This window comes from Coffea arabica, chromosome 10c (assembly GCF_036785885.1).
Source record: "Coffea arabica cultivar ET-39 chromosome 10c, Coffea Arabica ET-39 HiFi, whole genome shotgun sequence".
Lineage (NCBI taxonomy): Eukaryota > Viridiplantae > Streptophyta > Magnoliopsida > Gentianales > Rubiaceae > Coffea > Coffea arabica.
In genome coordinates this window covers 46,600,446-46,741,617 of record NC_092329.1, presented here as the reverse complement: position 1 = coordinate 46,741,617, position 141,172 = coordinate 46,600,446, and the positions used below count along the sequence as shown (strand labels likewise).

General features: G+C 34.0%; 8 protein-coding genes and 1 non-coding gene across 9 annotated transcripts; 6 read left to right on the top strand and 3 right to left on the bottom strand.

Annotated features, from left to right (window-relative positions):
- Window positions 1-38,762: 38,762 nt before the first annotated feature.
- LOC140015960 (uncharacterized) lies at window positions 38,763-40,663 on the top strand. The gene is made up of 2 exons (XM_072068797.1): window positions 38,763-39,672; window positions 39,858-40,663. Exons 1-2 carry the CDS (start codon window positions 38,763-38,765, stop codon window positions 40,661-40,663), a joined length of 1,716 nt encoding a protein of 571 aa, XP_071924898.1.
- Window positions 40,664-53,947: 13,284 nt separating this feature from the next.
- LOC113714862 (miraculin-like) lies at window positions 53,948-54,778 on the top strand. The gene has a single exon (XM_027238982.2). It carries the CDS (start codon window positions 54,008-54,010, stop codon window positions 54,650-54,652), a length of 645 nt encoding a protein of 214 aa, XP_027094783.2. The 5' UTR covers window positions 53,948-54,007; the 3' UTR covers window positions 54,653-54,778.
- A 21,964-nt stretch (window positions 54,779-76,742) lies between these two features.
- On the top strand, window positions 76,743-77,488 carry LOC140015959 (uncharacterized). The gene is made up of 2 exons (XM_072068796.1): window positions 76,743-76,910; window positions 76,976-77,488. The coding sequence occupies exons 1-2, from the start codon at window positions 76,743-76,745 to the stop codon at window positions 77,486-77,488; spliced, it is 681 nt and encodes a 226-aa protein (XP_071924897.1).
- Window positions 77,489-78,137: 649 nt separating this feature from the next.
- LOC113714133 (uncharacterized) lies at window positions 78,138-80,003 on the top strand. Its single transcript, XM_027237929.1, has 4 exons — window positions 78,138-78,535; window positions 78,665-79,479; window positions 79,619-79,731; window positions 79,836-80,003. The coding sequence occupies exons 1-4, from the start codon at window positions 78,138-78,140 to the stop codon at window positions 80,001-80,003; spliced, it is 1,494 nt and encodes a 497-aa protein (XP_027093730.1).
- Window positions 80,004-83,264: 3,261 nt separating this feature from the next.
- LOC113715277 (small nucleolar RNA R71) lies at window positions 83,265-83,371 on the bottom strand. The gene has a single exon (XR_003453913.1). It is a non-coding gene; the product is annotated as a small nucleolar RNA R71 (small nucleolar RNA).
- An 893-nt stretch (window positions 83,372-84,264) lies between these two features.
- LOC113714132 (uncharacterized) lies at window positions 84,265-85,071 on the top strand. The gene is made up of 2 exons (XM_027237928.1): window positions 84,265-84,504; window positions 84,622-85,071. Exons 1-2 carry the CDS (start codon window positions 84,265-84,267, stop codon window positions 85,069-85,071), a joined length of 690 nt encoding a protein of 229 aa, XP_027093729.1.
- A 33,545-nt stretch (window positions 85,072-118,616) lies between these two features.
- Window positions 118,617-121,008, top strand: LOC113714131 (uncharacterized). The gene is made up of 2 exons (XM_027237927.1): window positions 118,617-119,355; window positions 120,992-121,008. Exons 1-2 carry the CDS (start codon window positions 118,617-118,619, stop codon window positions 121,006-121,008), a joined length of 756 nt encoding a protein of 251 aa, XP_027093728.1.
- A 5,594-nt stretch (window positions 121,009-126,602) lies between these two features.
- On the bottom strand, window positions 126,603-130,782 carry LOC113714130 (probable prolyl 4-hydroxylase 3). The gene is made up of 7 exons (XM_027237926.1): window positions 130,769-130,782; window positions 130,579-130,669; window positions 129,769-129,866; window positions 129,316-129,413; window positions 128,521-128,617; window positions 128,117-128,298; window positions 126,603-126,700 (listed from the first exon to the last, which is right to left on the bottom strand). The coding sequence occupies exons 1-7, from the start codon at window positions 130,780-130,782 to the stop codon at window positions 126,603-126,605; spliced, it is 678 nt and encodes a 225-aa protein (XP_027093727.1).
- Window positions 130,783-136,292: 5,510 nt separating this feature from the next.
- On the bottom strand, window positions 136,293-136,844 carry LOC113714129 (protein SRC2 homolog). The gene has a single exon (XM_027237925.1). The coding sequence runs from the start codon at window positions 136,842-136,844 to the stop codon at window positions 136,293-136,295; it is 552 nt and encodes a 183-aa protein (XP_027093726.1).
- Between the last annotated feature and the right edge of the window lie 4,328 nt (window positions 136,845-141,172).

Sequence of the window (141,172 nt, the reverse complement as noted above, 5' to 3'; positions counted from 1 at the left end):
TATTATTGATTACTGTATAACTTGTGGGTTTATCCAACTCAACCCCTTTAAATTCATGTCATTAACATCAATTCAATAATGACCTACTTATTCTTCTTGTGTTAAACCTATTATTTTCAGGTAGCTCTCAAATTTTATTATTTCATTGTATTAGAAATTGTCACCCCTACAAGTAATTTCCTTGACGTCTAAACAAGAGATCGTGTATTGCAACTTCAGTACATCAAATTAATGACTTGGCATAGATTCTTTTTCATCTACTATTTATCCAGTTGTTGAGGAATTTGGAATCCCTATAAATATTACACTTAGCAACTTTCACCTTGCAACTCTACTTCCTTCCATATGCATTTTCAGCAACTCCTTTAGCGGAAAAATGTTTAGTTCTAACATCAATCCAAATATGTAGATTGCTTTTACTCTCAAGATTTGTCTGTTCATAAGCTTATCTTCATGAATGTCATTGCCTTCCAAAGGAAACAATGATGATTGCGTTAATTCAAGAGTTCACTATTGGACCAGATGTCATTGTTGTCGTGGTTGCTCGATTCCTGATAGGGCAAGAAATGCCTTTCAATTTGGAACGGTTTTTGTTGCTGATGCTGCCTTAACACAAGGCATCAGTATCAGTTCCCCACAAATTGGCCGTACCCAAGGGATTTATGCAACCTCATCCCTCGATAGAGCTAACTCGCATTGTTTCACACGAGCCAAAAAAACTCATGACAAATATAGAGAATATGATTTTTCAAGAATCACTAACAGTCATCTATAAAAGCAAGCATAAATAACGTTACTGATGTAATCTCCGGTATTTTTCATTCTGGCAAAATGCTATTAATGAGACCATTATAACCTTGATATCTAAAATTGAGTCCCCTACCCTTGTCTATCAATTCAGGCCCATAAGCTTGTGCAATGTAATGTATACAGTCATTGCTAAAGTTTTTGTGAACAGATTTAAACTACTGCTTAAGCACTACATTAGTCCTAACTAATCAGCCTTCATACTAGAAGACAAATCATTGATAATACTATAATTGCTCATAAATTTATACATTGTTTGAATAGAAGGAGAATAGGAACCAATGCTTACATGGCTCTTAAACTTGATATGTTCAAGGCATATGATAGGGTTGAGTGATATTATGTGACTAAAATTATGAAAAAAAAATAGCATTCTACAAAACTTGGATTTAATGGATCTTGAAATGCATGTTTTCTGTTTTCTACTCTTTTAATATATATGGAGAGAAAAGAGGTGTTTTTAGGCCTTCTAGAGGAATCACGCAAGGGGATTCTCTATCCTTCACCTGTTCTTACTAGTTTCAGAAGGTCTTTCTAATTTGTTAAAGCAAGCCATGCCAAATCATACAATTTCTAGTTTGAAAATTGCTTCTTCTAGTCCAGCTATTTCCCACTTTTTTGTTTGTAGATAACACCCTTATATTCTATAAGGCCACCAAGAATGAAGCAAATAAAGTGATGAAGATCCTTAAGAGGTATGGTGAAGCTTCATGGCAAATTATCAATGTTGACAAGTCTTCTGTCTTCTTCAACAAAAACGCAGATTGTGAGAACTTGGAAAATTATTTTATAATTTCTCTTATTTTTAAAAAAATTAATTTATATTTTCTTTTATTTTATTTTGCTTGCCTTAATTTCATGGTGATTTCATTAGTTGAGTCAAGATTTTTATCATTCCCCTTTTAATATTTTAGGGCATGCTAAGTTTCGTAGTACATTAAGGTAGTTTGACTGACGAATGAAATGTGTGCGTTATATTTGGTAGATGAGAACAAGTTTGGTACTAGAGGGAGTATGTGATTGGAAATGTTAAGAGTGAATTAGTGAACATAAATTACAAAACAAAGGAAAACAAAGAGAGAGGCTTGAACCAACTCGCACCACTTGTCACCGGTCAAAGCTATTACTTGGACAAGACTTTTCTTTCTTACTTTCTCCATTTTTTTTCCTTTATCATTATTTCTTACTTGCCTCTAAGGGCTGGACGAAATTGGAAAGAAAAGGAGAGGAAAAGACATAAAAAAAAGAGAGAGAGGGACCAGTGTTGGCAATCAAGGCCAACATTGACCAAGACTACCTCAATACTTATCTTCCATTTTCACTCAACAAACCCCTCATTTGTCCTCTTGTTTGGCTGAATTTCTAAGGGAAGAAAAGAGAGAAAATTTCTTCAAGTTTCATCTTGATTCCTAGCAAGATTTTGTGGGAAAATCAACCTTCAACCCTAAATCCATCCATAGAATGTTGCAACAAGGAAGGAAGGAGGTTGGTGTGGAGTTATTTTGGGAAAGAAAGCTGTGATTTGCTACTTTCCTTAAGGATTGAAGGTATTCTTGGCAAGGAACTACTTTTTCCCTTTAAACTTTCATTTTAGTGGATATATTACTTGAATAAGGAAGTTTTATGGAAGATTTCATGATTTTGCTTACTAGGTTGTAATTTTCAGCTTTGAAATGCATTGGACAGTTTTGATATGAATGGTTTACCTTTGATATGTGGTTGATATGAAGTTTTAGCTTTGGTATGAGGTTATCTAGCTCATATATTCGAATTTCTACCTTTAGTGTTAATTTCCAGCTTTGATTGATGAAAAATTTCACCTTTGGTGTAAGTAACTTGGAGCTTGATATATGTTCAAAATTGATAGTTTGTGGCTTAGTGTATGCACCATTTATCCCCTAAAATATGTGTCCTTGATTGAGGTTCATTTACTATGAAACTAAGATTTGAATTGGATGATTAACTTGAAGAGATATGGAGACATATTGCTGGATTTTCTCCTTGTTGGTCAAGTGAGAGTTGAGGTGTGAATTTAGGGTTTTTGGTTCTCCTCTTGCATATTATTTTACTCAAAACACTTGTTACAATCTATTTCTTTGTTTGTGTGTTAGTTTTGAGCCAAAACAAAAAGGTTTAAGAAGAGAAAAACCTAGTTTTCCAAACTAATAGTTTGCTGGAAAATTTTCGCAGGAAGCCCTGTGCAGCTTTAGGAAATTGACTATAACTTCATATAGGAAAGTTCGAATTGAGTTCCGTTTGTTGCATTTGAAACTAGAATCATAGAGCTTTCAACGGTTCAACTCCTATAAATACCAACAAATCTGCAATGTTTCTTAAAATCCATGACTATTCTGTTTTTGCACATGAGACAATAGTGAGTTTGAACTGAAATTTGACTAACCTATGACCTGAATTTCATGAAGATATCTTCTAAACTTATTAGTGCTTTGAGTCTATTTTCTAATGGTGTAAGTTTTACGATTTTTTGACCTATGAAACTCAAGTTATATTTTTTCAAAGAATGTCACCAAAGTTGAAAATTTTGTCAAATGGTCTTAAACCTTAATTTGGTGTGATTTTGGATGCTTAAATTGCTCTCCTCACTTTTAGAATACTTGTGTTGGATTTTATCTTAACATCTCGAGCTCAAAGTGAGAAGTATATGGAATACCTTGAAATACTAGACGTGTATGTTTTGGCTAGTTGAATCTACTAAGTTTGAATCTATTGTGATTGTGAATCTTGCCTCAGGGTTTGGTAGCGATCAAGGTTATCATCCAGAGAGTTGGCGTTTAATCTACTGATATCGGTGAGTGTTCCTTGCATGTTGTTCTTCTAATGACTATGTGGAATGTTGTGAATGTTTGCTTGACTATTAAACGCTTTTCAATGATTGTTAAATGGATTTTCAATGGGCGAGTGTGTACTTTATCGCACTCGACCTAAGTAAATGCAAATTTTCAATGATCAAATAACTGAATGTTACTTGTGCATGAATGTAAGCCTTTGGCTGAAATAGGCTCTTGCTCTTCATTGCTAGCCTATTCGAGCTAGAAACGGACTCGGTCGGGTAGATTGGTGACCCTAGGTGTGACAGCCCCACCTTCCCCTAGGGCGAACCAAAGGGTTCGGTGGACTGCTTGCCCAACTCTCACCGGGGCTCACTACAGTTGTCAAATAAATTACATCACTCACTTCCAAATATAGGGTACAATCCTCAATAATAAACGAAATAACATTTCCCAAGTTCATACATTCAAATCTCAAATAGTAGTACAAACCCAAATGTACAAAGGTTCTCAATTTTTCATACATCCAACCCTTATCAAGCACGAGGGCGAGAACCATTTCAAAAATTCAAAAGAACCAGACTAGGCTAATCTGTACAGATCTCTCGACCTTGCTCGCATCCCCTGTTAAGGAAAACAAAACTAACGAAATGAGTTAAAAGCTCAGTGAGGTTCCAGACACATAATCAACTTAAACACGGACATTAGTCATGTAATAACAAGTAATCCAGGAAACATTAACAATATAAAACAATGATAACACATTCATTAAAAGGATACATGCTCACATGGAGCCTGTCATTCTTTCCTTCTCCTTTCATTTCCTTATTCCTAAAATATTTAAAATTTCATTTGTAATTGAAAACCTCCTTTTGTTCATTCATTTCATTTCTCCTCCTTCTGGACATTGGTCAGACTCCACACCGACAACGTGGTAATACTCGAGTATACCAAACTTTCACCCAGGGTCACCAAATCGCCCGACCGAGTCCGCTTCTGGCTCGAGTCGACCGGCAACGAAGGGCAAGGGCCCAGTTCAACCAAAAGACTTACATTCATACACAACTAACATTTAATCACTTAAACATCGAAAGTTTCACATTTCATTTAGGTCGAGTGCGATAAAGTACAAACTCGCCTAGCAACATTCATTTTTAACAAACATTTATCATTTAATCAAATATCCACAACAAATCATATAGTTAATGGAAACATAACAAACAAAAAACACTCACCTATTTAAGCAAAAGAACGTCCAAAGTATCCTTCCAGATAATACTCTCAATTACCAAGGAACCCTAATAATAACCAAGGGAAAATATTATGGTTAAACCATCCAAAGTTTAGGTGAACCAAAGAAAATCCGAATAACTATTAGTACAAAGTATAAATATGGTTTGAAAGTGAAAAGAGTACATTTAAACCAAAGGACATGAGTAAAATAATTGTAAAACTTATGCTCGCTCGTAAAACTTTGAAATCTCCATTTGAGTCGAAGTGACAAAGAAAACATATTTCTATTAGTCGTAAATTTTATTTTTCCAAAGGTACAAGTTTCGGCCGAATTCTAACTTATATATCTCGATAAAAGAAGACGGAAATATCCTAGATAGTTCAAGTGGTATTTGTCCTCAAATCCTTACCTAGTTCTCGAGTGTAAATTTGGGCAGCACGCCCTTTGTATTTACCTATTTTTCAGTCATTTATGGTTTCAATATTTTTCTCAATCAGTCCCAAAGTCACACACAGATAATCTTATTACAATAGCCATTCAATAAACTCAACAATCATCCAAGTACAATACAAGTATAACACAAGTATAATAATCCAATCGTAAATCATGTTTTGAAGGCAAAAGGCTAAATAGCAGATTCGATATCTTATAACATTTTAGTCATAACTAGAGTTACATTTATCGGATTGGTGTGAACATTATACCTCTGCGAAGCTAAGACAAAGAGCTATAACTTTCATCAAGACCACTCAATTCAATTCACAAGTGATCTAGGTCAAAGGTACATATTACAAAACCAGAAGGTCCTTGTCAGTACGGTTGTCAGTACTGAATTCAAATAACAATAACTCAGGCTACACAATTCCGTTTGAGGTGTTTTCAGTTGCATTGGAAAGCTAAAACATAGGGTTAAAAGTTTCGTGTTTTGGCCAAAGGCTAATTTGATACGGATCAAGGTGAAAAAATGCAGCCAGAATGAGGAAATGTCAAAACTGTCCACAAAACTATACCTATAGCAGCAAGGGTAAATTTGTCATTTCATGTACTACAGTGCTCTGATTGAGTTGAAATTTTACATGCAGCTATAATACATCATTTTCTAGAATGTTTATGTTTTAACCTAAGGCTGATTCAGCCTCCATCATGGTCGAATGAAACTGGGCAGAACAAGGTAATACAAAACCGAAAAACTGGAATTCATGCATTCAAGTGCTAATCTTCACAATTCTAGCTTGAAACATTACTTCACCTCCTTATCTAAACTTATTCACATCATATTCTATCTAAACAAGAAGAAATATAGCTGAACAATTCAAAACCCTAACTCACAAATTCTTCATAATCATCAAAACTACTTGCATAGCTATCAATTAACCAAGAATATGAGTTGTATAGCAACTTAAGCAAGATTAAGGGAACTAAAAATGATGGACAGCCAATATACCTCACTATGATGCTTGTAAGAGATATCCACCACTTCTCCTTGTAAAGTTTTAGCACACCAAGCTTCCCAAGTGCTCAAAGAAATGATTAATCAGTTTAGTTTCTTGATTTTTCACTCAAATGAGCTAAACCCCAAAGATGAAATGAAAATTTCTTCTCTCTTTTTTTTTTCTCTTAGGTTCGGTCAAGATGTGTCAAAATGGAGGAAGAATGAAGCTTCAAGAAGGTCAAGGTGATAGAAATGAGCTTGGGTCAAAGATGGTTGGATTGTCTCCAAGTGTCACTCTAAGATCTTTTCTCAAATTTTTTCTTTTCCTTTGGTTTTTATGGTCAATAATTTCGGCCAACAAGAGTTGATTAGGGGCTGATATTTTGGCTCTAATAACAATGAGATTAAGTTAATGAAGTGGTGGTCAAGTGGTGTGTTCAATCGGTAGTGAACGATACCCGTCGGTTTAAGCCGTTTTTTCGTAATCGCGTGTACTAGGGTTTTCACTTACAATTCACTGACTTATTATGATTACTTCTAATCATACACTTAATATCATCTAAAACTCACTCTAAATCACTAAATTTGATACACACTCCGTGCCGAATAATTACACTATGAAAAGGCGTAAAAACCCTAATTTACGATAACTTGAAAACGAAAGAAAAAACCCTTGATTCTATGTTTATTTGCACTTATTGTGGGGTAAATGAGTAGTAAGGCTATTCTAAAGTAATAAATTCCAAATAAAAGGGAATTTTAAGAAAAAATATAAGGAAATTTTTCCAGTCGTCACACTAGGCCACTGTTTTGGTATACTATAGTATGACCACAAAGTCTGATGGAGTACTGGCTAGTGAATGAAATGCAATGAATGACATGTCTGACTGAATGAAATGATCACTGTTGGAGTTTTATTTTCAAATGTTTTTACATGTTGGATGAATAAGGGAGAAATGGTTGGAAACTGAATGACTGAATAACTGAATAAATGAATGGCTCCAAGTGAGCACGTATCCTTCCAATGATTCAATGTTTGTTTTTTGAATGACTGTTTATTACTGTACAAAGTGTGCAAATTGTTAAATGTAATACTTCCATATTTTATCTATCTAACTACTTGTTTGGGAATCTCACTGGACTTTTAGTTCATTCCTTTAGATTTGTTTTTCTTACAGAAGTGGAGGCCGGATCAATTAAGTGTGAACTAGTGTGTACAACTGTCTTGTACTTATACTTTTGGTAGATAGAATATATTTTGACATTAGATGTTGTATGTCACATTTGGCTTTTGGGTTGTAAATAAGTTTGAATTTTGGTTGAATTGTAGAACTTAAATGTTATTTTTGAAGGCTTGAACGGTTAAATCTTGAGAGTTGATTGAAGTAAATGAGTGAGTTCTGGTGAGAATTGGGCAGGCGGTCCGCCAAATCTTTGGGTACCCCCTAGGGAGAGGTGGGGTCGTTACACAGATGAAGGAAGGAGAGATGAGATTCTAAGTATATTTGGTAGGATGAATCAAGTCAAACAAAGTAAGTACTGAGGTTTGTCAATGGTCATTGGGAGGTCTAAAATGCAAGTGTTTAACTACACCAAGGAGAAGATCTTAAATAGACTAAGTGGATGGAAGGAAAAGTTCCTAATTAATGCTAGAAAGGAAGTGCTATTGAAATCAGTTGCTTTATCGATATGAGGACTCATATTATTATTCTTAATTTAGCCTATTTTAAAATTATTTGCATTTGGTGTTATTTAATTTTATTACTTTAGCATGAATTTTACTTAAATTATATTTTTATCGCTTACACGTCAAAAGTTTTCAAAAGTCACACCGGCATGACTAATCGGATATTTGGAGAATTAATTTTAGACTAATAAGAATGAGTAATTGTAGTGTTAGAGGAACTACCTTGAAGGATTAGTATTTAAGTGTAGCAAACAATAAGGAAATTGGTAGTGCATGACACTATTACCCCACTAGTCAAAGTTGACTTTCTCACTTAACAAAAGGCTACCTTTCTTCTTATCTTTTCACCACAAATCAAAAACTTCAACTCCCTCACACACACTCTCTATCTTGGCCGAATTTGGGAGCTCAAAAGGAGGAAGGAAAAGATTCAACCTTTTGCCTTAATCTTGCTCAAAGATCCAGACCCAACCCTCAAGACCTTTGGATATTGCTCTAGCTAGAGGAAAGTTGCTATCTTGTGGTGGTTTTGGTGGATTGTTGGTGAAAAACCTTGGCTCTACCCAGGGGTTCAAGAAGCCTTGAAGAGGTAACCAATTTCACACCCTTTGATCTTTAATTTTTCAAAAATTAGTAATGGTTAGTGGTTGTTGCATGGATTTGAAAACTCTAACCAAAAACCTAAACTAGAGGACTTGAGGAAACTCTTGTTTCTTGCTTTATATCCTAGGTAGTGGTCTTGAGGTGAACTTTTAGGTAGAGGACTTGAGGATTCTTGCTTGTTTGATTGTATTCTTGTGGATTATAGCTTGGTTGTTGGATTGAAAGTTGAAAAGAAACTTGAAGATGAAGGGGAAGGGTGCTGCCAAAATTTTTCTGAGTTATCTCGGTGCTTTAATTTCGAATTTTGTTACTAAAATGGTTGTAAAAATGCTTGTTATATGTTGTATTGTGTGGGTAAAAGCTATCTCTCAAAAATTGTTTCAATTGGTTGGGTAAAACTTGAATTTTGAGAAAAGAAAGAAAATTGGAAAAGTTGCCCAGGCCAGCTGACCAGGGGCTCTTTGACTGCTCATAAATCTTTGTACAAAAGTTGAAATCAAGTGCTGTTAGTAGCATTTGAAACTAGACACCAAGAGCTTTCCAACGGTATAAAATTTCCCTGCTAATTCGTTTTGAGTGAGCAGTAGCGAAATGGCAAATTGGACTAATTTGCTTCACCTGTTTACCCGAGAAAATTATACAGTTGCATCTTGTGACTCAATTTTGTCCCTCTTGTGAAAAGAGTTTGAACACGATTTTTTCTGATGATTTATAGCATTTTGAATATAGTTTTCAATGCCATAAACCATTTCCAATTTCAACTTGTGTAGCATTAGTTATAGCCTGATTTCTAAACTATGCCAAAGCTTTATGACTACGAATCCGCGGAATAGGTTTCCAAAAATCAGTTTTCTTAAAGCTATTGTATTTTGGTGTTGGAAAATCTGGATTGACTTATGCTTGTTGTGTTTGAAACTTGACTTGAATTTCTTTCTATGTTATAAATTTCAGAGGCTAATTCAATCCCTGTGAATTTTGCCGTATTTTCAAACTTTACTAAAAATCAAGATTGTTTCTGCCCTGTTTTAATAAAACAGCAAGTTTGAGCTGAGATTCGAATGATTTCTGATTGGAATTTGAGAAAAGTGTTCTGAAAATTTTAGTACCTTGAATCTAGTTTCCAACAGTATAAAGTTTCCAATTTTTGAACTTACCGAACTCAAGATATGAATTTTCAAGTGTTGTCGCGTAAAGCTGAAAATTTCTGATTTCTAACAAAATGAACTTTTATGAACTTCCGACTTCCTTTTGAGATTGATAGTTCAATTCAAAATTGATTTCATAGATGATACAAGTTCTCTTGTGACTTTAAACCTTCATTTTTGAATTTTGGTTTTCGAAGGAGTAAAACACTTTTGAGGCGTTGTCCTAAGTTCTAAGCAAACGAATTTTCTTCCTTGTATGCCAAGTGATCTAGGATATCCGTGAGTGATGGTTGGTTAATATTTCTTCAGGTGCTCAAGAAGGGTTCGAAAGGAATCCCGACGAGAAACTTTAAAGGAATTTCTTGCTCACTTGCTTTTGAAATTGGTGAGTGTAAAGTGCATGACTTGTTGCATAATACTTGAACTACTTCTTGTTGAATATGTGAATTGGACTTGTCGAGAAAAGTGTGTACTTTATCGCACTCGTTCTCTTTTACTTGACTTGATAATTGACCTGCTCGTATTTGACAATTATACTTGTGATTGACTTGGCATCGATTTGAGAGCAATCTCGTCGACTTATACTTGAACTTGTGGGGACGTCCAAAACCAATGGCTAGCCATTCAACTCAAGCCAGCAAGAGCTTGGTTGAGGAGTTTGGTGAACCTTGGACACATACTTGACTTGGATATACTCGAGTAATATCAAAAACTTGTGTGACGTTCGGGCCCGGTAGGGGGTGTAACGGTGGACTGAAATTTGGTGAAAAGTGGGGTTCTACGAACTTGATACTTGTTCGGTTGACAGAGTGTCAACATTTGAAATTTTGGATCAAGACCTTGGCGAAGCAGTGTGGAGTTAGCTCCTGAGAACTTCCGTATCCTTTAATGATTGTGTCTTGATTTTTTTTGTGAATTACATGAATACTATGTGACTGCCTTTCTGCTATAAGTTTAATACTTGTTGTACTTGTTTGCTTGTCTGTTTCCTTTCTTGGCCTCACTGAGTGTTAGCTCACCCCCGTAAGTTTGTTTTCCTTAGCAGGAGCTTGAAGTGGAAAGATTTTGAAGAACCTAGCTTTGATTGTCTTTTGGTTGAATTGGGGATGTAAATGATTTAGTCAACTTTTGGTGGTTGTATTTTGAAAAAATTTGATGTAACTTTTGGAAATATTATGATGTAGAATTGGATGACTATTGAAGGAAGCGACTTTTTTTTATATTAGTTTTCTTACTGGTTGTTTAGTTCTAAGCTATAAATCTTGACTTGTATCGAGTACTGGCGAGAGTTAGACAGGCAGCCCGCCGAAACCCTAGGGTTCGCCCTAAAGAGAAGTGGGGTCGTCACAATCAATGCCTACTTATGCTATGGTATGCTGCAACTTACCAAAAGCTCTATGTAAGAATATATCCAAAGAGATGGCTAATTTCTGGTGGGGAAGTAATGAGGGAAATAAGAAGATTCACTAGGTAGAGTGAAGGAAATTGTCTAAGATTAAAGGCAAAAGGGGGTTAGGATTCAGAGATCTTCAAGACTTCAATATTGCAATGTCAGCTAAGCAATTGAGGAGAATAATCACTATGCCAAATCTCATGATGAGAAAAGTTTTAAGGGGGAAATATTTCAAGGGTGAATCTATTTGGACAATGAAACAAAAGAATGGGGATTCATGGATGTGGAGAAGCATTTTAAGTGCAAGGGAGCTATTAGAGAGGGAAACTAGGAAAAAAAGTAGGAGATGGTCAGAGTATTGATATCTGGAGGGATAGATAGATTCCTGATCAAGGGACAGGGAGGGTAACAACTAGAAAAACACCAAGTTGTCAAGTGAGAAAAGTTTCTGAGTTAATACAGGATGGAATTGGAACGTTAATATACTATACTCCATGTTTGATGAAGAGGATTGTTGGAAGATTAAGAACATCCCTATCAGCATGTATGGAAGCAAAGATAGAATTGTGTAGCCCTATATAGTGTTAGGAGAGTACAGTGTGAAAATAGGATACATGCTTGCCAGAGAGATACCAAAAGAGAAGGAACTAGCAAAGCAAAAAGTGGAGGAAAGCAGTAGAGCTAAAGGCAATACTGGTGCTTGGAAATTCATATGGAGTCTTGATATTAAACATAAACTTAAACATTTCATCTGGAAGTGTTAGCATGGAATTCTGCCTATTGGTGAAGTTGTCAAAAGTAGGATAGGCAAGAGGGAGAACAGATGCTTTTACTATGGAGAAGAAACAGAAATCTTGGAACACGTGTTATTCTTTTACAAGCACGCAGAACAAATATGGAACGCAGCACCAATTCAATGGGATGGCTTGTATGATTGTAGAAACAAATTTTGGCTCTGGTGGAATGGTATTATGGAGACAAAAAGGAGAACTGAATGAAGGGACCATATAGCCCTTACCATCAACATACTCTTGGCAAATATGGAAATCTAGAAATCAGATGAAGTTCCAAAGAGAAATGAAATGTCCTGATAAAACCATTGACAAAGCAGTACAGAAATGGTTGGAGTACAATGAGACAAATTCAAGTAGCAAGAACATAGACGATGAAGGAAAAAGAGCTGATGAGAAAAGAAACAGATGGATCCTGCCACCTCAAGGTTTCATTTGCTTGATACTGATGCAACATTGGATATAAAAAAGAGGAAAGCAGGATGGAGAGTGGAGAATGGAGAGTGGCTGCTAGGAAAGAGGATGGGAAGCTGGTAGAAGCTTGGTGATAAGGGTGAATTTTTGAGTGTTTTAAGTGTGTTTTATCCATTTTTATAGTTAATGAACTAAGTTTCTAATGAAAGTATGCATTTATGGTTTAAATGTGAAGAATTGCATTTCTATGGACTAAAGTGGTGAAAACTTCATGTTTGTGTAGTTCTTAATGATTCAATCATCAAATGGAGTAAATTGAAAAAATATTGGATGATTGTTGATGATTAGAAATGATTTAAAGAGAATATGAAGTGCAAATGTTCAAAAGATGAAATGCAACTTAGTATAAAAGAAATGGAGTTTAACAGCTTTAACACCTATCGGCATTTTAGTTATATCTTGAGTTACAAGCATCGAATTGAGCTACTTTTGAGCCATTTTGAATCTGACACCTATCTCTACATTTCATATGAAAACATCGAAATCAAGTTCATGTGTTTTCTTAGTCAAAATGTCAAAATACAGTCGGCTATTTTTGTTGTCGAAAGCTAAAATAAGGGATTGACTAGTCAAAAGTATTTTGGTCATTTCTCAGCCTACAGAGTTCCAAATTGGATGATTCTTAAGGCATTGGAAAGCTAAGTTAAAGAGTTACAACTTTCATGTTTTGTACAATAGCTAGTTCAGCCTCCATCATTGAGAAAATATCAGTGAAATTTGGTGCAAAAAAAGAGCAAAGTTAAAGACTGATCAGAATTGAGAAAAACCTGCAAAAGAGGAAAAGGTGGGGTAATATGTGAGCTCCAACCCACGTATTCCAAAGGCAATGTATTCTCCCTTATTTCTGCAACTTTCTCATCAACTTTTTCTCCATTCACATAGCTTTTTCAGCTATTCCCCAACTCAGAATTTCGATTGTAACTGCAAAGAAAAGTGTAGAGACTTCAAGAAGCAACTTTTGGTGATTTCAAAAGGCAAATTTGCCAACTAGAAACAACTTATTTTGAGCTTGAATTTTCTATAAATAAGGGCCTTTGAAAAGCTTCTTTGATAACTTTGGAAGGCTACAGACACTACCAAAAATGTAGTTTTCACTAATTTTTTTTAGTTCATTAATATATTATAGTTAGTGTAGTTTTTCCTTCTTGTACTTATAGTTAGATTTGGATGAAGAATTAAAAAGTAAGATGGAGAGCTTGTAACTCATGTGACAAGGGTGATTTCTCTTCTATCACTTTTTTTTTATTTGAATTCATGTTTAGTTATAATACAAGTATGGCTTTTTCTTTCATTTCTTTCATGTTTAGCTAAAGTTTATGCCTAGAGTTATGGATGAACTTTCTATATTTTATTTGTGATATTTATTTGATCAATTGATAATATTATTTTAAACAAATTATTTATCGTTTTTACCTTCCTAATCGTGATTAACTGGGCATTAGTCGTGATAATCTTAAGGTGTTAAACTTGCCATAAGAATTGGAATTTGACACTAGTTTAAGAAAATGCTAAATCTAGGGAGTACACTTACGAGAGTAGAGGTGCACCTTTGTGGGTTTTTGTTCCACGTAATTTCATAAAAGAAATGAATATAATTAATTTCATAACCACGAGAGTAGGTATGGCTTATTTACAAGTATAGTTAATTTACTATAAGAGTAGGTAATTCACATACATTAGGAAATTATGCCATAATTAGCCAAGATAATAACATTCAATTAACCAGTGATTTTACTTATAAGAGTAGTAGGAAATTCCGTACCTCTAGGAGCTTATTATAATTATTTGTCTTACTTTTATTTCATATTCATAGTGTATATTTAATTTCTTGCACTTGTGATAGTCTAAATAATAAAGAAGTTAAAATACTATTGGTAATTGACAATCTTTCCTGTAAGATCGACACCTAATATCCCCTATAATCAATAAACGACCTATATACTTGTAGAAAACGGGGTATTTAGGTTTTTTTTTTTTTTAAATTTGATGCATGATAGAATCTTGTCAAATTTTTGGCACCGTTGTCAAGGAAGATTTGGTTCAATATCGATGCTAAAATAACTTTATTAGTTTAGACATTTTTAATTATTTTTCTTGTTTTGTTGTGTCAAGTGTCTTAATTGTCATTTTTTGTGTCTTGTTGAGTCATTTATTTTTGTTTAATGTCTCATTTTTGTTTGTGTCTTTAAACAATTCTTCTAGATTAATCTTGCTTGTGAAATTATTTGAAAGCATTTTTAGGTTATAAGGAGGATAGTAACCAAAAGAGGATAAAAACTTAAGAGAAGAAAGTTCGGCAATGGATTACAATTTTCAAAACTACAACAACGGAAGTAATTAAAGAATGGCCAAAGGTATGTCTTTCGATAATAGCTTAAGGTGTTTAAAGGCTAAATTCGATTATATAACATTAAAAGTTCAATTGGACACCGTTACAAATATGGTTGAACAAAAGCAGAATGTTAATACTTTCAATTTTAATTATGTGATTTGTGACTTGTTTGAAGGTTATCATGCTATTTATGAATGTATGCAAGTGCAAAACGTGGATTATTATGATAAATTTGGGTATTATAATTCTTGTTTTTGATCAATTCAACCATAGTTGGGGTATTTCTTATACTTATAGTTGGGATAAGTAATGTACATAAAATGATGCTTATGTTTTTATGATTATCAACCCAACTATGCCCAACTTGAATCAAAACCATTTTGGGAAGTAGCTATAGAAAGGTTAGCTAATCAAATTGATTCAAATTTAGAACAGGTAGCTAATGTGACTTTTGACCGTTTTGATAGAATTGACGATAGGTTAGATGAACTAACTTCTCACTTTGAGACAATTCAAGACCAATTGCATGTTTTGTGTGAAATTATATCTTCTAATAATATGCAAGTTATCCCTATTGTGAATGGTGGAAATGTTGCATGTGAAAGTAGTTTGCATTTTGATCAAAATGATGATCCTAAGTGTTGTTTCAATAAAAAGTATCCATTTCACAAGATAATATCCTTGGAACTAAATTTGAATCTCAAGAAATTGGTGTCAATGATTCATGTTTAACCCTCTTAAGGAGTGTTTTGAACGAGTAGATTCTAAAGATATCATCACTCAAAAGGGTTATATGGATGTTCCTTTAGTGAGTTCTCAAGTGATGCACATTCAAAATAATATCTATGAATCACTTGAGATTGGTAAGCCACTTCCATCTCTCTTATCATTAGAACATGCGGCTTTTGTTATTGAACCACCCTTTGTTGATCCACCTCATACTCTAAGGGTGGATTACTCATTAACAAAGTCTCCTTGAAAAATAAGGTGAAATAATCGAGCCAACGACTATAAACAAAAGTGTTTGTTAGGAGGCAACCCAATATTTTAATATTTTATTTCAATTTAATGTGATTTTAGATTAGTTACGTATTAATATCATTTTATTATGTTTGTTTTATAGAAATGGGAAATAGAAACAAAGGTGACCAAATGTGGTGAAAACAGCAAATTTTAATCAAGGAACGAAACCCTTCAATTTAAGTAATTGTTATTTTTTATTTGTTATATAGATTTAGAATGCATGTTTTGATTATTTTATATGTACGCACATTGATTATTTTGACAAAAGAATAATCTATAATGCATTTTGAGAAATTGGGGTGAAGTGTGTAATTTTTTAAAGTTCAATTTTTTGCAAAAAAATTGCGAAGCAAAAAACGCAGGCTCTAAAAATGTGGCTCAACTCATGTTTTCATCAGCTCACGTTTTGTGTTTCGTAAAATTAACACAAAATTGTGACCTCTAAAAACGTGGCACAGTTCACGTTTTCATCAGCTCACATTTTGTCTTCCGTAAAATTTACACAGAAAACACAAGTTTGAAAACGTGAGCTCCAACACACATTTTCAGGTCATGTATTCGTTTCTCTATTTAAAGACACAAAATGCAGGTTGCAATTCACTTCTTCCCTTCTTCCTTTCTTCCTAAACCCACATTTTTCATTCACACAAACGCACACTTTACAAATCTTCTTTTATATACCATTTTCTTACAAGAAATCATCAACCAAACGTCTTTTGACCTTTATAAAACCTTTTTAACCGATTAAAATTCACATAAAGCATCTCAAAAATTGATTTTTGAGAGATTGAAGGTTAGGTTTCGTAGTTTCTAATTTTGTAAATTAGGGGTCAATTAGAGGGTATTTTATAGGTTTTTTTGTATCATTTGAATCACCAAAGATCACTATACCAATTTAAGATAAGTTTCTTAAAATACTTAAGTTGATATTTTAAAATTCACCATTTGCACATTTTTTTGAGTTTATTGACACACTTTGAATAGTGAATTTGTTATGTTATTTGTTGATGTATATAAATCCCATTATACTTATTTAACAGTTTTAAACATGTCTAGATGATCAAGTGTGGGAACATGATTATCTATGCAATGTTTCAATTTATGCATATTCCTATTTCATGATCAATGTGGTAATTGGTTTTGGAATATTGTTAAGTATAATTGGATGGTTCAAATTTTCAAACTATGCCTTGTTTATGATGCTTACATGTATACATTCATTGTATGGTGACATTTTAGAAAATTTGAATTTGAAACTTTAGAGAATGGCTAGTTTATCTAGTAAGAAATATGATGCATTTAAATGAAAGTTTGTAACTTGATCTTCATATAGAGCGTGATTGGATGATAAATTTTAAACATATGAAGAATTTAGTAATTTGAGTGGAATATTAGGAATGAAAATTGCATATGTGCATGGTATATTATCCATGGTTTGACTTTCCTCCTAATGGTTATAATACGGTGATCCTATAAATACCTAGAGGAGGATGTATGCATTATAAGTGAAAAGTAAGGTATTTAGGATGAAAAGACAAAATGTGTTAAGTGAAGTATTTCATTGTACGTTGAAAAGTTTCTTATCAATTTTATTTGGGTACATCACCAAGATAAAAGCGTAGAATCATGGATCACCGTTTTATATTTATTAATGCCTTTGTTGTTGCCTTTGTATTTCTTCAATCATAGTAGTTTATTTCTCATTTTCACTTCTTAGGTTTCTATTACTAATGGTTATACGTGGAATTCATGAAATTTCCTTTTCGTAGAATTGCAGCAAATGGATCATAAATTTCATGATGAATTGTGAAACTTCATATTTGAACACTTCAATCACATCAATAGGGGAGTATTTCTTTCTTTATCTTGATTTTTCTTTTTACACATTGAGGATAATGTATATTTTAAGTGTTGGGAGGAGGGAGAATTAAAATTATATACATTATATGTGATTAACTTGTTGGTTTAAAATATTGGACTTATGCTTGGAAATGTTATTATACTTGGAAATTTTTCAAACTTGGATTTGTTGGGAGGGAGTTCATCCATTTATAAGAAAAAACTTTGTCAAAATTTTTGCAACATCTTGTCAAAATTTACAAAATTGCCCCAAAATATTTTCAATTTTTCAATTTTATCCAAGGACAATAAGTTCCATACCATTAGCAATTCAAATTCTTTCTAATTTTGAAATAAATATATGTGATTTGAAAATTTCTTTTCTCATTGACTTGAAATAGCTATTATGCGATTAGAATTTTTACATTTTTAGAAAAGTATATCGTGTAAAGTGGAGAAAATTATGCCTACATTTTGCATGTTTGATAAAATTTCTCCTATTTACTTAATTTTACATAATTAAGTGATAAATATGGTCAATAGTTGCAATACTTTTCTCATGATTATTCTTCTGAGGAAAACTTTATTATCTTTGTTTATTTTAAAACGAAAACAAAAAAAAAGAAGAAGAAAAAAGAAAACAAAAGAGAATAAGAGTTGTTCTACTCCAGTGGTTCTTGTACTTAGTAATCGAGAATTTTCATCTAAAAATGTTGGCTTTCATGTAAAACGGTAGTTGAATTAAGAGTATGCAAAGTAACTTGAAAATGTGAAGTATTGAGTAACCAGCGATCTTTATCTAACAATGTCAATTTTCACGTCAAAACGTAAATAAATCCCTCTTTAAACTTGAAAGAAAAAGATGATCATGGGTTTATGAAACATTTTTATTGACAATAGAAATTACTTGCTTGTGAAATTGGAAAAGGATGCGGAATTGAATTGAACTAGTTATAATTGATTCTTCTTTACTTAATATTACGAGTACTTGAACTTAATTGAGTGATTGCATAATGGTTATTTACCTTATTTTGCGGAAAATTTTTGAATTGCGCACATTTGTTTCATTTCAAAATATTAAATTATTGTTGGTTTGTAATTCTTAATTACTTGAGCTCAAACAATAGTTCTAGTGTGGAGGAATTTGATAAGTGTATATTTTAAGCGTTTTAGATGTGTTTTATTATTTAGTTTTGGTGTATTTTATTCATTTTTATAGCTAATGAACTAAGTTTCTAGTGAAAGTATGCATTTTATGGTTTAAATGTGAAGAATTGCATTTCTACGGACTATAATGGTGAAAACTTCATGTTTTTTTAGGTTTTAATGATTCAATCATCAAATGGAGTAAATTGGAAAGATAATTGGATGATTGTTGATGATTTCAAGTGATTTAAAAAGAATATGAAGTGCAAATGTTCAAAAGATGAAATGCAACTTAGTATGAAAGAAATGGAGTTTGATAGTTTCAACACCTATTGGTATTTTGGCTATATTTTGAGTTACAAATATTGGATTGAGATGATTCCTGAATCATTTTAAATCTAACACATAGCTCTATATTTTGTATGAAGATATTGAAATCCAATTCATGAGTTTTTCTAGTTAAAATGTCAAAATACGGTCAGCCATCTTTTTGTTATCAAAAGTTGAAAAAGAGAATTGACCAATCAAGGGTATTTTGGTCATTTATCAATCTACAGAGCTCCAAAATGGATTATTCTTGAGCATTGGAAAGTTAACTCAAAGTACTACAACTTTCATATTTATACAATAGCATTTCAGGCATCATCATCGAGAAAATATCAATTAAAATTGATGCAAAAAAAAAAAAAACAAAGTTGAAGATTGACTAGGATTGAGAAAACCTGCAAAAGAGGAAAATGTGGGATAATACGTGAGCTCCAACTCACGTATTCCAGAGGTCACGTATTCTTTCCAGTTTTCTACAACTTGCTCATCAACTTGTTCTCTATTTACATAACTTTTTCATTTATTCCCCAACTAAGAATTTCAGCTGTAGCTGTAAAGAAAAGTGTAGAGACTTGAAGAAGCAACTTTTAGTGATTTCAAGAAGCAAATTTGCCAACTAGAAACAACTCATTTTGATCTTGAATTCTCTATAAATAGGGGCCTTTGGAGGGCTTATTTGATAACTTTGGAAGATTAGAGATACTGCCAAAAATGTAGTCTTCACTAGTTTTTCTTAGTTCATTAGTATAGTATAGTTAGTGCTGTTTTTCCTTCTTGTACTTATAGTTAGATTTGGATGAAGAATTAAGGAGCAAGATGGAGAGATTGTAATTCATATGATAAGGGTGATTTCTCTCCTATCATTTCTCTTTTGTATTTAAGTTCATATTTAACAATAATACAAGTATAGTCTTTTCTTTCATGTTTACCTAAAGTTTATGCCTAGAGTTATGGATAAACTTTCTATATTTTGTTCGTGATATTTACTTGATTAAATGATGATATTATTTTGAGCAAATTATTTATCACTTTTGCTTTTTTAATCATGATTAACTGACCATTAGTCGTAATAATCTTATGGTGTTAAATTTACAATGAGAATTAGAATTTGACACTAATTTAAGGTAATGCTAAACTCAGGGAGTACACTCACGAGAGTAATGGTGCACTTTTGTGACTTTAGTGGCTTGTTCCATATAATTTTATAGAAGAAATGAGTTTGTAGTTAATTTCATAACCACGAGATTAGGTATGGTTTAATTACACGTATAATTGATTCATTATGAGAGTAGGTTTCACATACATTAGGAAATTACGCCATAATTAACCAAGATAATAATATTTAATTAACCGGTGATTTCACTTGCAAGAGTAGTGAAAAATTTCACACCTCTAGGAGTTTTCTATTATTATTTGTATTACTTTTATTTCATAGTATAGATTTAATTTCTTGTACTTGTGATAGTCTAAATAATAAAGAAATTTAAAAATCATCGTTAATGGACACTCTTCCCTGTAGGATCGATTCCTGATATCCCCTATGCTCAATAAACGACCTGTATACTTGCAGAAAACGGGGTGTTTAGGTTTAATTAAAATTTGGTGTATGGTAGAATCTCATCATTTGGGTTGGAAGTGTTGACAGATGACATGTGCGAGGTATGCATATAACAATAAAACTCAATCCACAATCAAGTTTTAAATTTATAATCTCCTCAATGACACCACACGGGATTTTTCGCTGGTATATGGGTCGTGGGCGAGTATAAGGTAATTAGAGTTGAATCCACAAGGAAGATAAACAATTACCGGCACTACTAATGTTTTTCTCTATTTAGACTACCAACAAATCTAAACTACTAATGGGAAGAAAATACAAATGAAAGCTCCCCGGGAAATGGAATCCCTATCTACTCATGCTAGTGCAAGTTTTCAACTAATTGAGTACTAAAATCTTGGTTAAGTCATGGCGTAATTTTCTTATGTATGTGATACCCGCTTTCTTTGGTGTACCAACTATACCTACAGCTAATCGATACCTATTTTCGTGGTTATGAAATCAACCATAAATTCATTTACTTCTATGAAATTACTACAAAACACTTCATTGTGAATCTAACACCTTGAGATTATCATAATGAATGGCTAGTTAATCATGATTTTGAGAACAAAAGTGCTAAATAAGTCAGTCAAGATAATAGTCCAAAATAATCAAGAAATCAATACATAGCAATCATAGACAATTCAACCAAATACCCAAAATATAAACTTTAAAACAACATCACAAACATAATATCCAAAACTTGTATCAGCAAAATTTAGAGTCCAATACAAAGATAAAGAGGCGGAGAGAAGAAAAACCCTTGTCACTAGAGCTTCTTGAGCATCTCCATCTTCATCGCCATCAGCTCCTTGTTGAGTGATAAGTGTGTATTTTACATGTTTTTAGTGTATTCTATTAATTAGTTTTGGTGTGTTTTTAATTAATTTTATAGTTAATTAGTTAGGATGCTAGTGAAAATATGCGTTTTGTGGTTAAAGTATAAAAATTATATTTCTATGGATTTTAAAAGGAAAAACTTCATGTTTTTTGTAGGTTTAAGAATTCAAACATCAAATGGCATGAATTGAGAAGATAATTGGAGGATTGATAATGATTTGAAGTGATTTTACAGAGAATATGTAGTACAAGAGATGAAATGCAACTTAGTATATAAGAAGGGAGTTTTCCAGTTTTGACATCTTATGGTATTTTAGCTATATCTTGAGTTACAAGTAACGGATTGAGGTGATTATTCTACCATTTTGAAGATAAAAAATGGATCTACATTTGGTATGAGACATCAAAGTCCAGCTTAGTCATTTTCCTAGTCAAAAAAGTCAAAATATAGAAATGCATTTTCATGGTTAAAAGCTGAAACAAAGTTCTGACTAGTCGAGGATATTTTGGTAATTACTCATTCTACAAAGCTCCACATTGGATGATTCTTGAGGCATTAGAAAGCTAACTCAAAAAACTATAATTTTCATGTTTTGTGCAAGAGTTAGTTCAGCCTCCATCATCAAGAAAATATCAGTGGAAGTTGGTATAAAAACAGAGCAAGAATGAAATCTGCCCAGAATGAGCAAACCTACAAAAAGAGCAAAACAGGGGGTCAATATGCGAGCTAGACCGTGTTTTCTTGCCCGCGTTTTAGTGGATTTCAGCAACAACTTGCTCTGTAACTTATGATCTTTTCACTCAATCTTTTTGACCACTTTTTCTGTGAAGTTTCCGGTTGGAAACGATTAGATTAACATGGAAACTTCGAGAAGCAACCTATGAGAGTTTCAAGAGTAAAAAATGCCAACGAGAAACAACTCATTTTAACTCTTAAATTCTCTATAAATAGAGACCTTTGGGGAACATTTTGAAAACTTTAGAAGGCAAGAGAAACTTACAAAAAATGTAGTTTTTACTAGAATTTTCTTAGTTTATTAGTTAGGTTAGTATAGTATAGTTAGTGTAGTTTATACTTCTTGTACTTATAGTTAAATTTGGACGAAGATTTGAAGAGCAAAAATAGAAAGTTTGAAACTCATATGACAAGGGTGACTTCTCTGCTATCACTTTCTCTTTTGTAATTGAATTCATGTTTAGCTATAATAGAAGTTTAGTGTTTACCTTCATGTTTAATTAAAGTTTATGTCTAGAGTTATGGATGAACTTTCTATATCTTGTTATTGATATTTACTTGGTTATTTGATAATATTATTTTGAACAACTTATTTATCACTTTTGCTTATCTAATCATGATTAACTGGCCATTAATTATGATAATCTTAAGATATTAAGTTCGCCATGAAAATTAAAATTTAACACTAATTTAACGAAATGATAAACCTAGGGAGTACACTCACGAAAGTAGAGGTGCACCTTTGTGATTTTAGTAACTTGTTTCATGTAATTTCATAACAACAATGAACTTGTGGTTAATTTCATAACCACAAAAGTAAGTATGAATTAACTATAGGTATAGTTGGTACATCGGCAAAAGCGGGTATCACGTATATTAGGAAATCACGTTATGAAATTACGGTATCACTAGTCAAGATAATAGCATTCATTTAAACGGTAATATCATTTGCAAGAGTAGTAAGGAATTCTATATCTCTAGGATCTTTCTATTAGTATTTTTATTATTTTTATCTCATGTTTATAGTATAGATTTAATATCTAATACTTGTGATAGTCTAAATAATAAAGAAATTCAAAAAATATAGGTAATTGACATTCTTCCTCGTGAGTTCGACCCTTAATACCCAATACTCAATTACGACTCGTATACTTACGAAAAATCACATGTGGGGTATTTAAGATTTTATAAATATAAAATTTGACTATGGAATGAGCTAATTATTATATGTATACCCCACGCTCGTCAAGTTTTTGGCGCTATTATCGAGGAAGATTTTGTCAATATCAGTGCTAAAAACTACTTTATTAATTTAGACACTTTTACTTATTTTTCTTGTTTTGTTGTGTCTAGTGTCTTAATTGTTGTATTTAGTGTATTGTTGAGTCTTTTATTTTATGTTTAGTGTCTTATTTTTATATAAATCCAATCATCTATTCTTCTTGACTAAACTTATTTTTGAATTACTTTAAAAGCATGTTTAGAGATTCAAGGAGAGTAGAAAATATGAGGGGACAATGTTTGAGAAGTGGAATATCGGCAATGGATTGTTACCCAATGCAAAGCTCCTTGAATAGAAGTAACCAAAAAATTACTGAAAGTATGTCATTTGAAGATGGTTTAAGAAGTTTAAAAACTAAACTTGATGTTATAACGTCAAAAATTTAATTGGACACTATTACACATATGCTTGAGCAAAAGAGGAATGTTAATATTTTTAATTTTAATCATATGATTTGTGACTTGTGTGGAGGTTATCTTGCTACTTATGAATGCATGCAAGCACAAAATATGGATTATTATGATGAATTGGGGCATTGCAATCATTGTTTTGATTAAAATGGTCCTAATTGGGGTAATTCTTATACTTACGGTTGGGATAATCAATGTGCATATAATGATTCACCATATTTTTATGATTATCAATCTAAATGTGTCCAATATGAATCTAAACCATCTTAGGAATTAGCAATAGAAAGGTTAGCTAATGCATCTTTACCTTGAGAATTAGAAAGTGAATTATTAGCTAATGATTCTAAACTATCTTCGGAGCTGGCTTTGGTTGTTTAGTCGCCTTTTAATGATCCACCACCTCCAAAAATGGTGGATTATTTTTTAACAAAGTCTCCTTGAAAAATGAGGTGAAATAGTCAAGCTAATGACTATAAAGAAGCGCTTGTTGATAGGCAACCAAATATTTGTTTAAATTTATGTTATTTTGGTGTGATTTTATGTTTAAATTATGTATTTAAGTTGTTTTGTTGTTTTTCATTTGCAAGATTGGGAAACAAAAGCAAAGGCGGCCAAATGAGGTGAAAAAGCGAAATCTGATCAATGATCTCAATACTTCAAATTGAGTAATTGTGATTTTTTATGCGTTAAAGAATGTTAGAATGCATGTTTAAATCATTTTACATGTGCGTGAATGTGTTATTTTCATATACGAATGATCTAGGGTGTATTATAGAAATTGTGGTCATGTACATGATTTTTAGAAAATTGCAGCAATTTTTTCACTAAAAGTGCAGAGCATAAAACATACCCACTAAAACGCGGGCTAGCCTTGCATTTTATGATCACGTTTTATCAAATTTTCAAGAAAATTTGAAGACAACGTGGGCAAAAACGCGACCTCACCCCGCGTTTTGCCCTGCGTTTTTAGCTTGGATAAAAAAATTGAAAACGCAGGCTATGAAATGTGAGTATGGCCCGTTTCCTTTGCCTACGTTTTAGAATCTGCTATATCCAACCAGAAAACGCGATCCTAGAAACGCGACTAGGGTCGTGTGTGAGAACTCGAAAATTTATGTGTATACTTTGAATTTATTTCATTACATTTAATCTGCTATTAGAAATATTATATGTAACAAATGAATGGGTAAATTAAATGCCTAATTGAATTGAAAATTTAGGAAAAAAATGATATAATAAATAAATAAAATGATAAGCAAAATGATAGAATGGTGTAAAAAGAAAAATGAATATGAATCAAATAAACATATGATATGTATATTGTAATTTGGGCCATTTGAATATATTATATAGTTGAATAAGTTACATGATTAATTAATTTTTCTTAAAGCTAATTGTGTGGAAATCACTAGATCGATATAAACAAAATCTTTCAAGATATATACAAATTAGAATAAATGAAATTTGGAGTTAATGTGTGAGATAATAAAATTTCGGACTCATGGCAAACAAATAAACCAAAGTTAAAAGATCATTTTAACCCTAAAGCTTGAGCAATTAACCATGCAACCGAGAGGATCACCTTCTGGAATGAAACCGAAAGAAAAATAAGAGTTGGTAGGCGGAAGAACCGAGGGAAGCATCTTATATGTTCTTGTCTACCACTTCCCACCGAAAAGAAATAACCTTGAGCCTTGGTTAGAACTACCATGCAGCCAACCGGATACCTGAATTGTAGAAGTAGAAGTTGAGTGGAGAACTTTGGTTTTATCAATCACCGACTGAAGAGGAAGTTGAGTGATCAGCTTCTTTGGAGTTAAAGACCGAGAGAGAAAAGTGAGGACTTAGCTTATTTCCTAGTCTCACTTCAAGACCAACCGAGAGAGTGAGCGAGAGCTCTGCATTTACTTAGGCAGCAACAACCGAGAGAGAAAGCAGGGCATCGACCCATTTCTTTCTTCTCAAAACACCAAAACCAAGAGCTAAATTGAGGAATAGGAAGAGAAACTTAGTTAGATTCATCACATATCAGCTTCAACCGAGGAAGGACACAAGGAAGGAAAAGAGTGAGACCTGGTGCAATTTGGAGGAACCGAAGCTTAAAAACTGGAGCAGTCTGCAACTGTTGAATTCTAAAGGAAAGGAGGTAAAAAAAATTCGGTAATAATCCTTTACTTATTAAGTATAAGTGAATACATAAGCTGCATGTTGAGGAAAACTCTGATTTGAGACTGCATAGCTGCTGGACTGAAACCTGTAGGAACCAAGAGCTTACATGCTGAGTTGCAACTTGTTATCGGTGTAGAATGGAAACTAATGATAGGAAATGCATGTAATACGTTAGCCTTATGTATTATAGGAAGTTTAGCTGAAGAAACTTGTGAAAAGCCGGAAATTTGGATTGAAAATACTGATAAGAGGTTGCTGGAAATTTCTCAGCTTCATCCGAGAGTAAGAAATAATGAAGTACCAGTTTCCTTTTTGCGAATCTTGGTTCTAAAATTCTGTACTAAGCTGTAAAATATTATATAAAACCTTGATTTCTTCATGCATGAAAGATTTGATTATAAACTGAAGGGATTGTTGGAGAAAGTTCTTGCTTAAAAGCTGATTGCTGCCTGAAAAAACTTTTCCAGCTTGGCCGAGAGAAAGAGTTAAACTTCTGATCAGTTTTTCTTTCGAACTCTAACCGTAAACTTCCATGTGTGCTGGTTAAGAATACTCTGTAGCTGAAGAATCATCCTTTGCATGATGAGTTAGAGTTAAAACTGAAGAAATTATAGAGGAAATGCCCTGTACTAAACTGCTACGTTACTGAATGTTTTAGCTAGCTGATGACAGATTGGTGTGTGCAGTTCTTGGTCGAATAACTTGCTGGAACTATATGATATCTATTTTGGTTCAAACTGGACAGAATGTATACTCAGTGTTTAGTGTTTTAAGCAAGTAAAAGATGGAACTTTGTGGAAATTTTGAAGTGGTATTGCTGGAAAATTGTCTTGCTGACCGAGAGAGTGAAGAATTGAAACTCTTATGATATTTCAAAAAAATTCCAGGATGATTGGTTGTAATCTTGTATAAAACATCTTATAACATCTTGACCCTATCATTCACGTTCATTTTAGTGAATTTGAGACCTGAAAAGCTAATGAAATCTGAGAGAACTTAAACAACAAATTTGATTGGAAATTGATTTGGCCGAGAGAGAAGAAATGAAAAGTTTTTCCAGGTCTACTCTTTAAGTTGGATTGAAAATGATATAATCTTAGTCTAAATACTTCACAAGACTTTAAATTTGGTGTATACGTATATATTCATCATTCTTAGTTAATAAACTTAATAAATCTCGAAGAGAAATGTAAGAAAGAATTCCTGGAATTTCACATCTTGTTTAATAAGCTAAGGAACTTGGTTTCTAGTGATTTAATCCTTAAGTTGGTGAGATTTTAACGGTTAAAACTTCTCTCATTACACTTTAGAACTTTAGAACTTATGTTTGGGGTTGTACATAAAATTCCTAATCTTGAAAGTGTAAATCAAATGGGAGTTTTAAGAGTACTAGATTGCTTGGATTAGTTTAACTATGTTTAGAGAATCCTAAAACTCTAAATAAACTTATTAGAATTCACGTTAAGAATACCTGAATGATTGTAGTTATATTTTACCTCAGGAATTGAGAGTGATCAAGGGTTTAACCCAGAAAGCGAAGCTTAATCGATCTTTAACGGTGAGTGTTTTCCGAATTTATGTGTTAAACTGCTTATGTGTACCTAAGTGAAATTACGTGACAAATGTGCTTATTATGAATTATTACTAAATGATTCAGTGTAAAGTGTATCTCAATTGTCCCTCGCCTTCTAAGTCGGGAGTGTACTTTATCGCATTCGACTTAGTTGAGCTTGAAGGTCGATAATTGACTGAATGTTATTGTAAGTGAGTGAGTCCTAGCGAGAACCAGGCAGGCGATCCGCTAATTTCTAGGGTATGTCTTAGGAGAAGGTCGGGTCGTCACATCGCGTTTTCATCTTTTGCTTTTAAAAACAAAAAACGCAGGCCATATTTTCTCTTCTTCTTCCTACCTCTCACCCGTGTTTGCTTACTCGTTTACACGCACCTTCACAAATTCTCTCTTTTACTCTATTTTTTTGTAGACAAATATCAACCCAACTTCTTTTAAGCTTCATAAACCCTTTTTAACCGATTAAAATTCAAAAAAAAAAACAACCAAAAAGTCAGCTTTAAAGAAATTGAAGGCTAGGGTTCTTGGTTCTAAATTTCATCAATTGGAGGCCAATTAGAGGGTGTTTCATCGGATTTTTTGAATCATTAGCATCACCAAACATCCTTCTACTTGATTGAGATAAATTTCTTCATCAAAATTTCATATTTTAGAAGTTGATATTTTTCAATTTCCATAGTTTTCTGACATTTTCTAATTTTGAATTTTTGATGATATTTATTGATATTTTTGGCCTCCAATTACGGCTGCAAACGAGTCGAGTCGAGTCAAGTTTTGGCCTAATTGAGCCGAGTCTTGACATAATTTTAGTGAACTCGAACTCGGGCTCGAGCTCGAGCTCGAACTCCAAAAAAATAAAAAATAATTATTTTTATTTTTTAAAAAATAAATAAAATAATTTTTTTCTTAATAAATAATAAATTATTAAGGATATATATGTAATTTTACTATTAAAATAAAAAAATTTAAAAATATATATATACTTAAAATAATATATATATATATATATATATATATATATATACTCGAGCTCACGAGCTAACGAGCTTAATATCTTGAGCTCGAGTTCGAGCTCGATTTCGATTCAAGCTAGCTCGAGTTCGAGTTGAGCTTGACTCGAACCGCTCGCGAGCGGTTCGGTTCGTTTGCAACCCTACCTCTAATATGCTTATTAAGGTTGATTAAGCATGTTTATATTTTTAAATGTAGCAATTTGATGGCTAATTAGTTGTTAAAATTTTAAATTTGCTATATTTGGATAAAATTGAAAAAGTAGTTTGGATTGTTATTTGAGCCATTTTGATTCATGATTGTGACTAAAAATGATTGGTTGATGACGTTTTAGCATCTGCGTTGTGTATAAAGAGTAATTTTATTGAATTTTGTAATTTATGGAGATAATTTTTGCTTAATCATATTTATGGCTAAACGTGGATTATTATTACTAATTAAGGATTGTTATAAACTTCATTATTGCTAATTTCATTAATCGAAACATATTTGTTACCTATTTTAATAAATTGGTGATTTTGACAATTTTCGACAAGATTTTGGCAATTTTAATGTCATGTCTCTCATGTTATAATATTAGACATTGTTGAATATTTAATTGATTCTTTATGACATGGAGACGTGTATTTGTGATTATTTGTACCACTTTTAATCCCTAAACATGAATGATAATTCTATAAAATGCTTACGATTACCATAAAGGGAAAGATTCTTCTTTTAGATGTTTTATAGGATTTAATTCTTGTATAATGTGTGATTGTATCATACTTTAGATAGGTGTATGAGAAGTTTAACGATATTTTTTATACTCCATGATAAGAAAAGGACGAGCTATTATTCGCGAATCTTCTAGTGAAGAAGAAGTCGAGAGGATACCATCTCCAGTGCCCCAACAAAGGAGATTGCAAAGAGACATATCTAGGCGACCACCTCCTCCGAACTATAATGTTGAGTGCTTCACTTCCAAAGATAATCAAGATTGGTTCGACAAGCGTGAGCACGTGGTGTTCATATATGAAATGCACATAGCTCTAGACATTGATGCCGTCTATCGAATTACGAAGGCTTTTGAACTATTGGGATGGGCGCCTATTCTTACTCTTTCTCACCATATATGCCCCGATTTGGTCCAAGAATTCTATGTCAATATTGACAACAAAAAGGGCCATAGTAGTGAAGAGATTAGATCTTTTGTTCGAGGGAGGCAATTGACCATTACTAGAGCCAAAATTGCTCAAATTCTGGAGTCCAATAATCAAAGACCAATCATTGATTTAAAGAAGGGATTTACATCGCCATATTTAAAGAAGGTATTGGGACCCTTCACATGCCATGACAAGATTTGGTCTACAATACCAACTATTTCGTTCATCTAAGAAAGAGGCCATTCTTGCATGCGTGTTCAATTATTGACACCATCTCATTATTTTTGTCATAGCGCACAATGTGATTCCCAAGAAGAGTGGACAAGGAGATGTTCGACATAGTGATATCTACTTCTTTGATTATATGTTCTAAAACTGGGAGTTTTCTTATGCTCGTATTTCACTTCTGAATATAATCATTAGCAACATAAGGACGGCCGTCCAAAGAAGTACGACTTCCTATCGATTGGGGGTTTCACGTCTCCTATCCTTATTTTTTGAAAGGGAAGGCGTCAATTTGGAGGGTATCCCACAAGCTCCGGTGCGACCTATGGACGAGTTAAATGTTGTTACTCTTACTAACATGGGCATTCCGACGGATAATTTACCCTGCTTAGGGAGAGATAGATCAAGACAAGCTGGTCAAACTGAGTAATGCGAAACAATTCCCTCTAGTTCTGCTAGTCCCTCTACTTCTGCCGAACCATCTACTTCCATCCCACCACCGCCATCTCTACCTCCACAACGTTCCAACTGATAGTGACTCTTTGACATTCTAGGGTGTCATTAGACTCAAGTTGTTGAACGACTTGATCGAATCAATACTCGCCTAGATTCCTATGATGTTAGGATGCGTCGAATGAAGGATCATTTAGGCATCACTCCTCAGCCTCGCACTAGTCTTGGAGATAGTGATGATGGTCAAGGATCCGCTAGTGCAGGAGGCGTTAGGCTAGCATCTTGAGCTGCCATTTTACTTTGCTTCTATGATCTTTTAGCTTTTCTTTTCTTATGTAGGTGACATTAACATTTTCTTTTGCATTTGATCTTTTCGACAGTGTTAGTAGATATTTGTATCATTTGGTAAAGATTCGTGAATCATGGTTGATCTGGATCCCAGCCATTGCACTGGAGAGTACTTTTTTCTATCTTTTATTGTTTTTCTTTTCCCACACATTGAGGACAACATGTATTTTCAGTGTGGAGGAGGAAATGGGTGGTACTTGTGATATTTGTGCTTATATTGACATTGACTTGATGATGGAATATAAATTGTACTTAAATATTGTAAATCTTGGGTTTGCTGACGGGGAGTTTCATCCAATTTTACAAAAAAATTCTGTCAAAATTTTTTCAAAATCTTATCCAAAATTACAAATTTACCCCAAAAAGTTTAAAATATTTTTTTGATTATATCCAAGGGCAACAAGTTTCATACCATTAGTAACTCAAATTCCTTCTCCTTTTAAGATAAATGTATGTGATTTGAAAACTTTTTTTTCTCATTTAAATTAGAAATGACTATTATGTGATTATAATTTGTGTATTTATGGGAACGTATAACTTGCAAAGTGGAGAAAATTATACCTATATTTTCCAAGTTTAGTAAAATTTCTTCTCTTTACTTAAATTTATAAGTGATACTTATGGTCAATAATTGAAATACTCTTCTCATGATTATTTTTTTGAGAAAATGTTATTACCTTTACTTTGAAAAAAAAAGAAAAAGAAAAAAAGAATAAGAGTTGTTCTACTCCAATGGTTCTTGTACTTAGTAATTGGCAGTTTTTATCTACAAATGTCGATTTTGCGTAAAACGGTACTAGAATTAAGAGTATGTAAGGCAATTTGAGTATGTGAAGTATTGAATAACAGACGATTTTCATCAAAAATGTCGATTTTCACATCAAAAGGTACTTTTCACAACTTGAGTAATATTTATATATGTGATATGAATAAATCCCTCTTCCAGTTGAATAAGAAATGATCATGGATTTAGGAAGCATTTTTATTGACCTTATGAGTTACTTGTGAAATTGGGTAAGGATGAGAAAATGACTTGAACTAATTACAATTATGGTATAATTGACTCTGTTTTACTTGATATTATGAGTACTTGAGTTTAGTTGAGTGATTGAATAATGGTTATTTACATTGTTTTGAAGAAATGATGTTGAATTGTGCACATGTGTTTATTTTTAAAGTTTTAGATCATTATTGATTTGTATTTCTTATTGTTTGAGGACAAACAATGGTTCAAGGGTGAGGGAGTTTGATAAGTGTGTATTTTACATGTTTTAGTGTGTTTTATTAATTAGTTTTGGTGTGTTTTAATTAATTTTATAGTTAATTAGTTAGAATTCTAGTGAAAATATACATTTTATAGTTAAAGTGTAAAAATTGTATTTCTATGAATTTTAATGGTAAAAACTTCATGTTTTGTAGGTTTAAGGATTAAATCATCAAATGACATGAATTAAGAAAATAATTGGATGATTGATGATGATTTAAAATGGTTTTAAAGAGAATATGAAGTGTAAGAAATGAAATGCAGCTCAGTATACAAGAAGAGAGTTTTTTAACTTTGACACCTTGTGGTATTTTGGCTATATCTTGAGTTACAAGCATGGATTGAGGTGATTCTTGTACTATTTTGAAACTAAGAGATGGATCTACATTTGATATAGAGATATCAAAATCCAGTGTAGTCGTTTCCTAGTCAAAAAGTCAATATACAAAAGTGCATTTTTATGGTTGAAAGTTGAAACAGAATTCTGATCAGTTCAAGGTATTTTGATAATTTTTAGGTCTATAGAGTTCCAAATTAGATAATTCTTGAGGCATTGAAAAACTAATTCAAAGAACTATAACTTTCATATTTTGTACGAGAATAGTTCAACCTCCATCATCAAAAAAATATCAACAAAAATAGAGCAAAAATGAAATCTGCCCAGAATGAGCAAGCCTACAAAAAGAGCAAAATGGGGGGACAAAACGCGAGCCAGACCACGTTTCTTGCCCGCGTTTTAGTGGATTTCAGCTACAACTTGCTCTGTAACCTGTGTTTCTTTCCACACAATCTTTTTTACCACTTTTTCTGCAAAGTTTTTAGCTGAAAATGATCAGCTGAGTATGAAAATTTTGAGAAGCAACTTTTGAGAGTTTCAAGAGTCAAAAATGCCAACTAGAAACAACTCATTTTAGCTCTTAAATCCTCTATAAATAGAGGCCTTCGGGGAACATTCTGAAAATTTTGAAAGGTTAGAGAAACTCACAAAAAATGTAATTTTCACCAAAATTTTCTTAGTTCATTAGTTAGGGTAATATAGTATAGTTAGTGTAATTTATTCTTCTTGCATTAGTAGTTAGATTTGGATGAAGATTTGAAGAGTAAAGATGAAGAGTTTAAAATTCATGTGACAAGGGTGACTTCTCTTCTCTTCTCTTCTATCACTGTCGCTTTTGTAATTGAATTCATATTTAGTTAGAATACAAGTTTGGTGTTTATCTTCATATTTAATTAAAGTTTATGCCTAGAATTATGGATGAACTTACTATATTTTGTTAGTAATATTTACTTGGTTATTTGATGATATTTGTTAGGCTCGAAGACAATCTAAAAGGGGGTGAATTAGGTTGATTAAAAACTAATCAGATTATGGGCACTTTTTGCTTAATACGAAATTTACCCTCTTTTCTAAATGATCATACAATAAATCAATCAATAAAGGAGTAATATCACTTGAGAGAAGTAGAAGAGATATGTAATTTAAGGATCACAAGATAATAAATAAATAAAAAGATAAGAAATGCAAACCAATTGACTATCAAGCTCCTCTTAAGCTCGAAAATCAATTCACAAAACAAGCTTGTATCTCAAAATATAACCAAAATACCACAAGATATCAAAACTGTTTTCACTTGCATTTATTCCTTTGAATGTTTTGCACTTCATGTCTTTTTTGAACCACTTCAAATCATCAACAATCATCCAATTATCTTCTCAAATCACTCCAATTGATGATTGAATCATTAAACCTACAAAAACATGAAGTTTTTACCCTAAAAATCCATAGAAATTGCAATTTTCACACTTTAAACCATAAAATGCATATTTTCACTAGATTCCTAATTAATTAGCTGTAAAAATAGTTAAAACACACTTAAAACACATAAAATATCTACTTATCACTAGTTTTTCTAAATTTGAATCAATTTGATTAGCTAACCTTTCTATGGGTACCTCCCAAGTTGGTTTAAGTTTATTAGCTAATCTTTCACTAACTTACTCCCAAGATAAAGGTGTATTAACTAATTTTTTAATAACTAATTTTCAAAATAGCTTAGATTCATATTGGATAAATTCGAGTTGATAATCATAAAAATATAAAGAATCACTATAATTACATTGATTACCCCAACCATAAGCATAAGAATTTTCTCAATTAGGACCATATTAATTACAATAAAAATTGCAATGCTCAAAATCATCATAATACTTCACATTTTGCACTTGCCTACATGTATGATAACTTTACACAAGTCACAAATTGCATAATTAGAATTAAAAGCATTAACATTCCTTTTTTTGTCCAATCAAATGCATAATGGTGTCCAATTAAACTTTTAATGTTATATAATCAAGTTTAACCCTTAAATTTCTTAAACCATTTTCAAATGATATATCTTTAGACATTTCTTGGTTACCTCTATTCATGGAACTTCGTACTTGAAAACAATCCATTGTTGATCTTCCACTTCTTATGCATTGTCCGCCCATGTATATTACTCTTCTTGAGTCCCTAAACATGCTTTCAAAATAATTCAAAAACAAGTTTAGTCAAAAAGAATAGGTGACCTGACACATACAAAAACACACAAATAAAAACTCAACAAACACACGAGACACAACAAACACAATATAACAAATAAAATGCCTAAACTAATAGAGTTGCTCTTCACGCCGATATTGCCATAAATCTTTTCTGGCAATGGCGCAAAAAACTTGACGAGCCTGAAGTATGCATATAAAAATTCAATTCATTCCACAGTTAGATTTTACATTTATAAATTCTTAAATACCACACACGTGATTTTTTGCAACTATATAGATCGTGATTAAGTATAGGGTATTAAGGGTCAAATCCACATAGAAGAATTAACAATTACCGACACTGCTACACCTCCTCTATTATTTAGACTATCAACAAATTGAAGAAAATAAAACTAAGCTAAAATATGTAAGAAAATGGCAAATGAAAGCTCCTTGGACAATAAAATAAATGCATCTTTGTCCTAAGTATCAATGGATATGGAGTCCAGTATGAAATTGCTTGGAAATACAAATACTACAAAATCTGACAAAAATTGTCTGATAAGAATTTCCTTCCATCAATAAATAAAAAAGATTCCATGTCTATATTCAACTTGGTTTGCCATCTCCATGTGGAAAAAGAAAAAAGAAAAGAGAAGCATATAATTGTTGGAACCAAGAATAAAAACAACATAAGATATTAAGTTGTCTTCTACTAGTACTATATATGTTTTTGTGGAGCAGAATTGCTAAGTAGGCCATAGCTGCATGTTTCTGCCCCACTGCAGAAAATTGCGCAATCATACGTTTGAACTGGCTTTTGATGTGGATTATTGAGTACTACTATCTTGATTAGTTATGGCATAATTTCTCATGCATTAAAACCTAGTCTTGTAGTGAATCAGCTATACTTATAACTAATCCATACCTACTTTCGTGATTATGAAATTAGCTACAAGTTCATTACCTATATAAAATTACATGAAATAAATCACTAAAACCACAAAGGTGCACCTCTACTTTCATGAGTGTGCTCCCTAAGTTTAGCACCTCTTGAACTAGTGTTAAATCCCAATTTTTATTGCAAACTTAACATCTTAAAATTCTTACAATTAATGGCTAGTTAATCATGATTAGAGGAGCAAAAGTGCTAAATAACTTACTCAAAATAATAGCATCAAATAGCTAAGAAATCAACACAATACAATCATAGAAAATTCAACCAAAATCCAAGGCATAAATTTTAGAAACACATAATAAACATAAAATCCAAACTTGTATAATAACTAAACATGAAATTCATTACAAAAGAGAAAGTAGTTGAAGAGATATCACCCTTATCACATGAGATCAAACTCTCCATCTTGCTCCTTAATCTTCATTCAAGTTTAGCTGTACACAAGAAATGGATGAAATTATCTAATAAAAGAATCTTATACTACCCAAACTAAAGAGTTAAGAACTACATTTTTGTGGTGTTTCTTGCATCTCCCCTGTCTCTTTCAATGATTCTTACATATATGTTGTTAAGAGACTCAAAAAGTGTTTAATGGAATGACATAAAGCTTTCTATGCATATCCTTAAAGATTCTTGAGCAGGTATAGCTGAAATTATCTGCTGGACTTGAGCTGTAAAGTTGTGTGAAAGCAGACAGAACAAGTTGTAGAAAACAAGGGAGAATACGTGAGCAATGGAATATGTGAGCTAGATCTCACGTGTTCAGAGGTCATGTTTTCTCTTCAGTGAATTTTTCTTAATTCTTTTCTACTCCAATTCAACACTAAGATTAAAAGTAAGGTGTCCACATTTTTGTTCATGCATTACGCCAATAATACTTGCCTTTTATGCCCAATTACTTTCCAAATCATCGTTGAATCATGCACTAATGGTGTTGAATGAATCCTTCTTGATCCAATGCTTATAACATTTCTCAAATCCTATAAATAAAACCAAATTTGCACATTAAACTGTTCAAATGAAACTCGCAAAATTTAGAGACTTAGAGAGCAAGTTACACCCCAAAACCCTAATTTATACCAAAAGTAAACACCTAATGCTACTTAAAAGCATATATAATAAACACTTATCAAGATCGCCGTGGATGGACCATTATCTCCAAGAAGGTGATGTGTTCGTGTCAACTGTAGACGTGAAGACTGAAATGATAAATAATTTGTAAGTGTCACTATAACTGACCCGGGGACTCACAGAACATGCCCTCACTCATAGTGTTTTTTTTTTGGGGTAATTAAAGGTATAATTAAAGGTAATTTGTGGGTGTCTTTGCTCAAGTGAAGGAGCTTTCATTTGCTGGGAAGAACCTTAAAAAACCTCCGAAAAAACAGGATCTCCGTAACAGCAGGAAACCTTAGGAACCTCCGCTAGGGCTCCACTGCGGCGCTCGCCGCAGCAGCATGGCGACCAAGGGACCGTCGGGGCAGCCTCCGTCAGGCGGAGCGCCACGGTCCTTTGCAGCAGTGGTCTCATCAACCCCGACGGAATCCATGGCGCTGGGGGAGGTTTCCTCTTTTAGGGGAGAACCTGCCTTGCGCCTTTCCCGTCATGATATTGAAACACTTTCACAGCCTTTCCAGAATGCATTGGTGGGTCGGTTTCCCTTCAGCAGACCGACAATGGAAATCATCCGAAAATTTATCACCTCCATCGACTTAAAGGGAGAATGCGCAGTGGGTCTTTTGGATTCCAAGCACGTCCTCATCCGGCCGTCGTTGGAAGAAGACTACACACGACTGTTTGCTCGCCGGCTATGGTACGTCCAGAACTCCCCCATGTCACTCTCGAAGTGGTCGTTGGAGTTTAAAGCAGATCACGAACTGGCGATAGCTCCGGTGTGGGTTTCTTTCCCAGAACTCCCAATCCCCTTCTTTCAGAAGAACCAGCTTCTGCGCCTTGCTGCGACTCTAGGCCGCCCTCTTCGGGTAGATGCAGCAACCATTGATCTGCGGCGTCCTTCAGTGGCTCGGGTAATGGTGGAAGTAAATGTGGCCTCGCCACCGGTGAAGCGGGTATGGATAGGAGATGACCAATTTGGCTTCTGGCAGGCAGTGGAGTGGGAAACCGTCCCTGCGTATTGCCCATACTGCAGCAACTTTGGGCATGAAGAGACGAGCTGCTTTAAGAAGAACCCAGCTTTGCGTCGGACGAAGGACTCCCACAAAGCTTGTGCAGATCCGAAGCTGGCGCGTGCGTATGCGCCGAAGGTTACCGGAGAAAAGCAGATCATTCCATCTGATCAGGTTCCAGTACAGGAGCCACCAACAGCGGACAGCGGGGCTGCTGCGAAACTGGAGAACTGTCGCCTGCTTGATGCCCAGGTGACGGAACAGCAGCAGGAGTGGGCGGCAGGTGCAGACAGGCTGCGGCAAGAGACTACTGCAGCAACAACGGTGGAAGCGGGCACGTTGCTGGATGACTTCCGGGAGCTTACGGCTGCTGCCCAGGGGCACGAGCAGCGGCAGGAGGCAAATTTGATGATGCAAGTGGGGGCAGCAACAACGTTGGTGGCTGGCCCGGTGCGGGAACACAGTGGCGGGCTGGGGGGGCAGTTCAGGAGGAAGAACATTGCCAGGAACTTGGTGCAGATACAGTGCGCGGGTCTCTACTGTTGCGGGGTGTGGCTGGTGGGCAGGCCAACTCATTTGCGGCTCTGGAGTTGCTGGAAACGTCAGATGCAGATGGTGAGGATTCGCAAGCTAGCACTACGTCCCCCCCGCGGCAGGGGAGGGGCTGCCGCCTTCCGCGTAGCAAGTCTGTGGAGCTTGCGGGTGTGGTGGCGAGCTCGGTGAGCCAGATGCGGGATTTCCAAAAGGAGATGCATAATCGTCTCACCGGCAGGGAGAAACGGGCCGGCAACGAGGGTGAACCAGAAGGGGGGGAGATAGCAAAAGACAATGCAGCGACGTTGGTCATCCAATTGGAGGGGGCGAGACGCGTCGATCCAAAAAGGCAACGGGGGAGGCCACGCAAGGGGAACGCTGGACAGGTATCAGAGTCTCACACTTCTTATACATTACGGTCCCATGTTAGATCCGATTAATATCTTAATCTGGAATATTAGAGGGGCCTCGCGCAAAGACTCCCTACGGTACTCACGTAAGATGTGCCGAGACAACTCGGTTCGCCTGCTTTTTCTTTTATAACCAATGTCAGAACTAGCTCAGTTAGACAGGGTACGTAGACAATTGCAGTTTGACCATGCAGGGAGTTTTGTCAATGGGAAAATCTGGGTTTTCTGGGGGGATTTGCTGCGCGTAGTTTGGGTAGATCACGCGGAACAAATGGTTCACTCCCGTGTAATGTTTCCCTCGGGAGCATCTTTTTGGGTCTCGGGGGTCTACGCGAAATGCACTAGAGTGGGACGCAGGCCATTGTGGGAGGCCATGGAAGATGTGGCACAGCGGTTCTCGGGAGGGGAACCATGGTTGGCAGCAGGGGACTTCAATGTGGTATCTTCCATGGAGGAGCGGGAAGGTGGGGCACCAGCGAATGGCCGGAACATGGAGGAGTTCAACGAGTCCATGTTCAAATGTGGGCTATCGGCCCTTGACTTCGACGGCTCGAAATTTACGTGGACGAATGGCTCTATCTGGCAGCGGTTGGACCGCGCATTGGTCAATGGTAAATGGCTGGAGGCATACTCGGCCTCGAGAGTCTGGCATTTAGCGAGGGGGCGCTCGGATCATGCCCCTCTGCTTATTAAGTGCATGTCTGCTGGAACTGTACCAGCTAGTTTTCGTTTCTTGAACGTCTGGCGACGCCACCCCCTCTTCAAGGATGTGGTGTCTGAGGCCTGGGGCCCTGAGGTAAGAGGGGTAGGTATGGTTAAATTCTATAATAAACTAATGAATGTGCGTCAATGTCTGAAGCGGTGGAATCGGGAGGTATTTGGAAATGTGGCTTCCAACGTAGCAAAGGCGGAACAGGAATTTAAGCAAAGGGAGGCAGATTTTGATACGCACAGAGATGAGGAATCCAAACTTAGACTTAATGAGGCTCGGGCGCGATATAATAGGGAAATGGCGGTGGAATGCGAGTTCTGGAGACAGAAGGCAGGTATAAAGTCATTAAAGGAGGGGGACGCGAATACTGCCTTTTTTCATGCAAGGGTCAGACAACGGCGTAACTCCAACTTTGTCTCGCGTATCAAGAAAGACGGTGGGGGATGGTGCGAGATGGCACAAGAGATAAAAGACACAGTAGTTAAGTTCTATTCTGACCTTTTCGCTTCTGCTAACCAGCGCCTGCCTATGCCTGCTCTCCCTTTGAGGTTCCCAAGGTGGGTAGCTCAGAAAACGAGATGTTGAGAGGCTTGCCAACCGAGGAGGAGGTTCATACAGTGGTGTTCGGCCTAGATGTGGATAGTGCTCCGGGGCCGGATGGGTTTGGGGCTGCCTTCTACCAGAGCTGTTGGAGTATTATTAAGGAGGACCTGGTGCTGGCCATACAGGACTTTTTCAAGGGGATGCAGCAACCCAGAGGGTGGACACGATCGCTCCTAGTGCTCATTCCGAAGATTGAGGGTGCTTCGCATTGGCGCGAGTTCCGCCCGATCAGCTTATGTAATGTGAGCTCTAAGATCGTGTCCAAGATTCTAGCTAACAGGATAAATCGAGTGCTGCCACACCTGATCTCGCCTTGGCAGGCAGGGTTCGTACCTGGACGGGGGATTGTGGACAACATATTGCTGGCACAGGAACTAATGGGGGAGATAGATAGAAAGTTGGTGGAGCCGAATGTCATTTTAAAACTTGATATGGAAAAGGCCTATGATCGAGTGGAATGGCCATTCCTGCTGTTTATGCTCAGACAGTTTGGATTTGAGGAAGGGGTAGTGGACCTGCTGTTCCGCACATTCTCTAACTCGTGGTTCTCTGTGTTGATTAATGGGGAACCATCCGGCCTCTTCAAATCCTCCCGAGGAGTAAGGCAGGGGGACCCGCTATCCCCAACATTATTTCTGTTTGTCGCTGAGTTTCTGGGAAGAGGGGTCCAGCAGCTGTTTGAAGCTAAGGAGAGCCGCTTCTTCGTGACGGCGGGGCCTTGAGTGCCGTATTTAGCTTTCGCTGATGACACGATTATCTTCACTCGGTGCTCACTCGATGCATTAACAGCAGTCAGGGACTTCTTACAAAAATATCAGTTGTACTCGGGGCAAGTGGTGAACGTTAGCAAAAGTTCCGTCACTGCATCGACTAGATTGGACGATTCACAGTTGGGATTAGTGCGAACAATCCTGGGCTTCAAAGAGCAGCAGCCCCCCGGTTTGTATCTAGGGGTTCACTTGGTCCGGGGAAAGGTGGCGTGTGGGACTTTTGATGGCCTATTATCCAGGATGCGGCAAAGGTTATTCCATTGGAGTTCAAAGCTGTTATCAATGGGTGGTAAGATCGTGCTCATTCAGCATGTTCTGAGTTCGATGCCCCTGTATTGGCTTCAGGTTTTCCAACCTCCCAAAGCGGTGGTAGTGGCAATGGGGCGGCTTTGTAATGCCTTTCTATGGGATAGTTCGGATTCTCGGCGTATTCACTGGGCGGCGTGGGAGAAGTTATGTTACCCGGTCGATGAAGGGGGACTGGGGTTCAGATCTTTTGAGACGGTCTCTAAGGCATTTGCCTGCAAGCTGTGGTGGAAATTGAGGGAAAACGTGTCAGCATGGTCGGACTTCATGCATTGCAAGTATGTCAAAGGAGCTCATCCTAGTCGGGTTACAATACCTCGGCCGTCAGCAGTGTGGCGGCGCATGCTTGAGGTGAGGGACTTCGCGGAGGGGAATATTCGTTGGTGTCTGGGCGATGGCCTCGTAGACTTCTGGCATGATAGGTGGTGCACGGATGCCCCGCTCGCCCAACTGATCCCGGGGTCGAGCCAACCGCACCTTCTGGTGGGAGAGCTCTTCATGAGTACGGGGTGGGATGTCCAACGCTTGCGCCAAATGCTTCCGGGATCCATTGTGGAGGAAATCCTGAACTTAAACATCTTCCCGGGTGTGAGGGATCAGATGATTTGGGTAGCATCACAATCAGGGGAGTTTTCCATCACATCAGCCTGGGACCAGTTGCGCAAGAGAAGGAACATCTCCACTGTTGACTCTCTGATCTGGAGCCCGGGGATTCCAAAAAAGATTTCCTTCTTTGGGTGGCGGGTGTTGCGGCAGTGGTTACCAGTGGATAGCATATTGCAGCGTAGGCTTCCATTGGTGTCCAGGTGCTCGTGTTGCGAGCGTGCAGAGGAGACCACTTCACACCTTTTCGTGACAGGCCCCGTTACAACCGAGGTGTGGGGCTACTTTACGGATCGCTTTGGGGTTCCGACCCAGGGAAATGGGGTGCCAACGCGGCTCGCCAGCTGGTTTTTCTCCTCCTCCTGGGTAAGGAGGGATCACATTCGTGTTCTCCTCCCGACGGTGATTCTCTAGTTTATTTGGAAAGCCCGGAACTCAGCAAGATTTGAGGAATCAGCCATGGCCTCTGCTCAGATCATTTCACAAGTGCGCTCTTTTATCGGGCAATTGGGTAGGGGAGGTCGGTTAAGGAGGGCTGACTTCAAGGGGGATGCTGACTGTGAATGGGCGGTGCTTGGCAGATGGAAGAGAAGGCATACGTGGCCCCGGGTAGTCAGGTGGGAGAAGCCAGATGGGTGCGCGGTGAAGCTGAACACCGATGCGAGCATCAAGGAGGGCAGGGCGTTCGGAGGAGGTATAGTGCGGTCCTTAGACGGTGGGTTGGTGTTTGCTTTCTATAAGGAATTCGGGGAGCACGATGTGCTCACGGCGGAGGCGTTAGCACTGCTAACAGGTTTGCAGTTGTGCCGGGAGAGGCACATCAGGCAGTTTGTGGTGGAGGTGGATTCCAAGGCATTGGTGAGTCTGGTCTCATCTCGTGGCTCGGCGCGTTGGCCTTTGGTCAACATCCTTCGGCGTATACAATGGCTAGGTGTGCAGTTGGGTGTCTCCGTGACGCACACCTTTCGCGAGGCAAATACAGTAGCAGACGCCATTGCATCGGGAGGCCCTGGACAGGATGCCATCATCACAATGGAGGCTGAACTCCCACGGAGGCCCGGTCCGCTTTGCAGCTAGATAGGTTAGCAGTTCCTTCGGTCAGGTTGTGTGGTACCCGAAGGTAGTTCTAGATAGGTGTAGTTAGGAGGTTTGGGCTACGAGCTCGCGTCTTTTTTTGGGAAAATAAATAAATAATTTAAAAAAAAAAAGGTATAACATAGAATAAAATAGCAGTCAGTTTGTAGCAATTGTCCTGAAGAAGCTAACTCCCCTTAACTCCTCAATAACAATAGGGGATATTTGTTGGGTGGGGGTGGGGGACGGAACTTGCCCTTACTTGTAGTGTTTTTTTTTTTTTGTGACAAAAGGCATAACATTGAATAAAATAGCAATCAGTTTACAGCAATTGTCCCAGAGAAACTAACTCCCCTTAACTCCTCAATAACAACAGGGGATATTTGTTGGGTGGAAAGGGGGGAAGGGAAGATGGAAGGCAATCAACAAAAATACAAAAGTCTAAATTGAAATGGTGGTTGGAGTAGATCTCACCCAAAATTTATAAAAAGGAAAAGGGGATAATTTTAGAAAACTCCCCTGATGTTTCTGATAGTTTCACTGTCCTCTCTTGAGATTTTGAAAATATCATTAACCTCTCTTAAAACTAATGTTTTTGTAACAAATTAACCCAATTCAAAAAAAATCAACAATAAAAAAATTATTTCAAGTGACAAGAATATTGAGGGACCGCAACCACGCACATATCCTGTGACACGTCTGATTACTTCAACACATATGTCTTCTTCAATTCTATTTGCACCATTAGCCTCAGATTCCAACTTCTTTTCCTTCATCTTACGCTGCAAACAAGTTTTTGATAGTTAGGTGTGCATAAGAGTTATACATACACTATTTGATAACAAGTTCAGTTTATCTCACTAAATTGGTAGCTGATATCTTGTCAACCATATCATTCTTTTTGTACTGAAATGCATAATGTCATAAAGTTCAATCGGACCAATTTTCCTTCCCTCTTGTGCTTCCTGTTGGGATAACAATTTAAAATACTTGATCATACACCGTGAAGCAAATCGTTATAATGGTTAATTACTTGTTCATATTTATGTCGCAGAAATGATTTTGTTCCATCTATATGAGCAGTTTGTTGCTTTGCTCTATTACTCTTGTTCCTCTCACTCACCATCTACATTAAAGAAGTTGTAAGATTGATCAACTTCCACAAAATATAGCATGTGTAGTGCTACGAAAAAGTAATTGAACAACAGTCAGCCTAGATACCTTAAATTCTGGACTACAAAAGCAGTTACAAAGGTAACTCCAATTAGATTCTGACACATATTCAGGGCAATGTGCTAGTGCTTCCTCCACTGTCCCAAATTGCTTGAAGATCTTGTTTTGTTAGTACTCCAGTAAGGTAGCTCAGTTTGTTAGTAAGGTAGCGATTATGTCTCATTTTGTTAGTAAGGTAGCGATTATGTCTCACAGAATATGCTCATCTTCATCCAATTTGAATTGTTCTGCGTGTATTTTCGTTTCTTTTGTTGAAGTGTATCGGAGGCCTTCCCAAACTCAACATGGTCAATACCCAAAAGCTATTGCAAGATTTGTTCACTAGATAATGTCCTAATAGGCTGCCTGAGTTCTTTATCACCATTAAATGCTTTCCTTTTTCGATGCCAATTATGGTCAGTCGGCAAAATCGCAGATGCCCCATGTAACAACATTTGAGTCCATTTCTCAAATACAAACTAGTTGTCTCATCTAAGCAAACTGGGCATGCTTTATATCCTTTTGCACTCCAACCCGACCAATAGGCATATGCTGGAAAATCATTTATTGTCCATAAAAGTGTTGCACATAATATAAATTTCTAGCCTTTGAAGGCATCATAGGTTTCAAAACTAGTGAAAAAGAACTCTTTCAACTCATCAATTAGAGGTTTGAAAAATATATCCAAATCATTCCCGGGGCATTTAGGACCGGGAATGATCATGGTTAATAGGAAAAAGGGATCCTTTAAGCATTTCCAAGGTGGCAAATTATAAGGAATGAGGATTACATGCCAAATACTATAGGAATTATTCATGTTTCCATAGGGATTGAAACCATCACTCACAAGCTCTAACCTTACATTGCGAGGATCATTGGCAAATGAGGGATGAAATTTGTCAAACTCCTTCCAAGCTAATGAATCAGCAGGTTGCCACATGCTATTCTCATTGTCTCTCCTTATGCCACCTCATATCACAAGCTATCTCTTTGTTTACAAAGAGTCTTTGTAGCCTAGGCTTTAATGGAAAATGGCGCAAGACCTTTCTTGGAATTTTTTATCCCGTAGACTTATATCGAGGGGCTCTACAATTTTCATTGGGGCAATGGTCTAAGCCTTCATTTTCTTTCCAAAAAAGTGCACAATCTTTCTCACAAGCATGTATCTTTTCATACTTGAGTCCTAACTCACGAATTAAATTTTTTGCCTCATAGTAGGAAGTAGGAATTGAAGCCATGGGAAACACTTGACTTAAAAATTTCAGCAACGTATCAACAGATTTACAAGTCCACATGTTCGTTGTTTTTAGGTGAAGAATATGGACAGCAAAAGAGAGCTTTGAGTATTTATCACAACCTGGATAAAGACTTCTTTCAGCTTCAGCTAATAATCTAAGAAACCTACTAGCTTCACCATCTTGCTCATGGGGGACATTCACATCAAATTCTTGTGGATTTCTCCAATTCTCACCAAAGTTAGCCACTCCAACATCATCTAACATTTCTTGAATCTCATCACTATCACTTAGTTCTTCATCTATAGTAGTATTAGCACTCTCATTATCATCAGATTCTTCAAAGCCTTCCCCATGATATACCCACCTTGTACAACCATCTACAACTCCCCTACACAAGTGATCAGCCATGACCTCCATAGTTTGATCTTCAAAATTGTTACATAATTTGCAAGGACATGGGAGTTTACAAGTCGAATCCTTTCCTAAATAAGAAAATTCGATAAATTCTTTGATTCCAGCAATATATCTCAGATCTAGGTAGTTTTTAATTGACATCCAACTCCTATCCATGTTTTTTTCATCCTCTATCCTAACATAAAGATTTGTAACAAATAAATTACAGTGAAGATTCAAACACTAAATTGGAAAAACTAATCTTCTCAAATACTATCAAATAAACTCCAAAAGCATGAAATACATATTTTTCATGTTCAAATATGTCACAATTAGATGCATATATCTCAAAGTAGAATAGAAAACATATACTAAATGAACTAGATTGACCACATCATGACAACTCAGTACATTGAAAATAAAAATTACAATAATGCAGCACTATGCCAATTTTTCAATCATTCAATGAAAGAGAAAATTTCTAATTACATGCACATGTGATCACAAAAACAAAAGAAAAAGAGAAAGAGAGAGTTCGCGTTAACTCACCTTAAAGTAAAAAATGCAGCTATATGACAATCTCCTAGTGAGACACTGAGCCTATGTTTGTAGCTTCAATCACTGCAAAAAATAATAATCACAGTACAAACAATTTAAGGTTTGGGAGTTTAATTCGCATCAAATTGTACATATGCAAATTGATCTAACAAGGCCTACAACTATCAATCTAAACAGAGCATTATTGCTCAAAAATTAAAGGATAGTCAAGCATAGTCATTACAATCAAGTACAGTCAAGCGTAATCCATAGTCAGTTAACCAGTCATAAATGAATTTTAACAACTAGGGATGACTATACTCTAGAGATTATTTTAGCTAATCAAAAGTAATCTATGCTCTAGAGATGTCATTTTAACAAGCAAAAAATAGAACATTAAGAGGATTAAATGAGACAAAATAGACCAAACAAGTTGTTGGATAGATTGCACAACTTTTTTAGAAATTAAGAGTAAAAAGTTACCTAATATCATCAAGTGCATACACTTGCTTCTGGAGCTTACAGTGATGTGATTTTGTTAATAATTTGATGCATTCTAAAACATATAGTATTGAACTATATTAACTATATCTTTGTGGTTATGGCTCTTTCTACTTTCAGTTTCAGTTGCCTGTGTTCTTGAACCTGCTTTTTACTAGGAATGTTTCCTAAAGTGGCTTTTGTCTAGTACTTCTTATTTGTGCTTATTTTAATCTGTCAAAATCATGGCATGTCCTTGTACCAATACTCTTTGCTCTTCATGGTATTTTGCAGGCCTTGTCCATAAGTTGCTCACTGACTGAAGCTAAAGTTGCAGTAGAAAATGGACAAGTTAATTGCAAAGAATTACTCAACTCCATGATCCAATCTGTACAAGAAGCTAGTGGATTAACTGATTATGCAGAGGTCAGGCATCATACGTAATTATTCTCAGAACAGTAGCAGGAACACAAAGAACTGGTATGGTAATCGTTGAAGGTAGTACCTCGAAGCCCATCATCAAATCCATCTTACAAAAATCTGCTTTTTCCTTTTTTTTTTTCCTTAATGAGATCCCTCTTTGGGAAATAGGAAAAAATTACACTCCAAACCAAACAAACACGAAACAGGGCCATACACACTCCGGTAATGTGAAGAACAAAGCACACTCCAACTACATAAATGATTCATTGGTGAAATTCCCATTACAGTTAACCAAATTTCAACAAAACAAAAATATCTTTGATAGCACAAAAATTTTCACCAAACCTTGTACCCATAATCGAATCCCTCTAAACCCCCTTGCCTTGTACAAGAAAAAATTGGCAAAAAATACATAGGGCAGAAACCCACAACTAAGCAAATTCCACTATCAGGAGATGACCCCATCCATAAATCAAAAGAAACCCAAAAAAAAAATGGAGAGGAATTTTTACCCAAAAATTTGGGGAAAATTTCAGTAGAAAAAAGAGAGAGGGCATACCTTTTATTGTAGAGCATTGGTAGTGGAGGAAGTCTTCGGTTTAGCGCTACAGAGCCATAATTGATCGATAGAAATGAGGAGGAGAAGTTCTTCTATTTCATTTGGCAGAGATGAAGCGATGAAGAGGGAGAAGCTCTATTTTGGTTCTAAATGTTGGTAGTACAGTGTATAGTGAAAGAGTACTAGGAACCACGCCTCTTCTTTGTTTACTCATTTAATGAAATTTCAATTCCTTAGCTTCCCCCCTTTTCTTGTTTGGTTGCAAATTTTCAAACAAGGCTTTTTATTTTTATTTTTTAGTTGAAGTTTAATTTTAGTAATACATTATTAATTGCTATTTGTTTTATGTTTTTGTGAAACTATTCATAAAGGGTGAGAAAATTTGTTGCATTATTACCAGTGATAAATGTACATTTTTTATTTCAAATAGTTCACTTTTTAATGACGTCAAATAGCTCATCCAGTGTTAATATTGTTAACACTATCTCGAAATTGTGAAACTAAATTATTATAACTTATTTTTGTTTCTTTTCATTATTTTAGCCTAACAGTACAGTAGTATTTTCAGTTGTTTTACACTGAGAAGCACGAATTTTAATGGCTACTTTTGTTTTAAATTATTGTACGAGTATTCATTTGCAAGACTTGGTTCTTAATAGTTACAAAATTCATTTTATTTAGTGACAAGAATAAGTCATCACTAACGACTTCCATTATTATCACTGACAAAAATGGACACGTTGTCAAAGAAAGGGGAATTATTATTGACGACATTTAAAAGTCGCCACTGACATACTTGAGCGCGTTCTAGTGGGATTCTAATTGTCACGACAATTCGAGGTCATCACTGGTTCCTTTCAGTCAATTGTGACAACTTTCTATGTTGTGGGTAATGTGCCCTATTTTATGACGACAATTTTGTCACTAGAAAATATTGTCACTAATAATCAAATTTCTTGTAGTGATAGTAACTAACATCTCCTTCATTCTCTAGAGTTCTAAGAATGATAGTTACATCTTTTATCAAGAACTCTATACTGCCAATTTGTAATTTCTGGGTACCCAAGATTGGTGGTCAGTGGCAGAGTCAAGATTACTGCGGCAGGGGGAGGGGAGTACATTGAGTAAAAAAAAAAAATTTTATGTGCATCATTTTCAGACTTATAAATTGCATGTTAACTATTTGTTTATATTTTTTTATTCAGTCTAGATATTGAATTGCAATTGGAGAAAAATATTTTTAATTAAAATGTTATATTAACAAGTTCTTTTCTGTCAGTGGACTTTTTGACAAAATAATAGTAATAGTTAATTTAATGAAACATAATAAGGAAGCTATATATTGTGTAATAAATAAAAATTTACATTAATATATTAATTAAATACAACTACTCAATTTTCCAACTTTTTATTCTTCCATTATTAAGGAGACAAAATATAATTGATTATTCTGTAATATCAAACTTTGGAAAGCAATCATATCTCAAAGTGCAAAAAAGAAGTAAAGGGATAATATTATTAATTAGCTGTAAATGTTTAGGAAGAGAATTTCTAAACTTTACTTCTTATTAGTTTCCTTGTTTTACACAAAAAGATTGCATAAATGTAGAATGAAGTACTTAACTTTAAAATTTGGCTACTCAATAATGAACATTAAAATAAAAAATTTGGCTAATCAATAATGAACATTAAAAGAAAACAGTTAATTGAAAGGTGTGTGCAACTTAGCTAACAAGAGATTTTTCTTAAGTCGACAATAAACTGTTAACAATGTAAAATATAATGCTAAAACAATTAATAAGTAATCAACTAACAATAATGCAAGGTAAAAAATATTCAAAGATGAATAGAAGTTCAAAATTTCACAAGGCAAAAATTAGGTGATTAAATTTTGTTAATATTTTAGAGGGGACAAAAAAAAGATCTCTAATAAAAGTTATTAAAATTTCTTAGGGATTAAAAAGTAATCTCAAGACTTGGGGGCCCCTTCCCCCATTCCCTCCGCCACTGTCGGTGGCACCATGTTCCAATATGGACAAGTTCATTGTTTCAACATTACACGCACCCAAACTATCGAAAAATCCACTGGCATATTTTTTTAATATTTTCCTCCACAATTACCCCACTAAACATCATAAAGTTGTTTACGCCCAGACCAACAATCATAAACATTTCACCAAACCTAATGCTATTTGGAGGTATAAGAGTGAGGAAACTTTTCAAAAGCTCATTAATGCTACCTCCTATTTGCATTTTGTTGCTCATTAATGCGGCGGACGAAGATCTGGGTTTAGATTAACTGGTGTCCTTTTGGATGGATTTTAAGATGAATGGTGGATAAGGAATTTGGATGTAGGGTTTCAAAATGCACCTGTGCTTTCGATCCTCCAATCGATGCTATATTGTCCCGTCAAAATCTTGTTTAATGATTTTAATGAATGTTGGAATGTATGCTTTCTTTTTTTGCCCCGAATTTTGCATTAGTGGTGGCTCAACCCAAAAAGCACTAAATTTGCTAGACATATATAGTTTAAGGACTAAATTAGCCCCAATTAAAGTTTAGGGACTATCGCGATTTTTTAAAAACAAAATTTTCGCAGCAGGGTGACGGTGGAAATTAAGGACTACTGCAGCTTTTGACAAATATTTTAAGGACTATTTTGGCCTTTTGCTCCAAGGAAAATTTCTCCTAAAATTGGCGAAAAATATTTAACTTGTGGAGATGCAGAAAATTCCTTGACGCAACAAGATTAACCTGTAGCCTTGAGCTCATTCCAAGAGAAAAGCAATTTAGTGGCATTAAATTAATGACGTTTTCAATTATAATGCCAAGATAAGAGATTATAACAGCATCTGTTGTTATTGCTTAATGACACTTTGTTTAAAATGTCAGAAAAATAAGATTTAGTGACATTATTATGACATTTAACTAATAAGTATCACAAGATCATGATAACTTAGTGTCATGACCACGTCGTGGTACTAAATTTAATAACTTTACCTATCTTACGATGCTACATGACTTAATAATTTTTTTAATACAAAATAAATAAGGATTGTAAAGGTAATTAAGTAAACTATATTTTTTAAAATTCATTAAATTCATATCATCCTGTACTCAATTAGCTATTAAGAACATGAATTATTTTTTTAAAAAAAATTTCTTGCAAGAGAGGTGTGATTAAGAAGTAGGGAGGGAAATAGGGAATTTGAACCTAAGATCTCTAATTAAAATTAAAAAAAAAACTTATCCACTAGACAATGAAATCCTCAACAATTAAAAATAATTAATTTTGTGATAAAAATCTCAAAATTTGTTTTCTAAACCATAATAAAAAAAACCCCAAAAAGAACATTAAAAAGTGCCACTGAAACAGTTTTCAAAAGAAATTATTACTTATGCACAACGTAACTTGTGGTTTCTATCATTTTGTAGATTCAAAAGAAATTATTTGTATATATGAAATTGGTCCTCGTGCATAAATGTAATGCGGACGCGATCACACAAGTTAGCCCACTGAGGATGGATGGCAAAAACTTGTGTAGACCTGGTGTATGAGCCACTTGTAAACCAGGTAACGATGAAATTGCCGTATCGTCAAAACTCAAAAAAAAGTAAAAACATTCAGCACAAGTCTTTGCTTCACTTTGCAACGCTCTGCACTCCCATGTCTCTCATTCATCATCTTCTTCTTTTTTTTCCAAATCTTTTTAAATTTCTCTTTTGAAATACATACGAGAACAAATCAAAATCTAATAAGCAACAATTTGCAAGATCAGGTTTCTTTTGCCTTTCTTACCCAAATTCCATCCCGCCCTTCTTGTAAGATTTCCCAAACCCCCTCCCCACATCTTCAGTTTTCTTTTTCGGTAATTTCTCAGTGGATTTGGTTTATTATTTTGGATATATATATATATATATATATATATATATATATATATATATATATTTGGGTTTTCTTCAGTAATTATGAGCTTAAAGCATCTTAGGAAATGAAAGAGGGAAAGAAATCATGAAGAAGGAGAGTGGCAGTGGTTTCAACAGAGAAGGATCTCACCAACACAACTTGGATCAATTGACAATGACGGCCCACATTTATAATAAAAAATCGTGTGCTTAAAACGTGCTATTGATGTAAGAGTTGCATTAGTGAATAATTTGTAGGTGATCAGAGTCGAATTTACATAAATTTTTTTTATAAAAAAAATGAAGAAAGATTTCAAGAGTAGGTGTTGATGGAGGCACAGATAAGGAAGGGAGCGGTCACAATTTTTGGGGAGGGAAGATAGAGGAAATAAGGCGCAAATAATATGGTGATGATGATTGGGGTAGGAAGGGAGGAGTGACTTTTGGGGAAGGAGCAGCTAAGGAAGGAGCGGTGATGATTGGGGTTCGCATGGAGGCTAGGAAGCAGGCTTTGGAGTTGATAAGGATGGTGGGGGCCTGGAGGCAGTACACTGATTTGAGGGGAGATTGGTACTAGGATGATGTGGCATAACTTGCACCTCTTGGTTTATCAAATATTTGCCCAGGAGGGACCATTTTGTCTCAGATGATCATGCATTTGAATTTGTCGTGGATGTAAAGACAGCGTTAGATACAAAAATATATAAGTAGAAATAAATGTACATCTTTTTTTTTTTTTGATACAGGGGTGTTCGGGTCAATCCTTACGGGGTCTGACTAATTTTCTGCGATTCGGCCTCGGCGCCTCAATCCGACCTGAACGCGATAAGTGCGCGGAGGAATCCAGCGGAACGGAAATTCGAACTTGGGATCTCAAGAGTCACCGGTAAGAGGCGCTACCGCTGGACCATTCACGCGGGAGCAAATGTACATCTGATTGATATGAAAGTTTGTTCCGATCCCATTGAAAATCGCATCCGATCATCAGTTTCTTTATTTGATCTCATTCTAAAATTTTAACATCCGTAATAGTTCACGTGATTTTATTAACCCAATTCTACTCGGAAACCAATTTGGCTACCTTCCTCTTGATTATAACGAAACCTAATCACTGTATCAATAACTCAACCAATGAGAAATCACATCAAACAAAAATTTATAAATCGTAAATCTATAATTAGAATTATTTTCAACCCTCTTAGTAGCATCTGATGTTTTTCATCACTGTTTACCCCCTTTTTTAAATTTGAATATCTGTGACTGATTTGAAATTCCAGAAAATCACTCTAAAATAATTGTGATTTACTTGACTTGGAATTCTAAAAACTCACTACTCCTATTATAAAAAAAAAAATGTGTTTTCTGATGTCAAATTTATTACAGATATCAAATATTTAGGTTGAGATCCGGTAAACTGGCTCCTTAAGGGCTGAGGCGATTGAAAGTATACCACCTGTCCCTATATTACAACGCAGCTGGCCCTCTCATAATTAAATAACATTTGACATTTGAAAACAAGCACGTGCTTATAAACGCTTTATGAGCTCCTGAGGTTCACAAATGTTTAACGAACTTTTGAGGCTTATAATTGTACAATTAAAGCTCTCATGGGGTAAATTTTTCTCACATAGTTTTTTCTTTCATAGAGAAAGAAAATAAAAGCTTTTTCCTATTTAAAAGAAATTTTTTTGATTCAAAATTAATTTTTCTAAAATTAACAATAACCTTGGAATAAAATTTAGAAGTGAACACTTAATTATCATTTTTACGAAATAATAAATTTAATATCATTGAGGATTTAAGACAGCAGCTTACCAGGTTTTCTAACTTGCATTGAAAATTCATTTTATAGGCTGAACTTAATTTTTCGTACGATAGAAAATTGAAATAGAGCTCAATGCATATTGCTAAATTGAGAATTAGAGTAAGAAAATATATAACAAAAACAATAGCGACCAAAAGAAATCACTGAAGCACAAGATGTACTTTACTTTCCAAACTAATAGTTATTGGGCAATTGTACACAAAAATATACAAAATCTAATTGAAAAAAAAAAAACCTAATAGTCTGGGCAGATTTGGCCAATAGAGTGTTTCAATGAAATAAGGATAATATGGTAATCTAGTAATTAAGTTATACCCTACTTATGAATTTCCCCTTTATAATTTTTTTAAAAAAGTTATACCCTACTTATGAATTTCAAAACTTCCTTTTACCATTCACAATATTTTCCCTTCAAATTACAAATTTTGAGATCAATTTTAAAAATATTTAATGACACCAAGCACAAGAAGATGTCAAGAATAAATCTTCTTCATGTAAAGCATTTTCCAGAAAATTTCATCGAATCGAATGAACGCTACTACGGTTTTGAAAGCCATGAAAAAATGCAGTTACAAGATCAATTGAACGGTACAAGCACACGGTGGACCACAGTAGTTGGAAACAAAACTTTATCATCACCTTTGAGTTCATTCAGCTATATAAAGCGAGCAACATAGCTCGACATCAGCACAATTGCACTGAATACTTCCTAGACTTCGTACACACCTTGCAGCTCACAATGAAGAAATTACTTCTCTTCCTTTCATTTCTACTCTTCAACTCTTTCCTTTCTTTTGCTGCTGAAGAGCTTTATCCAGTGCTCGACATCAACGGGGAGGAAATCCGCCCCGGTGTCGAGTACTACATCGGGACCACCTTCCGCCCTGGCGGCGGTGTAACTTATGGCAAGGGCCCAGGCAATGAAATTTGCCCTCTGGCAGTGGCTCAGGCGTGGCTCCAACGAGGCCTTCCAGTAACTTTTACACCGGTGAACCCAGAAGAAGGCGTGGTTCGTGTTTCCACTGATTTGAACATCAAGTTCGCTGAACCACCAATTATTGATTTTTGTAGTGGATCAAATGTGTGGAAGGTTCATTTCAACGAGGCACTCGAACAACACTTTGTACTGACTGACGGAGTTGAAGGGAACTCGGGATGTGGAACCACGGCCAATTGGTTTAAGATTGAAGCCGTCGGTGATCGAGGTTACAAGCTTGTTTTCTGTCCCACAGTTTGTGACTCCAGTTCTGAAGCGATTTGCAAATATGTTGGCATCTATCATGATGACGATGGAACCAGGCGACTGGCTTTAGGTGGTCAGCCTTTCGTGGTGTTCTTCAGTAAGAAAAATGAAGATATTCTCAAGTCCGTTACCTCTACTTAATTTCAGTTTTAAGCAAGCACAATAAGGAGCCATGTATGCTCTATCTCTCCAGTGAATAATGTATGACTCTGTAATATTGAAAGCTTGTACTGCTTTCCATATGAAAAATTATGGAACTTATCATAAGGTTGTTTGTTTCTTTACATTTTTTGTGAGGTGCATGAGTGGCATATCGAGCAGAGTTGTTATACGATTTTGAATGAAACGATTCAAGTAAAAGTGAACAGGTAAGAAGTAGAAACTCCTCCTATCAAATCCATTTGAGAGGGAATATGAGCAAAAGAAAGGAATTCCCTAAATCAGCAAGAAATATACTAACTCCTGGATGAGGTACTGGAAAGGAGGAGTCGCACTTCTTGATTTCTTTATGGTAGAGGTCTGGATTTGTTACAACACTACAAAAGACTTCTTATGGGTATGTCGCTGTATAGAAAAAGTGGGTGATACTTCATAGTTTGACAAAAAAAAAAAAAAGAAAAAAAAAGAAAGCATCTTGTTCATTTGAAATAGAACAACTTTCAAATGATCTTGATTGCCTTCATCTGTATTCAGGCTCTTTCACTAGATTAGACAAGCTCTAGTCAGGGAATACAATAGGTCTATCCTGACATGGAAGAAAGGTAAAAATAATTGTCATCATCGACAATCTTCTTTTTTTTTTTTTTTTTCCATCCACATTTTTATGGGGTTCACTTACTTCCAATTAAGTTTTTTTTTCCTGGGCCTTCATTACTGGCATGAAGAGGGTAATCCTTCCCCCACTTATTTATAAAATTTAAAGGGATAATATCAGAAACCTCCATGAGGTTTCTTTTAATATCACCTTGAAATTTTTTATATGGTGTAAATTCTTAATATCCCCTAAGGTTTCTCTTAATATCAGAACTATTTATTTTGTTGTATTGAAAAATTTACGCCTTGAAAAAGTCAAATGTATGAAGAGATTATTTTAGTTTACAATATAACTTAAACTACATCATGTATTAAAATATATTTCCTAAAAAATTTCTTGACTTCTTAAAATATAACTGTCCACGAAATTTTTCAAAGTGTCAATTACTTACCAAAATCCTTCCAAGTGGTTAACTTTGATTAGATTTAATTTATCCACGTTTTTTGCTATTCCACTACGACCTTGATATAGAGAAATATGGATCATTATTAGATATCAATTTATCTTTTTAATCTACATATTTTGGTTTAAAATTTTATTTTATTTTTTTGGTTAAATAATTATTGAGAGTAAGAGTAATGTTATCAATTTGTGACCTTTGATAGAAATATTTAGTTTTGTCAAACTGAAGTGAAATTTTATATACCTCAAGGGAGGTTTCGGAAATTATCCCAAAATTTTATATATGTACAACGTAACTTCTGGTATCTATCGCTCTGAAAGGGATGCAGCCAAGTGGATGATTATCACCTTTGTGCTCGTGCATGAATCCAGAGTAGATGCAAACACACGAGGCGGCTCACCGTGGATGGACCATTATCTCCAAAAAGGTGATGCGTTCGTATCAACTGTTGATGTGAAGACTGAAATGATAGATAATTTGCTAGTGTTACGGTAAGTGTCACTGTAAGCGACCTGTGGACTCACAGAACATGCCCTTACTCATAGTGTTTTTTTTTTTGGGTAATTAAAGGTATAACATAGAATAAAATAGCAGTCAGTTTACAGCAATTGTCCCGAAGAAACTAAATCCCCTTAACTCCTCAATAATAACAAGAGTGCAGAGTGACCTTAAGGAAAGTGGGAAAAAAAATTTGTAAGGCCTGTTGAGTGGAAGTGTAAATTCACACACAAGGGATGGGTAATATAGTGATATAAAACATCCATCATTCGGGTCAGGTACAACCACTCGTCTGCAAAGGAGGACAAGTGATGTCCGAGAATGCAGTGTATTAAGGAATTGAGAAAACATGTATATGTTTCAATTGAAAGAACAAAATATTTACTAACAAAAATAGTTGTCAATTAGTAATAAGAAGGCAAGTTACAACAGAAAAAATTATGTAACACTTTTGGATTGTAAATTATTTGAGAAAATTTTGTGGAAAAAGTACTGTAGCGCTTTTTTGATATGATGTATGTGAAATAAAAAGATGATTAGAAAATGTATTAATGATACAAGCAAGTCAGTGTGTGTAAATAATTCGCCATATTTTTTTAAAGGAGGAATTTTTTTCACAATCGGAGCATTACACGAGTGATTGAAAAGAAAAGATGATAAGTAATTGTTATTTATATGGCAAACAAAAGAAAGTGGTAATAATTGCAAAAACCTGATAATTAGATATCACTTTTGAGGCAATAAAATAGCAAAAATATCAATTAATTAATTAACAATTAAGAGTGGGAAATGATGGAGTCATCGCGAATTGCCTGCTAGGGTTAGGGGTGAGATCCAACTGGAGCAGTTAGGTCTCCCCAATTTTCGTAGGAGAAGATTGTGATGAGAGTTGTATTATGTCCATTCTAGTGCAATAAAATCAGGTTTTATTTAAAAAAAAAAAAAGAGTGGGAAATGATAACTGAACGTGGTGTGTTGTGCGACCAAATGCATGAAACTATTAATTAGTTATTAATAGTTAATTGAGAAAACTTTAAAAATTTGTAACTAAACGTACCTGTTGCCACGTTATTAACACAACTGGAAGGGCACCACATTATCAATCGTTTGCACAGAATTAATAATATAATAAGTAAAGATAATTAGAAGAATTTGATAATAATTGTTAAATGTCTTCCCCTCTCATTCCCAAAAAATAATAATAATAAAGAGAAACGCGATGTGCAAGGTTGTTTTTACAGAAAAAAAAGGAGCCAATTTTGTCACGGTTGGAGCATAACACATGCAATTAAAAAAAAAGATAATTAATTATGATTCATTTGGCAACCAAACGAGAGTGTCAATAATTGTAAATAATTGGTAATTAGGTGTGATCTGTTAGGCAATAAAAGGCGGAACATATATTTAATTTACCGTCAAAAAACACGGCATTATTAATGAGCTATTAATAATGATTAATTAATCAAGAAAGATTGGTAGTTAAACGTGATTTTGCTGGACAAGAAGAAAAAAGAAAGGGAGGCCAATTTTTTGTTAGCACGATTTTTTGTTGGAAAAGGAAAAATTGATAAAAGACCAAAATTTAGCACAATCCCACATGCAATATGTTAATTACCATCTCCCATTCAATCAAAACTCACCACATCATCAATTCTGTATGCAATTGGGAGGACAACCATGAATTGATGAATCACAAGACCACGTCTGATCAAATTACAATCAATTGGAAGACTATCATTAATTGACCAATAAGGAGGCACCACATCAGCAATTGAAATCAATTGGAAAGATTGACATTCTTCCATAGACTAGATATGTTAATTGATTGTACTCATATAACTTTAAAGCGTATTGTCCTTCGTAATAGTCATATAACTTTAGAAGAATAATGGAATTTATCCACTAAGTTGTTATGAAACAATTAAATGGGAATAAATGTCCATTAAATTCTCCTATATTTATTAAGTTTTCCTATGTCTATTGAATTCCCTCAAAGATAAAAGAATAGTTTACTACTTTTGCCTACTTCTCTCTATTTTATTTTATCCTACATCTTGTTATTTTATTAGTTTTATAACACGTTATCAGTACAAGTCTCTATTCTTGAGAAAAAGATGAAAACAGAGCCTCTACCTTGAACAAAAGTGAAACACGAGATTTTGCCAAAATTCTGCCCGTTTTTCTTCAAGTAACTTCTGAGGTAAATTTCTAACTCAAAAACTTATTTTAATTTCTTATGGCTAATCTTACAAAACAAGAGTTCGTACCTCTTGATATTTTTTGAAAAAATTATTTATCATGGGTATTAGATGTTGAAATTCATCTTGAGGCAATGGATCTTGATAATACTATTATTGAAAAAAATGAATCTTCAAATCAAGACCGTGCCAAAGTTATGATTTTCCTTTGTCATCATTTAGATGAAAGATTAAAAATAGAGTATCTTACTCTTAAAGATCCTCTTGTCCTTTGGCAAGATTTGAAAGAAAGATTCGACCACCTGAAGTTGATTGTTCTTCCAAAAGCCCGATATGATTGGTTTCACTTACGGCAACAAGATTTCAAATCTGTCAATGAATATAATTCAACCATGTTCAGAATTACTTCTCAATTATCATTATATTGTGAAAAAAATCACCAATGAAGATATGTTAGAAAAAATAGTTTCTACTTTTCATGTCTCTAACATGCTCCTGCAACAGCAATATTGAGAGAAGGGATTTAAAAAATATTCTGAATTTATTGAATGTCTTCTCTTGACTGAACAAAATAATTGTTAGGATCCAGGCGTGGAATAAACAACTATTGAGACATCAAGTGCACAACAATTTAATGAGGAAACAAGTCACAAGCATGAAAGATAAACGACACACAATATTTAACGTGGTTCGGCTCCACTATTGAACCTACATCCACGGAGAGAAACCTGTTCTTTATTATGAGAGGAAAAACCCTATACAAGAATACAACTTGAACCTAAGTCCAACCCTTGTATACCATCTCTCATCTCCCAAGAACCCTCTCTCACACCCCATGTATAAGGCTACATGATGCCCCTTGTGTCCCTTGTGCGTCCTGTGTGTAGTATGCCAACCCACCTATTTATAGAGAGCATTACTGCCAAAAAAACCAAATAACAATTGGAAACCAATACTATTTCCTAAACTCATATAGAGTAGAAAATAGTATCTAACTAAATAGGACTTTACTTGACTACTACTTCAAGTAACTAAATTCAATTAGGAAACTAATTACTTCCCACACCAAATAGGAATCCTACCTAAAAAGAAATTAAGCCAATTTCCTAACAAATCTCCACTTTGGCGAAAATTTCTTTTAGCAACCATTTGCCTTCAACTACCAAATAATATGGTACCAAACTACACACTCGAATCAATACAGTCCTGACACCAAGTTGATTCAATCGGCAAATAAACATGTGTAATTATCCCGAGTCCAACCTCCAGTTGACTCGTGAGAAGGTGCCTCAATTCACCATCTCCCTTTGCAGGATTTCTTCTCACCACCACTTGCAATCTGGGATCCCCTTCTGTGAGTTCTAACCTTAACCATTGAGGCAATCAAGTAGTAAAGTCACCATACTTCTTCCCATCCTCAGGACTGTCTCGCCACATGTGATTTCCAAGACTCCACCTAAAACGAAAAACTCGTACCTGTCAGAGTCTTCTGGCGCATAGAAATTAGATCTCCTTATTTCTTTGGGACACGTGCCACACCACCCAAAAAACATAACCAAAATCTAAAATCCACCGGGATGAAGAATCAACCGTTGGAGGTGTGAGAAAGTCTCCACCGATTCACGTCCAAAATCAACATTGGACTCCACCTTTTTCTTGACCCTTGAATCACCTGCTTAGATTCACTGTCAAGCATTTCCATGCTTTTCGACTTCCCATCCTTCACCATCAATGGTTTTTCCCAAACCATTGAAACAAGGATACCACCCATTAAATTGTTCAATTGGTGACAACTACCAATTCACTTGATCTCAATAGTTAACTAGGATCCAACTATGAACCTTGAGCAGCCCAGTCTCACAACCAAGCTCTGATACCACTTGTTAGGATCCAGGCGCGGAATAAACAACTATTGAGACATCAAGTGCACAACAATTTAATGAGGAAACAAGTCACAAGCATGAAAGATAAACGACACACAATATTTAACGTGGTTCGGCTCCACTATTGAGCCTACATCCACGGAGAGAAACCTGTTTTTTATTATGAGAGGAAAATCCTATACAAGAATACAACTTGAACCCAAGCCCAACCCTTGTATACCATCTCTCATCTCCTAAGAACCCTCTCTCACACCCCATGTATAAGGCTACATGATGCCCCTTGTGTCCCTTGTGCGTCCTGTGTGTAGTATGCCAACCCACCTATTTATAGAGAGCATTACTGCCAAAAAAATCAAATAACAATTGGAAACCAATACTATTTCCTAAACTCATATAGAGTAGAAAATAGTATCTAACTAAATAGGACTTTACTTGACTACTACTTCAAGTAACTAAATCCAATTAGGAAACTAGTTACTTCCCACACCAAATAAGAATCCTACCTAAAAAGAAATTAAGCCAATTTCCTAACAATAATAAATTATTACTTAAAAACCATGAGTCCCGACCAACTAGTGCAAGTCCATTTCTTGAAGCGAATGCAATTCAATTTCAAAATTCTGGTCGAGGTCGTAGACGTGGCCATAGAGGTAGCTGTGGAGGAGGCTGTGGACATAGCCATGGCCGTGGACGCGACCGTAGTAGATTTGTGTCTCGTGAAATTATAACCATGACAAACAATAAAATATTCCTCAAAAGAGGAATAATAACTACGATAAAAAAAAATGGAGAAAAGAAAGTTTATGAAGAAAAATGCTATTGGTGTAGTATGGAAGATCAGTGGTCCCGTACTTGTCGTACAGCTGAGCATCTTATTGACCTCTATCAAACATCATTGAAAAAGAAAGACAAAGGTGTTGAAACAAATCTCATTGATCAAAAGAATGATTATGATGATGGTGATGATATTGATATGACACACCTCGATGTAACTGATTTCTTTGAACATTCTGAAGATGTCAACAAATACCCTATGATTATTTAGCTATTTTATGATATTTTATATTTTTCATGTAATTTTCTTTGTATTCAATATTTATTTTCGCATCTTTATTAATATTTATTTTTGTTTGAAATTTTCTTCTTGAAGAAGAATGGATGCTAAATATTTGGGATTAAATAATGGTGATGATGACATTCATCTCATTGATAGTGCTACTACACACACCATATTGAAAAATAAAAAATATTTTTTTTATTTAAAAATGGGAGAAACAAATATTAATACCATCAGTGGTAGTGCAAAATTGATTGAAAGCGCCAGAAGAGCCACTTTATTTCTCCCTGATTGGACTAAAATTATCGTAAATAATGCACTACTCTCTCCTAAGTTTCGGAGAAATTTATTGAGTTTTAAAGATATCTGCGAAAATAGATATCATATCGAAACAATGACTAAGACAAACGGAGAATTTTTATTAATCACAAGTATCATTTTTGGGCAAAAATGTGTAATAGAAAAGTTGTCTTCCTTTTCTTCTAGCTTATATTATGCACAAATTAGTGCAGTTGAAATTTATCATCAAGTAGATCAGAAGTCTATTCATCCCAATGATTTTATGATTTGGCATAATCGTCTCGAACATCTTTGATCTATAATGATGAGACGAATAATTAAGAATTCACATGGTCACTCATTGAAAAATCAAAAGGTATTAAAAGTCAATGAATTCTCTTGTGTTGCTTGTTCTCAAGAGAAATTAATTATTAGACAATCAACAGTTAAAGTTGGGACTGAATCTCTTACATTTCTAGAACGAATTCATGGTGATATATATGGACCTGTAGATCCACCATGTGGACCATTTCGATATTTTATGGTGCTAATTGATGTATCAACTAGATGGTTACATGTATATTTATTATCTACTCGAAACTTGGCATTTGTGAGATTGCTTGCTCAAATAATTAAATTGCGAGCACAATTTTCAGATTATCCAATAAAGAAAATTCGTCTAGATAATGTTGGTGAATATTCTTCACATGCTTTTGACGATTATTGTATGATCACTGGAATAACTGTTAAACATCATGTAGCTTATGTTCACACACAAAATGGTCTAGCCAAATCATTTATTAAACGGTTACAATTAATTACTAGACCATTGTTGATGAGGTCTAAATTTCCTTCATCTGCTTGGAGACATGCTGTATTACATGCAACAATACTTGTGAGGATTAGGCCGACAAGTTATCATACTTATTCTCCCCTACAATTAACTTTTGGTTATGAACCTAATATTTCTCATTTACGAATATTTGGTTGTGCAGTTTATGTTTCAATTGCACCGCTCCAACGTCGTAAATTGGGCCCCCAAAGAAGATGGGGACATATGTCGGTTATAAATCACCTTCAATTATTAAGTATATGGAACCATTGATAGGTAATTTATTTACTGCGAGATTTGCAGATTGTCATTTTGATGAATCACATTTTTCGACATTAGAGGTAGATAAAAATCAACCGAAAAAGGAAATTATTTGAAAAATATCATTGGATTTACTTGATTCTCGTACTAAAGAGTGTGAACTAGAAGTTCAAAAGATTATACATTTGCGAAAAAATTCCAAATCAATTACCGGATGCTTTTAATGACTCCAGAAGAGTTACTAAATCAAATATCCCTGCTGAAAATGCTCCGATTAAAATTAATGTCTCTGAAAGACAAATTACAAGTGCTAATGAGTCTAAAGCACGCCTGAAGTGTGGGAGGCCTCTTGGTTCCAAAGATAAAAATTCTCGAAAAAAAGTGGAATAGATGAATCAACGATTAGTGACAAAATTCGACCTCCTGAAGAGGTTGCTCCTAAATAACCAATTCTTGAAAAGAATGAAATTGTAGAAAATTCAATAAATTTTGTTACTTCAGAAAAAAGTTGGAATCGAAAAGAAATAATTATTGATAATATTTTTACATATAATGTAGCACTTAATATTATAGTGGAGGACGAGAATCATAAGCTTAGGTCGGTTGATGAATGTCGACGTTGAAATGATTGACCAAAATGGAAAGATGCGATCCAATCTGAATTGGTTTCACTGGCTAAAAGAAAAGTTTTTGAACCTGTAGACTGAAGTCCAAACATCTGAAAGTGTAAAGCCAATAGGATATAAATAGGTATTTGTGAGAAAAAGAAAATGAGAAAAATGAAGCAAGACTTATAACTCAAGGATTTTTTACAAAGACCTGGATTTGATTATGATGAAATGTATTCATCTGTAGTGGATGCTATCATATTTAGATATCTTGTGAGTTTTGCAGTACATGAAAAATTAGATAATTATTAGGACGTGATTCAATCAAGTATAATTATATGAATCACTTGAATATTTTCGATACTTTCCAATTAGTGCTGCTTGAATTATCTGGTTTTATACATACATCGCACGTAGATAGACCTATATAGCATAATATACAAAAAAAAAAAAAAAAAAAACAAGCAACAAATAAGCAATATCACTTACCTTACAAAAGAGGGGGGAAAAAGAATTTGAGAAGACTAGTTAGAAGCAACGTTAAGGAGTAAGGTGACTAGTTAGAAGAATAAAATATGTGAGAGACATGGAGAAAAAGTTGAAAATCATTAAATAGAGAAAAAAAGAAGTAGAAAACCAGTAGGCAAAATGTATCAGCTTGTTTAATTGGAGAACTATTCTGAACATGGTTAAGAAATAGATCAAAAGGCCAAAATAGTCTCTAAACTATTTATCAAAAACAACAATAATTTCTAAACTTGAATTGGGGCCGATTTAGTCGCTCAATTATATATGTCTAACCAATTTAGTTCTTTTCGAGTTGAGCCAGTAATGATACAAAGTTTTCTCAGTTGACGGAGGGGCCAAACAAGAAGCCTACTTTCCAACCCTTATTAAAATCATTAAAAAAAGTTTTGACGGGACAACATTCTTTTTTTGTTTAGAAAATTGGGCAATGTTTGCCCTGTAATACAATCAGTCTCAAACAACAACCAAACACACTGAGTTTGTTTAGATAGAAGTTTATTTACATGATTTATTTAAAATAATTATATAGTACCTTTTGTGATGTGACATATGTAAGATAAAAAAATAATTATAAAAATAAAAAAATAATTGAAATTTACTAATCAAATTATTTTCTTTCAAATCACATCAATCCAAACACACTCAGTGTGTCCCTAAATTGAAACATTCAACAGCAATTGTAAAGAATAATTGAATCAGCTACCAAATTTAGTATATAATTTATGCATCACTAAAGTAGTGTATAATTTAGCAATGCATATAATTCCGGTTATCAGAATACAAGTCCACAGGCCACCAAAATTAAGTCTACATTCAATTTCAATTAAAAACCAACAAAAATATACATAACTACGGCCAGTTATAAGGCCACAAATATTATGTCAAAGGTTTACAATTACAACTGAAGTTTCTAGCCAAACTAAATTCCCTTTAGACTTCAACTTCTTCAGCAACATCTGTAGAAGCTGCATTAGAGTCCTTGCAATCAGTCTCCAGTGGCATTTTCCGGTTCATGAGACCGCAACAGATGTATATAAATGAGCAACTGTAAATAAGAAATGGACTAACATACTTTTTAGGATTAAACGCCTATAGTTTCCTTTGTCCCTTTTCCATTGCCCTTTGAACAATCATATATTAACACTAACATCCCTTTCATTCTTTAGAGTTCTAAGAATCGTTTTCACGTCTTTATCAGGATCTCTATTCTGAAAATTTGTAGTTTTTGGATACCGAAGATCGGTGGCAACTTGTTTCAATCCGGACAAGTTCAGCATTACACGCGTCGAAACTCTCAACAAATCTACCGATATATTTTTTGATATTTTCCTCCACAATTACCCCGCCATGATGGGCTTTAATAGCTAGTTTGTGAGTTGAGGATAGAAAAGAAAAGAAGAGAAAGATTAAGTTATGAGAGAAAAGAAAGGATAAGAAAAGAAGAGAAGATATTTTAATGTTGTTTGGAAATTTATGAAAGAAAGCATGTGATTTTGGATACATAAGTAAATAAATATTTCATTCAACAGCTTTTTAGGGGTAAAATGGGCAATTTTAAAAACTTTTTGCTGCCTTTCCTTGCTTTCCTTTGCTTTCTGCCCGATTTGGGCGGGAAATTTTTTTTAAACTGTGTAGCTGTTTCTTCCTTTTTCTAATTCTGTCGGTTTCTTTTCCTTTTTTTTTTTTCACTTAAAACTCTCAAATATGGGAGATGCAGCCTCTCTCTTCTATTCCTTTCTTTTCTGTTCAAGTCTCATCTCCCAAACTAGCTTTAAGTAAAACATTATTGCCACTTTCACCGAGGACCACTTTGCCTCAAAAAAAATAGGAACATGAATTCAACAAGGCTAAACAATTAAACAAACATTCACAGGCCGTGGATCACAAATACTAATTCATTGATACATATTTAATTCGACTTAGACCTATAAACATTACACTACACCTAACAAATATCCATTATCAGAACTCCCCAGGCTATTTAGAGGCATCAGAGTATGGAAACTTAAGGTTGTGTTTGGATTGCAATTTTTTGGAGTTTTTATAAAAAAAAAAAATTATACTGCAATGATTTGATACATATAAAATAAAATTGTGATTTATGTTCGCGAAAAATGTAAAAATTTTTTTAATGTTCAAAAGCTCGCTTGTGCTCACTAATGCTACCTCCAATTTCCGCAGATAAGCTTTAGTTTATCAAGCAATCAGAACAACTAAATCTCCGACAGACCTAAAGGCAAACAGTCTGCAGGAGCCATAGCGGTGAGCAGCAATGCAGCATATTGGTCCCTAGACACAGCATGCTTATATTTAATTGTGTACCAGTCCCTGCAATTTTGCTTGAAAGCCCCTTGTCCTGCATTGGACTTTTTCTCCTGTGGGCCAGGACATTTTTAGGCGCCCTGTTTGTGGAGACACGCTCTTTCCTTTCCTTTCCTTTCCTTTCCTTTCGCACACCTCTGATTTGACGTTTATTACGTGTTGCGTTATGGTCCACTTATTTAACTGTCTCCCCGATGGGTACATCATACACCGACAGTACCCCATATTCCCATCCCAGAATTATTATGTATATACGACAAATTATCCAAAGTAGACACAAGCACCCAAGTTGGCTCACTCAGGATGGACCATTTTCTCTGACATGATCATCACGTGTTCTAATTTGTGAGGACGTGAAGATTGCATTGATGGATAAAGTCCATCCGATTTATCCGTCGGATTTCGGTAGATATCCGTCATCTATCTGTATATGATAATGGCGGTTGGCCCTCTTGCAATTAAATAACATTTGAAACAAGCATTTGTAGCACATGCTCATAAATGTTTAACCAGCTTGTAAGGCTCATAAATGTACATCTAAAGCCCTCATGGGGGAAATTTTTTCACTTTTAGTTTTTTTTTTCAGAAAAGGAAAATGAAAACGTTTTATTGTTCAAAAGAATTTTCTTTGAGTCAGAATTAATTTCTCTAAATTTCACTATTGCCTTAAAAGAAAATTTAGAAATGAACAATTAATTGTCATACTTACAAAATAATAAATTTACTATCAATGATGATTTAAAACAGTAGTTTATCTGGTTTTCTAACTTACTCTGCAAGTTCATTCTAAATGCTGAACTTTAATTTTTCATATGATAAGAAATTGATATGTCGCTCAATACATATCGCTAATTTGCGAGTAAAAGTTATAAAATACTCCCTCCGTCCCGAAATGAATGTCGCACTTCGGGTCTTGAGTTTCTTTTTAACAGTGTCGCATTTTGGTCTAAGTTTCAGCGCTACCCTTTCCGTGCATTACTCCATTGAGTGGCAGAAAGAAAAAGAAGGGATGACAAGATGTGTGGGACTCATACTTTACAAATGTGTCCAGCCTTTTTTTTGAGAAAGTAGCTTGCACGGCCATTGTTTGCATTTGCAGTGAGACTCACGCATATTAGAGTAACTCTTGTAGTTTCATGGGACCCATTAAAAATTTAAAAGGAATCTGGTATATTTAAGGGCATGAGATGGAAATGAGGGAAAGTTTTATTGCCAATCATAGCAAGTGATATTAATTTTGGGACAGATAAAAAAGAAAAGTATGACACTTTCAATGGGACGAAAGGAGTATATTGTAAGTACAATAATAGCCAAAAGAAATCACTAAAGCACGAGATCTACTTTACTGTCCAAACTAAGAGTTGCTTCGCAATTTTACACAACAACATACAAAGTCTAATTGAAAAAATGTAATAGTCTGGTGTTTTAATGAAATAAGGATAATTTGGTAATCTTGCAGTAAGTATAGTACTCCCTCCCTTTTTTTATAATTGACGTTTAAAAAATTCGCTTTTAAGTACTTTTATCTGTCGTTCTATCATTCCCATACAGCATTAATTATTTTTTCACAATTTTACCCTTTAGAAACATTTAGTTTGGTGGGAGTTAGTTTGCATTGCTTTTGGTCTAGTAAAATAGCACTATTTAGTACTTTAGTGAGAGAAAACATGAGTGAATTGGATAATTAATGAGGGTACAAAAGAAAAGTAGTATATAGATTTAAGCAATGAAAATTTTTTTTTAATTGATGTGCAAAACCTTAAACGTCAGTTATAAAAAAAGGGAGGGAGTATATATTTGATTGAATGAATACTTACCAATTCCCCATTGATTGGATGTGTTTAGATTGGATCGACTTTTAAGACAAAGATTGACGAACCACGTGAATAAACAAACGACGCAAAAATTTGAGTAGACCCCAGTGTACAGGCCACCAATGGACCAATTGATCTACTTTAAGACAAAGATTGACAAGCCACGCGGATTGATCTATTTTAAGACAAAGATTGATAAGCCACGTGAATAAACCAACAAGGTAAAAACTTGAGTAGACCTGGTCTACAAGCCCACGAATAGACCAAGTGATATACATTAAGCCACGCCATTCAATACTATATATATATATATATATATATACTAGTAAGTCTTTGTTATGCCACGCACTGCCGGTGCCCATTTTAAAGTGTTTAAGAGTAGGAAATTTTCAAAAAATATCCCTAAGTTAATTGTCATTTTTAAATCTATACATATTGTGTGTATATTGAGTACTGTGAAGAATTCTTATACTTCTTCTTGCTATTTAAAATTTTTTGCTTTATTTTATAAGTAATTGAAGTGGATATCATAGATAAAATTTAGTAGAAATTTTAATAAATTTAGATTTGTTGATTAATTGTTTGCTTCTAATTTGTATGCTATAATTTTGCCTTTTCATTTTCAAAATGTGGAGGCTGTGGAACATGGAATTTTTTGGGGGTTTTGAAATTCTATTTATGTTTTAATCAAATTGTGCAGTCTTGAGATTTTAGAGTTGGCAAAGGAATGGAATGTAATTTGATAGTGAATTGCAATATTTATAAAATGAGTCTAGTTAATTGTGTACATTAACAAATTATTTTTTTTCAAGAGTTTTTCAGGTTAATAACTTTTGTAATGTTTGTTTATCTAGTAATTGGAAAGTACATGATGTATTTATGTATAATATGATCGGATAAATATAAGCAAAGAAATTGAAAAACAATGCGATTAACAATGCATTTGTAATATAGTTTTTAAGTTTAGTTCAATAGATATTTACATGGTTTTTGTATTTAAAAGTTAAATAGTTAAAGGAATTGAAAAGCAATGCAAAGAACTTGTGCGGAAATTCTTTTCCTTCATAAAGGCACACACACACACACACACACACATATATATATATATATATATATATTATATATGCGAGGCACATATACAGCTTGTGAGCAGATTTGGTTTCCAATCCAAAAGAGACTACTTTCAAGTACATTATGTGATAAGTTATACATAAACGGCAAACCAGATTATATTTCAGCTACAGTAGGAGTACTTGTTCAAATAGCAAGCAACTACTAATAGTTTACTAATCAAGCTTATAAATAGGGAGCAAAGTTAAGCGGTATTCTATCAAACATTAGGCAAGTTGGTTATAAGCATTGTGATTAACCTGAAGGAATGTAATCAGCAAAGCAACAGTCATCGACAACCATGTTAATACTGCAAAATGAAAACATAAAACATGTAAAAGAAACTAGTATATGTTAGTATAGTAACTTATAAATGGGGATACGTATGCTGAAGAAAAATTTGAGAAGAACCATATTACCAAATGGCAAGAAACCAAGAAACTGAAAAAGACTTTCTCTATAGCACGAATAACAAGAAGCAGAGCAACACTTGCAAGTCTACCTAGCAGGGTGTACTATATAATTGCAAATTTGTTTCTCCATAATAGTTTTATCTAAAAAGCTAGTCAATGATATCTAAACTAGCCCAGTACTTTGTGTTTCAATCTAATGGTTATGAAACAATGAAGTACAATTGATAATTCATCACATGGTTGAGATTGTTGTCAAGGACAACCTAACATTAAGGGAAAAAGCAACTATCAAATCTGGTTAGGTAATTGGGAAAAAGTAGAGAAGTTGAAAAAGGATTACATTATTGACTCATAGGAAAATAAGAGGAAAATAAGGAGAACCAGACATAAAAGCAATGGTTGACTGTTTTAAAAATTGAGCAAAAGAAATGTAACCTTTATTGCATAATCTAATGATCCAATGACAAGGCAAAAAGGCAAAAAAAAAAAAAAAATCTAACTGCTAGCACTTAAATAACAAAAAAAAGCAGCTAAATAAAATAGAATAAAAGCATATAGTTTTTGTCATTCAGAAATTAATGCATTCATTTGCTCAACAAAAAATTTATTTTGTCAAAATAAAAGACAAATGTTCACATATCAATAAATTAAAATAAAATTGATTCGAAGGTGTATATTCTATTAGTTGGCTATTTCAGTTTTGCATTTATAACAAATTACCAATTTCATTTTTTTTTATCACTTTTCCCACTTTGAAGATATCTTTTTCTTTTCCTTCGAGTTTCAAAAATAGCCAAGGTTTGATTAAGAAAGTTTAAATATTTTTTTAGCATGTAGATTAAAATAATAAAATTCTTGCTATGAGATTTGGATATTTCTTTTAATTTTTGAAAATGTGACAATTTTTCTATCATTTTTTGACGGCTTCTGAAATAGCAAAAGTTATATTAACAACATAGCAAAAAAAATATAAACTTTCAAAAAGACGAATAGAATTCTATGATTTTTAATAAATTCAAGTTAATCTGTGAAATATAACTTTAAATGATATTTCAAATCGTAATAAATATAAATTCAAATAATGATAATGATAATAATATTATAATTGGATTACATCTATCCAAGACCTAGAGCTTGAAATCAATTTTAAATATTTCTTTTTGTTTTTTGAAAATACGATGATTTGAAAAATACTCTCTCAAATTGACATCATAATAAATATAAACTAAAATAATGATAATAATAATAATAATAATTTGTAATTGAATTACATCTATAAAAGGCTTACAAATTGAAAAGTCCAATAAAAATAATTGGACCTCATACTTGAATGCCAAGGCCAGACCAAATTTGGTCATTGTGCAATGCAGTCCAATCTATCTACCCATTGCCTATGAAAAGAAACGGAAAGAATGAAAGCTCAAAAATTCACCAAGAGTGCCATGTGCCAGTGAGACAGCATGCTACAGTAACTGGAAACCTTTGATTATCTTATAGTAATAAGATTTCTCTATCATTAAAGCTAACTGTGATTAAAAATATCCCATCTCCCAAAGTATTGAAGTTTCAACCTAACACCTTCATTGCCTTCCAGAATGAAGTCTCGCTCGCTTCCAATTTTGACCAAAGCAAAATGGCAAGTTTTAGCCTCCAAGGCGAGTTTTGATGAAAGCCTCTTTTTTTTTTTTCATTTTTTTTCCCTTTTGAAGTCTTGAAAGCATTTTTTTCCATAAGATTTTTTCCTCATTTGAAAACTTCAAAGCATTTTCTCCTCTTTAATGGCTTGGTCAGCATTAGCATTCAGGGAGTTAACGTGTGTTACCAAACTCCAAAACAATCCATTTCAACTTCACTAGACTAGCACGTATGAAAATTACCGTGTAAAAATGACAACTTTTACCAAGATCAGCTCCAAAAAAAAAAAAAAAACTATTTGCCGAGTAAGATCCAATTACAAAATCAATTAAAGGTAGTAAATTGGAAATAAATACAAATTTTGCCCAAACTAAATAATTTACCCAAAAACAAAAACAAAAACAAAAAAAAACTAGTATACAATTCGATGTAAAAAAAGAACACAAAGCATGGGTTGTTGGAGTAAGCATTGCGAAAGCGAGACAAGCAGGGCATAAAACAGCACTGTAGAAATCGAAGAAGAAAGGAGAGAAGTTTTTTTTTTTGCCAAAAATGAAAAATGGATATGGTGAAAGCAATGGATAAGGTTGTGTTTGGCAGGTGACTGTTTTGTCAGCAAAGGGAAGAAGAGAGATAGAGGAGGCAATAAAAGTACACAAATGGAGTTCATGTTGATAGGAACTGAACCCATGATTGATGAAGGAGTTGGACTTGAATTTTGAGATCCTGCCATGGAATTAAATAGTAGAAGTGGAACTTTAACTAGAGAAATTTGGACAATTATGGAAAAGTAAAAGAATGTTTTTAACTTTGGTTGGACTTTGGAATGAAGGTAGATGCTGATAGAACTAAGGTGACATTTGGTTCGCTTCTTTGAATTGGATTCAGATTTGGAATCGTTCATCTTGTGTTTGGAATGAAATCAGTCATTCCAATACATTTGTTTAGTTTAGTATCAGGAATGTATATCATTATTATAATTGATGTTTGGTTTATTGACTCTTTCAAAATGGGATATAAGAAATTTTCACTAATTAAATGTATTAGTATAAATGTATTAGTAAATTTAGTATAACTAATTAATAATTTCTATTAGTAAACATGTATAATTAATAGTATAATTGATAATATCAATTATATTACATATACTAATATACATTATATAATACATATAACTAATAATATCACTATTATATGTTTGTGACTAATTAAATTAAATATTATATATAATTAAATATAAATATACCAATATTATTATATAAATATATATAATTATAATTATATAATATATATAATTATTAATTATACTAATATATTATATAATTAAAATGTATATTAAATATTAAATATAATTATAAATATAATATAATGTATTATTATATACACATATACTATAATTATAATAATTATTATCTATTACTATATGTATAATAAATATAAATATAAATATATAATATATTATTACTATATGCACATATATATTATAATTATATACACATATAATATATATTTATAAATAATATAAATATATTATTATATAATAATATAAATATATTATTATATAATAATATAAATATATATTTATATATTTATAATTATATATTTTATAATATATTAGTATAAAATTAATATATTTATAATATATATTATATGATTATAATTATAATATATATTTATATAATATATTATATATGTGTATATAATAATATATTATAATTACATTAATAATATATATGTGTATATAATAATTATAAATATATTAAATATTTAGAATAATATTATAATAAAATATATTATTATAATTAACTATTATAATTATACTATATATTATATAAAATTATATGTATATATGTATATAATTATATATTAATTTTTTTAACGGGTGGAGGGATGAGTCCCATTTCTAAATGGGGAAAAATATTCCCTCCTGCCCCATTAACCCCCCCCCCCCCCCGCTAGGCGGGTGCCCCAATTGCCATCTCTAGTTTTTGATAAATTAGATAGGAATCAGATTTGGCTTTTGTTCAAAACCCACCAGGTTATTAGGGATTAGGGAATTCCAAACGTTTACATATGATTCCAAAATCCCAATTCTGATAGTATTAATCCAAACAACAATTTGGTGTTTATTCCAATTCTCCATTCTGAAACCCTTTTATCAAACACTACCTAAATAGTAGAAATCAAGATGTGGTTTAAAATAGACCATAGGGTTTATATGTAGGATTGTAGATCAGATTTACCCAAGTTTTTTACCAACAAATAAAGGAGTACAAGTGAAAAGTAACACAAATTTTGGTACGGATAGAAAAGAAAAGTATAATACTTTCAATGGAACAAAGAGTACATCTTATGGATGCTTCTACCTTAACTCATTTCAAAAATAAAAATTAAAGCAAAGAGATGCTCTACCTTGAGTCAGGTTTATTTGGATAGTAGATTAGAGTCAGGTTTATTTGGATAGTGGATTATTTATCAAATTTTATTTGATCGCATTATCATTACATGTTTCAATATTATTTTTATCTAACATACATCACATAAAAAAAGTGATATAGTATTTTTTTTTAAAAATTATCTCAAATAATCTATCATCCAAACACATGTTTCACAATGGGTCGTTGAAGCCAGTAGCTTTGTTTTTCATATTAATTGCACTGGCACACCAAGACATTCTTTCATCTTATCCGTCTCTTCTCCATTGTTAGTAGAAATGCATTATTATTTTGGCATTTAAGGCGAAACCACAAAACTAGTTACACGAGCAATTCTTTAACACTTAGCAGTAGCCGCCCTATAGGCTGTCCCTGTGGGGTTTCTATCCCACATCGCTCTTGGGGTTGGGGGGGGGTTTGGTAGATAAGTCCCCTGGACGTCCTCACAAGTTACCGGCTTTTGAGGATTATTCGGCGATTAGGTTTATTTGCGAAATTCTTGTGGCTTCATAAGAAGATGAAAGAAAAAGAGCAATTGTTTTATAATCCTCTCTCTAGTGGAGGCATTTCTCTCTCTAAAGAGAGCTTGTGGTGGGAGCTTTAGACAAGCTTCAAAAAGCTAAATCTGGAAGGTTTCACTTTCAATGCATTCAAGAAACTCTGCTATTGGTGCTCTTATTTCTACCACTACCTTTCTTTTTGGACTTCTTTCATCAGCTTAGGAATTTAAAGGCTGACGGATCTACAACAACATTTTGCAGACCAGCACCAACAACCCTTATAACTGGCTAGGGTGCGGTAACAACTGGCGGACAAAATCCACTGTCAGAGACAAAAATAAAACCTCGAGACACTAGGAATTAGTACGTATCGAAACAGGGGAAGGAGCAGGGGAAGCTAAAGCGACTTTAGGAGGAAGATGCAAAAATTAAAAAAAAAATTAAAAAACACTCAAGTCTCCTTAACCGCAGATCTACTTTACTGCATCCAAACCCCTTGGAAACCAGTACGAGCTGGGACAGGTAATTTCATATTCATATTCTGCTTTCCCAAGCTATCACCTTTTGGTTTGTCTAAGCTCTTCTCTTCTTTTTTAACTCTTGTTCTGGGAGTATATAGTAGATCCGCCCCTTTTGGTTTACATCTGGGTTAGCTTTCTTAACAAAGAGAAGTGTGTGAAATACCATTTGATTTATCTTCCCCATGGCGGAGGAACTGGCTGAGATTTTGCAAAACTTTGATCTCTCAAGTGCAGAGCTCCAAACCACTACCCTAGGACATGAGGAAATAGGTGGGGAGGGGGTTTCAAGAGTGTAGAAGTAGTTTGATTGGGAAGGTCGTGGGAGAGAAAGTATCGAACTATACTGGAATCAAGAAATTTGTGATAGCTGCGTGGAGCTTCCCAAGAGGACTACAAGTGGTGGAGCTAGGACCCAATCTGTTCCAATTCATCTTACCTTCAGCAAATGATAGACACAGGATTCTGACTGGTGGACCGTGGATAGTGGACAACCAAGTGCTGGTGCTAAGCGAGTGGTATGAAGGGATAGAGAAGGATGGTGAGGCGTTCAGGTCAGTTCCCTTATGGGTACAGGTATGGAATTTGCTAGTCCATTGGATGTCAAAGGAAGTTGGGAGAAGGCTTGGTTCAAACTTTCAGCCAATAAGAGAGGTAATTGTCCCTCAAACTGGTGGGAAAGAAGGAAGACACCTGAAAATTTTTGTGGTGGCAGACATCTCACAACCACTACTGCGAGGTACCATTGTCAAGGTAGGTGAACAAACTAAATCGGCTAGTTTCAAATATGAGAGGTGCCCGGATTTTTGTTATAAGTGTGGTATCATTGGACACAGTGAGAGAAATTGTCAGAGGCAAGATGACAAGGGGGTGGGGAAAAAGGATAACCAATATGGCCCTTGGCTAAGGGAAGGCAATGTGAGGAGTTCCCAGCACAAGCAACAAGTTGGTATTGTGTATAACCCCCAAAAATATCACTGGAGACTTCAAGATGGGGAGTGGAGGGAGCAAAGGCAATCAGAGGGCCCCAAAAAAGCCTTGGAAACTCAACTTGACAATGAAAGTGGTCTAGCTAGGAAGCTTGTGGCTAATACGGGGTTGGTGACAAGCAATGTCAGGGGCCAGGATGGGCAGGGGAGTGGTTTGATAGGAGATATGAGAGTACATTCAGAGAAGCTTAATGAATCTGGTAGCAAAGTGGGTTCGGAGTTAACGAAAATTCTACACATAGGACAATCAAAGGGGGGTAATCTGGAATCCAAATTGCCGAGCTCATATGAGGGGATATCTCAACCAGAAGAACAGCTCACAGTAAAACTAGCCTCTGAATGTCCAATAATGGAGGATGAACAAGTTAACTTGATAATCCAAATCCCATGGGATGAAGGACAGAAGGATGAAACACCAGGTGCTGCAACTACGAATATAACTGTTGAGAGTGGACCAAAGATCAAAGAAGCTTTGGTTAAACAGTCCAGACGAATCCAGAGAACCCTAAGATCCCCAAGGACACCTAAGCAACCAGAGGAAAAAGTGAACATCAACACAGTTAGGGAAAGGAAAGCTGGGAAAAGGAAAGGGTTCAAGGGGGAACTTGATATGGATATTGATGAGGACACCATACAAGTGGGTAAGAGGAGCAAGGTAGATCTTATGGGTAACTTGATCGCTGCTATGGAGGAGGGGGAGGGGTCCAACCCTTTATGGACCCCAATGGCTAAATGAGAGTCCTGGTGTGGAATTGTCAAGGAGTGGGAAGTCCCTTGACAATTCCTCAGTTAAGAGAGGTGAACAACCTCTCCTCTCCAGACATAGTATTCTTGTGTGAAACCAAAAATAGAAGTAAGTATCTGGAAAAAGTCAAAAATATTTTGAGATTTGATGAAGCTGTCATCGTGGATGCCATGAACAAGGCAGGAGGGATGGCATTTCTTTGGAGGGAGGAGATTAGGATAAAACAAGTGCTCAAGACTGCCTTTACAATTGAAGCTCAGATTGAGGATAAGGAAAGTAGATGGGATTGGTGGTTTATTGGTATATACGCAAGTAGTGATGATTAAGTTAGGAAACAGCAATGGCAAGTACTCCAAGCTAGGAAAGTTTTGTGGGGAGAAAGATGGATTATGGCCGGTGACTTTAATGACATTGTTTCGAATGAAGAAAAATGGGGTGGAACCTGGAGGGACGAAGGTAGCTTCATGGCATTCAAAAACTTTATCAATGATAATCAATTGATGGATGTGGTTTTGAGGGTCATCCTTGGACCTGGTGTAATAATTGGGAAGGTGCGGGTGAGATAAAACAAAGACTGGATAGAGGTTTATGTAGCTATCCTGGGCTCCAAATTTTTGATAAGGTTAACTGTAAACACCTGGATTCATTTGCGTCAGATCATAGCATGTTGATTATAGAGACAAATCCAACACAAATCAGGAGAAAGAAGAGGTTCTACTTTGACAAAAGGTGGCTCCAACAAGATGAAGTCTTGGATATTGTCAAACTAGCGTGGGACCAAAAGGATGATGGCTCAAGGATGTTCAAGGTTGTGCAGAAAGTGAAAAGGAGTAGAGTAAATCTACTGAAGTGGAATAGTAAAATCCAAGGCAATTCAAAACAAAAAATAGAGCAAATCAAGGACCAACTGCAGCAACTAAATCTGAGTGATACTGAGGCGAAGCGAGAGAGGAAGAAGAGTCTTAAGAATGAACTAAAAAAGTCTTATAGAGACGAAGAGATCTACTGGGGTCAAAAAGCAAGGGTGCAATGGCTCAAGGCAGGAGACAAAAATACCAGATTTTTCCATGCCAGTGTGGAGGGGAGAAGGAGGAGGAACAAAGTGGTCAACATCCAAAGAGAGGATGGCACATAGACTAAGAATGAAGATGAGCTCAGTGTAGAGATTGCTAGCTATTATAGAAAACTCTTCAAGACTTCAGACGCAAATGAAATGGAGGAAGTGTTAAATGGTATTCCACACACAATCTCAAGTAGTACGAATGATAACCTAACAAAACCTGTAGACGAAGGGGAGATTAGATCAGCTCTCTTTTCTATGAATCCTAATAAAGCTCCGGGTGTAGATGGAATGCCTCCCTTTTTTTCCAAAAGTTTTGGAACATAGTTAAAAAGGATTTGGTAGGAGCTGTCCAAACATTCTTCCACACTAGTCATCTGCTCAAGTCTATAAATCATACAGTCATTTCTCTCATTCCTAAAATTTTGATTCCCACATCCCTTAAGCACTATAGACCTATTAGCTTGTGCACGACAATATATAAAATCATAGCAAAGATTCTAGCTAATAGGTTGATGTAGGTTCTTCATTTCTGTATCAGTAAAACTCAGTCAGCTTTTGTTCCGGGAGGCAAATCTTAGACAATATTATGATTTCACATGAGTTTTTACACTATCTCAAAAACAAACGGCAAGGGAAAGAAGGATTTATGGCTGTAAAATTAGATATGTCTAAAGCTTATGATAGAGTGGAATAGAGGTTCCTGGAAGCTGTAATGGGAAAAATGGGGTTCAATGACAAATGGAGAAGCTGGATCATGGAGTGCATTTCTACTGCTTATTACTCCTTCCTGGTTAATAGGGAAGTCAAGGAGTATGTGGTGCCACAAAGGGGCATTAGGCAGGATGATCCACTGTCACCTTACTTATTTCTCCTATGCTCGGAAGGCTTTTCCAATCTCCTCCAAAAGGCTGTGACTGAGAAAAAAATTGAAGGCATGAGAATCAGCAGGCAGGGACCAAGACTATCCCATTTATTTTTTGCAGATGACTCTTTGATATTTTGTAAAGCTGATTCCCAGAATGCAACAGAGCTCAAAAGGTTACTTAACATATATGAAAGAGGAACAGGCCAGCTGATTAACCTGGAAAAATCCTCAGTCATATTCAGCAACAATATGCAGTAAGAAATGAAGGTGGAAGTCAGCCAAGCTCTAGGAAATATCCATGTTGTAAGCCAAGGTAAATACTTGGGTCTCCCAATGGTGGTAACAGGATCTAAACAGTAGCTGTTCGGATATATTAAATCCAGTATTCAACAGAGACTTAAAACTTGGAAAAATAAACTTTTGAGTGCAGCAGGTAAGGAGATTATGCTCAAGTATGTGGCATTGGCACTGCCAACATACACAATGTCTTGCTTCAAGCTACTTAAAAAATTGTGCAAGGAGATTAACTCCACAATGGACAACTATTGGTGGGGTAAGGAGAATGGGAAGAACAAGATGCACTGGAAAGCTTGGAACAAGATGTCACGGAACAAGAAGGCAGGTGGCTTGGGCTTCAAGGATTTGGAGGCTTTCAATCTAGCCTTATTGGGAAAGCAGATTTGGAGGCTGCTCACTCAACCAAATTTGCTGGTCAGTAGAGTGCTAAAGTCCAGATATCACCCAAAGCAATCTATATTCAAGAGTAAAGTTGCTGGGAATGCTTCATGGATTTGGAAAGGACTGATGCGAGCTAGGCTGATGGTTGAAGAAGGGACTCGAAAAAGGATTGGTAATGGCATGAGTACTAACATTTGGGAGGACAACTGGATTCCTATGACACCAATTGGAAGAGTGACAACACAGCAGCCACAAGGAGTTAATTTGGTTAAGGTGACAGACTTGATCGTCCAGAAAAGATGGAACAAGAACCTTCTCTTTAGGAATTTCACCCCCATGGAGGTAGAAGGAATACTAAGCATCCCCGTAAGTTTAGTAGACAGAGAGGACAGCAACTTCTGGATTCATAATTCAAATGGGCATTATTCAGTGCCATCAGCCTACAGGGTACAAACTGAAGGGCTGAAGGCTTACGAGCAGGAGTTTAGGGGGCTAGCTAGTACTAGCTGGAGTATCCAAGGTTAGAAAATTTGGAAGCACCTGTGGAAAATGAATATTAAGCATAAAGTGAAGCTTTTCTTATGGAAATGTCTCAACCAAGCATTACCTGTAAGACACCTCATTCACAGTGGAACACAACAAAGTGATCCTACATGTAGAGTGTGTGAAGAAGACTGCGAAACAGTTGAACATGCGTTACTTAACTGTAATCATGTTAAACTGGTGTGGAGAATGGCGCCTATCCAGTGGGAGGGAATTACAAATCTGCAAGGTTGTTTTAGTTCATGATGGACCTTGGTGATGGAGGGGAGGTCGAGAAGTGAGGGATATGAACACATTTCTCTCACATCTAACATTCTTTGGCATATCTGGAAGAGCAGAAACGCGAAGGAATTTGAAGGTAAGCAGCATCCCCCACTACGAATAGTGCTGAAAGCTCAGGAGGAATGGTTGGAATATGGTGAAGCTACGGTCATAGCTTTAAAGATGAGTACAGAAGAAACAGGAGATCAGCCGCAACACCCCAACAACAAGAAGAAATAGCAAGCATTCTGAGGTTAAGGTTTGCTATAGAAAGAGCAAGGACAGCCCCCAAATGGGGATTGGAGCAACTGTCTCTTTGGATAATCAACAACTGATGAGAGGATGGGCTTTACAGGAAAGATGTTCTGGCCATAAGCTAATTGATGAACTAACTGCAATTAAGCTACTGATGTGTAAAGTTGCTGTATAGAATTTGGAGAGGTTAGAAGTTCATGTCCAGAATAAGCAGACGCTCCACCTCATCCAACAGACGAAATCTTCGGATATACGAGTGGTAACACTGTTGAAGGATATACATAGCCTTAAGTACCTGTTTCGCATGTGCTTCTTTTGCCTAGTTAATAGGGATATTAACCATATTACTCATAGAATTAGCGCTCATGCGCTAGACTTTTTTTATGACCAGGAATTTTGGATTCCTCAGTGATAGTTAGCACTGACTGTGTAGTTCCCTCAAGTCTTTACTTGAAATTGTAAAGTTTTTGTTCATTTATAAAATCACTTATTGTTTCGAAAAAAAAAGTTACACGAGCAATTGATCAATACTAGAAGCATAAGTACGTAACACTGGACCACATATGTTCAAAAATTATCTATATAAAGCAAGTAATATCCATAGCCCGATATACAAAAAGTATTCTTAGCACAATTGCACTGAACACTACTTCCTAGACTAGGGCTGTCAACGGGTCGAAATTGAATATTTTGGATCTAGATCCGCATAGCTATACTTGTATTGGATTCCATCCGGATACTCGACGGGTCTTGAACTTATTCTTCCAGATCCGGGTCCGATCGGGTTTGGAGGCATACCCGACCAAAAAATTTAGGCCAAAAAAATGTAAAAAATATCTTTCTAAACAAACATTAATTGTACACCACAAATTTCAATTAAAAATCACAAATTATTTTTGATTCTAATGCTTACAAATTACAATTTCTAAAAATCCAAACAAATATTAAATACTCAAATATATTATCAAAATAATTACTTATTCAAATGGGTTCGGGTCGAACCCGAGTCGGAACCCAATATTCCGTACCCGACCCATTTTCAGATTAGCATAAACAGGTCTGGGTCGGGTTCAGGTAAAGAAAAATGTAACTATACTAATAGGCTGTAAATTGTAGTGCATTTATAGGTATAAGTTGCTACTTAACCATGTTATTTGAACTTTATTTTGAAGAAAAACTACTTGATTTTACTCTTATATTGTTCTTATAGGTGACAATTTCAATTGGAGAGAAAATGGACTAAAAATGTGGTATGAAGAAGCAATGAAAGAGAATAAAGTCAACAGAAAGAGGTTTCGCAGGAACGACATGTTTCAGTGTTTTGGTAATACCCAAGTTGGATTGAGATGATTCTCGATTCAATTTGAAGTTAAGAGAATGCTCTACAACTTTTATGAAGATCTTACAGTTTCGTTCTCCCGTTTTCATAGTCAAAAATTCAAATTACTGAAGTGCAGCTGCGCTGCAAAGCTCTTACGACCAGGTCTTAGAATTTAGGTTTATCTCGGCGTCTAGACCTCCAAATGATTTGATTCTTGTGGCGTTGGAAAGCTTATTCAAAGGGCTACAACTTGTCTATTTTGAGTAAGACTGATTCAGCCTATTTGATGGAGTTTTTGGGCTTCAAATTTGATCCATGCACAGATCCATATCAACCCGCGGACAGATCCAAGACTGGTGCTAGACATCTGCAGATTCTTTGGTGTTTTAAACTTAGCCTAATGACCGGTTCCGAACATTGGGCCAGTCATTGGGCAGGTCTTCATCGGATAAATGTGCGAAAACGTGATTTTTCGAGTCCAATAGAGCCTATTCCTACCCTATTTAGGATATATCTTCAGAAAACCATAAATAGGAGTTCTTTAGGTCATTTTTAGGGAGGAAAAACATTAGTTTAGTTTAGTTTTAACATCTTTTCATAGCCTATTCTTGAGAGATCAAGATCAAATGGAGGCAAATCAAAGGCGCGCGTGAGGAGAAGATTAGAGCAAGCAACTGAGAAGTTTTCTTGCTCTTTTTCTCATCTTTGTAGCAATTATTTGAATTCGTGGTTTTAATCTCTTAATCATGTTAAACTAAGTTGTTTCTAGGGTTAGGGTTTTTATGAAGGAATTTGATTAATTTTTCTAGTTTAATTTCTTGCCTTTTACTATGATTTATTTATCTTGATTTAATCACATGTTTCTGACTGGCCACCATAGGCATGTTTTTAGGGTTTGTATTGAATTGAGAAGGGATATACAGCCTTGTACTAGATAGATAAATATATTTAACCTAATCACAAGAGTAGCTTACGATTTGTATGATACACTTATATCACCAAAGTTCGTAAAGGGTTTAATTGAATACTTGCGATCTCGAGAGAGACATAAGATTTAATTAGACACACTTTAGATGTATTGAGAGATAATCTACAATACAATTGTGTGATGCGTTCATGGTTTGTTAAGAAATTAATTAGATGATTGACTCAAAATTTGGATTAAAACCTGAAACCCTAAACTCGCCTATATTGTTTTCTCACCACTACTTTATTTGAATTGGTTATTGTTTTATTATTTAGTTAGAAAATACCACTCATTGAATTTAAATTTTTTTTATTTTAGAATAATTAAAGTAGAAAATTTACTCATCCCTGTGGGTTCGACCCCTAGAATACTCCAAGTGATTTTATTACTACGATTGACTCTGTGCACTTGCAGGAAAATATCGATCAAGTTTTTGGTGCCGTTGCTAGGTACGATGCTTAATTTTCTTACTTTAGTTATTATTTGCATACATTCTTGATCTTTTGTTTGTTTCTTCGTTATTTTGTTGGCTTTTATCTCCTTGGAGTTTGATAAATAAAAAAATTCAAACAAGTCCAAGATGGCAGTAGATAATAGAAATAATGTTGGACTTCGTTTGAGAGGCATCCAACGCCCAATAATTATAGCATCTCCTTATTGTATCTGGCCGAGTGAAGAGGCCAGAAATTATGAGTTGAAAACTATTCACTTTACCATGCTTCCATCTTTTCATGGTCTTCCTAATGAATGATGATCTTCTCTCCTTCATTCGTGAATTCTATTTGGTATTACAAACTTTTCCTTTGCATAGAATTATTGAGGATGATTTTCGAATGACGTGCTTCCCTTATTGTCTCAAGGATTGAGCAAATCATGGTTGCAAGAAGGGTCTTTGAGAACATGGAAAAATGTTTATAATATCTTCATGTCAAAGTACTATTCACCTCAAAAGACATTTGATTTGAGGAATAAGATTTGCACCTTTGCACAAATGGAAGGGGAGCTAATTCATGAAGCCTGGGAGCGGTTCAAGCTATTACTTGCTCAATGCCCTCATCATTAATATCCTTTGGCATTGCAAGTACAATTCTTTTATGTTGACTTGACATTTACAACACAAAATATGGTGGATATTGCAACTGGAGGATATATTGGAGATAAAACCCCTGAAGAATTGGTTGCAATATGTGAGTTGCTCTCTAGTAATTCACAACAAAAGGTAGTTCAAGGTAGAAGAGTAGCTATTCATGGGATGAGCACGTTAGTGTGATTGGGTTCACAAGTTGCTGAGTTGAGTCGTCATGTACAAGTGTTATCACATCGTATAACTCAACCACAAGACCCGTATTCATATGGAGGTTATGGTGTCCAGCAAGAGCATTACTTTAGTGCATATAGTTTTGGATGGAATAATCACCTTAATCTCATATGAAAGGATTCAAGAGTTGGACTTGCCAGACCACTAGAGTTTTTCAATCAGCAATAAGGGCCTCAAGGTCAACCACTACCTACACAAGAAAGAAATTCCAGTATGGAGGAGATGATGCTGCAGTATATGTAGAAATAGATCAATTGGCTTAATGGTAGCAGGCATATATTCATAACATTGAGAAGCAAGTAGGCCAATTATCTATGACATTGATTCAAAGGGAGCAGAGGGGATTGCACAACAATACAGAGATGACTCATATGGTGTCCACTATGGCATTATCCCTTTATTCAAAAAAGGTATTGGATGATCCTACTGATGAGCCAAAAAGTATACTCAAGGAGGAAGGTGTAGTAGATAACAACACAACCGAGACTTAAGAGAAGATACTTAGTTCGGGAAAAGAGTTTGAGTTGAAAATCAATCCATTAAGGTGCTCGAGGTTAGAGCTTATGTGCCACCCATTCCCTTTCCTCAGCAGTTGAAGAGCCCTTATCAAAGACTTTTAGATAGGTTACAAAAGTTACACATGGATATTCTAGCTAACGAAACTATTGCAAATATGCCCTCCTATGCAGAATTTTTGAAGGAAATTATGCAGAAGAAGAAGAAATGGGAGGCATTTACAAGAGTTTCACTTACCAAGGAGCCTAGTGCAGTACCTCATAATCGTCTTCCTGTCAAAATGAAGGATCCATGGAGCTTCATAGTTCCATGTTATTTTGAGAATATTTTAGTTGAAAAGTGCTTGTGTGATCTTGGTTCCAGTGTTAATCTAATGCCTTTGTCCTTTTTCAAGAAATTAAAGTTTGCTCAGCTCATACATACAACGGTGACTCTACAACTGGCAGATCGTTCAATTTGATATCCTATTGGTATTGTAAAGGACATGCTTGTAAAAGTCGGTAGATTTTACTTTCCTGCAGATTTTCTCATCTTGGATATGAAGAAAGATATTAGGATGCCTATAATTCTAGGTAGAGGACTCTTAGGCATGAGAGGGGCTCTTATTGATGTTCTTGAAGGGAAACTTGCTTTAAGAATGGGTAAGAATGTGCAAGAGTTTAAAATTTTTGAAACTTTGAAATGTTCCTCATATGTTAAGTCTTGTTATCATCTTGATATTATTAATACTGTTTCTAATGGAGTATATATCCGTGAGTCGTTATTTGATCCATTAGAAGGTATCATTACTTTGGGTGAGGATGAAGATATGAAGGCCGTAAATGTTTTAAGCATGGAACAAAATCTAGTATTTGCACCCCTACAGGATTTTCGCAAGTATACTTATTGCGTGGTACAGAAGCGCAATATGGCTGGGGAGGAAGAAACTTAGTTGTTACCTCAGACATACCTTGGGAGCCTTCCAAAGTATAACGTGGAAGCAATGAGACAGGTTGAAACTCTTTATCCTCCTTGAGCTTATCTAGCCTTGTCCGACTGAAGACGTTAAACTTAGCGCTTCTCAAGAGGCAACCAATTTTTTTTTCAATTTCATTTAATATTTTTCTTGTTTTTTGGGAGTAATGGTGGTGTTTATTTCCTTAGGCTTTTCTTGCTTTCTAGTTTGGGTTATTTGGTGGTGTTTTTAACCCGTATTTATAGTGTTCACTTATTCTTTTAGGTTGGTACGATGGCTTCTTGAACTTGACTATTGGATGGTAATGAGCAACTTCTCTCCCTTACTTGGTTTTTGGCACTCCAATTGTTATCAGGGGAGTTTCACTTTGATCTATTTTCTTGTTATTATTTCTTTATTTTATCTCCAACATTGAGAACAATGTTGTCTTAAGTGTAGGGAAGAGGTGAATGAGTGAAGTGAAATTTTTTATTAAGATTTTCAAATTTTTGTTCTTATTGTTGATTCCCTGATAGACAATGGCTTGTATTTCGAGTTATTATTATTAAAGTTTATGTGTATGAATGTGTTAAGTGTTAAGTGCTTCTTTAGTGAATATTTGATATTTTGAGATTTTTTTCAATTTTGGCTAACTTTTCTAGGCATTGTAAATAATTTTCTAGCATTTTTCTTGTGAATTTGGCCTAATTACTAATCTTATTTTTCTATATTATTGGGATATAAAGCAGGCTTTTGTGTTTTTAATTGTACTTAAATGCTTATTTTTATTAATTTGACTACAGTCCATTGTTTGTCATTGCCTAGTAATCGGAGGTTTTTATCTAAAAGTGTCGACTTTCATATGAAAAATTAGCAATAATTATGAGTATGTGATTCTTAAGCGATGAAAGTTGAGTAATGTTGGAGTTCACATAAAAAGGTTTAAATAGTAAAGAATTAAGTACATTCCCCTTGTTAAAACAAAAAAAAAAATAAAAAACTTAAGTGTAGGGGAATTTGAAAGAAAAAAAGAGAAAAATAAAGAAACAAAGGAATAAAATGTGGATTATAATAATAGCCTGTGGATCTATGTGTGACGAGTGCAGAGTATACATATAGTAATTAGCTCATTCACAGTTAAGTTTTACATTTATAAAATTCTAAATATCCCACACACGATTTTTCGTGAGTATACGAGTCGAGAGTGAGTATAGGATATTAAAAATCAAGCCCACAGGAAGGAATGGATAATTACCAGCACTGCTAAAATTTCTCTATTATTTAGACGTTCAACGAATTAAAAAAAATAAACTAAACTATAAATGGACAGATAAATACAAATAAAAGCTTTTGGGTAATGGAATCCCTATCTATCCATCCTAGTGCAACTCCCTAACCAAATGATTACCAAAATCTCAGCTAAATTATGGCGTAGTTTTCTAATACACGTGATACCCGCTTTGTGAGAATTCAAAAATGTTCATATTTTTCTAGGCATTATTTTATTTTTGGCTACATTCTTATACTTGCCTTTAAAATATTAAAGTTTCTATGCATTTTTATAAGCACGTACAGTTTTAAATCATTTTCCTAGTATAAGTTAGTGTATGTTACATTTGAAACGCATTATAGACGTGGGGGGACCCGCTAGTGCAATAAAATTTTGGTGATTACGTGATTTTTGTGTTAAGTGTTATTATTTTATAAGGTGCTAGGAGATAATTAGAGGTTAGTTAGATAGATTAACCATTGGAAGATGGAAGATAAATTTGAACCATTAAAAGTGCCACGTGTCGCGACACGATTGAAAGTTGGACTTGCCTAACTTTCTTTACCTTTACTAAAATCAAATTTTGACCAAATGTTTCTTCATTTTTTTACCTTGTTGGCCGAACCTCACATTGAGAGAAAAGAAAAGAAAGCTTCAACTATATCTTCCATTTCTTGCACAAATCTTGAAATCCAACCGATTAAACCTTGAATTAGTCCACAAAAGTGACTTGTTAAGGAAGATTGAAGGTCTTGGTGGAGTTGTTTTGGAGGAGAAACCCCTAAACTACTACCTTTCTTGAAGTGTCAAGGTACCTTGCTTGGAAACTTTCTCTTTGTTCTTGCTAATGTAAAATTAGTAGCTTTAGTGGCTAAATATGTTGATTGTGGTAGGTTTTATGGTTGAAAGTGGAATTTTGATGGATTTTTTATTTATTAGTGATTTTTCTATTTTTATATCATAATTATTGTTTAGTCATGGATTGATGGCTTGTTATAGTGTAAAATGGAGTTGGTATATGTTGGCTATGATTGGTTGCGGAAAATTTCTGGTTTGGTGCAGAAATTTCTGTTTAGGGTTTTATCTTACTCTGTTCTGGCCGGTTCTGTTCAGCCATAATGGAGGCTGAATCAGACTTAGGTTAAAACATGAAAGTTGTAGCAAATGGTATTAACTAGCTGCCTACAAAATTTTAGCTCGATCTGAGTACTGTAGCATGTGAAATGACTGAAATACCCTTGACTGCCCATGAACCCTGTTTCGCGAACAGATTTCTGTTTTCGTGGAAATTTTCATTTTTGACCCTGAACATGCATGATTTGGCTTTGGAGGTCTTCATAACAAATGTAGGTATATGTCTTGGTTTCAAAACGCCATAAGATTCGTTTTCATCCGATAAGTATAGCTTCGGTTGTGGTTGTTATGCCGAAAGGTGTTTTATCACCTATGATTTGTATGTGAAATTGTATTTGATTTGGGATGAGATTTGATCTTTGATTGTAGGATGGAAAGTGAAGAAATTAGGGGGAAATGCTGTCCGTTTATTTTCTTGTAATTTGAGTGAGTTAGAGTGGACTTGGAGATGTGATTTTGTGTCAAGTTGGACGCACTTCATTGAGAACTACATCGGTTTTCTCAAAGGGTGTTAGAGAAGTTAAATTTCTATTTGAACTTATAAATTTTCGCTTGGTGAATATTATGACCATTTTACCATTTTAAAACAAGATACCTCTTCAGTTTGAAACTCCGAATGTTTACTTACTCTTTACCAAAATAAAGAAGTATGAATTAGGGTTTTTTCGGCCACAAGAAAACTACTTTCAAGTGAGGTTTTCAGTGTGAAATTAAGGTATTTTTGTCCTTCTTTTCACATGATTTTTATCAAGACATTTGCTATGTAATATCTACTTGAATATATGTTGATTTTGAGCTACATAAACGATTCCGAAAAACATTTCTTTAGCCTATCTAGCCGGATTCCAATTTGTTTTCGATCCAAGTGTTTCCCGTTGGGATTTTCTACAACCCTTTTGAGTTTAGTTTTGTGTTTGATTTGTGAAACCCTTAGTTATTTCTGTCATTAGATCCAAATGCCTCTTTTCCCTTTCAAAGTCATCTCTATACGTTCTACTCGTAATTAGTCAGATTTTCTTCGATTTCACCTAATTGTTTTGCTAAATGAACTGTAATATTCTCTCTTGCTTAATCTTAAGTTTCATCGGTGACTGAGGGTATTATCCGGAGGCATATTTTGGACGTTCTTTTGTTTAAATAGGTGAGTGTTTTTTGTTTGTTATATTCTTGAATATTTGGCTTGTTATGAATGATTGATAACATGTTAAATGCATTCTATGATTGCTAAAATGAGTTTTCTAGGCAAGTGTGTACTTTATCGCACTCGACCTAAATGAATGGAAAATTTACAATGATTGAATGATTATATGTGCATGAATGTAAGTCTGATGGTTGAACCGAACCCTGCCCTTCTTTACCGATCGACTCGTGCCAGAAGCGGACTCGGTCGGGCAATTTGGTAACCCTGGGTAAATGATTGGTATACTCGAGTATTACCTTATTGTCGGGTGGAGTCCGGCCAACGTGATTAGATCGTGGTGGATCATTAAAAGATGACTTGATAGCAAAAGCCACATAATCACATGATATGAGAGATGGAAGTAGCTTACCTAATTCAAGTAATTCATAGATATTACCTTGAATGTATGTCACTTGAGAACTCACCAAAGGAATGTTCATAATAACCTTTTTGGGAGATAACATCTTTAGAACCTACACTTTCAAAGCACTCCTCAAGAGAGGTTAAATATATATCATTGATATTCATCTCTTGAAGTTTATCATTGGTTCCAAGGATATTATCTTGCAAAATGGACATTTTCTCATTGAAACACGCATTAGATGGATCATTTATGCTAGGGTCATTTTATATATCATTAGAAGAAATAATTTCACACAAAACATGTAAATGATCTTGTATTCTACTGACAAGCGCGGGGTATACATATAATAATTAACTTATCTACAATTAACTTTTACATTTATAGATTTCTAAATACCCCACACGTGATTTTCAACAAGTATACGAGTCGTTTATTGAGTATAGGGGTATTAAGAATCGAACCCACTAGGAAGATTGTCAATTACTAATAGTTTTCAAACTCCTTTATTTTTTAGACTATCATAAGTGTAAATAATTAAATCTACACTACAAACATGAGATAAAAGTAATACAAATAACACTAGAAAGCTCCTTGAGGTATGAAATTCCTTACTACTCATGTAAATGAAATTACCGGTTAATTGAATTCTATTATCATGACTAGTTATGGTATAATTTCCTAATATATGTGAAACCAACTCTAGTAGTGAATCAACTACACTTGTAACTAAGTTATACCAACTCTCGTGGTTATGAAATTAACTACAAGTTCATTCTTTCTATGAAATTACATGAAACAAGTCATTAAAGCCATAAAGGTGCTCCTCTACTCTTGTGAGTGAACTCTCTAAATTTATCACTTCCTTGAATTAGTGTTAAATTCCAATTCTCATTGCAAATTTAACACCATAAGATTATCACAATTAATGGCCGGTTAATCATGATTACAAAAGTAAAAGTGATAAATAACTTGCACAAAATAATATCACCAAATAATCAAATAAACATCATTAACAAGATATAGAAAGTTCATTCATAACTCTAGATATAAATTTTAACAAAACATGAAAATGAACACCAAACTTAGATTATAGCTAAACATGAAATTAAATACAAAAGAGAAAGTGATAGGAGAGAAGTCATCCTTATCATATGAAATCCAACTCTCCATCTTTGCTCTTCAAATTTTCATCCAAATCTAACTACAAATACAAACAGGATAAACTACACTAGCTATACTAATCTACCCTAACTAATGACCTGAGAAAATTCTAGTGAAGACTACATTTTTGTGAAGTTTCTCTTGCCTTCCAAAGTTATTAAAATGTTCTCCAAATGCTGCTATTTATAGAGAGATTCAAACCACAAAATAGTTGTTTCTAGTTGTCATCTTTGGCTCTTGAAACTCCCAAAGGTTGTTTCTCCAAGTTTCCACACTCTTTTTGATCAGATATAGCTGAAATTGCTTGCTAGAGTTGAGTTGAAAAGTTGTGTGAATAAAGCACAATTTGCAGAGCAAGTTGCAATTGAAAATGATGAATATGCGACCTCGAAAACGCAACCTTAGGTCACGTATTGTACCCCATGTATTGCTCTTTTCCAGGTTTGCTCATTTCTAGTCAATCTTCTCTTTGCTCTATTTTTTGTCCAATTTTAACTGATATTTTCTCAATGATAGAGGTTGAACTAACTCTTGTACAAAACATGAACATTGTAGTTATTTAAGTTAACTTTCCAATGGATTAAGAATCATTCAATTTGGAGTTCTGTGGGCTGAGAAATGATCAAAATACCCTCAACTGGTCAGAACTCTGTTTCAGTTTTCGACAATGAAAATGCACTTCTGTATTTTGACATTTTAACAATGAAAACGACTAAACTGGACTTCAATGTCTTCATACCAAATGTAGACCTATCTCTTAGTTTCGAAATGGTACAAGAATCATTTCAATCCAATACTTGTAACTCAAGATATAGCCAAAATACCACAAGATATCAAAACTATAAAACTTCCTTCTTATATACTAAGCTGCATTTCATCTCTTGTACTTCATATTCTATTTTTATCACTTCAAACCATCATCAATCATCCAATTATCTTCCTAATTTATGTCATTTGATGATTAAATCATTAAACTTACAAAAATATAAAGTTTTCACCATTAAAATTCATGGAAATGCAATGTTTACCACTTAGACCATAAAAATGCAAATCTCACTAGAAACTTAGTTCATTAGTTATAAAAGTAAATAAAACATACCAAAACTAATTAATAAAACACACTTAAAATACTCAAAATATACACTTATCAAACTCTCCTACACTTGAACCATTGCTTGTGTTCAAGCAATTAAAAAATACAAACCAATAATGATCCAAAACTTTGAAATTAAATATATGTACACAATTCAAATTTATTTCCTCAAAAACAAGGTAAATAACCATTATGCAATCACCAAATTAACTTCAAGTACTCATAATAACTAGTAAAAGAGAGCCAATTATACTATAATTATAACTAGTTCCATTCCATTTCTCATCTTTTCTCAATTTCACAAGCAAATAACTAATATGGTCAATAAAAATGCTATCTAAATCCACAATCATCTTCTTATTTAACTTAAAGAGTGATTTATTCGTATCACATATATAAATATTACTCAAGTTGTAAAAGTATCTTTTGATGCGAAGATCGACATTTTTAGATGAAAATTATCGGTTACTCAATATTTCACATTCTCAAATTGCTTTGCATACTCTTAATTCAAATATCGTTTTACATGAAAGTCAACATTTGTAAATGAAGACTCTCGGTTACTAAGTACAAGAACCATTGGAATATAATATCTTTTATTCTCTTTTTCTTTTCTTTTTTTCTTTTTTTTCTATTTTTTTTAAAATAAAGATAATAATAAGTCTCTCAAAAGAATAATCATGAAAAGAATATTGCAATTATTGACTATATTTATCACTTAACTATATAAAATCAAGTAAAGAGAAGAAATTTTATCAAAATTTTAAAATGTAAACATAATTTTCTCCACTTTACACGATATAGTTTCCTATAAATGTACAAATTATAATCTCATAATAAGCATTTCCAAGTTAAATGGGAAATGAAATTTTCAAATCATATATATTTGTTTCAAAGGTAGAAGAAATTTGAGTTCCTAATGGTATGGAACTTGTTGCCTTTGGATAAAATTGAAAAAAAATTGAAATTTTGTGAGGGCAATTTTACAATTTTGTACAAAATTTTGAAAAAATTTTGGAGAATTTTCCCTTATAAATGGATGAAACTTCCTGCCAACAAACCCAAGTTTAAAAAATTTCTAAGCATAATAACATTTCTAAGCACACGTCCATTATTTTCAACTGACAAGTCAATCACATACAATGCATATAATCTCAATTCTCCCCCTCCACACTTAAAATACATATTATCCTCAATGTGTAAAAGGAAAACCATGATAAAGAAAGATATACTCCCCTATTGGTGTGATTGATGTATCATGAAGTGTGACACAAACCGTTGTCCACTTATCTCCAAAAGTTCATGAGTTCCATTGGATAATCATTAGTAATAAAAATCAGAATTGAAAATCAGAAACAAAGGTGATAACAAACGCATTAATAAACATAAAATGGTGATCCGTAACTTCATGCTTTTGTTTTGGTGATGTACCTGTAGAAAATATACAAGAAACTACACATGGTACAATAAAATACTTCACTTCACGTATTTTTCACTCCTAAAATTTCACACAAATTGTTAAATTCCCCACATATTCAAAAATCATCCTTCAATGAAACTCTATATGAAGATTAAGCAATCAAATTGGCTAAAATGTCACCATAGAAGGAATGTATACATGTAAGCATTATAAACAAGTCACATTTTAGTAATTTGAACCATCCAATTATGTTATCAACATGCCAAGAGCAATTATCACATTAATCATAAAATAGAAATATGCATAAATTAAAACATTGCATAAATCATTATATTCCCATATTTGATCATCTAAACATGCTTAGAAATGTTAAATAAGCATAATGGAACTTATATATATATATATCAACAAATAACATCACAAATTCACCATTCAAAGTGTATCAATAAACTCAAAAATATGCGAATGGTGAATTCTAATATACCAAATTAAGTTCAAGAAATTTACCTCAATTTGGTAGAGTGATGTTTGGTGATGCAAATGATACAAAAAGTCCTATAAAAATCACCCCAGTTAACCTCCAATTGTTAGATTTGGAAACTATGAACCCTAGCCTTAATCCAATTTTTGAGTTATTTTTCTTGAATTTTAATCAGTTGAAAAGACTCTATGAAGGTCAAATGATGTTCATTGGATGATTTCTTGCAAGAACATGGTGTATAAGAGAAGATGGGTGAAATGGGTGAAGTGTGTGTGAGAAAACACGAGGAGAGGAAAAAGAGGAAGAAAGGAAAATGAAGCCACGTTTTCTCCTTTTAAAACAAGAGCTGAAAACGCGACTCGAAAACGTGGCCTTGACCTTACGTTTTTGAGCTCGTGTTTTCTACTTTAAAGTTGCAGAAATGAATGTGCGAGTTCAAGAAAACGCGACTTCGCGTTTTGATGTTCGTATTTTCTGTTGAAATGTTGCAGACATGAATACACTGTTGAAGAAAACGTGACCTAAAGTCGCGTATTGAGCTGCGTTTTCTCAATTCTGCAATTTTTTCTGCAGAATTTTCTTACTTTCCAACAATTATACTTGTTGTCCCAATAATTCAAAATGCATTCTAGATCATTTTTTTTATCAAAATAATCAATGTGAGCACATGTAAAATGATCAGAACATAAACCCTCTTTAACAATTCAAAAACAACTTTTCTTCAAATCGTGGGGTGAAGTTCTTTGATCAAACTTAACTTTTTTCACCTCATTTGGTTTACTTTGTTTCTACTTCCAATACCTACAAAAGAAAAATAATAAAATAACTTAAATGCATAATTTAAAAATAAAATTACACCAAAATAATATAAATTTGAACAAACATTGGGTTGCCTCGGAACAAGTGCTTCTTTATAGTGTTATTAGCTTGACTATTTCACCTCATTTTTCAATGAGGATTTGTCAATGAATAATCCACCATCGTAGATCGTGGTGGATTATTGAAAGGTGATTTAATAACAAAAGTCACATAATTAAATGATAAGAGAGATAGAAGAGACTTACCTAACTCAAGTGATTCATAGATATTACCTTGAATGTGTGTCACTTGAGTACTTAATAAAGGAAGGTGCATATAACCTTTTTGAGCTATAATGACCTTGAAATCTACATATTCAGCACATTCCTCAAGAGAGATTATATATGAATCATTCATGCTTGTCTCTTGAGGTTCAAACTTTATTCAAAGGCATTATTATATGAAATGGGCATTTGTCATTAAACACGCATTAGATGCATCATTGTAATCATGATGCAATCTAATTTCACATGCAACATTCCCACTATTCATACTAGGGTCTTTTTGCATATCATTAAAAGAAATAATTTCACACAAAATATGCAATTGATCTTGTATTCTATCAATGTGCGAAACTAATTCATCCAACCTATCCTCAATCCGAGGAAAACGATCTGAGGTCGCTTTAGCTAACTTTTCTATAACTAATTCTCAAGATGGTTTAAATCCATATTGGACACACTCGAGTGGGTAATCATGATAACATGAAGAATCATTATATGCACATTCATTACCCCAACCGTATGCATAAGAATTACCCTAACTAAGGTTGCCTTGATCAAAACAAGAATTATAATACCCAAATTCATCATAATAATTCACATTTTGTACTTGCATATATGTATAAGTAGCATGATAACCTCCACACAAGTCACAAATCATATGATAAGAATTGAAAGTATTAATATTCCTCTTTTGCTCAAGCATATGTGTAATAGTGTCCAATTGAACTTTTAATATTATAAAATCAAGTGTAGCCTTTAAACTCCTTAAACCGTCTTCGAATGACATATTTTCGGTAATTTCTTGATTACTTCTATTTAAGGAGTTTTGCATTTGGTAACAATCCATTACCGATCTTCCACTTTTCATGCATTATTCCCCTATGTTTACTACCCTCATTGAATTCCTAAATATACTTTCAAAGTAATTCAAAAACAAGTTTAGTCAAGAATAATAGGTGACTCAACACATATAAAAACACACAAATAAAGACTTAACAAACATACAACTAAACACAAAAGCATAAGAAAGTAAGTAAAATGTCCAAACTAATAAAGTTGTTTTTCATGCCGATATTGCCAAATCTTTCCTGGCAATGGCGCCAAAAATTTGACGAGCGTGGGGTATATATATAACAATTAGCTCATCCATAATCAAATTTTACATTTATAAATTCTTAAATACCCATACACAATTTTTCGCAAGTCTATGAGTGATTTATTGAGCAAAAGGGTATTAAAGGTCGAACCCATTGGGATGATTGTCAATTACCGATAGTTTTTGAACTTCTTTATTATTTAAACTATCACAAGTGCAAGTAATTAAATCTACAATACAACCACGAAATAAAAGTAATACAAATACCACTAGAAAGTTCCTTGAGGTATGAAATTTCATACTATTCATGGAAATTAAATTACCGGTTAATTGAATGCTATTATCTTGACTAGTTATAGTGTAATTTCCTAATGTATGTGAAACTTACTCTCATAGTGAATCAACTATACTTGTAGTTAACCCATACCTACTCTCGTGGTTATGAAATTAACTACAAGTTCATTCTTTTTATGAAATTACATGAAACAAGTCACTAAAGCCACAAAGGTGCTCCTCTACTCTCGTGAGTAAACTCTCTAGATTTATCACTTACTTGAACTAGTGTTAAATTCCAATTCTCATTGCAAATTTAACACCTTAAGATTATCACAATTAATTGTCGGTTAATCATGATTAGAAAAACAAAAGTGATAAATAACTTACTCAAAATAATATCACCAAATAATCAAGTAAATATCACTAACAAGATATAGAAAGTTCATCCACAACTCTGAGTGTAAATTTTAACAAAACATGAAGATAAACACCAAACTTGTATTATAGATAAACATGAACTTAAATACAAAAGAGAAAGTGATAGGAGAGAAGTCACCCTTATCACATGGGATCCAACTCTCCATCTTTGCTGTTCAAATCTTCATCCAAATCTAATTACAAATATAAGAAGGATAAACTACACTAACTATACTAATCTACCTTAATTAATGAACTAAGGAAATTCTAATGAAGACGACATTTTTGTGGAGTTTCTCTTGCCTTCCAAAGTTGTTAAAATGTTCTTCAAAGGCTGCTATTTATGGAAAGATTCAAGCCACAAAATAGTTGTTTCTAGTTGTCATTTTTGACTCTTGAAACTCCCAAAAGCTGTTTCTCCAAATTTTCACACATTTCTTGATTAGATATACCCGAAATTACTTGCTGGAATTAAGTTGGAAAGTTGTGTGAATAGAGCACAAGTTGCAGAGCAAGTTACAGCTGAAATTAAAGAATATGCGACCTTAAGTCGCGTATTGTCCCCACGTATTGCTCTTTTGCAAGTTTGCTCATTTCTGGTCAATCTTCTCTTTGCTCTGTTTTTTGTTCAAATTCAACTGATATTTTCTCGATGATAGAAAGTGAATTGAGTTAACTTTCCAATCATCAAGAATCATCCAATTTGGAGTTCTGTGGGTTAAGAAATGATCAAAATACCTCCAACTGGTCAGAACTCTATTTCATCTTTCGATAATGAAAATGTGCTTCTGCATTTTGGTAATGAAAACAACTAAACTGGACTTTGATGTCTGCATGCCAAATGTAGATTTATCTCTTGGTTTCGAAATGGTACAAGAATTATCTTAATCCAATACTTGTATCTTAAGATATAGCCAAAATACCACAAAGTATCAAAATTGTAAAACTTCCTTCTTATATATTAAGTTGCATTTCATCTCTTGCACTTCATATTCTCTTTTTATCACTTCAAATCATTTGATGATTAATTATTAAACCTACAAAAATATGAAGTTTTCACTATTAAAATCTATAGAATTGCGATGTTTACCACTTAAATCATAAAAATGCAAATCTCACTAGAAAGTTAGTTCATTAGCTATAAAAGTGAATAAAACATACCAAAACTAATAAAACAAACTTAAAACACTCAAAATACATGCTTATTAAACTCCTCCACACTTGAACTGTTACTTGTTCTCAAGCAATTAAGAAATACAAACCAACAAGGTTAAAATACAAAAAAACCCCTTGTGGTAAATCTAATACATAAAAAAACCTCCCATGATTTCAAAATATACAACACGACACCCCGTATTTTGAACTAAATTGTAAAGGTGACGGAATTCATTAAACTTAACAGAAATGATTTATTGGAACCTAAAAAAAAATTTATACATAATTTTTAACAAATATACCTGTTCTACCCCCAAACCCTCAATTCTCTCTATTTAGAGAATAAAACAAATGATTTTTTTGAACTGTCTTTTGCTTAATTATATCAGGGCATTTTGGTCATTTCGTCCAATTCTATTAAGTTTAACGAATTCCGTCACCTTTATAATTTAGTTCAAAGTACGGGGTGTCGTGTTGTATATTTTGAAACTACGGGAAGTTTTTCTATATATTAGGTTTACTACAGGGGTTTTTTTGTTTTTTATCCAACCAACAATGATCCAAACTTTGAAATTAAACATGTGTATAATCCAATTAACTACAAGTACTCATAATATCTAGTAAAGGAGAGTCAATTATATCGTAATTATAGCTAGTTCAATTCCATTTCTCATCCTTTCCCAATTTTACAAGCAAGTAAGTCATATGGTCAATAAAAATGCTATCTAAACCTCAACTTAAAGAGGAATTTATTCATATTACATATATAAATATTACTCAAGTTGTGAAAATGTCTTTTGACCCAAAAATCGACATTTTTAAATGAAAATACTTGTTACTCAATATTTCACATTCTCAAGTTGCTTTGCATACTCTTAATTCAAGTACCATTTTACGGGAAAATTGACATTTGTAAATGAAAAGTTCCGGTTATTAAGTACAAAAACCATTGGATTAGAACAACTTTTATTTTCTTTTTTCTACTTTTATTTTCTTTTTTTTTTAAAATAATGATAATAATAAGTCTCTCAAAAGAATAATTATGAGAAGAATATTGCAATTATTGACCATATTTATCACTTAACTATATAAAATCGAGTAAAGAGAATTTTTTTTCAAATTAGCAAAATATAGGCATAATTTTTTCACTTTACACGATATACTTTCTCATAAATGTACAAATTATAATAACATAATAAGCATTTCCAAGTTAAATGGGAAATGAAGTTTTCAAATCATATATATTTGTTTCAAAGGTAGAAGGAATTTGAGTTCCTAATGGTATGGAATTTGTTGCCTTTGGATAAAATTGAAAAAATTTGAGTTTTCTTCTCACCTCTTCATTTAAAATTTCACTTTTAGCATGGTCCATGGTTATCACACCATTAGGGGCAGAATTGGTATGTGAGACCCAAAATATCTCCCACGAATCAAGCAAAGTATTCAGTAACCACAGTCCAAAAGTTTCATCATCAAATTTTACTCCAACATTAGACAGCTGATCCAACAAACCTTGAAACTCATTCACATGGTCCAAAATAGGTGTGCCTTCCTTGTATCTCAACTGCATCAGCTGTTTGAGTAAAAACAATTTATTGTTACCAGTCTTGGAAGCATAGAGTTGTTCAAATTTATTCCATAGTGTTTTGGCATTTGTCTCATTGGCAGTATGATTGAAAACATTATCTTCCACCTACTGTTTGATATAACCACACACCTGTTGATCCTCAAAATCCCATTCCTCATTAGATTTGGATTCCGGCTTTTCCGTAGCAAATACAGGTAGGTGCATACTTTTCATAAATAAAAGGTCTTTCATCTTACCTTTTCATTTGTGATAATTCAATCCATTCAATGATATCATCTGGCTTGTATTAACCTCCATAAGTCTAACAAATTAGAATAAGCTCTGATACTACTATATTGGGAGGTACTGGGTTTCGAATAACCACAACACGCAGTGAAAACATTCTCAATTTATTAGAACAGATTAGGACAATTAAGCAAGACAAAAAATCAGCAACTAACATAAGATAAATCAACTCACGAACACAAAAAGAAACAACCACGAGAAGACACAAGAAATTTTACGTGGAAAATCTCTCCAATGTGAACAGGAAAAACAAAGAGGCTCTTGAGTCCACCACAAATTATTCCACTATCACCAATTAAAAGTAGAGTATAACTTTCAACAGTACACAGTTGAGATATGGCCTTAAACAATCAACAAAGTTACCAAATCCCAAATAAAGAGCAAAAGCTGTGAAAAACTTCACTAGAAAATAGCAGCAGTCCAAAATTTATAATTAAAGATTGAACCATTTAAATCCGATCTCCACCATACAGAATGTAGAACTAGATGTCCTCTATCCTAAGTTAAAATTTCAGGCCGGTCAGACATTGTTTGCTATGTCAATCAGGCAATTTACCGCAATTGCTCAAACCAGAAACTTGCTGAAATTTCTCTCCAGAATTTTTTTGCGTTTTTCCCATTTTTTTGCTTTTGGAATAAATCTAATTTGACTTATAAAAATAGGTAGGGCAACTTCTTAATGGGTCTAAACAATTACCCATTAATTTTGGACTTTTCCATATAAGTCGGGAGCTCAAAAACCCAACAATTTTTTCATGAGTTTTTTTTATGCACAAAAAAGGGGGCTTTAATGAGTTGTTGAGCATTAGATGATTATTTGCATCCTCTTGTTTTATTTATTAATTATGCAGTCGATAATTGCTGTCACTTACCCCAAATAAATTTCTGCTATCACTTATTATGTGAATATTATTAGTATCCCCTACCATTTATAGAACTAAAATAACTCTAATCTATTTGTACTCCACTAAAATAGTTTCCCGAATTCATAGTCATCAATCCTTACCTAAGGATATGAATGAATATATGATTAGCGAATGGACTCCACTTATTTTTAAAAATGTTTTCGTAATCCATCATTAATCCACAAACATAGAAATTCTTTTTTTCCCTCTATGGCTTCACAATGAAGAGAAGGCCTGTATGAGGGACACCCAAAGAAAGCCAACAGCCACTTAAGGTGTAAAATTGTATCAAAGGCTCTAATCCACGAATGGAAAAATTATCCAGTTTGAAGTCAAGATGTCAGTTGGAAAATGTTTGATCTCTAACATATGTTTTTCTTCATTTAAGTGCCTATTCAGATTCATGGCTCCAAAATACAGAGAATTTTGATTTTAGTTGTACTTTAATGCAGATTAGTTGCCCAATGATCAAAGGTGATAGGTCGGCATGTACCAAGTGGCTGCATGCTGGGGAATTCAAAACCTTCAAGTATTAATCTCTAATGGCCTGAGGGATCTACAATTATATGAATGGACGTAGTTTGCTTACTACAGTAGTAATATGAGAGTGGGATTGTTCACCATTGATTATTTTAACCAATTATAAATTTTTATGATAAAAAATTAGTTGTTTTTTATGTTTTCATTTGCTTTCACATTTAGATTATAAATTTTTTAATAGCAAAAAAACTAAAATTTATAGTCTACTAAGGAACAATTTTTAGTGCTTTTGTTGGGTTGTCAAACCAATAAAAATAAAAATTTCCACTCTAAAATATAATTCGAATATAGTAATGAGTAGGGTTGTATTTATAGGGATTGAGTGATAAACACACTAAAAACAAGAAATCATTGGGTTGCGTTCTAACAAGCGATTCTTTATAACCAATAGTTTGACTATATAATATTATTTTCATTGGGGTTTTGCTTAAGAATAATCTACTATTTTAGAACATGGTGAATCAACAAAAGGTGGCTCGAAATAAAAAATTACATATTCTAATAATGTGAGAGATGGAAGTGGATTACCAATCTCAAGTGATTCATAGATATTATTTTGAATGTGCATCACTTGAATACTCACCAAATGAAATCCCGCGAAGATTCTTCAGGGATAACATCTTTAGAATCTACATCTTCAAGAGACATAAAGTATGAATCATTGATGCTTATCTCTTGAGGTTTATTATTAGGTCTAAGGATATTATCTTATGAAATGGACATTTTCTCATTAAAACAACACTTAGGATCATTATTATCATCAAAAGGATATTTATTTTCACTTGCATCATTCCTACCATTCATAATAGGGTCAATTTGCAAATCATTAGAAAAAATAATTTCACACAAATCATACAATTAGTCTTGTATTCTTTCAAAGTATGAAGCTAGCTCGTCTATCCTTTTCTCAACCCTATCAAAACGATCTAAAATTGCATTAGTTAGCCTTTCTATATCTCAATCTACCTAATTAGCAAATTTTTCTATACCAAACTCCCATTCATTGTTTTTCTCTTCTATGACTAACTCTTAAGGTAAAGGTGCATTAGCTAACCTTTCAATAACTAATTCCAACAATGGTTTAGATTCAAATTGGATAAATTCCAACAATGGTTTAGATTCAAATTGGATAAATTCAGGTTGGTAATTATAAAAATATAAAGAATTACTATAATTACATTGATTATTCCAACAATATTCATAAGAATTACTCCAACTAGGATTGCATTGATCAAAATAAGAATTGTAATGCCCAAATTTACCATAATAATCTACATTTTATGCTTGCACACATTCGTAAGTAGCATGATAACCTCCACACAAGTCACAAATCATATTATTAGAATTAAAAGAATTAATATTCCTTTTTTATTCAATCATATACATAATGGTGTGCAATTGAACTTTTAATATTATATAATCAGGTTTAACTTTAATGCTCCTAATGCCATCTTTAAGTGACATACCTTCAAACACCTCTTAATTACCTATGTTCATGGAGTTTTGCATATGGTAACAATTCATTGTTGAGTTTGCACTTCTCATATATTGTCTACCCCATGTTTACTACTTTCTTTGAGTCCTTAAACATACCTTCAAAGTAACTCAAAAATAAGTTTAGTAAAAAAGAATAGGTGATTCGACATGTATAACACACAAACAAAGACTAAACAAACATACAAGAAAACTAGACACAACAAACACAAGAAAATAAGTAAAATATCTAAACAAATAAAGTTCGTCATCATGCCGATATTGCCACAAATTTTCCTTGATAACAATGCCAAAAACTTGAAGAGTTCTGGGTATGCATATAAAATTAAGCTCAAACTACGGTTTTAAATTTGTAAATTTCTTAAATAGCTAACACTCAATTTTTCACAAGTGTACGAATTGTGATTGAGTGCAGGGTATTAAAGGTCGAACCTATAGGGAAAAATGGACAACTACTAGCACTACTAACACACCTCTGTTATTTAAACGATCAACAAATTGAAGGAAATAAAAATACACTAAAATATATAAGAAATAGCAAATGAAAGCTCCTTAAATCATGGTATCTCTAACTACTCATGCAAGTGTAATTTTTGAATCATTGAGCACTACTATTTTGCCTAATTATGTCGTAATTTTCTTATGCATATGAAACCTACTCTTGTAGTGAATTAACTATACTTATAACTAATTCATACCAACTCTCATGGTTATGAAATTAATTATAAGTTCATTTTTTTCTATGAAATTATATGGAATAACGTCGCCACAAAGGTGTATATCTACTCTCGTGAGAGTACACTATAGAGTTAACACTTTCTTGAATTGGTGTTAAATTCTAGTTTTCATTACAAATCAAACACTTTTAGATAATTAAAATTAATGGTACCAGGTTAATCTTGATTAGAGGAGAAAAAGTCCTAAATAACTTGTTCAAAATAATAGCACCAAATAGCCAAAAACTCAACACAAAACAACCATACAAAGGTCAACCAAAACCTAAGACATTAATTTTAGAAACTCACAATAAAGACAAAATCCAAACTCATGTATCAACTAAATTTAGAATCAATTACAAAAGAAAAAAAATTGGAAAAGCAGAGTAACCCTTGTGACATGGGCTCTCTCGCCTTTTTCATCCTCCAACTTCATCTTCATTTAGTTAATAAACAAGAAAGGATGAACTAACTAACCTAAACTATCCTACACTATCCTAAACCAAAGAGTTAAGATACAACATTTTTGTGGTGTTTCGTTGTCCCTCTCCAAGTTTTCCTTGCTTCTTACAAAACCATATATTTATAGGTCAAACAAGTCATGAAATAAAGCTTCAAATGTCACTTTTACAGCCACTAAATTGCTGCCAAACATCTCTCAAAAGATGTGAAATAATGGAGGTGAAAACAAGTTGCGCAAGTGGAAGCCACAAGTTTGATCGAAATCCCTTTGGCAATCCGATCGGATTCTTGGAGGGATTCCTCCTCCATTTCTTTTGTTCTTTTTTTTTCTTCAATCAAACATTCTACCATGAATCCTTTCGACAATCTAGCTGGATTCTTGGATATATTCGGTCAACTTTCTTTTTCTTCAAGTTTCTTCATTCCATTGCTCTTGTGCCTCAAGCTACCTTTGACACTCGTCATTATTACAAACTATAGAACTTTAATCAACATAATGCAAAATCATTTCTTGCCCCAAGTGAAGTCAATTTCAATCTCCTACAAGAAACATAAACAAAGTGCAAGTAAAAGGGACAAAAATGACTTGAAAACCCTATGTAGTTATCATTCCACATTTTTGCCACAAATGACTTTGTTTCAACCTGTAATATCCCATAATTGACTAAAAATGACCAAATATTTCATCAAAAAATAGTGCAATATAGTTACTTAAATCAATCAATTGTAAGAAGACAATCATTCTTTTTTTTTTTTTCAACTCACATAATTTGATCCATTAAACATTGGAGGTCTAATCACAGATTATCCTTCAAAAAATATGACATTGTTGGTTGTCATCTTTCCTCCTAAACTGCTTAAGTTTAATCTCTAGAAGATTAAGTTCTGATACCAATTGTAAGAATCGAAAACAATCTAAGAAGGGTGAATTAGGTTTATTAAAAACTAATCAAGTTATGGCACTTTTTGCTCAATATGAAATTTACCCTTTTTTCTAAGTAATCACACAATAAATCAATCAACGAATGAACAATATCACTTGAGAGAAGTAGAAGATATAAGCAATTTAAGGATCACAACATAACAGTAAGTAAATGAGAAGAAAGGAATTCCAAACTAATTGACTACCAAGCTCCTCTTGAACTTGAAGATCAATTCAAACAAGCTTCTTTAAGTTAATGAAATACAACTAATCTTGTGTACAAAAGAAGGCTTACTTCCTCCTTGCCCCAAGCTCCACTTGGTCAAGTTAGAAAGTTTTACTATCCCTCAGGACAACCCTCACAGAGTTACACTATTGAAGTATTCACTCACAAATGAAAAGTTTACAATGAATTTCACACCACCAAGACTACAAATCTTCCTTAGAGAGTGTTTTCTCACTAAAACTACTCTATATCTTTTGTATTTTCAGTGTGCAAAAGTTGTTTGAAGTTTCTGACCATACTATAGTTATATGAGACCAAAAAAGTGTTTCATTAATGCTTCCAATGGATAGAAAGTAGTTGAAGAGTCAACTAACCGTTGAAAGTATCGGACATCCGGTACTACCGTTGTTTGCGTCCGATAGCAGATAGAGAGTTTGAAAAATCCTATCGGACGTTCAGTACTTTCGTCCCATAGTAGACAAAGAGTTTGAAGGATTCTATCGGACATCCGATGCTTGCGTCCGATAGCAGACAGAGAGTTTGAAGGATTATTTCAATTCTATTGGATGTCCAGTATTATCTTTGTGAGCGTCCGACAGCTTTCGTTGAGTTTGAAGGATCCTATCAGATATCCGGTACTTCCGTCTGATAGCAGACAAAGATTTTGAAGGATTCTATCGGACGTCCGATGTTGCGTCCGACAGCTTTCGTCTTCCTTTTTCTTTTTTCAAATGCTCTTGTCTTTGAATCAAATTGCTTCAAGGCTGAAAGGATTTCTTAGAAAAGATATTAGCACTATCCAATTGTTTTGTAAACATAAAAAGACAGGGATCAAGATCAACATTCTCCCATTTTTTTATGATGACAAAACAATGGATGATAAAGAAAAATAAGCAAAAACTTCCCCTTATTCACATAGCATCCAAAACCATTTGGTACCAGCATATAATATCAACGAAAGAACTCTCCCTTACACATATCAGAATAACTCCCCCTTACATATTACATCCCTTACTCAGCCAAAGCATGTCAGATCAACATTAGATTATCATTATTCTCTCCCTTTTTGTCATCTTAAAATAGAGAGTAATTGTCATAAAAAAAATAACAACAGCTGCAACCATCATCAGTCAATAAAAAAAAATAACACCAAAAGAGAACATCCAATTGGTCAAGAACTTTTGCAAGAACTTTTGAAACCAAAAGATAACAATATTCAAATCAAGCAGATTTTGAACTTTTGCAAATAAGGAAATAATTTTTTTTTAAAGTATCATCTTTGTGAGCAAGAAAAATCACCCAAGTGTATCTAGAATAATCATCAATAATGACTAAATAATATTTCTTACCATCCAAGTTAGTAATTTGTGTAGGACCAAACAAATCAAGATGTAAAAGCTCTAATAGTTTTGAGGTAGAAACACATCATCTCCAAATGTTACTATGCCACTAGACTTTGGTTTGAGTTTGATGAATTGTGATGGATCACCAGTCATGTGTTTTGAGCATTCACTGTCTATGAACCACTTTGATTCCTTAATAATGCTCACCAGATTCACCTACTCAAGAGTTCAAGAACTAATATATAGTAGTCAAAAATTTTTGAACCCTTGAGAGTTAGTATCATGTCTAACTATCCACATGCATTTCATGCCTCTTCTCATGTTCTTTTCCACATGGCAATTGCTTTTCATATTACTTTTTTGACAACAAAAATTACACATAACCAACGGGTTATTTGCATAAACAGGTTTAATAAATTTTATTTGTCTTCTCTTATAAACAGCAAAATCATTTGCATCAGAATTTATCTTCTTCTTATAAATGCCAAGATAAGGCTTTGTTCCATTTCTTTGAAAACAGTTTTGTTTCTTATATTGGAGAAAATCATTTAGATTATCCATTTTTCTTTTCAGATCACCTTGTTCCTCTTTGAACATTTCACAATTTCTTGTTTTTCTATCAAGTTTATTTTGTAAATCAATCTCATTCTTTTTCAAGAAATCATTTTCCGTTTTCAGCATCTTGTTTTCTTGAAAAAAGCGTGTATTATTCTGAAAAAGAAAACTAATTTTGTATTTTAATTTCTTGTTTCTAACATAAGATTCTTTTAAACTATCATGTAATTTTTTAATGAAAGATTCAGGATCATCATCACTTTTAAATTGAGGGTTAGAAATTGTTATCTCATTATCTTCAATGGCCATAAAGACCAATTGAGCAGATTTTTCTTCCTCTTCAATTTCACCATTGGAGATGCACTCATTCCATGCGAATTGGAAGTTGTTGAATCTTGATTTTGTTTCAGTTTTCTTCTTCTTTAGTGGACACTCACTCATGTAGTGTTCAAATTGGCCGCATTCATAGCATTTGTCACCTTGTCTTTTGTTGGCTTCTTGATTCCCCTTGATTCTTGCATTGTTAAATTGATTGGAATTTGAATTGCTAGATCCTCCTTTTCTAAATCTTCTTTTGTCTAGAATTCTTTTGAAACTTCTTGTTATGAGAGCAAGATTATTATCATCAACCTCCACATCTTCTCCATCCAAGGAAGCTGAGTCATCTTCATTTTGATATGCTTTTAGAGTAATGCTCCTTTTTACCTTTGCATCTTCTTCTTCCTGTACCTTGGTGTAAGGTTCAACTTATAAGATGTTAAAGAGTTTATAAGAGATTCAATAGACGTAGAATTCAATTCTTTAGTCTTTTCAATAGCAGTCATCTTACTCTCTCAATTCTTGGATAAAGCATTCAAGAGTTTTCTATTTTTCTCTCTCAAGAAGTATTCCTTTTCTAGCACCTCTAGATCCTTAATAAGATCATTGAATCTATAATACATTTTATCAATATTTTCATGAGGTTCCATCTTAAACAACTTATATTTAGTAATTAAGATAGATTTTTTTTGTTGTCTAACATTCTCACTACCTTTATGAATTTCTTGTAGTTTGTCCCAAATTTCTTTATCTGACTTATAACCCTTAACTCTAATAGATTCATTTGAGTCTAAAGCACTATATAATACATTCATAATTTTTGCATTTAAGGTGAGATGCTTTCTATCCTTTGCAGTCAATTTATTTCTTATTTTTTGTTTAGATCTATGAGTATTTTCATCTACTATAGAGGCATCATATGTACCTTCACTAACAATAAACTGTAATTTAATATCAATCGATTACAAGAAAATAACCATTCTTTCTTTCCAACTCATATAATTTAACCCATTAAATATTAGAGGTCTAATTATAGATTGTCTTTCAAAAAATATGGCATTGTTGATTGTCATCTTTACTTTTAAGTTGCTTGATCTTAATCTTTCGAAAACTAAACTCTGATACCAATTGTAAGAATCGAAAATAACCTAAGAGGGGGATGAATTAGGTTTATTAAAAAGCTAATCAAGTTATGGATACTTTTTTCTCAATATGAAATTTACCCTCTTTTCTAAGTGATCACACAATAAATCAATCAATGAATAAATAATATCATTTGAAAAGAAATAAGCAATTTAAGGATCACAACATAACAATAAGTAAATGAGACGAAAGGAATTGGAAACCAATTGACTACCAAACTCCTCTTGAACTTGAAAATCAATTCAAACAAACTTCTTCAAGTTGATGAAAGACAACTAATCTTGTGTACAAAGGAAAGCTCACTTCCTCCTTACCCCAAACTCCATTCGGTCAAATTAGGAAGTTTTACTATCCCTCAAGGCAACTCTCACAGAGCTATACTATTGAAGTATTCACTCACAAATGAAAAGTTTACAATGAATTTCACACCCCCAAGACCACAAATTTTCCTTGGAGAGTGTTTTCTCACTAAAACTATTCTACATCTTTTGTATTTTCAGTGTGCAAAATTCGTATGAAATTTCTAACCATACTCTATTTATATGAGACAAAAAAAGTGGTTCATTAATGCTTCCAACGGATAGAAAGTAACTGAAGAGTTAAATAGCCGTTAGGAGTATCGGACGTCCGGTACTACCGTTGTTTGTGTCCGATAGCAGATATAGAGTTTGAAGGATCCTATCGGACATCCGGTACTTCCGTCCGATAGCAGACAAAGAGTTTGAAGGATTCTATCAGATATCCGATGCTTGAGTCCGATAGCAGACAGAGAGTTTGAAAGATTATCTCAATTCTATCGGACGTCCGTATTGTTTTTGCGAGCATCCGACAACTTTCGTCGAGTTTGAAGGATTCTATCGGACATCCGGTACTTCCGTCCGATAGCAGATAAAGATTTTAAAGGATTTTATCAGACGTCCGATGCTTGCGTCCGACAGCTTTCGTCTTCCTTTTTTTCTTTCAAATATTCTTGTCTTTGAATCAAATTGCTTCAAGACTGAAAGGATTTCTTAGAAAAGATATTAGTACTATCCAATTCTTTTTTAAACATCAAAAGACAGGGATCAAGATCAACATACTAGACATAATATTTCGTAAGAAAATCTTTGATTAGTCATAGAACAATTTGTACTCAATAGTTGAACAAGTACAAAAATTTTGTTGAAGTTACAATTTGATGTCAAGAGATGAGAATAAAAGAGTTGTTATATGGAGTCAATAATTTAGTTGGCTACATAAAATGAAGAGGTAATTTTTTATTCCAATACTTTATGGTAAAGAAGTTGTTGAGGCGATGTGATTGTGGTGGAAGTTAAATAGAAGGGAGAAAGAGTTATATTATGTAGCAATTGTTTTTATTGGAATAGTAATAAAACATGGCTATCATAATTGGTGAGAAATTAGTTGGGAGAGTAAAAATAAAATTACAAAAAATGACACTAAAATATTTACACCAAACTAAACCCTTGTTCCACTTTATTATTGTAGAGATATACTAGTGACTGGATGCATACCCGATGTCTACGTGCCCAACAAAAGATTTTAAACTAAACTAATAAATCTAGAATCTTGAGTTCATAAAACATAGCAAATCAACAACTCAATTTGACATAATATTTGAAGAAGCACAACTAGAAAATTTTAAAGTGAAAAAGAAGAAAGATGCATCTTACTGTTAGTGATGTAAATCTACAATCAACCATTGAGTTATTGTATTCAATAATAAAAGCATGAAAATTTTACAGCAAGAGAAGCTTTTATGGAAATGAAGGTGACATTAATTGCAAGATGGTCAGGAGAACCTTCAATAGCTGTCTTTGAATGTGACTCTAGTGTTGAAGGCCTTGTGTTGAACGCCCTTTCTTTGTCTTAAACTCTAAATGGCATTGTCTGGTTGTTTACCAAAATGTAGATATCTTTCATGGAATAATTCCACTTTGTACCCCCTTAACTTATATCACTTTTTCACCTTTCATCCTAAACTTCATTTTAAATATTTTGTACTCTAAACTCACATTTTCGAACACTTTACATATTAAACTTTCAAGTTTGTCACACTTAAGTCCATTTAATAACAAGGTTAACAAAATTAATGAGATATCATTACCAAAATTAACAAGATAAATGATAGTACAAATTAATGATAATATATTGTCTTGTTCTACATGCAATCCCTTAGCTCCTTTTGATCTCTTTTAGTACATTGTCATTGATTTATATGTCTGAATAACTAATGTTGTTGGTACGATTAATGAGATAAATGACAGTGCAAATTTATGAAAATGTATTGTCATCTTTATGATAAATGCATATTATATATAGTTATTAGTAGCATTTTGTGTATATTTTTTTGTACAAATTAGGATGATTTAAGACATAACTTACTCCTTAAGCTTCTAAATTTTGTGAATTTCATTTGAGCTACTTAATGTTCAAAATTGGTTATATTTGTAGGAATTGAGGTGAACTGTTAATATTGGTTCAAGATAGATCCGATTCGAAGTCATTTAGTGCTTGATTCAACGGCAAATTTGGAAATTAAAAGAGCATCAAATGCAATGATCATTGGTGGAATGCATGAACAACAACATGAACATCTTGCATGAAGTATCAAAGATGAATTGCAGCAGAAAAGAAACAAAAAAGCGTTCACAAGGAGAATGCGCGAGCTAAGCTCATGTATTTCAAGGTCGAGTATTGTAGCCAGAATTCTGCAACCTGATATGTTTTCACACTACTTTCCAACTCAGTTTTGGACAAGAATTTTGACTGCACATGATCAAGAGTCATTTAGGAATAGAAAATGAGCTTTATGTCCTGGCATTAACAACTTTTTGACTCTCTTAACATTATTGGTGTAAGAATCATTAGAGGAAAGAGAAGTTAGTGAGGAGGATAGTTTGTTATCAGATTTAGTTCTAGAGTTTGAGAGGAGAATCTTTTCTTATTCTTTCTAATAAAAAAATTGTGAGAACAATTGGAGACTTCATTGTACAACTCATTTTGTTGAAGAAATAGAAGATCATTAGGAATTTGCTCATCATTTTGGCTAAACTTTCTTTATCTATGTTTTTACCTGTGATTCAATATGGGTTCATACAATGAAGTTATGTACTTTCTTGTCATATATCATATGAGTAGTTAAATTTCTAGATCTAGGGAGTAGATGAAACTTATGGCTACTTGATATGAAGTGAATATGATTTACACTTGTTACATCTTGTATTAACTTATTCATTTATGCATGCTTATTACTTGTTATTGATTGATCACCAATAGCAAGTTATTAGTTGTTATTATTCAATGAAAGTTGGTAATAATAATGGAACAACATAAATGAAACTTAAGGAGTAGACACATGAGAATAGAGATACACTTAAGTGGATTAATTTTGCATTTCATGAAAAACAAAGAATAGATCTAGTTATTTACCATAAGAATAGGGAAAATTAGACTATTCTAAACCATTACATCATGAGAATGAGTTTTGGTAAATATGGAAATGAATCCCTAGTTAAACAAGAGTAGTAACAAGAGGTAAATCTATTTGTTTGTATCTTTAGTACCATAAGTGGACTCTATTTCCCTAGATCTAAGTGTTTGGTGATATTTCTCCATTGTTTACTTGCAAGCTATCTAGTTAATTTAGTTAGATAGTTAGTATTGTTATTTTCATCAGTGCTCCCTGCGGGATCGATTCAATATATATCTTAGACTACTATTTGACTTATATGATTGCAGTAAAACGTGTATATTTTGGAATTAAACTTGTACTTATATTAAAAATCCGTCACTTTATTTGCGATACCTTGACTCTTTTTAACTACTATCAGCAAATTATTACTGATTGATACCTTGACTCTTTTTAACTACTATAAGCAAATTATTATTGATTTATAAGGTCCTCTATGCTGTTAATTTTAGCAATATTGTCATTGATTGGATTTAAATGAAATAAACTTGTGAGTTTATGGTACAATGTGTTCAAAATTGAGGTCATACAAGTTTAGGGGTGCAAAATGGAATTTGTTCCACTTTCATCCCTAATATTATCTAATCACTTTCAATTATGTTAGTTCTGTGAAAGACTTTCTTACCCCTCTTTAACTTTCAGTGCGTTTAACACTTTGGTCCATGTGCTTATTCTCTTCTTCTTCTTCGTCCTTTTTGGTGCCTGCTTTCTACCTTGAATGAAAGTAACGTAAAATTGCATGAATATTAATTATATTGGATGAACCTCATGATAAGTTTTCTTCTCAAGAATCTTGTTATTGTTTTTCACAACAGTGTCATTAATCTAGCTTCTTCTGATACTAGTTGAGTAGCTGATACTGGTGTTGCAATCCATGTCACTTCCAGGAGAGATCTCTTTACTACCTACACTGCGGGTGAGTTTGGTTCGTTGCGAATAGGTAATAATGATGTATTCAATGTAGTTGGCATGGGTGATATTTGTTTGAAGACGAACAGTGGCTCTACACTACTACTCAAGGATGTCAGATATGCTCCAGATATTCGCTTAAACCTGATTTGCATAGGGAAACTTGATGATGATGGCTTTGGCAATAATTTTGGTGATGATAATGGAAACTCAGTAAAGGATTCCTGGTTATAGCTTGGGGTACGAAAGTGAAGATAAATTTGTATTTGTTGCAAGCTTCAATTTTGAGAGACGCTGTGAATTTGGTGGAGAAACAAAATTCACCTAAGTTGTGACACAAGAGGTTGAGTCACATTAGTGCAAAGGGACTTGAGATTTTGGTGAAAAAGAATGCTCTTCCGGGTGTGAAGAATGCAAGTTTGGAAAAGTATTTTGATTGTCCTACAGGAAAACAACATATCCTTCAAGACTAACCCTCTTCATCGAATATGCAATTTGCTAAATTTGGTGCATTCAAATGTTTTTGGTCCTTTGAAGGTACAAACTTTTGGGATGCATCTTATTTTGTTACTTTTATTGATGATTATTCCAGGAAACTATGGGTTTATGCCTTGAAAACAAAAGATCAAGTGCTTGGTAAGTTTAAAGAGTTTCAAATTTTGGTTGAAAGGCAAACTAGAAGAAAGTTGAAATGTATCTGAACAGATAATAGGGGTAAGTGTCAAGGACCATTTGAAAATTATTGTAAGCAATAAGGAATTAGATAGCAGAAGATGCCACCAAAGATGTCTTAGCTGAATGGTTTGGCCGATAGAATGAACAAAATATTGATGGAGAGAGTTAAATGCCTACTTGTAGAGTCGAAACTACCAAAGTCCTTTTGGGGTGAGGCTTTGCATATTGTTACTCATGTTATTAATTTGACTTCTACTGTTGCTTTACAGGGTGATGTTCCAAAAAAATGTTTGGACTGGTAAAAACATCTCGTATGATTATTTGAAAGTTTTTGGTTGCAAAGCTTATGTCCATGTTCCAAAAGATGAGAGGTCAAAATTAGATACAAAAAGTAGACCATGCATCTTTGTTGGCTATGGCCAAGATAGATTTGGTTACAGACTGTATGATCCAGTTAAGAAGAAACTTGTGAGAAGCCATGATGTTGTGTTTCTTGAAAACCAAACCTTCGATGATGTTGAGAAGACAGACTCTCATATCCATGATGACCTCACAGATTTTGAGTCAGTTCCAATATCACATTTGCCCACAAGAGCTGATGGAGAAGTTGATATGCAACATGATGATGTTGTTGATGACCAGCATGATGGTGATACACATAATTCTATAGATGTTGATGATGATCAACTCACTCATTCTATGGTAGATCCACAAGAAGCTCCACTCTGAAGGTCTACAAGAGTTAGACAGTAGTCTACTAGATATTCTCCAGATGAATATATGCTCTTGACTAATAGGAGAGAGCCTGAATGCTTTGAAGAAGCTATGGAGAATGCAGACAAGCAGCAGTGGTTGCATGCTATGGAGGATGAGATGAAATCATTGTATGATAATCAAATATTTGAGTTGGTGAAATTACCAAAGGGTAAAAGGGTTTTGAAGAATAGGTGGATTTACAGACTGAAACAGGAAGAGAGTTTTTCAACACCAAGATATACAACAAGATTGGTTGTTAAAGGTTTCAGTCAGAAGAATGGAGTTGATTTTGAAGAAATTTTTTTGTCCGTGGTTAAAATGTCTTCAATTCGAACTATGTTAGGGGTAGCAGTAAGCCTAGACTTAGAGATTGAACAAATGGATGTGAAGACGGCTTTTCTTCACGGTGATTTGAATGAAGAAATTTATATGGAGCAGTCAGAGGGATTTTGGGTGAAAGGAAAAGAGGATTATGTTTGCAAGTTGAAAAAGAGCTTGTATGGCTTGAAACAAGCTCCGAGACAGTGGTACAAAAAATTTGAGTCTGTTATGCAACAACAAGGCTACAAGAAAACCACTTTTGATCATTTTGTGTTTGCACAAAGGTTCTCGCATGATGATTTTATTATTTTGCTGCTCTATGTTTATGGTATGCTCATCGTTGGTCTAAGTGCTTCTAGAATTGCAAAATTGAAGCAAGAGTTGGAGCAAGTCTTTTGCTGTGAAAGACTCAAAACTAGCAAAGCAAATTCTTGGTATAAGAATTTTGTGAGATGGGAAAGTAAGGAAACTTTGGCTATTACAAGAAAAGTACATTGAAAAGGTCCTTCAAAGGCTTCGAATGGAGAAGGCTAAACCTGTTACTACTCCTTTTGCAATGCATATGAAGTTGAGCATTTCACAATGTCTTTCTACTGAAGAAGTTAAGGAATATATGAGCAAGGTTCCTTATTCATTTGCGGTTGGTAGTCTTATGCATGCAATGGTGTGTATGAGGCCTGATATATCTCATGCAGTCAGTATTGTGAGTTGATTTCTCTTAAAACCTGGGAGAGAACATTGGAATGTTGTGAAGTGGATTTTGAGATATCTCCGTGGTACTTCAAATTTGAAACTTTGTTTTGGAAGTGGGAAGCTAGTTCTCACTAGTTATACTGATGCTGATATGGGTGGCGACATTGATACAAGAAAATCTACTTTGGGCTACTTGATTACCTTTGGAGGGGATGTAGTTTCTTGGCAATCTAGGTTGCAAAAATGTGTTGCATTGTCAACCACTGAAGTCGAATTTATTGCAGCTACTGAAGCATGCAAGGAGTTGTTGTGGTTGAAAAAGTTTCTAAGGGAACTTGGTTGCTCTCAAGAGAGGTATAGGTTGCTATGTAAGAGTCAAAGTGCAATTCATCTTGAAAAGCATCCAATTTTTCATTTCAAATCTAAACATGCTGATGTGAGATATCATTGGTTACGTGATGTGTTGGATGAGAAGTTGATTGAATTTGAGAAGATACATATGGATGACAATGGTGTTGATATGATGACCAAGTTATTGCCAAGATGGAAGTTTGAAATATGTTGCTCACTTGCCGGGATGGCAAGTTCCTTCACATAGTCAGGAAGGGGGAGATTTGTTGGGTTTTTAGGCTCCCAACTTATGTGAAAAAGTCCAAAATTATGGGTAATTGTCTAGACTCATTAAGGAGTTGCCCTATCTATTTATAGGACAAATTAAATTTATTCCAAAAGCAGAAAAGTGGGAAAAATGCTAAAAATTCTGGAGAGAAATTTCAACAAGTTTCTGGTTTGAGCAATTGCAATAAATTTCCTGAATGACATAGCAACAACTTCTGATCAGCCTGAAATTTTAACTAAAGATAGAGGACATCCAATTCTACATTCTTAACGGTGAAGATCGGATTTCAAGAGTTCAATCTTTAGTTATAAATTTCGGACTTCTGTTGTTTCCTGGTGAAGTTTTTCATAGCTTTTGCTCTTTATTTGGGATTTGGTGATTTTGTTGATTGTTTAAGGCCATATCTCAATTGTGTACTTGCTAAAAGTTGTACTCTATTTTTAATTGGTGATAGTGGAGTAATTTGTGATGGGCTGCCCAGCCGCCTTGTTTTTCCTATTCACATTGGAGAGATTTTCCACGTAAAAATTCTTATATCTTCTTGTGGTTGTTTCTTTTGTGTTCGTCGATTGATTTATCTTCTGTTATTTGCTATTTTTTGTCTTGCTTAATGTTCCTAATCTGTTCTAACAAATTAGAGAGATTTTCACTGCGTGTTGTGGTTATTCGAAACCGGTACCTCCCAACAAAAACTAAACTCCCTAAAGTACTGAGTTTGTGATTATTGTAGTCATCATCCTTGTTATCAAAGTACTCATAGTTACATAATTATATTAAATTTCTACCAATTGTTTAGATAAAAATAGTATCTTTCTATAGCCTAATACCTGAAATGTATATTTCATTTTGGTCTATAAGGGCACATTGAATAAAGTGTTTTTTTTATGGGGGATAGGGACAATTCTATGACTAGAATTGAAAATTTCCTTTGTTCAGTGGGGACAGGTTCCCTACAAAACCTATAAGAAGACCGGTTACTGTTATTAGAAGTCCACATGAATCATCTCACAGTTATTCCCATAGAAAGTTCGAGAAAATGCTTGAACTATTATGAAAAAAAACGTTGTTCTACAAGGGGGGTTATTTTAGAAGGTGGGTCTGAGAATGTGATCTTCACATTGTGAAATGCGAGTTCCCAGACTTCGCATATCACAAATGCGAGGTTAGTCTCTGAAAAAAAAAATGAGGTAGCAGTACCTCGCATTTTGGAAATGCGAGCTTGTTCAGAAAAAATGAGGTAGCAATACCTCGCATTTTGGAAATGAGCTCGCATTCGTAAAATGCGAGCTCAGTGACCTCGCATTTCTGAAATGCGAGGTACTTAATCTGCCAATCCACAAATAGCCCCGCATCTGGTGCTCATTTACAAACGAACAGCCGGCATAAATTGGAGCAAAACCATCTCCATCCAGCTCACTCTCTCTTCTCCTTTGTTGAGCTAGACAACAGTTGAAGCTTCCAAGATCGGCAGACGAAGATCCACCTTGGCGTATCTTCCTCGTCGGAATTGGAGGGCGCCATTGTAGAGCTTTGCGCAAATTTCGGAGCTCAAAAGAATTGCTCCTTCTGAACCCATCAAAAATAGCATAAAAGGTATGAATTTCTGTTGCAAAGTATGAATTTCTGTTGCAAAGTCTGATTCTTATGCATTTTCTATTTAGTTAAAACTTGAATGTGATGCAAAGCTTAGATTTGATGTCAAATTTGAATGTAAATATCATGTGGGTTGTGCTATTTTGTTGCAATTTTTCTGGGTAATTAAGTGGTAAATTTTCTTGCATTATTATGGGTTTGGCAAATCAGTGGTGGACAGAATCACACACAAATAATAATACGCGACAACACAATACGCGACCATGAGGTCGCGTATTGTGTGTCGCATTTTCTTCGTATTGGCCGCAGATTGTAATATGCACCCACCAATACCTGACCTTGTGGTCACGTATTGTGGTCAAGTTTTACAATTTCTGTAGTTTTTCAATTCGCATTTCACTGTGGTCGTGGATTTTAAATGTTGTTCCATCCATTTGTCGTGGTACCCTTACTTTCTTAGCCTTTCTATGGTATTTTATTGGTACTAAGTGTTTTTTTAATATGATATTACTAGCTCCTGTATCCAGAGAAAATTCTAAAATTGTGATGAAAAAAAAAGTTATTCTACAAGGGGGGCAATTTTTGAAGTTAGTTCTAACATTAGGGTCTTCGTATTTGTGAAATGTGAGTTCATAGACATCGCATTTGACAAATGCGAGGTTAGTGTTTTCGGAAAAAATGAGAAATGTTTTGGGAAAAAGTAAAAAGGACAAATATGCAAACTACATCATTTGTTTACTAATTTGTACCTTAAACGCACATGCAAAATGATAAATTTGTCCATTGTACCCCTTTTTAACTTCTAAAAATGTAGGGATTGTCATTTGTTACATAGTCTTGTACTACTAATTCTAATTTATTTTTTCCAAAATAGAGATTGTTTTCGCACATATGTCTATAGAAAGACCTCTGCGAGTGTCTCTTTATTGGGAAGGTAAAATACACTACGAGGATGGGTCAATTTGTTACTTGCCTCGTACCTCCAACCGTACATTCTCATTACGGAATAGAATTGGCTATGATGAGCTGGTGGATAGAATTTATCAATATATAGGGGTCGATAGAGAGCTGTTCAAGTTGAATTTATTTCTCCACCAACCTTGTAGCCGTAGCTCTTATAATGTCTCCCCAGTGGTGGATGATGAAACTCTGGAGATCATGTATGATGTATGGAATGAAATTGTCCCATACATCGCCGAACTTTATATTGAGAAGGAGGAAATAGTCCAAAATCCTCGATTCAGTAGCACATTCATTCCACCAACTACCAATCTTGGACCGATGATGTCATTTGTCCATGCATGCATGGATCCAACAAGGTTTCGATCGTACTCTAATACAGTAGTACCAGAGACAACGTCGGTATCACAATTGCCACATGGGGATTGTGTTAGGAACTCGGTAGAGCCACGGCTCACATCAGGTTTTAGGATGGATGTTGAATTTGTTGAAGGCCTTGACTCAATTCAAAGTTTTAGAGATCCAGAATCGCCGAATCATGTTGCTTGTTATGGCTTCGATTCCACTGCTGGTCCAAGTCACTGTAACACATTCCTAGATGATGATTCGGAGCATGATATAGAAGATGTAGAAGAATCTGAATCGATAGATGTGTCAAGCAGTTACTCAGATGGCAAAAATGAACGACGTGGAGTCCACCAGGATCTCAAGAACTAACAGCCCTTTGATGCATCTGGCAACCTCTCATATGCTCCACGAGAATTGAAATTCTTCTCTAACCTTGGAAACATAGATGATGACGACCAACTCACTGATGAAAGTGAGTTGGAGCGCATTGTGACATTCAGTGAGGAGAATAATAATATACGCCTCCATATGAGATTTGAGAACAAATAACAGCTTAGCAGGGCTATTAAAATGTGGTCTATCAATCATAATAGGGAGTTCAGGGTTGTTGAGAGCAAGAGTAACACCTGGGTTGCCCAATGTAAACCTACACTTGAAAGGAGCAGTACCACTGCAGCCGACTCATCGCATCCTCCATGCGACTGGTGTGTCCGAGCAGTGAAAAAAAAGACACATGGATTGTGGCAAATAACCAAATGGGTGAGCGGCCACAATTATCTAGGTGATTTGATGAGTAATAGCAATGCTAACCTTACATCTGCGGTTATTGCTAAACACATAGTTCATAGTATTGAAGATGATCCTGGGTATAAAGTTAAGAACATAGTAAGTCATGTTAAGAAAGTTCTGAAGGTGGATGTTTCTTATAAAAATGCTTGGTACGGCAGACGTAAAGCTATTGAACTTGTATTTGGTTCTTGGGATTCCAATTTTGCTGAACTACCAAAATATGTTGATGCACTTATGCAGTCAAATCAGGGATCTGTGATCAGGTGGTTACACCATTCTGATAGTATGGATCAAGTGAAGACATTCAAGTATGTCTTCTGGGCTTTTGGACCGGCTATTGATGCATTTCACATGTGTCGACCGGTTATATGTGTTGATGACACTCATTTGCATGGTGAATATAAAGGCAAATTACTTGTTGCAGTTACGCAAGATGCCAACAACCAGATTATTCCGATAGCTTATGCCATTGTCGACGAAGAGACTATTTCTAGTTGGTTTTGGTTCATGGAGCAATTTCGTATGTCAATATTTTATAAAAAAAAATCTATGGAATACAAGATTTTTTTTCCAAATGTTGAAGTCAATGTCATTTAAGAAATTGAACTTTTTCAATATATAATAACAAAATGGAGAAATTGATTAATCAATTATTAGTAGTATCAATAACAAAAAAATAAACTACTATTATTGTTTATTCTTATTTTTTATTTCACTACAAATAATAATTGCTAACTTTTCTTTTTTATGTGGTATAATATGTTACTTTTATTATAGGGTTAATCACAATTTATCCCCTTTAAGTATAGGCCGTTTCTCACTTTACCCCCCAACGTTTGTTTTTTCTCAGCCTACCCCAGAAACTAACAGTCAACTCTAATGGACATAAACGGATATTGAAAAGACAATAATATCCTTATGAAAATACTGAACAACCCAAAATACCCATAGATGCTGGTTTATGAAATGCAAGTTTCCAAAATTACCCTGGAATAATAGACGGAAATTTCCCTCCATCTGGCACGGGACAAAAAAAAAAAAGACCAGCTCTTTATATACCTTTTGTTGAATAAAAGACCAGCTTTTTATGACTTTCATCTAGGGGTGGCAATTCCTGACACGACCCGAAAACACGACACGAACCTAACACGAAATTAATGGGTTTGGGTTGAGATTTCGAGAGTTCGGGTCAGAATCGGGTCGAATCCGATGAACCCGAAAAGAAAACAGGTCAACTTCGGGTCAACCCGTGGTGACCTGATATGACCCGATGTGACTCGTTTATGAATTAAAACTAATTTAATAAACATAAAAATTATTTTATCTAACTAAACTAAATCATTTTTTTTCCAAAGGCATTAATTACTTAATCCTAAATGAATTTATTTAACTTGTGTGAAGTTAAAATTATTATATTTGGACAAATAATATATTATGTTATTTTTTACTTTTATGCTGTTTTAATTTATTTTATATTTGGTTTGGGATAAAACACTTTTATGGTGTTTAATTTATTTTAGATTTGGTTTGAAATTATTTATTTAAATTTTTATTACTTGATGATGTAATTAATTTTGTGAAAAATTAATTTTATTAAAAATTACAGTGATAAATTAATAAATTAAAATTAAGTTTCGGGTCATTTCGGGTCGACCCGCCAATCCGCCAACCCGAAATTTTCGGGTTCGTGTCAGGTACCCTGCCCCGTTTCGGGTTGGCGGGTCGGGTTCGGGTCAGCAGGTTCTTTGTTATACTTAAGCATCAACCCGACCCGTCAACCCGAACCCGACCCGATTGCCACCCCTACTTTCATCCATTATACTCACAGAGTACATATTTTCCTTAAATACTAATTTATTTGTCGGATAACATAAAAATAAACCCGTTATTGAATAATAGAGCCCCACTTTCAAAGCTTTCGTTCATTATAAGAATAGAGTACCCATTTTTCTTAAAAAAAAATTTAGTTATCGGACATAATAAAAATTAACTCGTTGTTGAATAAAAAACAAGTTCTTTATGCCTTTCCTCCATTATAACAACATAGTACCCAAGGTGCCTTAAATAGAAATTTATTTATTGAATAAAATAAAAATAAACCCGTTGTTGAATAAAAGACCAGCTCTTTATGCCTTTCATCCATTATGCTCACACAGTATCCAAGGTGCCTTAAATAGAAATTTACTTGTCGGTTAAAAATAAATTTAAACCCGTTGTTGAATAAAATACCAGTTCTTTATGACTTTCATTCATTATACTCACACGGTGCCCATTTTCCTTAAATTCTAATGTATTTATTGGATAACATAAAAATAAACCCGTTGTTGAATAAAAGAGCCCCACATTTCATATTTACGGTTGGAATCTCCTCAACTTTTCCTATCCCCTTTCTGCTTAACTGCAACGTCCAACAGGTCTTCAGGTTCTAGGTCACAAAAGACCTTTACACGTGCCCATCCAACACATTTTCCCTTCCATTTGTGGCCACAATCACTTACACCTCCTATTCCCCCACCTTTCCACACCTCTTCTTTGACTAATAAATATATCGCAACAACATCCCTGTTACTAAGGCTTCATATCTGCTTTTCAATTTTTTCATGCTCATTTGCCAATTTTTCATGCTCCCTTTGCAAGTACATTAGTTTCTCCTTTTGCTCCACCAGTCTAGATTGCAGCACTGCACTTACTTCTTTTGTTTTGCTACAAACTTCAGGATCTACCCATGAAAAGTGCCCACATGCATGTCAGTTCTAAATAAAAAAAAAAGTTGTTTAAACTCTTTCTAACTTATTCAGGTATAGAGCCAAATTAAAGACAATATTAACAAATTATTAATGAAAAATTTTTACATTGTAATTTGAGCAGCCGTAAAATCTTCTTCCCGGATTTTCAAGTGTCCAAGAGGTGCACAATGGTGCCTCTTTACCATATCCACACATTTTTTGAGGTGATCTTTCAATATTATTTGAAGCACTTTGTGACATTTTATGATGCTTTTGGTTGACAAAGAGAAATTTTAGGAACTTTGGAGAGAAATTTTAGGAACTTTGGAATTTGCTAAATTGTATGAGAAAAATTGGCTGCAAAATACCAACTTTTACAGAACCCAACCAACGGCTCTTTGAGGGAAAAAATAGGCTAAAAGCATCAGACACCATTAAGGGGCATTTTTGTCAGCTAAAACCAACAGCCCTTTTCGTATGGCAATTTCGAAATCTTGAAGTTTTTAACGGTGCAATTGCTGACGGAGGGGGTAAACTAAGGAAAAACAAACATTAGGGAGTAAAGTGAGAAATGGCTTATACTTAAAGGGGATAAAGTGCGATTAACCCTTTATTATAAGTAGTTCAGTAACTACGAACTCTTAATCAGGTGTTTTCTTTTTTGTTGAGTAACTACGAACTCTTAATAATATGTTTTCTTTTTTATGTGGTATGTAATATATTTTCTTTTTTATTATAAGTGTTTTCGTAATCAGGTGTTTTCAGAACTCTTAATATGTTGAGTAACTTTTCTTTTTTTTTTTTAATACAAAATTTTTTAATAATAAAATTAGGTGTTTGTGGCCGTATAATTATCAAATCTTTTAATCTATAAGAAATATAACTTTTTTGTTATTTATATACAAAGAATTACTAGTACACAAAATTTTAAACTGAGAGGTCACATTTGCTAACTTCTAACTCGTGTGAGTTTTCAAATAAAAAGGATTTATTCCTCTATGATAAATGTCAATGAAAAAACAAAAATTAGTGTGTCCTCCTAATTAAAAAAAAAGCAAAATTTGAATATAATTTTCTAGGAATTCGCATTTATCGGAGCTAATTTACAGTAAAGCCAAAAGCCTACTAGTTCGGTTAACATTTATTGCCCCAAATTATTATCAAGTATTGATGGCAATATTATGGGATTTTTTTTTCCAAACCCCATTAATTTAGAGCCTTAACCGCTACAATTTGTAGACACTTTCATTGCAAATTGTAAATCATTTTATAATTTGCAGTGAAATCATTTATATTGAGTAAATGGCATTACAACAGAAGCAAAAATAAAAGTTATGGCAAAATATGGAATCTGGTTCGAGAAATATGACCTCGCATTCCTTGAATGCAAGGTCTTCTTTCTTTTTTTTTTTTTTTTTTGGAATTTGGTGGCTGGAAAATTCACGGAGAATTCGCATTCGGCAAATGCGATCTCAATGAACTCGCATTTGCAAAATGCGAACATCCCTTTTACAGAATACGAACATCCCTTTGTAGAATTTTTTAAAAAATCATCATAATATTAGAAATTTCTCTAGAAAGTTCTCCACCCAATAACACTACTAGTGTATTGACAAGAGTCAGCATTAGACACAAGAGAGTCAGAAACATGGAAAGAAATGGGGAATATTGAGTGGGAAAACAGGTTTACCATGCAAGCTTGATGGATCCACAGTGGTAAGATCATGCTTTAAGGTCCAGAAAAACAGTGCATGCCGCATCTTTGGTTTCACATAAAGCCCCCTTCTCAATCTGAATCCTCGAACGGCTAAACTTCCCCCGAGCATTAGGGAAATATGTCTCTCCACCTTCTTCAACATCTGATCTACGCATGGAAGTGTGACAGAAAACGAACGCAAATTATTTTACTTGATCAAAGGTGGAACGAAGTTTTCATAACTATATAACTGGATGATCCAACTTGTCAACGAAGATAGGTATATGACTTACAGATAGATCAAAACAGTAGCCATACGGCCATAGCCATCGTGGTGAGTGAGGCTCGAACTTTTGTCCAACTTCATAATGGATAACAGAAAGACCTCCTCCGTTCTCTGTAAAAGAAACAGTTTAGCTCAGTAGAAACCAGTAACCACCTATGGGAGATTGAAGACTAAACCTCAAAGTTCCTTCATGTTCACATTATGTAGTGCATGTCGAGGTAATGTGCAATAGAAGATTCAGACTGACCTCAAAATACTAGGTTTAGCTGTTTCTTTATATATTTATATATATATATATATATATATATATATATATATATATATATATATATATATATATATATAGAAAACATCCTTTTATAAGGAAACTACAGACACGCTATCTTACGACCTTTTATAAGCCTAGTACAACATCCCTTTCCTTAAATTTCCCTCCAAACACCTCCTCCCCCCCCCCCCCCCCCCCCCCCAAAACCAAACAAAGGAACCATCGCCACGCCTCCTGGCAACCATTGATACAACTGTCAACTCAAATCAAGGCCAAAAGGTAGCATTCTGTACAAATTTTTGCATGGTATCAAATTTCATATTCCGATTATACGTGGGGAAGTTTGAAATTTCAGTACCATATGTGCAAATAACAAGCATGAATTCCTATTGAATTTTATTTTACACGGTTAATTATCTTCCTTTAAATTTTTTTTCAAGTATTTATGTTGAAGTAATGAGAACGATATACCACAAACCTTTTTTGACTTTAAGGCTTTGGGTAAGAAAGAAGAATACGTGACAACAACCATTTCTTATCCACATACGTAGAGTTCTATACTCAAATATATCATACGTATTTATCTATGTATTGATAAGACAAAAGATACCCACATTAGCGTAATCATATACATATGAATTACATTTGCGCAATATTTCAGTTTAACCCCAAAATGGTATAGACCACGCATGGAGGGAGAAATATTATCATATAGTTTAGAGAGTGCACAACCCAACCTGCCAAAGGCTGGATACTGAACTATTTTTTTCTTTTTTTTTTTTTTCTAATACATAAGCCAGGGCATTAAGCTTAAGAAGAGTCGGAGGTGGTTCCATTGCTTCGATAAGATAAATTCCACGTTCCTTAGAAGTTAAATCCAGACGATTATAGCTTTCCAAAACACTGTAATTTAAGACACGTTGGTTCATTAATTATGACTCCTGCATTTAGTTGATTTTCATTTTATCCTTAGAAGTTGCTTTGAAACAACTTTTTTTCAATTTAATTCTTCATTTTTTTTTACTATTGGTTCATTTTCTATCAATTTTAGTATACATATTTGCTATGATTAAATTAAAGTTGTAAAATATATATTTGATTTTACCTAAAAGATGGATTTTATGTACTTGGCATATAGATCGATCAAGGAGTTATTCTTTTGTAAGAAGATACAAAAAGTTATCGTACAAGAATCTAGAACATTTTTTTATCTATTAACTAGTTACTACGCCTCAAGCCAAGGCGTGAGGGTACCCATGGACAGTTTAAAATTTGCCAAAATCCGTATAAAAGTAAACCACAAACATACAACTCAAGTAGTTGTAAATAGACCAAAGTATATATTAGTTACATTAAGCCAGTATTTGCTTTAGGTCTCAGGAACTAGAGGATGTGAGTTCTAATGCCCTTATTCCGTCCCCACTTTTTAAATTCCACCACTCCTTCGCTAGGAAAACATTTTTTTTAAAAAAAAAAAAACTAGCATTTGCTTTGCATATGAATTAGTCCTGTGAAGTTATACAAAGAACTGCTGTGAAAATCACAAATATCAGTATTAATAGTGCAACCAATTTACTCAACTACAAAGCAAAAGATAAGCTGATTAAGGACTCTAAGAATGATGCGCGTCCATCTAATATATTGCACAAGCCTTTTGTGGGAATGACTCGAACTCTTATTCCAATGATTCTAATACACTTTGACACCATATGATTTAGCGATTTTTCACGTAACTCCCTAGTAGTTTCAAAAGTTATTTATAATCTTCTCATAGTTTTGATTAAAATATCAAAGTAACGAAAATAATTCGCTGTCATGGAACCCACAAAAATGTCGAAATTACTCTTATCTAAAAACTAAAATAGCTAAAGTGATCAAAATATATTAACGTAATATGCATGACACTTTAATCCCTTATGATTTAGTATTTTACTATATAACCCCTTTATGATTTAGTACTTTACCAAATAAACCCCTTATAATTTTCAAAATATATTCATAATTCCCTTTAATTAATAAATTATTTTCAACTTTACATAGGGGTATCTTTGACATTTTAGTTGATTTCATTAAAGAATGTAAATTCTGACACTTTAATCAAAGTAATTAGGAAGTCATGCATAAATTTTGAAATTATAGGGGGTTATGTGAAAAAGGCGTTAAACCATAAGGGATAAAGTGTAATTTACACAATGTAATTCATGTCGACCGATCTGTAACGAGCCTAACTTTCTCGTTCTTCTGATATATATCTAGAAACAAAAAGGAGCACGAAATTTTGTTATCTAGATCAGGTTTAATTGTAATACTTCCACAAAAATGACTGTGGAAGCAATTAGTTTACACATAAGAACAAGACTTGGGGAGGATTCAGTCATCAATTCATCAAACCGAACTCGGCTGATTCAAAGAAATCAAATCTTTAGAGAACAGATCAAAGGAAAATAAAGGAAAATATTAATAGAGAAAAGTAATACATTAAGAATTAGGAAAAAAAAAAATTAACCCAAGGTATGTTTCATTCATTCGCTTCATCTCGATTTTGTAACGGGCACAAGACTCCATGTTGTTATTCAGCAAAAGGGGAGGGAAAATGAAACATTAAGCCAAAGTGAAACCAACCTAACTTCGACATATTTACCAATATGTTAAAAATTTCTAACAGTCCAATACTTTAAGTTCTCAGCTGCAACCAAAGAAAATAACTTCTCGTTTAAGCAAATACTAAATGGCGTGGCATTTTACTGGTTGAATTACCAGCTGCAGAATCGACTTGGGTTTGTAATCTTGCTTAACTATGTCGAGTATAACTCTTGGAGGCTTTGAATTCTTCAGCATGCATCCACTTGATACATGCCCACTTATCACCTCTGATCACTGGGCGACCACCTGTAGTAACCACAAATAGAATCATAATTCTCTGTACTCTGGAGCAGTGAATTTGGGTAAGCGCATAAATGAAGAATGACATATACTCCCTCCTTTTTTTTATAACTGACGTTTAAGAAATTTGCTCTTAAGTACTTTTATCTGTCGTTGTATTATCCCCATGCAACATTAATTATTTTTTCACAATTTTACCCTTTTATCTCTCTTTACCAATACAGGGCTCTTAATTAATACTCCTAGTAATTATTACTTCTCTCTTTGCTTTTGGCCTAGTAAAACAGCACCATTTAATACTCTAGTGAGAGAAAACATGAGTGAATTAGACAATTAATGAGGGTATAAAAGGAAAGTAGTGTATAGATTTAAACAATGAAAAACTTTTCTTAATTGGTGTGCAAAACCTTAAACGTCAGTTATAAAAAAAGGGAGGGAGTATGTAAGAGAGCAAATATTTTCCAACTGACATTATGACTTGATACAGGGTATCTTTTCCATTGGTTGAGTACAGACTTTAATACTCCCTCCGTCCCATTCATTTGGTTATGTTTGGGGAATCCAACTTTTTAAGAATAGTGGTTGATTGTGATATTTGTACTTCTCTTTCCAATTTTACCCCCTCAAATTCAAATTTTAAATTTGAATGTGTGATTAAAAAAAAAGGTTATATTAAAAAGAGAATGTAAAAGTTGTTTTGACTTTTCTAACATGACCAAATGAATGGGAATCCCAAAATGAAAAGTATAACCAAATGAATGGGACGGAGGGAGTAGAAGTTTACATCTCTGAGGGGGCTTCTATGCAAAATTAAAGTGATAGCAAGTATCAACATACAAAATTTAAAAAAAATAAAACAGATGATGCAAATAATCGTCTAAAGCTCAGAATTAACTCATTAAAGCACCTTTTTATTAGTGTATACACAAACTTCAAAAAATAAAATAAAATAAACTCCCCAAACTATTGAGTTTGTGCTTGTAGTAATCATTTTTTTATCAAAAATTTTATCAAAGTGCTCATACGTACAAGTTATTATTGGATTTCTACAAATTATCCAGGAAAAAAGTAATATTTTTTTAACACCCATATTTTATTTTGGTCTATAAGGGCACATTGATAAATTAGTAGGGCAACAATAAGGTTTTTTTTTTTAACTATTAATTCTATGACTAGAATAAAAATTTTCCTTTCCTCACTGGAGACACATTCCCCTATTAACCGATAAGTAGATTCATCACTGTTGTGGATTATGATTCACATGCACCATCTCACAAACGTTAGTATTCCCATAGAAAGTTCTCCATCCAATAGCATTACTAGTTATGTATTGGCCAGATCAATCACAAAAGAGGGAGAGAACTGGTAAAGAGGTAGGGGAAATTCAGTGGAAAGGCATGTAATGTGAAGGGGCATGCTTACCATGTAAGCTTGATGGATCCACAGTAGTTCGATCAGGCTTCAAGGTCCAGAAAAACAATGCATCCCCCATTTTTGGTTTCACATAAAGCCCCCTTCTTTTTGTGCATCCTGGAAAACAGCAACACTTCCTCTTAGCGATAGCATCGGGAAAATACGTCTCTCCGCCTTCTTCAACATCTGATCTGCACATGCAAGTGTGACAGAAAACGAATGCAAACATTTTATCGATCAAAGGCAGTGAAAAGTTTTTTTTTTTTTTTTTAAATTGAACTTGGGAGAGGTGGAATTTAAACTTAGGAACTCGAATTCTTCATATTTCAACCTTAGTTATTAGACTATGATCTTTTATAAAGATATATAATTAGATAATCCAACTCGTGAACAAAAATACTTGCATAACTTACAGATACATCAAAAGAGTAGCCATACGGTGGACATCGTGGTGAGGCTCGAACTTTTGTCCGACTTCATAATTGATAACGGAAAGACCTTCTCCATTCTCTGTAAAAAGTTTAGCTCAGTCGGAAACCCTTAACCAGCCAAAAATAAAATAAAATAGAGAAAGGAATCTCATATAGAATGTTCAGACTAAAGATCAAAATTCCTTAATTTCACACTATGTAGTGCATGTGGAAGTAAATATACAAAAGAAGACTCAGAGTAACCTCAAAATACTAGGTTTTGTTGTTTTTTGATAACAAAGTTTTAGGAAATTACAAACATGTTAGGGTTACCAAATATTTTTGTTTTATGAACACATTTACCCTAAAAGTTGCTATAGGATAAATATGTTTTTGGATTGAAGATTATTTGGTAATTCTTTTGAAATTGATTACTGATAGATATATGTGGTAAAAAAAGATAGTTGAAAAGATAAAAAAAAAAATTGGCTGAAAAATGTTTGTAAGGAGTAATACGGAAATGTTTTTCCACAAAATTGATTTCCAAATAAACCAAGCGTTTTCTTAAGAAAACAAAACCCCAAAAAACAACTATCCAAACTACTGTTACTATGTTTTTATTAAACCATCTATGCCTTGTATAATACTAATTCCATCGAGACTTGAGCATACCTAAAAGATAATATTGTATGTATGTATGTGTGTGTGTAGAAAGAGAAGACAGAGAGATATGTTTTGTTAAACTAGCAGCAAGGAATTGTAGCTATCTAGCCAAGGTTTAGAAATAGGTATTCATACCCACAGGAATTGATGTGTAATCTGCTATCCTTCTCTCAATGTCCCTAACGACTTCATCATGACCCCTTTTCAAATGCATGCCAGTACTTGTGCGCGAGCTGCCATAAGACATGATTACTACGATACCATAGCAAGAAATTCTGAAAATTGGAGAAATTGTTGAAGCAAGCAATTCTGAAATTAAAAAAATCGAAGAATAAGAACTAGCCAAACTTTACATTCAAAAGTAAAAATTTTTAATTGTCTCTCTCTGTTGAGAAATTTCTTGAATGAGATTTAACTTTATTTGAAACATTTCATATGCAGTACTCCAAAATTTTGCAAAAAGTGAAGAAACTTGAATAAAATGAATCTGTCATTAGGGGAAAAAAAGGACAAAAAGAAAACCACAGGATCAAATGAGCATTGAAAGTGAATGTGTAAGACATTAAGGAAAATTTTGGCATTACAAACCTGCTATGTCCAGTCTGACCAGTATTTGGGTCTAGCACTTTTGATCTCGACATACGAGGTTTAGCTAGATTTATAAGATATTCACATTCTTCCTTAGACTGTTAAATTGCAAACAGGGTCAATGCACTTGAAAAAGAAACCCAATTCATAATTTTATTATAGCAGGTTTTCTCTTATATACCAAATAATTACAGAAAATGAATACACCAAATAATTCTCAGAATTTAGGCTTTAAAGTATTTCCCTCAAAAAAGTATAGTACATGGAAAACCACAATCCTGATAACTTTTTGTTCTGGTGATGATAAGGAATAGTTTTTAAAAATAATAATTTGCATTAATTTCTTCAAGAAAGGAATTGCACTATCGCACCAAAAGGTTAAAGTGACGGTTATAATAAGATTATCTATTGATTGAGAAAACAGGTTAATTTTGGGTTGTAGATTAATGGTTCTATAGTTCTGATTATGATGCTTTTATCGTAGGGCCCTGGAGGAGCAAAAAATGGACGAAATTAAGAAATGCCAGCACCAATGAACATACTCAAGAAATTTTCGTTACATAAGTATAAAACTACTTGTGCCTCGACTAGTGGGGAATATTGAACAAACCTAAATTAAGATCTTTTCTTTGAAGTCAATTATACTAATAAATTGATATTAATTACATTATCATCGCAACAAGAGTTAACAAAAAACAAATAACAATCAAACAGGGAGTTAAAGCTCACTTTATATTTCAGCATACTATTTTCAATTAATTTGAGACAGAAAAAGGTCGTGCCCCAGAAAATAAAGAAAAGAAATAGTACCAAAAAATTGTGAAAAATGGAAGCCCTAGGCTCTGAAGAAAGCACCTCAGTCCATTGTTTGTGCCTTTGCCCCAACTCTGCTCCCTCAACGCTGTATGTATCATTGTAAAACGAAACATAAAAAATCACATATAACTGAATAAAGATTAATTCAAATGATAAAAAAAACACACAGAGAAAGAAAACAAACATGTCAACAGCCATGCGATTGAACTTAATGTGGTAATTTACTGGACAGGGGCCGTCGTGTGAGTGATGTTGATTTCTGCAGAGAGAAGATAAATTTGATAAAATTTAACAACTCAAAATTCGAAAATATTAACAATTATTATAACTTATTTATAGAGCAAGACATGTTAATTGAAGAGTTGAAGTTACCAAAGTTAATATCACCCCCAAATTTAGGAGCGAAAGAGGAAGCAAATTTGTAGATACTAAAATTGAGCTTGACTGCACAATAGCCTGTTTGAAGTTAGTTTACCAATAAGGAAAACAAGTTTGAACAAGAGCAACACATTTTAATTGAAGAAGTTACCATAGTTATATCACCTTCCAATTTAGGAGTGAAAGATACCAAACTTGGGGAGAATACCGTTGGCTATTTATAAGGTATGTTATAAATTACCAATTCCAAAGGTTCTCTAGCTTTTTTTTTTCCCTTAATGCAACTTGTTAAAAATTTTGAAATTTAGAGAGGTTCTTAACTTTCAATATTGCAAAAAATTGAATTGCCAAATCTAGAAATGAAAAATTATTATCTGCACTAGTAACTTCCCTGTTAAATTGTAATAAAACCATTCAGCAATGTAAAGAGATCTTTTAGCTAGGTAATTTCTTATTATCAAGTAAAAAAGTTTCAAACCATTTCCATGTAGTATACTCCACGGTTACAGATAGTACAATTATGGTATTGCACAAGTACAGTATAGCCTCTTGATATACATTAACAGTGATAGTGTATATATTGTTAGTGTTTAATTTTTTTTGGCATCTTTTGTTAGTAATGAATGTTTCAAATATTAAAAGATGGATTAATCTTTTCTACACTAACAGTGTATATACCGTCAATTTTGAATGAATAACAACTATGCAAAATTTGAATTTGAAATCCAACTTTTGCACATGTATCATAAATCTAACAATGATAATGTGGACATTGTTAGTGTATATAAAATCTATCTTTAAAAGATAGGATTAATTTTTCCTACACTTGATAAATGACAACGATGCAAAATTTGAACTTGAAATTCAATTTTTGCACGTGTTATGGATCCAACGATGATAGTATATGCACTGTCAGTGTATATAAAATTTATTCTAAAAATATCCCGTTTTATAGGTACTAGTTATTGAACTGCTAAAATCAATGACTTAAAATATATTATCCCGTGTAGTATGTTGCATGTTAAGTGCTAGTACTCTTGTGCTATTTGAAAATACAAACGGGTCTAAAAAAATTACTGCTCAAAAATTCTTAAAAAATTATTTTTTGAGAATTATCATTTCGTAGAAAAGAATAACTAAAAAAATCACGTCAACATTACATCTATACTAGCGAACCTAATTAAACATTTCACATGTAGTATTGATCATGAGTTTTCATGAATCTAATATGTTGTAGATGCAGAAAAAATGCCACTCAAATTGTTAATAAAAATAATGTTGTTGTAAAATTTGCCTATAAATTGATAGTATACATAAAAAAACCTAGATTACCATTGCCTAAACATCCCCCCCCCCCCCCCGGCACCCTGCTCAAGGGAAAAGAGTTTATGGCAAAAAATCGCGGTGGTTCTCAAACTTTCTACTTTGCGCACTTTTAGTCCTCCAACTAATAAGTACGTAAATATAGTCCTCTAATTAATAAAAATGTGTAGTTGTAGTCCTTCCGTCCAATTTAACTGTTAAGACAGATGGGAAACACATCACACATTGTTCACATGACATTTATTTTTGGGATAATTACAAAAAACTCCCTAGAGGTTTCTAAAAATTTCACTCAGCTCCCTTGATTTTTGGAAAATTATACCTATTTCCCTTGATTTGATAGTTTTAGTAACAAAATCTTAAAATAATATTGATTTGGTCAAATTTTTAAATGAATTTCCAAAAATACCCTTGTGCAATGAGTTTTAATTTATTTCGCTATACAATTATAAGATTATCTAGTATAACTATAATAAAAATGTGCCAAAATTTTCATATTCGTACCTATTATTGATAAACGGCAATAATAATAATTTTATCATTATGATAGGATACTTTTGATGGTATTTTATTATGGATTTAAATTTATTAGATAGAAAAGAAAATGTTGAAATAATTCATTTAGTGTTTATGAATTTTTCGAATAGTTGGATTATCATAATTTAATAGTGATTTTGGACCATTTTCTTTTGATTTATTGTTAATTTTAATACCAAAAAATAAAAAATAAAGATTAGCAAAAACATTGGATTGCATATAAAGTTAACTCGTCAAAAAAAATCACTAATTGGACATTTGATTGCAATAGAAACTAGAGATAATAGTGATAGTTTTATAGTTTTATTGGCAAAAATTTTAAAAAAAAAGGAATAAGAAGGAAAAAGAATAAAAAGTAATTTTAAAAGTCATTCTAAATATAAACATACCAAACAAGGAAATTTCATTAAATATTCAAGGGTAGTATTGTCATTTTAAACGATAAGGGAGGTACGTGTAATTTTTAAAACATCAAGGGAGCTAAATGAAATTGTTAAAAACCTCAAGGGAGATTTTTGAAATTAGCCCTTTATTTTTTGTATTATTTTTGTATCTTCCCGTCCATCTTAACAGTCAAATTAGACGGAAGGACTATGACTACACATTTTTATTAATTGAAGGACTACATTTACGCACTTATTAGTTGGAGGACTAAAAGTGTGCAAAGTTGGAAGTTTGAGAACCACCGCGATTTTTTGCCCAAGAGTTTATAATGAATAAAAAATATATAATTAATAAAAAATGCAATTAGTAATTTAATATAAACGTATAATTAGTAAAAAATGTAATTATTAATTTAGTATAAATGTATTAGTATACTTAATCAATGATTTATATTAGTATAAATATATAATTATTAGTATAACTAAAAATATAATTATTATAACTATCAATATTAAATATGTTATACATGTATTTATAATATACACATATTTATTTATTTACTTATTTATTTATTTATTTCAAGGAGAGAGAGGAGTGGGCGATGGGGTAGGGGTATACCCTCTGTCCCCCTCCGCTTTTTTTGACAGGGAGTGAAAATTACCCCCCGCCCCACCAACTCCTTACGAGCACTTGTCCCAATCGCCATCCCTATACCTAGTATGCAGATAAACACAACAAATGAAAATCCTAAACATACAACCCCATTTTAAGAAACTAAAACCGGCTAAATTAATAGTCTAAAAAAAACTATATGGTTTTCTCAAATGACACAAAGATCGGTATTAAAGAATTTTCCCCTTAAGGGAAGGGAATATGAGCTTGACTGGACAATAGCTCGTTCAAGATTGGTTTATTAATGAAGAAAACCAAGTTAAAACTAAATCTAATATTACTTTAATCTTTAACTCATCTCGCATTCATTTTGTAAATCAAAAAATCTAAATTTTACATACATGTAAATTAAATTACTTGAACTCAACCTCACTTTGATTTTTTGAAATCCCAAAGAGCTTGGCTAAAATGGTAACCAAAACCATGTACAAAAGAAAAATATAAAAATTATTGAGAAATTCAGACTAGACTTTGAACATATAGCATTAGTCTAATTTGAGCTTGTTGATACCCTACCTCCGAACAACTTATCGTTTCCATTTTTTATTAACATATCAAATAAAACTACTAAAGGAGTAAGTAAAACACATAAACTCTAAGGAGTCACAAAAAAAAAAAAAAAAAAAAGAGAGAGAGATTTTATAGCTTTTTACCTTATGTGGGGAAGTAGCGTTTTTTGCTTTAATATAATACAAGAAGAAGCCTATTACAACCCCCTTCTCTTCACCACCATTACCTCAAATCAAGTCGAACAAGTTGACTTTCTTAGGTACAACTTTTTCGTGGTCTCAATTTCAATATGCCGATTGTATGTGGTAGAATTTGTATCTCATTATTATTCACCAATTATTGATTGCAAGCTTGGTTTCCTATTGAATTTATTTTAAACAATTAGTTATCTTCACTCAAGTTTTTATTCAACTCTTTCTGGTAACGTAATGAGAACGATATACCACCAAATATTTTGACTTCGGGTAAGGATCTTGTAAAAATGAAGATGAAAGCAGGTGACGAGGATAGGACTTCTTGCCTACAAATTAATGTTGAGATCTGAGCGAAATTTATCTATTGCATTCTACATAATTTAAGAATTTCATATTCACTTATTTATTTTTTTGAAAAGAGTACAAGATTATAATCAGCTCAATCCACACTGGTGGATCGAATACATAGAATTACATTTGTACAACAACAGAAATGGTCAGAATATAGTCCATAGTGAGAAAGATACTAACACATAGTTTAGGATACAAAACCCAGCCAACCAAGACCTAGATATTAAACGTTTTTTTTAATTTTTTAATAAATAGGCATGGATGAAGAAAGAGTTGGAGGTGGTACCACTGCTTTAATGAGATAATCTCCTACATTCTTTAGAAAGTCAACTCTAGCTGATTGTTGCTTTTAAAAAACTGTAATTTAAAACATATTAATTGGTTTAATTTTGACTTCTGCATATAGTTGAGTTTGGCTTTATCCTAGAAGTTGGTTTCGGAAAGCATTGTTAAACCAATTCTTCACAACCATTTTTTAACAAATGGGTCATACTCTATCAATTTTAATATGTTTTAATTGAAGTATAAAATACATCTTTCGGGAGACAATTACTTCACCTAATACTTAGAAATTGTGAATTTGGCACAAAGATCATGGAGTTATTTCTTTGAAGAAGATACAAAAATATATTGGAATTGACTAGAGCTTTATTTACAATAAGCAAAAGGAAAACAAGGACTCTCTATCCTGTCCTTTCCTTGAAACTATCGTTGTAACAAAGAATTTCTAAAAATTTTCATTAGAGCAATAGTTTCAGAAACTGTAACACAATGACATATTCTATTGTTGTATGGTAAAATGTAGGACAGATTATGAATCGGAAAAACTAACTTCAGAAGAGTCATGCTACTTTTGTGGTGCAATATTATATTACATTTCTAGGTTACATTTAGCCAAATTCTCATTACACTTAAGTGGTAGAGCTAGGATTTGACTAGAAGGGAGCAAATTCGGAGATAGAAAAGCAATACATAAATCTACAAGTTCTTTGCACTTAACGATTGTTAAGAACTGAAAACTCTTTACTTTTGTTGCTCCAAAGAGTGGTTGCAAATGAAAATAATTGCACCAAATATAGTATGGTATTTTTTTAGGCACAAAGGAGAAATAGTACAAAAGTTAAACGTATGGTACATTTTGTACGCATGGTTGAAAGGTGAAACTAGAACGCAAAAGTTTTACATTTCATAATAGATAGATATTTACAAAATCTTTATACATTATTCAACAGTAACTTCTACTTTCCGATACGTTAAAAACTAGACAAACTTGTGATACACCATACAACATCTGTTGATTAATCCTTCAATCCCCAGGCTTAGATACCTACATAGCAATTCAAGTATCACATCAAAACCTCAATCTCGCATCACACATATCTCAACTTCAAAAAACAAAATTTCTGATAGCACTTCGTGTATAGCGGCATGTAAAACTCCATTCATTGCTCCTTCTACCACAGCCTCCCCAAAACTAGGTTCTTTCTCAGAAATTGTAACCGTCGTCTTCCCAAAATCATACGAGAGTTTCAGTTTCCCAAATTTACCATCAACATCATTCCTGTTCACATAATATTCCACCTTTTCCTGTGGAAATCCATAGTCAAAAAGTTTCTTCAGTGACAAATTCACTTCCCCTACATATTTATCAGGCAACAATGATCTTTCACAGTACAATTTGATAACAAGCAGAACACCGTCCTTCTCAACAGCTTTCTCAGGGAGTGTGTACTTAATCCTGCAATTCCAATAAGGGTTTGTCTCTCTTTCTCTATCCACAGAAGTAATCCACTCTGAGTTTGAATATCCTTTTATTAGAACCTTCGCATAAACTTTCATCTGGCCAAGTTCTCGAACATTTGGAAGATTAACGGCAGAAATTAGAGTGACCTCAAACTGCCTGCACTCCATGCCTGGCCGATACTAAGGATGGATCAAAAGTTCAACTAGGTATTTAGGAGGGCTTGTTCAGAGGGTTTGGGGAGGGGTAGAACTCAGGATGCAAGTAATGTGAGTTTATGCAATATTTACCATGGAAAAAGAGCAGTATTTATAACCAAGAAAATGTAGATAATGTCAAATTTGATTGAGAAGCATGACACCTGCAATTAAGATAAGAAACTTAAAGATGCATGACTCTGAATACTTAACATCACATTACGCAATTGCAACTTGACTTGGATCAACTGAAAAAATAAGTGTGTAAGCACAAATTTTGTTGCCTGAAATAAAAGACAAGAAAACTTGCACAAATATCAAATTTATTGAATTAAATAATAAGTAGGTTACAATTTCTGAAAGTTCTTAAATCAAAAAAATTAATCCCCTGATTTTTCTCTTCGAATGGCTTCAATTGAAGGGCCAAAAAGGCTTGTTCTCCAATCAAAAGAGCATTTCCTACAACTTTGGCATAGAAAAACGAATGATTTGATGATGGCGTCAAACACTTGGAACTTTAAGTCTTCAACACCGATAGCAGGAGAATTTGTTAAACTTGATTTGAACTTGGATTTGAGAGAGAAAGCCCTTGAGAGAATTTGCCAGAGTTTCTCCGAAGTTTTGGAATTTTTCTTCTTGTATCCTTGTCTTGAGGGAAGACCTTTTATTTATAGTTAAAATATGTAAGCTAAGTCTTCAAAAAAAATCCTTAGAACCTCCCTGTATTTTGGGTAACTTGTAACTCAAGTAACCCATTTAACTTGGGCTTAAAAATAGTGGGCTAACCCAAATGGTCCATGGTGAATTAATAAATCAATTAATTCACTTCAATTTAAATGGACATTACAAATTTAATTTGATTTAATAGCCCATATAATATCGGCCCAATTTGCCAGTTCAAAACATAATAGACTTCTATAATTTAATTTAATTTAATCAAGATCAATTTAATTTGAATAAATCTTGACTAAATAAATTAAATAAAATTTCTTTGTCTACAAATGCCCCCATTTCAAAGCTCAATTGGGACTTGCTTGTCAAGGATTGTAATTGAGACTTGAAGTACTTGATTTTTTTTTTTTATAAAAGAAAAGTCAATTCCTTTGCCAATTTGGTGGCGAGCAATTAGAGCCTGGATTAATACGTGTGGTCCAAGATCATAAGAAGTTTACACCATTCACGTATCTCATGCGGTCTACTGCATAGTGCAATGCATAAGATTATTCCCCATGTTATCACAATGCAATTGTTGCTTCTACTGCAATTAGTCTCGAACCTCAGTGGCTTGGCAATTGCCAAAATCAATTCCATTATCCAAATGGCTACCTCGTTGATATTTGGAATTCCAAATGTCCTAAGATACTAGCCACAGACATTGGAAACCAAAGGTTGCTGAACGACTTCGGAAATGATACCAAAAAAAAAAAGTAATGCTCCACTTTCCAAAATCACTCAAATGACTATGGTAACCGGCAGTATGTTGAAGCAAGAAATGGAAACATCCAATTGGGTATCACTGCTTCTATTGCAACTTGGCTTCAATCTTGCACTTGGGAAATTTTCTACGACCGCGGCATCGCTTAAACATCTTCAACAATCAAACATGGCCACCAAATCATTCCGTGGAAACTTTCCATTCAATATTCACCATGAAACTTTCACTTTAGAGAATGGAAACGCAGTGCTAAGTTTAGGAAATATCTTCACACCTCCACACTCAAAACTATATGCAGCAGATACTAAATTGAGTTGATAATTTCCAATTTGCCTCTCAAGTAATTGGAAGTTACTGAAAGTTAGCGGCTTCCAAATCCATGACATTGCTATAATCAGCCTTTGCAAATTCCAAATGGCCATTGGTTCCTTTTTTTTTTTTTTTTGCAACCTGGCACCAGCTCAATTTAAAGGAGCAAGACCCATTAAATTTTATATTTCCAAATGCTACGAGAAACTTGTCACAAATATTTGGGAACCAAGTTTCCAGACAATTGCTCAATCAAACATGCATTGTTCCACTTTCCAAAGCCACGTAACTAGCAAAGTATTGAAACTAGAAAGTGCTTAAAACCAACTTGCGGCATACACGAACTTCTCGGCAAATGTGGCAGTCTCCAGATCTTAGCAGCTTCCTAATCCGAACATTGCCAAAGTTTTCCGTGCAACTTTGAGTAAGACATTGATTTCCTTGCTTCTATATGAAGAGACACAACCAATCAAAATAGGTCCACCGCCTAGAATGAACATTCAATCAAGCACCATGGGAGCAAACCGACAACTGCTAAAATCAACTTGTAAACAATTGGAAACAATCAACTGAATGACTTTTGGAAGCCAATGTCATAATACTCAATTTCTGCAACTTCCGAATGAACTTTGATTTCCCTTTTTTATTGCTTGGTTTGAATTCTATAAAAGAAACCAATAAGATCCCTTACGGCTTCAAGTACAGCTAACAAATCACAGCATTGTGAGGAGATAACAAACCAGAAAAATTCTTTACACCACCGAGGTAATCGTCGAGCCTTCGTTTAGTCTTGATTTCCAGCTTTTTTTTATTAACACTCGCACAATGCTTGCCAAATGGGCTATGTTTTTTTTTCACCACATAGTATCAAGGGATCTAAGATTTTCTTTTTAACTCGATAGACATATTGCATGTCGCCGCTGTAAATTTGATTCTTGTGCACTTTTTACTGCTGAAATATTGCATGCGTTCTTCAAGGTTCTCAATTACTTGCCAAACAACTCCAACAAACTTAGTGAGCACAGATTAATTATTGAACCTAGTGCCAAGACCACTTTAAACTTCGGTTGTTACTTTGCACGCAAAGTATACCCGTTTTCTTCTCATTGTTGCACACCATATCCCTCTCGATTCACGCAAAGTCCACAATGTTTCTTCATTTAAATTGCAATTGAAGTTATTTGCATGTAATTTCCCACTGATGCTAATTGGTTAGGGCAACACATGCCACGTGCTGTGTCTTTCTCTTGAATGTCCCTTCTTAGGAAGCAAGGCAAAATTTTGCTCTTGATGGACTTTTTTTTTTTTTTTTTTTCAAGTTGCAGCTGACATTGACACTTCTTGCTGGAGCAAATTGACATTCCAATTGTGTCCACAATTTTAGGACCATAGCTCTTGGAATTCAAAACGCTAAGGTAATTAACATACTTTATAACTTTTATTTCTTGTCAATGCCATTTTTTTTTCCATGAAGGGAGGATCCCTCGTTACAACATACACGGTGGACACTCAATTTGAAGAAGGTGCAACTGCAAATTTCCATGAGAGCCATATTATGGCTTGAGAAGTACATGGGAGATGGCGCAGTCAAAATTTGAAGAAAGCGCAACCGCAAACTCCCACGAGAGCCAAATTATGGCTTGAGGAGTACATGAAGGAGGTGCGGCCAAAATTTGAAGAAGGCGCAACCGCAAACTTTCACGAGAGTCTATTGTGACTTGAGGAGTACAAAAAATGAGGTGCGACCAAAATTTGAAGAAAACGCAACCGCAAACTCCCACGAGAGCCTATTATGGCTTGAGGAGTACAAAGAAGGAAGCACGATTACCCACTTCAATGAGAACTCGCCAAAACTCGAGAAGTCCCTTTACTACTTTCGATCATGCCATTTTAATCAAATTTTCTTTTTCCTGCTTTTGTTGCAGGTTGATTTTGATGCAATGGTGATCTTCAAGGAAGTCATATCTTCAGACGAAAAGTATTTTCTTATTGCTGATAGCTATGATGTTTATCTCAACTCATATATTTTGATGATTACAAAACAAATGGATGTTTCAAATACCTTTTGTAGAGATCCTTTTCAGAAATGAACCAAATAGGTCTGTGGATTTAAAGCAGAAAAAGAAGATAAAAAAGAATGAAGACTGCTGAGGATGATGTCGAACGCACAAAAGGAGAGTATCGGACGTCCGACATTCTTTGAGTTTCTTCGGACGAGTGAAGAACTCAGACTCGGACGTCCGAAGAAGACAAGCCAGGAGTTATTTGACTACTGATCATGATCGGACGCTCAACACCTGTGTATCGAACGTCCGACAAGTATTGCTGCTCTTCGGACGAGTCACTCCGGACGTATCGGCCGTCCGAAGGAATTGAAGAAGAAAGTCCAAGTATGCATCCTACCCTCGGACCCATAAAAACCAAACATCGGACGTCCGACAGCACCAACGGCTAGTTGACTCTTCAGTTGCCTTCTACTCGTTGACAGCATTAATTGAAGAACTTTCAGGCCTCCTATAAGAAGAACAAAGTCAACCACCTCAAGATAACTTTGCAC

Bases quoted from the DNA above. Each gene is read 5' to 3' on its own strand.
- LOC140015960 (XM_072068797.1), top strand. From the start codon at position 38,763: ATGTCAGAACTAGCTCAGTTAGACAGGGTACGTAGACAATTGCAGTTT. The intron at 39,673-39,857 runs GTATAAAGTCAT...TCTGCTAACCAG, and splicing joins GTTCTGGAGACAGAAGGCAG to CGCCTGCCTATGCCTGCTCT.
- LOC113714862 (XM_027238982.2), top strand. From the start codon at position 54,008: ATGAAGAAATTACTTCTCTTCCTTTCATTTCTACTCTTCAACTCTTTC.
- LOC140015959 (XM_072068796.1), top strand. From the start codon at position 76,743: ATGGCCGGTGACTTTAATGACATTGTTTCGAATGAAGAAAAATGGGGT. The intron at 76,911-76,975 runs GTGAGATAAAAC...ATTTTTGATAAG, and splicing joins TAATAATTGGGAAGGTGCGG to GTTAACTGTAAACACCTGGA.
- LOC113714133 (XM_027237929.1), top strand. From the start codon at position 78,138: ATGGGGTTCAATGACAAATGGAGAAGCTGGATCATGGAGTGCATTTCT. The intron at 78,536-78,664 runs GTAAGAAATGAA...TATTAAATCCAG, and splicing joins ATATTCAGCAACAATATGCA to TATTCAACAGAGACTTAAAA. The intron at 79,732-79,835 runs GTTGTTTTAGTT...CATATCTGGAAG, and splicing joins GGGAATTACAAATCTGCAAG to AGCAGAAACGCGAAGGAATT.
- LOC113714132 (XM_027237928.1), top strand. From the start codon at position 84,265: ATGGATATTCTAGCTAACGAAACTATTGCAAATATGCCCTCCTATGCA. The intron at 84,505-84,621 runs GTTAATCTAATG...GGTATTGTAAAG, and splicing joins TGTGTGATCTTGGTTCCAGT to GACATGCTTGTAAAAGTCGG.
- LOC113714131 (XM_027237927.1), top strand. From the start codon at position 118,617: ATGTGGTCTATCAATCATAATAGGGAGTTCAGGGTTGTTGAGAGCAAG.
- LOC113714130 (XM_027237926.1), bottom strand. The intron at 129,867-130,578 runs GTACTATTTCTT...GCAATTTAACAG, and splicing joins CCATTTTTCACAATTTTTTG to TCTAAGGAAGAATGTGAATA. The intron at 129,414-129,768 runs GTTTGTAATGCC...GTCTTATGGCAG, and splicing joins GGTCAGACTGGACATAGCAG to CTCGCGCACAAGTACTGGCA.
- LOC113714129 (XM_027237925.1), bottom strand. From the start codon at position 136,844: ATGGAGTGCAGGCAGTTTGAGGTCACTCTAATTTCTGCCGTTAATCTT.